The 131,378-nt window shown below is 34.8% G+C and overlaps 2 protein-coding genes and 2 long non-coding RNA genes across 7 annotated transcripts; 3 read left to right on the plus strand and 1 right to left on the minus strand.

The window, feature by feature from the left end:
• The first annotated feature begins 1,364 nt into the window (after window positions 1–1,364).
• cav1 (caveolin 1) lies at window positions 1,365–13,389 on the plus strand. Of its 2 annotated transcripts, NM_212651.1 has the most exon segments (3): window positions 1,365–1,608; window positions 2,232–2,399; window positions 12,053–13,389. In NM_212651.1, coding segments are annotated over 3 exon segments (546 nt in total). In that variant the 5' UTR covers window positions 1,365–1,572; the 3' UTR covers window positions 12,395–13,389.
• An 8,358-nt stretch (window positions 13,390–21,747) lies between these two features.
• Window positions 21,748–119,930, plus strand: met (MET proto-oncogene, receptor tyrosine kinase). 3 transcript variants are annotated; one of them, XM_005162994.6, is made up of 21 exons: window positions 21,748–22,087; window positions 25,344–26,538; window positions 50,687–50,878; window positions 61,529–61,663; window positions 68,446–68,625; window positions 70,613–70,773; window positions 72,637–72,739; window positions 75,188–75,324; window positions 75,748–75,912; window positions 76,005–76,104; window positions 86,519–86,737; window positions 91,618–91,767; window positions 96,650–96,806; window positions 98,553–98,693; window positions 100,511–100,747; window positions 105,655–105,735; window positions 109,243–109,424; window positions 110,668–110,777; window positions 110,909–111,074; window positions 113,239–113,375; window positions 117,042–119,930. In XM_005162994.6, the coding sequence occupies exons 2-21, from the start codon at window positions 25,354–25,356 to the stop codon at window positions 117,250–117,252; spliced, it is 4,149 nt and encodes a 1,382-aa protein (XP_005163051.1). In that variant the 5' UTR covers window positions 21,748–22,087; window positions 25,344–25,353; the 3' UTR covers window positions 117,253–119,930.
• Window positions 63,555–66,379, plus strand: LOC137489344 (uncharacterized). The gene is made up of 6 exons (XR_011008761.2): window positions 63,555–63,648; window positions 64,471–64,554; window positions 64,675–64,729; window positions 64,829–64,904; window positions 64,979–65,155; window positions 65,496–66,379. It is a non-coding gene; the product is annotated as an uncharacterized lncRNA (long non-coding RNA).
• LOC141380954 (uncharacterized) lies at window positions 86,702–90,436 on the minus strand. Its single transcript, XR_012400378.1, has 3 exons — window positions 89,768–90,436; window positions 88,502–89,713; window positions 86,702–88,457 (listed from the first exon to the last, which is right to left on the minus strand). It is a non-coding gene; the product is annotated as an uncharacterized lncRNA (long non-coding RNA).
• Window positions 119,931–131,378: the final 11,448 nt, after the last annotated feature.

The raw sequence follows: 131,378 nt of genomic DNA on the forward strand, positions 1-131,378 counted from the left end.
GCCACTATCACTGGCGACGTTGTTTGCATATTTTGCATTGCCTGTCACAACCCTCGCTTTGCCAGCATCTGACCTAGAAATACAAACATTTGTTAGGTGTAATAAATGCCTCCTAAAAAGATGTATAGGTAAGTCAAGCAAATGATACGTAAGTAAGGCAAATATGAGAAAAACAAGAACCTGCAGCTTCAGTGTTGTTCAAAACATTCCAAACTGAAGTGCAAGTCTTGCCTCGAGGAACCTTTTAATATGCAAACAGACCTCAGTGTAGTTACCTTTTAGGTTTATACATCCGAAGTGCAAAAAGTTCAATAGTAAAACATATTTTAATGGATATTCTGAATTGGAAAATCTGACATTGAGTGTCAGTAGTGCTTCATACATTTAAAGGTTTAATTTTAATATGCACCACAATTTTTTGTAACAAAATTAAATAGACTGCTTTGTAAACTACATCTGTCCTTATGTACAGTAACTGCCCACTTGTTGAGGTAAATAACTATATGTTAATGTTTGTATTTCCTTTTGTTTTTAGTTTTTCAGTTATTATTTCAATTTTTGTGTTACATTGTCATGTTCTGTTGAACTTTTTCTTGTTCTGTAGGAACAATACAACATAGAAAACACAATCAACCTATACCTATGTTATGTGAATATGACAGTCAATAAGGGCAAATGAAGCTACCATCAGTCGACTTTTGGCACAGATCAAACTTCAATAGTAGGGTGACTATGTCTGACTAGGTTACTTTGGTTAAAAATAGTTTGATTTGCTTTATATATATATATATATATATATATATATATATATATATATATATATATATATATATATATATATATATATATATATATATATATATATATATATATATATATTGTCTCTAAACAACCTTCAAACATTGTAAAAATGCAGGGTTCCACACAATTCGTTCATGTTGTCCCAACACAAATTGATTAAATTAACTTAACACTTTTAACAGATTTATGTGGATTGAACAAAAAAAAAAAAACGTTGTCCCAATGAAATCTCAAGAATTGTGTTGTTTCCACTCATTTTAAATAAGTAGTTTAAACGAGCAAAAAAAAAAAATGAAGTGTAATGCTTAGGGTTGCTTTATTTTGATTAGCATTACTGTAACACAATTTTAAAACTGCTAATGAAAAAAAGAGTGCATGTTCCTGTTAGCATACATGGCAATCGTGCAGGAAAAGTTGGTCTAATGCCCAGATGTGCCTCCCATTTGGGAAAAAATCACGTCAAAATCCCCAACCACTAATGCTGCGTAGCTGTGTGATTGGCAGGCTAATGGAGGGTTCCTCATTCATTCAACACACAAACTCAGTGACTGGGAGAAACTCCCACTCTGTGCCGTGAGAGTCTTCAAGAGAGATAAACTAGCTTTCAGATAAAAGCTTGATGGGACTTTAGCATGCAGAAGAGAGGGCTGTTTTAAGGGAAAAAAAACTCCCCACAGAAAGCAATATCCCCACGCCTCCCACACTGCTTCCTCTGTACTGATTGTCTTGTTTCCTCACACTCATCTGATCGCACTTCAGGCACGGGACAGCATGACTAGCGGATACAAGGACGGGACACCTGAAGAGGTAAGAAGAACACCCCTATTTTACCTCAGAAATCTTTTACTTTTGATGACAATTAATTTTATACAGAGCAAAATTTAATTTAGTTACTTATTTGCAAACCTTTTGTATGGTTTATCAACAAACGGAGGCAGTGTTGACACTTGCTACATTATTGGCAGATTTGAAGTCTTATCTTTTCCTGGCACGTATTTGTACTGCAAGCCTCCCTTTCGCAACACTTTCACAAACACAGCTGAATAAAATAATACTAGGCTATGAAAATATGAACTGCTCATTAATCCAGGTGAAATAGAAGTACTTTATCAATACACATATTTATAAAGGGAAACTGCGTCTAAACAATTTTGTTACAGTAATATAATTTAAGCACGAACTAAAAACAAGATTTTTCAGCAGTGAGCGCATTTTCATATTTTCTGCTGCGGAATAAAAAGGGAGCACAACAGGCGCATAATGTAAAATGGCGCCTCCGTGTGGCGGGATGCGCCACTGTGTTCCAGAGGGGTGTGGTGCTTCATTTCTATCCGCTTAAAACCATCCCATGCCAGGGCTGTGCTGAGTTGCGCCCGAGTCTCCCACTCCACGCTCATGAACTTCATTTTCTGTTTTCTTTGGAACCGCAGGAATACGCTCACTCGCCGTTTATCAGGAAACAGGGGAACATTTACAAACCAAACAATAAAGAAATGGATAACGACAGCATCAACGAAAAGACACTTCAGGATGTCCACACCAAGGAGATTGACCTGGTCAACCGAGACCCAAAGCATTTAAATGACGATGTGGTGAAGGTAGGACAAACTTTGTCTGGTTCATGCAACTTTTTTAATTGTTGGGTATTCAATTTAAATTTAAAATATAAATAATGAGGACATTTGTTTAACTGCATGGAAACGTTAATAAGAATCTCACAGGTTATTGTTTAGTATATGTGATATTCATAACTGCATACTTGATATTAGCAAATATAATTTGTATGGACAGATAAAAGCAAATCCTTCATTGTTATATTTAATTTATAATTCAGAAAAGTCTTTAAAGTGCATTGCAGTTTATACACACTGCTAAGTAAGACCATTTTATCCCAATAGTTTCCCATTATAACACAATAGAAAGTTGGCTTCATAACAAAAGTGGTGAGTCAGTGGTCAGTTTGTCAAGGTGGCACTGGAAACGATTAATTTTGAATGTAGAAACAATGATGGCTTCAAGTACTTGGGAATTATAATGTACAATTTTACTTGCAAAATTGCTTTACAGCTGGTATTAAAATGCATTTTTGTTACTATTATAAACTATTCAATGATGTTCAAAACTATTTGAGCTTATGCACTTTCAGCCATTAAAATGGGATTGCATTAAAATACATTTTTCATTTAAGTAGATTATTCCTCTCTTTTCACTAATCAAACATTTGATCAATGTACTTTGTAGTGGAAATGCAATTTAAACTTTGCCACCCAAAATAGTAAGTTTGGTTTGAAATGTAAATAAAAAAGCACAATGTACTGAACTGTGAGCACAATGCACAGGTTCATTGGAAATAAAATCTCTCATTGTTTTTAGAGAAGTGCTCACAGCTGATTGCTGGTAGAAGAGCACTGGAATTTTCAGATGCACCAAAACGCTTTAATGGACAAATAAAATTATGCAAAGATCTACAAAAAACATAACAAGATAATTAACTCTTTATTAAATGTTAGAAAAAGGTGTTCATTTAGGTTCAGTGCAGCAAAATGGGTTTATACCGGAAGGTACGATTTGTAGTTTTTACGTAGCCAGAATCACATATTTCCATTGAGCCTGGCTTGCAAATCCACTGAGCTTGGCATAGTTTTGTGGAGCAGAAACGAACGTCTTGTATGTGTCTTCCTCATACTGTATATCAATTGTGCAAGTGTATTTCACAATATTGGTTTGAAAGTTCTGAAGTGCATAAATACACAAGCCTCTCAAAGAAATGTGGCCAAAAGAGACAGATTAGAATGGCTGGTATATATGTGATGAGGTCTGCTTCAATCAAGCAAAACATTATTAAACATAACTTTATCTACTTCAATCAAGCAAAACATAGTATTACCAAGTGTAAACATGGCCTTACAGTAAAACACACTTTCAAGCTTCCTTAGGGGTGATTCATACAGAACACATCGTTGCATCCAAAGATGCTTGCCATGCCTTTCCGTTATTCTGATTGGTCCGCTGCTTTGGAACTGACATTAAAGAATGGTGCAACTTGTAAAAATTGCATTACAGAAACATAATGGTCATGCAAGTCTGTAAAGTCCTTTAACATAAAAAAACAATGTAAAAGTAATGCACTGAGATGGAAAAGCACATTCTGTGTGAATGGCCCCTTAGGTGTTTTGGTTTGTAGACCACATTACTTGACCAACCAGTTCCCAGCCTGAACAGATTCACACAAAAATGAAAATTTGCTCACCATTTACTCACCTTCAAGTGTTTCCACATTTTTAGTTGACTTTTTAGTTGAACACAAAATAAAATACACTCGAAAATGATGTTTGTTGTTTGGACAAACACTTATTTAAAATGAGCTGAGCTTAAGTTTTTATTGGGACAACTTAATTCTTTTATGTTCCATCCACTTATATTTGTAAAAAGTAATATGTTAACTCAATCCTTTTATGTTGTTCCAATACAAATCTATTGTGTGGTACCTAGCATTATTATACAGTGTATTTTGTAGAATGCTGGAAACTGGTGACACCCATAGAAAAACAAAACAAAAAAAACATTATGGAAGTCACTGACGACCAGTCCTGACATTCTTCAAAATAACTTCTTTTGTGTTCAACAGAAACATGAAACTCAAAGAGGTTTGGTACAGAAGGCAGAGCAAATGATAGAATTTCCACTTTGAGTGAACTCTCCCTTTAAGTTGTATATTCCAACAGGGTGGAAACAATTATCAACAGGGTACCAAAGTGAAATACTTCGATTGTGGCATGTGTTTGTGAAAATTGTGCATACAATAATAGCACAGTGCTCTCATTTTTACAGGCTTGTTGCTGTAGGAACTCCCATGCAGCAATAAGCTGTCAAACCAACCTTCTTTAAAAAGGAAATATTAACAGTTTCCTGTTTTTGAGCACCTAACATTCTGGGCGTGGGGCGATTCCTTTCATAACAAAAAAAAGGTCACTTGATGATTTGCTTTATAGCTTTTTTAAACGATCCTCTTCATTCATCTCAACCCTTATTTGTTTTCACTTATTCATCGTCTTTTCCCCTCCCACCACAACATGACACTGAGTCACATCCCCGAGGACACATGCATTTGAATGCTTTTTATGATTTGACTGAAAATTGAATCCAGAGAACGCTAAAAGCAATTGTTCTGTTCATGCTTAGAATTATGGGATTGGTGTCACAAGTCGAACTCATTTTGTGCACGCAGTCCTTTGATTTTGTCCTTAAAAGGGGTTGAGTGCTCGCAGTGGTCTTGCGTAGGAGAGGGAATTCCCATCTCCGTTTTACACAAATTCTCCATACATACGTGCAGATGGGGCATTTTTCTGGTCCGTGATGCACTCGCGGTCCAAGTTCACTCCCACTGACATCCACATCAAAGATTCTTGTGTGCACAAACACATGCGTAGCTTTCCCTTGGAACGGAATATTTTCCTCTCATAAAACTGCATTCTTTTAATAGCTCATCCACGTGGGATTTTTGGCCAGAGAGCAGTCTTAGGCCGGGCCACTTAGATGGTCATCATCACTGTTAGACTTGTAATAATAGAGTATGTACAGTAGTTTTTTTGCTGAAGTACTATAATTCCTGGCTGATAGGAGAAAACTTCTAGAACTCATAGAGTTGTAGTTACTTGGTGGGTTTTTTAGTCACCGCATATGAATTACAATTCCGAATGAGTCACAGGCTGTTGCCATGGCGATTGAGGATTTGGAACAAAATAAACATGGCGGATATGATTGTTTTTAATATAAAACTGTTGTTAGTGTTTAAGAGTTCCATTGTTTTTGTGCAGCTTTTGTTCATCCAAGAAAACATTGTTTTCATATTGCATATTGTGTTTTTTGGAGGGTGACTTAGAGTATTTAGATTCAATTTGAAAAGTAATATATATATATATATATATATATATATATATATATATATATATATATATATATATATATATATATATATATATATATATATCATTATTTACACATTTAACTTCAATTTATCTGCATTATTAAACGTCAAATAAGCTATTTTAAATATGTCTACAATGTAAAAAATGCTGGTTGCCTTAAAATTTTAAGCTGAATCAAATTGACCTTATGTCTTTATTGAACCTATTAGCTAAACTGACTTAAAACTGCTTGAGCAACTTATAAAATAAAGTTAGAACACGATTAACTTTGTTTAATAAGTTACAATGACCTAAAAACATATACTGTCAGGACTAATTTATCATATAATATTTGTGTGCTTGTATGTATATAAAAAAAGATTTATTTATTTATATAGTAATTTTATTTTATGTTTGTTTTTAAATTTAACTTGAAAATAATTTTAGTTGGGCAACACAACGATTCAGTGGTTAGCACTGTATGAGTGTGTGCGAATAAGTGTATGGGTGTTTTCCAGTACTGGGTTGCAGCTGGAAGGGCATCCGCTGCCTTAAAACATATGCTGAAATAGTTGGCGATTCATTCTTCTGTGCCAAATGACGTTTTAAAACATTCATTAAATAAACATAGAGGCACACTGGCTAGGGATGCTCCGATAGATTGGTCTGAGATTGGTATTGGCCGATAATCACACTTTATGCCTTGATCGGTACTTGCTAATCTGGCCGATGTCATGAACAGATCAAAAGTGTTTTTTTTTACGAGTTTACAAGCAGTATTTATTGCAAGTTACAATAATGCAAGTTCATTAAAACCTGGCTGGAAATATTAGAGAAATTAAAAATATCATAAATAATTTTTAAATCGAAAAGTTTATAATACAACTAAGTGTAATAAACGTTTAAATAAAAGTGGTTTATAGGCCTATTTTCTTTTAGTAAGAAGTAATGGATTTCTAGGTGCATTTTAACTTTTTATGCATTAAATATGTGTTTTAAACTTCATTGAGACATGATAAATTATTTGTTCATCATTTGCAGTGTTTTCAAATTGCATTTTTAGTGATTTTTCTTTTTTTTATTTTCTATAAAGCTGTTTCTGATCATTACATGTCCACACAAAATTGTTAGAAGAGCCATGTATAAGTGATTATATGCAACGTCTTTCATTTATTCTATTAGGTAAGGCACTTAAGTCTCATACGTAGAGTGAAAATGTGCTTTATGCATTATAAAGCTTAAAACATTAGAATCGATATTGGCCGACCCCCGTGACAAGGAATTGATACTCTGTATTGGCTGCAAAAATCCTGATCAACGCATCCCTAACACTGGCATTAAATAAATTAAACATTAAATAAATAGATTTACATCTATGTAACTACTATAGATATATGTTTTGTTTTGTCAGTTTAAAAGTGATTCATTATCTAGTTTTACTTAATCTGTTTTACTTCAGTTTGAGTAGTGATTTATTTATTTACATTGTGGCTTTTAGATTATTAAATTGGTCTTTTCATCAAACTCCTCACTCCTCCCTAAACTTCTTCTTCATACTGATGATTTATTATCTGTGTGGAGGGGTCAAATATAATCACAAGCCCCCAGGATTGAAGAATGCAGCTTGATCCTTCTGTCAGTGCAGCGAGGGTGTTATCAGGGAACGGCTCAGGAACTGTTTATTTGAAGAGTGTTGAAAGTCATAGTTGTAACATTCAAGTAATGGAAACTATGTGTCCAGCCAGTTGGGGTATACTGTAGATAAATGAACTGGGAGGACAGGATTATATAAGTCATGTATAATTAGGGGGTTTCTTTGGCAGCTTTATCTATGATGGTCTGAAATCCTTGGACAAGAAGTCATTTATCATTTTCCTTTTACTAAAACTCTCTGAAATACTCTTTCAGATTGTCTAAGCCTGTTGTATACATATCAGACTTATAAACTAAACTAACCTAACTGGCCTTTATTCCAATGAGATAATAATTTATTATCTCCTTGGGGATATCCAAATCAACAAATTCTAGATGTAAACTAAGAATTTTGAAATGTAAACTGAACATTTTGATATGTGAACACAATTTTTAAAAATGTAAACTCAGAATTGTGAGGTGTAAAACAAGAATTTAGAAATTTTAACTCAGTTTTGAGATGTGAACGAAGTATTTTGAGATGTAAACTCATTTTGCAGGAAGTAAACTAATATTTTATTTTGACAAAATGTAAACTAGAAATTTGTTTACGAAATTTGAACTATATTCAAATGTAAAATCAGAAGTGTGAATGATTACAACAAATTGCGAAATTCAAACACAATCGTGAAATGTAAACTCTATTCAGAATTGTTAGTAATTGTTAATTGTTATGTAAACACAAAATGTTTGTTTGATGTAAACAAAGTAATTTGAAGTGTAAACTCTAAAATTGCAAGATATGTAAACTTAGAATTAATTCTGAGACAAACTGTAGTACGTTGAGATCTATAGAAAATTATAAATTGTGAGATGTAAACAACTGTGAAATATGACCTAATAAGATGTAAACACTTGTAAAATGAAGATTGTTACGTAAACTAGTAAAGAATAGTAAAATATGTTGCAATGTGTAAACTAAGAAGTTTAAGATGTAAATTCTGAACCGAGATGTTATTTCCCAATTGCTAGATGTAAATTTAGAATTGTGGGAAATAAACAAAGTATTTTGACATACAAACACACAATTTGCAGGATGTAAACTCAGAATTGCGTGATTTTACTTAAAATCGCAGTATACACAATAAAGTGTTTGGAGATCTACTTAAATAATACTTAAATAATTAACAACCGTAAACTAAGAAATTCTAGATGTAAACAATTGAGATGTAAAATAAGAATGGCTAGATGTAAACTGAGAACCGCCAGATGGAAACAATAAGAATTTTGTAGTTTTAGCACTGAGATGTAAATTCAGAATTGTGAGATGTAAACTGAAAATTGTGTAAAATAAAAAAAATTACAAGATGCAAATGAAGAATTGTTATGTAAACTCAGAATTGTGAGAAATAAAGTCTGACAAAAACAAAAAATCTGACATACAACCCAGCAGGCACAAGACGTCACCTTGACATCAGATTGACGTTGTACCCCAATGTTGTGGGGGTGTTGCATTTTACTTGGAAATGAAAATTGGGTTGACGTCAGAACTCAGGCCGATGTCAACATCCAATGTTTAATCTAAAACCAACCAAATATCAACGTCTGATGATGTTACAGCTTGACATTGTGTGGACGCTCCCAGTAAGACATGTATCAGATGTTGGATTTTGGTTGCCATAGCTGATGAAAAAATTTCAGTACTTGACGTTGGTTTAAGACAGGGGTCACCAATCTCGTTTCTGGAGGTCTGGTGCCCTGCAGGGTTTAGCTCCAACTTGCATCAACACACCTGACTGGGTGTTTCAAGTATACCTAGTAAGACCTTGATTAGCTTGTTCAGGTGTGTTTGATTATGGTTGGAGCTAAAATCTGCAGGACACCGGACCTCCAAGAACAAGTTTGGTGATCCCTGGTTTAAGATGTTTACTCGATGTTAGATGTTGGTCACTTTCCAACCTAAAATCAACCAAATATCAATGTCATTTAATTATTGGATGTCAAAAAAACGTTTTCCTTAGACGCTGGCTAGTCATTGAATTTTAATCACCTGACCTGAAGTCATGACCTAAACCTAACCTGATATTAATGTCTTATGACATTGTGTGCCTGCTGGGAAAATGTAACCTAATAATTAAAAAGTATAGCCTCAGAGTTATGGGCTGAAAACAGGACAAAATGCAGGATTTTTAAAATCCAGTGTCAGAAACAGCCTTCCACATTACTGTGACTCAAGCAGGAGTTGTTAAATAAATATTAGCTTTATCTTGACTTCCACGTGTTACTGTGAAGGACGGGGTGTGTTTGTGTGTGCGCTTTCTTTGCATAATCTGCGTCGAAACTGAAATAAACACATCTGTCTTTAAAAGCAAGTGTGCTGCTATGTTTTAATGGCATGAGGTTTGCCAGCTCTGCAAGGATCTAAACCAAGACCTTTCCTGGCCTTATTAAATGGCTTTTATATATACACGTCTTCTGTAAATGTTAGCGTTTGGTGTCAGGCACTATCTGCTCTGATCTGCTGTGGATGCAGGACGTTTAGAGTTAGGTGGTTTGGGCATGAAGCAGCCCGTACCAGTCTGAGAGAATCCCAGCCGGCTGCTGTACAATGTAAAGATGCTGTCTGTGAGGAATGTGGAGATGGGGAATAGGGGGAGGAGGAAACAGACTGCATTTCCTTGTCAGCTTGATATGAATGAATGAATGAATGAATGAATGAATGAATGAATGAATGAATGAATGAATAAAAATATATATATTTTCCCCTTATTTTCATTCATTCATTCGTGTGTGTGTGTGTGTGTGTGTGTGTGTGTGTATTATTTTGTATATCGTGTTTCATACTACTAAGCTATTTTGGTAATTATGTGATCACAAAATTAATATAATATAATATAATATAATATAATATAATATAATATAATATAATATAATATAATATAATATAATATAATATAATATAATATAAGACACGCAATATGTTTCCATGAATTATAATATATATTTTCCCCTTATTTTCATTCATTCCTTCATTCGTGTGTGTGTGTGTGTGTGCGTGTGTGTGTGTGTGTGTGTGTGTGTGTGTGTGTGTGTGTGTGTGTGTGTGTGTGTGTGTGTGTGTGTGTGTGTGTGTGTATTATTTTGTATATCGCGTTTCATACTACTAAGCTATTTTATGGTAATTATGTGATCACAAAATTAATTTAATGAAATTATATTATGTTGTATTTTATTATACGAGCTTGATGTATCAATTATAATACATAACAGGCATATAATGCAAAAAAATGTAATAAAAAACAGCATAATTTATTTTTCTACAATCTTTATTTGTCTCCAATAGTAAAGTAGTGGAGTATATTATTTCTATATAATTTTTTTTTAATATTTTATCAATTTATAAATTAACCACAGATTTATTTTTATTAGTTATGGCTGCCAGATTTATGCATACATTTTAAAGCTGAAATGCACATACAAAAATAAAATATTGCTCACTTTATATATGCAGTATATGTATATCCAACCTGCAAGTTACTATTAGCCTGATCAGTCAATTTTGAAAAAGAGGTGTGGCACCAAACCCACACCTAAACCCAACCGTCACATTGGATAAGCAAATAGTACTAAACTGTACAAATGAGATCGTACAAATATATATGAATAAACCTCTAAATTAGGTTTTTTTAAAGTTACGAATTGCAGGGAGAGCAAAAATATTTAATAATTATTATTGTAAAATATATATATATTCATATACATATATTGTATTGAAAATATATTATTAAAAAAATGACATCCTGAAAAATCCACCAGGATTTAATTAAATATTAAAGGTATTTACAATGCTAACGCTAATATGTAACTTGTGGACCTTTTAGTTTAGTCTTTTGGATTATTTCATGTAAATATGCATGATCGCATTAGTACTGTCATGATCACCAGCGGTCTAACCACCAGAGATCGCTGGAAAGAATTCACACACACATAGGACTACAAATCTGCTTGTAAATGGACTACATATTCAGTCATGCCAGACACACACTCACTCACACACACACACCTGCTCCAAGGCTCCACTGATTAGACTCCCACAGCTCATGCTGCTTCTGGACTATCTGTTGCTGAGTCTTGTTATCTGTTTTAGTGACACTACAATGCGGTTTCCTTTGTCTGCCTTTGCTGTGTTTTTGATCCTTGCCTCGTTTATTTATTTAATACTCTTTGCTGTCTGCCTTCTGACCATCTGCCTGCCTTTTGACTACGACTCTGGATTGCCCCTATACATCTGTTTGCTCCTGTGTTGACCACTGCTTGCCTGACCATTCTAATAAACCTGCATGTGGATCCGCACCTCTGTTGTCAGTGTCACATCCCTGGGTTACACGTACTGTACACTTTACTATGATTTGCCCATCCACCATGATTGGTTGGGTTTAGGGGTGGGGTTTGGTACTCATATCTTAAATCTTATATTTTTGGCTGAACTCCTCTAAATTAGCCACTAAACTGACAAAACGCAAAATAGTTACGTTTCCTTGTGAGATCAGGCTGGTTTTTCGGTAACGGTTTTGACCATATGATTGATTCAAAGGTCTTAGAATCCAGTCAGTGGGTTAATTGGAAAACAGTTCTGCAAAATGAAACCATGTCTGATTTCCATCATACAATCTAAAACGATCTAATTCCGAAAAATCTTTTTATACCTCCAGGTGGACTTTGAGGACGTGATCGCCGAGCCTGCCGGCACCTACAGCTTCGACGGCGTGTGGAAGGCGAGCTTCACCACCTTCACAGTAACCAAATATTGGTGCTACAGGCTGCTGACAGCGCTGGTGGGCATCCCACTCGCCCTGGTATGGGGCATCTTCTTCGCCATCCTCTCCTTCATCCACATCTGGGCCGTGGTGCCTTGCGTGAAGAGCTACCTAATCGAGATCCACTGCATCAGTCGAGTTTACTCCATCTGTGTGCACACCTTCTGCGACCCACTCTTTGAGGCCATGGGGAAATGCTTTAGTAACGTCCGGGTCACTGCTACTAAGGTGGTGTAAGGACAGAGTGAAAGAGAAGAGCCAGAGGGATCGGGTGGGATGGGGGAATGGAAACCAATGTCCAATGTTGGGAGGTAAATCAAACGTAGCCTCTGTAATAAAGAGGAAACAAAAAATGTGAGCAGAAGTGAAGGGTTGACTCTCCATTCCTGTTCAAATGCATCTGTGAGATTTGTCTACTCAGCTTTGGATTTAGGGGACGTGTGTTGAAAATCTCTAATTTTCTTTGTCATTTGTTAGCATTTATCATTGTAGGAATACTGTTTCAGCCTTACTTTTATTGTGACAGTTCATGGAAAAATGCTAATTCTTTTAAGTGTTTACTGACACTAATGTCATTCCAAATTTTCCAAGCTCCTAAAGTGCAATAATAGTGGTTTGTATGACTAGTGTGATAATTCCAAGTCTGTCAAAAACAGAGAAATGCACGTTGACCACTTTTATGGTGCTTTTGAAGGTCCTGTTTTTTTTTTTTTTTTTTTCATTTTAAGGCATGGAGCTTGACTATTATTATTTGTAATGGAATTTTTAGAAAAGCCATCGCTTGATCAACTGGAATATCTTTCATGAAATTCCAGATTGCATAAAAACGTATTGAAATAACTGGATTTTGGACACAATAGGCTACTTCTAATCAAATAGGTATAGGAGTTTGGAATGATATTAGATTCACTAAATAATGACAGAATTTAGATTTTTAGGGTGAACTATCCCTTTAAGATTTGCCTGCTGGGACAAGGCTGTGAATTTGTGTTTTTATTTTCTGGTTTTGTTTGTTTTATCCCATTTCTATCACTGACACGTCCATTTATTCGGTCCAAAAATACTTGTAGTGTGTAAACATTACATAGTAGATTCCAGTAGTTTTGCTATGTTTATCCTTCAATTTGGGTACTATCGCCCTTTTTTGGTCATGAATGGGGTTTATGTAATCCAGATATTTTTTGTGTGTGTTTTTGGGAGAGGGTTCAGGGAATCTGAACAAATTTTAAAGGAAAAAAAAGTATGCGTGGCCCTGCTGATGTCAAGACTGCCCGTCACACTGCATGTTGCCACTAAATATGGTGGACGGCCTAAACATGGGGCCAAAGAGGTGCCCTCACTGAACCCTTTGCCAACTCAGCAAATACTAACAAAGAGACTGTTCCTGGCCCTGACATATATATAATGCTTCAACCCGGTGCTCATGGCAACAGCTTTATGAGTGGCAGAGAGTATCTTTACAACTTCCAGAGAGACATCACATGAAGCTAGCGATTAGCAAAGTCTTCCAGCAGGTCGTGAAGATTGAACTTTTCTAACACGAAAGCACATCACCACAGCCTTAACTTACACTTAAACTTTATTTGCAGTCTTTGAAGATGAAGAACTTGTTTTAAATGTTGTTTCTGCTATTGACAGTGACATCATTTGGTGTGGAAATTTTGTAAGCAATCCTGTCTGCTTCTATGTTTATTCACTGTCAGACACACATGCTGCATAAAACTAAAGTTTCCAGCATCAGAGGCTGCTGCTAAAGTGGGGTATATATATATATATATATATATATATATATATATATATATATATATATATATAGTATTTCGTACTGACATTAAGCTCACCTTTTGTCTACTCGCTTTGACTCTTTCACCTCTTCGTCTACCTGCTGTCTTAAGCCCAAAATATACTTTGTATTTTTTTGTGTACATTTGCATACACGTATAGTTAAACACAAAGCCTTTCAAAGTTTGATTATGCATGATTATGCATTTGATGGCATGTGAAAACACAGATGCGCACTATAAAGAGTCCAAACATTGTGATTGATTAAATCAGAGATGCACTGATATGGAAAGTTTGGCCAACACGATAACCGATATCTCTATATAATTGGAAATGTATCAACGTATATATAACCAATATATAGGTCGACAAATACAAATCACGAATCAAATATCTGACTGCAAATATAGCAACAACAAAACAAAAAACACACACAAAAAATACAAAGAACTACTGATTTTATTTTGTTATACTAGCTGCCATTGTCTTTAAAGTTATTAAAAATATAGTTACATGCTAGTTTTAAACCGATAACCGATATATAGATCAAAATGCAAAATTTAAAACGATATTCTTAGCCTAATTGCAACAAAAAACAATAACAAACAAATAAAAAAGGACTACTAAATTTATTTTATATATATATATAATTTATTTTTCTTATCGGGTCGATACAGATAATATTGCAAAATAAGTAGTTATCAGCAGTTGCCAAGTTGTAGCCGATATATTGTGCATACTAGACAACATTTTCTTTGTATTTATTTAAAACAGAGTTGTAGGACTCGCTTTAAGCTAATAACTGAAATATTGGTCGATAAATAAAGATTTCTATCCAAAATATTCTCAGCCTGATTGCAAAAATAACATTAACAATCAAATATGATAGATTTGATACAATAGATAAATGTTTTTTTTTTTTTTATCAGGCCGATAGCGATAACATTGCTGCTGCCTAAGTACACTCGTTTTTGGCTTTGCTTTGGTGAATACTTTTTTGAATGTCGTCTTCGGTAGTTTGTTGTTCGTTTAGTATGGACACCCTGTGGACAAACTGAGTAGTGCAAAACATTTCAAAATACTCCTATGTATGGACTGTCATGTATGCAGAAAAACAAAGTATATTTTGGGCTTTATTGGCTGTTAACACAGAACACCTCTTTCCTTTTCTCTACACTACTTTTCATTGTTTTTCTAAGTAAACACAAGCTAGACTATTGCATGTGCGTCGTCTCATACATGAGCAAACTCTAAAAATAAGGCACTCGAGTAAATAAAAAAGCTTAAAGTTGTCTTGAGTTCTTGTGATGTTTCCCCATTTTACACCCTGCATCTCTTTTGCTTTGAAAATGTGTCCTGTGTGAATGGCTACTTTAGTATCTATTGCAATGCATTTGCTTGAATGAGTCTGCCTCTCTAGATGAGATCATATTTTTATTCATATTTTTATATGAAAACTGAAAATTCTCTTTCCTTGCTTTTACTGTAAAATCACTTAATGCTGTGCACATTAAAGAAAATGTAATATAAATCAAACTGGCCAGCATCTTTATTTGTGACAGTCACACTGCTGCCAATTCAGAAACAGGCTTTGCTTTCTTGTAGTAAAAAAGTATTTGATTAAATGGCTTTGATTTCACTTTAGGACTTGTCTTTAAAGTCCTCTTGGGCTGGTTTAACCTCTCTGCGGTCATTTTAAAGCTTTCTTTGTGTACAAAAGCACAGTCCTTGAACCCATGAAAATTAAAATTGAAGTGTTTAAAGAGAGAAATAAGCTTAGATACTGAAATAAAGTGCACAGAAATAAATCACAATCTATTGTTTTTTATGTGCCCATAGGGAGTATTTGTATTTTAAGTATTGGAAATTATTTTTGTTTTAATAAGTTTTAGTGGCACGTGGATCCTCTAAAGAAACTAAACACATTTTGTCTCACTATATGGTTGTTGTATAATATAACTTAAATCTATGTTATTTTATTATCACTATAATTATAGTTTTATTGCTTTTTTAGTTTAGATTTTTTTGCATTTTCTGGTTCCAAAGGTGTAGTGAATTTGTTGTGAAACCTATATCTATATATATATATATATATATATATATATATATATATATATATATATATATATATATATATATATATATATATATGTATATATATATATATATATATATATATATATATATATATATATATATATATATATATATATATATATATATATATATATATATATATATATATATATATATATATATATAAAGTTTATGGATATTCAAATTGTTTTATCCACCTATTTTAGTACATGTTGAACTAAATGAAAATGATTAATTAAAACACGTTATTTAAGTTAGTGTCAAAGTAAAGGATTTTGTTTCAGTTTTAATAGCTACAATAACTCGTTTTAATTCAACCTTAACCACAATAAAGATAAAAGCAGCATTTGAAAACGTCCTTTCACTTTTACACAAATGTAAGAGCTTGGCAGGGACCAAATATTTGATAGGAAAATAAGCTACAGTCAAATTTATAAAATGCTTTCAATGGAGTTTAGCACCCCTTGCGGACTTTGGATGATAATAACATACAAATTCACTTGTTGGTCATTAAGAAGTTATTCCCTTAAATCTTATTTTTAATAAAGCTCTTAAATGTAATTAAGAATATCTAAAAATCAAAATAAGCAAGTAAGTGAAATAAAATTAAATTTGTGCTTGATTCAAATGAATATCTTTACTGAGCAGATGAAAGAACGCCAATTGACTTTGGAATCTGACTTTTGCATTTTGGTCATCAGGGCCAAGTTTTTCAAAAAAATTAATCTGATTCAAATTGGTCCAGATTTGGAAATCACATGTTTTGTTATCCAGGATTAACTGATCTATCTTACTTTCATGCCTGTTTTTTAAAGAAACATTGGGTTGGATCACTGTGATTCAAATACCAAATTTCTGGATTACCAAATCCTGTTTACCACAGCCTTAAATGGAACAACAGTGTAGCCTACTGGCTTAACAAAGAACAATAGGTAGGCAAAGTACCAGTGGCCACAAACAGCTATTGTTTTAATGGTAAGAAAAGAAACACTGTAATCAACAAACATTTAACATTTTTTAGTTTGTTCTAAATACAATATAATATATATATATATATATATATATATATATATATATATATATATATATATATATATATATATATATATATATATATATATATATATATATAATATAAATATAAAATAGATCCCAATCTGAGTTCAAAGTTTTAAATAACCCAAAGGGCTTGATCCAAATAAAATGTTAGCTTGGATTACATGGTCTGATCTTAATTTAAAATCCCTCTGTTACTTTTGAAAAACCCATTTCCAAGATATGATCCAATCTGTGATTTGAAATCCCACTGGATTACTTTTTAAAACTGGGCCCGGTTGATTTAGATGACATACTTTTAAAAGACCCTCAAATGTTTCTCCCATTATATGCAGGTAAATGGATTAAAATAAAGTTTGTTGCTTTATTGAATGATGAAATTAGCTATTTAAAGAATACCAGTTGATTGACTCGGTCATGCTTTTCGACCACACAAAATTTTGACCATGCACCTAATTTTAAGAGGACAAAAGTCCTCTATCCCCCATTTTGTAATTTTATGTATGATGTATCTTACAGTGCACAGCATACATGAGGAAACCCCCGCCCCCACAAATCTCTTATTTAAATACATTTTTTCTATAGGAAGCTTTACAATATTATATTTTGTGTATATACATTAGATTAGTCAGTGCTGAAGCCAAATCTGGAGCTAATCTAACAAAATAACTTACAATAATGGTTTAAAATTAGTAGCCCAAATGTATTTGTTTTTCTGTCAGCAGAAAAAAATATTTAAAAAAAAAACATTTTCAAAAATAGCAAAAATCAAGAGAAACAAAAATATATACAATTTTGTTGCAATGTTGTTGTTTGTAATTATAATTTTTTTTGCAATATTTTGCATGAATTTAAATGTATTATCTTACCAATTCTAAAGATGTTTTGTGACTAAAATATTATTTTAATAATTATATCTGTTTAATAAATCTGTTTTGTTTAAATGCAAAAATATATATTACTCATATTCACTGAGAAATGGAAAAAAAAATATTTCTTTTCAAAATGGGGTGTACTCAAATTTGCTGAGCACTCTCTCTGACAAACTGATTCCAGTGTATGATGAATGTACCTATAAATGTTGACATGTACCAACAAATAACATAGCAACTTACATAAAACAACAACAGAAGTGGTAAGCTTATTTGACCTGAAAAAAAAAGACATCGAGAAACATCTTCACAAAATATATTCTGTCACGGGGATGTATGGTTGTACATTAACGCCTCCTTCTGGTAACTAGAGAAAATAGCAAGCCCTTTCAATAAATCTGTGCATTCATGTGGACCAGTGAGTCACTGAATTGATTCACCGTGCAAGACTAATTTAATATAGGCTGATACATACTTTCCGTGAATAATACAGAAGATTTATTGTTTTAGACTTTATCATACCATCTGTTTCTTTCAGATGTTGTTTTCTTCAGAAAATTTGCTGCTATGAAAACGAACAAAACTGTACACTGAGTCATAGAGGTAGTATTTTTCTGTAGATAGATATCTCAGCTCTTATACGAACACAGTCAAGTTCAATCAAATCCCGGATGTTAGATCAGAAAATGACAGAAAAGATGGTAGTGAGTATATCTGAGGAGCCATTGAAATACCACCAGGTGTTCATTTCCACTAGGAATGAATCATTTTTTCTCTAAACAAACAATCTGAAAAACAGTGTGTCGCACTGTGTATTCAGCTGCACGGAAAACGGTAATGGAAATGCCCTCAAGTTTTGTCTTCAATTGAAATGTGTTGTTATTTCGAGATGTTTATTAGATCAGAATGTGAAGCTGGTTTGTTTTCCAATAGTTTTTAGGACAATGACTCACTGATTGAACAAAAGAGTAATTTAGTGACTATGCTGTTTGTAAAAAAATATAATGAAAGCAGAATGTGTCCCTCCTGGGGTAAAGGATCTTATTTGACCATGTTTTGTGAACAAAGGAAAAAACAAGTTTAACTGCACTGAATATCCATGAATTTGAAGTGTATTTTAAATCTTATATATTTTTTTAATTTTAAAAATATCAGAACTATTTATTAACATGTTTAGATTTTTAAAAGTGTATTTTGTAATAATGAGGGTTGTCTAATTGTAATATTAATAATATTTTTATATAATTTAGGGGAAAAAAGTTTACATTTTGCAGTGACACAGTGGCTCAGTGGTTAGCACTGTTGCCTCACAGCAACAACTGGCTGGGTCAGTTGGCATTTCTGTGTGGTGTTTGCATGTTCTTGCCGTTTTCACATAGGTTTCCTTCTGGTGCTCCGGTTTCCCCCACAGTCCAAAGACATGAACACTATAGGTGAATTAAATAAACTAAATTGGCCATAGTGTATGTGTGTGAATGAGTGTGTATGGATATTTCCCAGTATTGGGTTGCAGCCGGAAGGATGTCTGCTGTGTAAAGCATATGCTAGATAAGTTGACGGTTCATTTCGCTGTGGCGACCCCTGATGAATAAAGGGATAAAGCTGAAAGAAAATGTATGAATAAATGAGTTTACAGTTGCATTGTTTTTAACTAAAAACTTTTCATGCCCCTACAAAAAAATTCTATAGTTTTATTATATTAAAATACTAACAATGCTGTTTTTTTCAGTATAACATTTGTAATTGAGCCAAATAGAAGTAATCATGAAATTCCATGTTAATTGTTTTTTAAATTTCTGTTAAGAAAGTGCCAAATTAATTAGTATTCCAGCTAATTGCATTGTAAATAAAAGAAAATTATATCCCTAATACAGTTTAATTTAACATATATTTATATTTATATATACATACAAAGTGTTACGTATTCACTTTGCACTTGGGTATATTTTTTCTTAAATAAGTATTTTAAAACGTACACGGGTGTATTTTTTCACAAGAGACTTGAAGACCTGACACAAAACGAAAAAGAAAGGAAAGAAAAATAAGATTATCTCATTTATATAAATCATAAAGCCTGCTGTGTTTTCTGCAATGGACCAAGTTTTAAAAATCAATAATATTATGATTATGAAATGAATCTAAAATTGCCTCGAGAGCGGTCATGTGATCAAGAGGAAAACAAAACCAGCGGGTGAACTAATCAGCTTAAGTGCTGTAAAACTGGTTTAAGTGTATCCCTAAAAGTGAAGTTTTTTAAATGCAGCTCTGCATTTACCCCATTAAACTTCCCATGTCAAATCCGTTTCTCAATATATTATGATCTTGTAACAGCCAAGAGTGGGATAGAAAAATACATTCAAGTTGTTTCCCATATTTTACATACTGCTCTGATATAAACATTCAATTCATCTAAAGTTTGACTGGTAAACTATCATTTCTGTTGTTGGTCTGAAAATGCATTAAACATTAGTCATTAAGTATAATAAACACAATCAATCTTTCCAATATATCAATGTCAAGAGCATAGTTAAATTACCTGATGTGCACAGAATTTAAGACCCCCTTTCTCCAAATGAGCCGTGCATGGCAGGTTTAAATGATCCGTCGTCAATGAGGTTTTACAGTAGAAAGAATGACCAGGTCAGCACTAACCTGGATTTTATTGACCTTTAAAGGCATAAATAAAAGCAGAGACCAAGTTAGAGTGGGTAGAGAATCTATACGGATCAGTTTTGTAGATTATCTGCGGTGTCCTCCCTCCACTTACTCTGTATCACACATTTTATTGATGAGGACATAAATCTGACAAACACTAACACGAAACGAGTCACTAACCACTAGGTGGCGCTAGAATACTCCGAAATGCCAGTCAAAGTTTTCGCGCTTATTCTCAAGTCTGTGACAAATACAAGAGGGTGACAAACAAAAGCCACATCATGTCGTTAATCCTCCTTTATAAAAAGAAAAGAAAAAAAGACTAGGCTAAACCACAAAATATTTGTCAAATGCGTCACGCCAGCGAGACCCTTTATAAAAACAGAGTAACATACCACGGCAGGTGCCGGATGGAGATACTGCATAGCTGAATAGACAGTCATGGGTTATGAATTTCACACTTCGGCTTTACAACTAACGTTGACCACAACAATTATCAATCTTTTATGAGAGATCTTTATGAAGTGTTACAATGCAGTCTTGAAATTGTTTTTGGTGCACTTAATGACAGATGATCAATTAATGCATATTGAATTTAATGTACAACAACAACAACAACAACAATAATGATGATGATAATAATAATAATAATGATAACAACAATAATAATAATAATAATCATCATCATCATCATTATAATAATACAATAATTCCATAAAATAATATATTATAAATGAGATTTTAATAAAATTTTTGTATGTAATCTATTGTCTGTGTTGATTTATGTTTAATTATTTTGATTTGGTTTTACAAATAAATACTTCGAAATGGAAAAAATTAAAAATTAAATAAGAAATACAAATAACATGGTTACACTAAAAAGAAATGTGTTTGTTTCAGTTGATTTTACACTTTTACAAACACAATGTAGGAAAATAAAAACATAGCCTGATAATGATAAAAACTTTAAAAAGTTAAATGTTTATAACGAATAATGCGTTTGAGGTTTTATTCAATATCTATACAACTTCCCAAACAGTAATCTTAGTTCTAAAATATCTACAGCCAATCAGCGAACCCGCTTACTCAACCAGCAGTGACGTATTCCTCAGAGCTCTGTCTGCGCTCACCTGAGAGACCCGTTTCCATCCAATGGCACGCGCGTGCACCACGGAGAAACGACCCGCAGCGTTTGCGGAGAGAACGACAACAAACCCTTTAAACTGCTGTGACCCATTCAGAGCCTGAGTCACCCTAGCACACATTCCCTGAGTGAATACGAGGTTCCGGAGAGAGAGGGAGGAAGAGCGGACAACTTTTGAGAGAAAGCGCGCAGAGATTCACCGTCGCATCCCATCCCGAGACTGTTGGCATCCGAGAGAAACTGCGCGCGCCTTGAGTAACAAGGACCGTTAAAAGATGTGATTATTTCCTTTTTCTGTCTCCGACAGGTGTCTTTATTTTACAGGTGAGTGAGCGTTTGTTTTATTTATGAACATTTTTTACATTACTGAAGGCTATTGCTTGGCAAATTGTTGTTGCAAAGTATTATAAACCAGCGTACTATCAACATAAACATACTTTTCTTGTGTTCGTGTTTTCATGGAATTGTGTTGATACTCCTGAGCTTTGCTGTTGATATTATGAGTCAGTGTAGATCTGTTGGTTTCCATGAAACTCAGGTTAAAAAAGCTGAGGCGTTTGTTCTTTAAATGTTTTGCTTTTCTAGGAATAAGTCTATTTTTGAGTCATTTAAGTATACCATGGAATCAAGTGAGGGGGGTATTATTTCTGAGAAAAAAACTAGGCTTATTTATATCTTCAATTACTTATACTTTCCTGAAAACTCACCATCATTATCCTGAGGTAAATACTATTAACAGTAATGCACATTGTCAGACTTGATACAGAACTTGTTATTAAAATACAAATCTCAACATTGATAGTAAAATCATTTTAGAGAGTCTGTTCCTTTCAGTGGGGAAACACCAAGTGAAGCACTTATGGGCATTTTTACATTTAGGAAGATTTGCCAAGTTTATCATTCTGTTTCTGTGGTGTTTTAAAGTAGGCAAGCAACATATATAGGTCAGCATTGAAATATATAGAGTGAGTATATAGTGACAAAAAGCCACTACATGGTAAATTTTAGTCTAGCCATAAAAACCTATGTAACTGTTAATATCTTTATGCATATTATCTGGCTTGATGCAAAATGCAACTATGATAGTAAAATAATGTTTATGCGATGCAAAATACATACTGTAACTTTGATAGTAAAAGCATACTCAGTGTTTTGTTGAATATTGCTTCTGTAGATATTTTTCTGTTGTGAACCACTTTTAAGCACTTATGATTGTGCCAATTGTTCACATTTATAAAGAAGATTTAGAAAGTTTTCCGGGCAATTTATGTGGTGTTTTAAAGCAGAGATGTTCTTTATAGGTCAGCACAAAAATAAATTGGCTTAATATGTCTGGAGTGACTGAAAGTGCAACAGTTTTCACTCTCTCTCTCATTGTTATACTTACAGCTTGCAGTGACCTATAGTGCTAGTCAGTGCACTTCAGTTGCTTAGATAACAGTAAGGGTGAATCCCATATTCTCTAGCTCTACCGCTCTCTCCCTCTCAACCTTAAAAGCGACCTCCTAGAGGAATAGCATTTAAGTACACCAACAATAAATCACTTCTCCGGCATCCGCAGCCTACCAGGCTTAATTGAGTTTATCAACCACTCCCTTGAGAACGCTGTCTAAAGTTAGACTTGTCACCGCAGTGCACTCAGTGTAGGCTGACTCTTTGATGATTCGCCTCTTCTGGTACACGGCCACAAAAGTGCTGTCTAAGTCAGAGCGTTTAGAGTTGCCCTCTTTCCTTTATCCATGGCTTTGTCATAGAGAGTGAGTGGTGAATTATTGAGGCTTCTGCAATGCAAGGAAACTAATGATATCATTGTTGTTGCAGTGCGTGTGGCAGTGATTTACAAGTGTTTTTTGTTCTGAGTGGCTTGTCTTGGTTCGTGAAGCTTTTGTGTCCTTGCTTTGAGCACTAATGGCTTCTATATTTAGAATGGCAAGTCAAAATGTGCTGTTTAACTCTGTAAAGGCTACTGTATGATATTTGATTTGTATTGAAATTTAAATCAATATCTGTCCTTGATTTATAGCATGTACAGCCTTTTGTATAATTAAAAAGGCTATACATGACTATGACTATGATTTCTATGACTTTTGAAGTAAACACAAAAATAACTTTTATTTACTTTTAAGAAATACTTACTGGAGTTTCCGATATTCTAGATTGCATATCATTCAACATAAGAAAGACAATCAAATACGTTTTGAACTAGTGAAGGGTGAGTGTTGATAATATATTAGAGCAATTCCATCGTTATGGATGTGACATTTGCAGTAAAAACTCAAAACATAAATTCACAGAGAAAGTTTACTTTAACATTATATTGAAATATCTGTTTATATTTTACAAAACAACTCATCACAGAGTTCTGGGATTGGAAAAATATCAATCAAATATCAATCCATAAACATTTTTTTAGATTTTAAATAAGGGATATAAACATGTGTTATGGATGTGACCAAAGAAAGTCTGTGAGGTTACAGTATATAACATACTTTTTTAAAAAAATTGTGAAGAAAACTGCACAACCTAAAAGAAACAATTCTAATCAAAAGGAAAAGAGTTGGCTCTCTATAGACCATTTTGAGGGATGTAAACAATAACAATGGTCCTAACATATTTCCTGTTTTACATTTTTAATTTCTATAGCTTCCGAGAATCCAAAAAAGTGCAAATATTGATAAAAAAAAATTAATATAAAGTTCTGATTTAATCACCTCTTGTTACAAGCAGGAAATTTTCATTGGCCAATGACATCACCGCATTGAAATGGTGTATAGAACAAAAATCTTTGTATCTATTTTTTTTTAAATATTTTTACATTTACGGGGAAAACACTTTCCTATGGATTTGACATCTCTTCGTTATGGATGTGACAGATCCAATTGTGTGACTTTTGTTTGAAAACTCAGACAGAGACATATTTTCAAGTGTTTTTAAAGTACTGTAAAAACTTGCTTACACAAAAAATGTAAAAAAGATTTAGCAAGAAAAACTTGATTTTTTTTCATGGCAAGGTTGACATTTGCATGGAATTGCTCATCATTTACCAAATCGAAATGTTTAGGTTAAGTATCCATTTGACCTCCAATTACTGATATTCTAAACACCTTCATCCTCGGGTGATTGAACCCTATAGTGCGTTAGAATTTTACATGAATCGGTCGGTCGGTCAGTCTTTATTCATTTCCCGAAGGCAATTTGGTTGCAGCATTCAAGCATGTCACACATAATACACAAAAGCAGATTATACAATACAAATTCTACCCTAAATTTAAAAACTTTACAGCTGAGGGGATAAATGAAAACTTAAACTGAATTGTTTTACTAATAGGAGTTCTGTATTGAAAATCAGAAGGGAGAAGATAAAACTTGTGGTGCATAGGACAGGAATCATATGACAGAATACTCTGAGCTTTACTCAAAACTTGTCTATGGTATAACTGAGCCATGGTGTATAATATGCACATTTTGAACTTTGAATTCAAAAAACTTTCATTTAAAAACCAAAATAGTACTGCTGTTTGTATGTTAGGCTTTTCATGGATGATATCTTCAAAATAAATGTTGTCTTTTTCATCCACAGAGGAACAAAGATGACAATTCACTATTCTGAAGCTGCTTCCATCCTAATCATCCTTCAGTCGCTGTGGTGGGGCTTGAATTGTCAATGTGAGGAACCAATAGAAAGCTCCAAACTCGACCTCTCAGTGACCTATGACCTCCCTTACTTTGTGTCTGACACCCCCATTCAGAAGCTGTTGGAAATCAATGGAACAGTGTATGTCGGTGCCGTCAATAGACTTTACGCTCTGTCGAAAGACCTGAAGAAGAAACATGAGTATAAGACTGGACCGGTCCATGAGGGTCCAGACTGCAAGACCCCAACAGATCAATGCAGTGGTTGTGAAAACAAGCCCCGTAACATAAACAACACCAATATGGCCCTGTTAATGGAGACGTTCTATGACCTGGAACTTTTCAGCTGTGGCTCAGTCGGGAATGGCGTCTGCAGTCGTCATGTGTTAGAGGATGGGCCTCTGGGTGCGGAAGTAACTTGCATGTACACCAAAAAGAATGAAGGCAGCAGCCATGGATGCCCAGACTGCCTGGCTGGACCTGCGGGCACTCAGATCCTCAACATAATGAGCGGTCGTGTTGTGAGGTTCTTCGTTGCGAACTCTGAACCTCTTGAGTCAAACGGTCCACGTCTCCACCACACTATTTCCATTAGGAAGATGCGTGAAACTCAAGATGGCTTTGAGTTCTTTTCCGATCAGTCCTACATGGATTTGGCCCCTTCACTGCGGGGGAACTATCCACTACATTATGTCTACTCTTTCCAGAGTGGTCCTTATGTATATTTTCTCACCGTCCAACGCGAAGGTGGCAACTCGAAAGCTTTCCACACGAGAATCGTACGCATGTGTTCTTCAGATTCTGAGATCCTGCGTTATGTAGAAATGCCCTTTGAGTGCATTTACTCTGAGCGAAGGAGAAAAAAGCGTTCGGCTCAAGTGGTTTTCAACGTTCTCCAGGCTGCTCATGTGGCCAAAGTTGGCTATGACTTTCAGCAGGAGATGGGCTTGAAAGAAGGAGAGGACGTGCTGTTTGCTGCCTTTGCCCGGAGCAAACCGGACTCACCAGAGCCCACCGCCAGCTCCGCCGTTTGCCTTATCTCCATCACGGACATCAATGAATTCTTCAAGGTTTTCATTCAGAAGGGTTACACAAGGAAACTCCATCACTTTCCAGGATCTGAAGAGAAAACCTTCAACCAGGTAAGAGCTTTCAGCTAAATCCTGAATTATCTCCGATCAATATGGTATTTGCTGACCCTTTCAAAATGATATCCATCAGAGAGCAGATTTCACTTCTTGTCAACCCAATTGCTTGTCTTTATACCCTAGCCATCATAAATCACTGATCCTCTTCGTTTTTTTAACTTATCCATCACCATTCATTGGATCAATCTGTAAATCATGCCGATCAATAAATGACACAATTTAACTGCTGACGACTCCCTGAGGGCCTGTCGATAATGCAGGGCTATTACCCAGAGTTCATTACACAACATAGTCATACATCGCTCAGGTCTGCATATTAAGACAAAGTGGTTAATGGTTTAAACACTGCATGTAAAGACTAACTATACCGATAAATCTGGTAAAACTGGACAGGAGGTGAAAGGAAAAAAGTTTAAAACCGTGGAAGAAACTCAAAGATAAGGCTGAGTATCAATATTTAAGGTGTTACTCAGTTACTTATGGACTTTAAATAGTGCAAGTAGAGAACCTCCAATATTTTGGTGATGCATATTTACAGTAGGTTGTGTTTTTGGTTCTTTTGCTCCAGACAAAAAAATAACACTATCAATTTATTCCTGGTTTGCTTTACATTCACACTATTATTTTAGACACATAAAGGCTGCTTTTTTGACATACATTTAGCTTACTTAATGTTAAAAAACTGTACTAAGCATGCTTATTGTATATGTGCACGTGATGCCCTTTTTCAGTTGAAATACAGTAGGTTATATGAGTTTGTGAAGGCCTTACGATTGTGCAGTGTAGGAATAAGAACAGAGATTTCAGCAATGTCAGCCCACTTTTTAAGGTGCACACAATGGTTTAGATGGCAATGCTCACACTTTCTCATCTGAACCACACTCTAACAATCACGCCAAAGTTTGTTTTAATTGAATCAAATCTGTTTAAATAATCTGATCAAACCAAACATTTAATTGTGGAATTGTCTATAGACAATTCTGAGAAGAATTCTACTGAGAAGAGTAGAATTGTTCTGCAGATCCAGAATATTCTTAAAATCTGTGTTTTTTTTACAGCATACTACAACAATCATCTAATGTTTAAAGTCTCTACATTTGCTCATTGTTTTGATCTGCAGAAGCGAAACCATTGGTATACTTACAGATATATAATTTTTGATTTGAAAGGATAATTAAGTTTGCTTGAGGTCTAACTGAATCAGGCTTTTTAACAAGCATTACTCACGCTGTCCATTCTCTGCACTTTTCTATTTGCTTGTGTGTTGTCTTATCAGACTCAGAGTCCATACTTCGGGGAAGCCCAGATCCCTACCCAGCAGGTGTTCTTCAACTGTCTCTAACAGTCTTTGTACTGGTTGCTTTAGCAGTTCATATGGGCCAGAGCAGAGTGTCTGGCCTCGTCCCAGAGTCATACAACTCTTCAGTCTGGTGTAGATGCCTCAGTGCTCTGAACTTTATCAGTCCAAACTCACAAAGTGCACTCAGTCATTTATTACAGCAGAAGATCTGCAGACTGAAACACTCAACATTTTTAAATATTTTGGTTCTGAGGACCTTGATCTAAACATCTGCACAAAGTCAGCTCCAGATCTAGCAGTTTTCATTATGTGGATGTACAACAAATTTTAAAGTAAAGTCAGTTGGAAGATACTTCCTTAGGTGTCATTAGCCCAGAGGATATGTAAGTTGAATAAAGCAAGAGTTACAAGCAACAGGTGCAAGAGTTAACCTTGTCCAGTGACTTCACTTTTTCCCATGAAAAGTTATGAATGACAATAATGTTTCTGTGCGCCTTCGGAATAGCATTATTAATATGTTTTTGTCCACTCACAAATGCGTTAGTCAACAGGGTGTCTGCTTTTTTGTCATCCTGAGTAGAGTCTGGTACCAAAACCCAGACCAAACAAATTTTACTACTAATAAGCAATGTGTAAGTAATAAAACTGTAATTTATAATTATTGATAAATCTGTCTACTGTATGCATGCAGCCTGATTTTTCACCCTAACCATCCATACGATGTATGAGCAACTCACATCAGTGCTTTGAATTGTTTTTACACTACGTTGTTGATCCACAAGATGTCAGCTCTAAACAGGGCCATTGTTTGTTTCATAGTCAGAAAACATGGAACAACAATTGCACTACTGAAGATTGTAAAGGCTGATTTATACTTCTGCATGATTTGCGCATAGCCATGCATTTATACTTCTGCGTGCTGTTTGTGTTGCTCTGCAACAAAACTTCTAAAAACTTTAGCTGACAGCAGCTTATGCTATGGTCCTCTGAATCGAGTTTCTTCACGGGCGTTTTGTTTTTCTGAACGCTACATTAATGTAGAAGTAGCTAAAACCCACCCATTTAGAAGCAATTGATGGATGTGCAACAATGTTAATCAAAAGATAAGCACAAAACATCTGGAGCTCCTTTACGGTGCTTGACACTTGTAAACAATTCAGAAATCACAGAGCCTGTGATATGCATTGCTGCGACGTGCCGTTACATTTTTTGAGAGGTTCGCTTCAGCATCGGTGTAAGCCATGATGAGGGCTATATGGCCGTGCGAAGGCTGCGCCGGACCTTAAGTGTGCACTTAAGGCAGAAGTATAAATCAACCTTAATATCAATTTATTCATTTTCTTTTCGGCTTAGTCCCTTTATTAATCTGGGGTGGCCACAGTGGAATGAACCGCTTACTTATCCAGCACGTTTTTACACAGCGGATGCCTATCCAGCCGAAACCCATACCTGGGAAATCAGCCTTAATACTGCAGATGTAATGAGTTGACCAGTGCATGTGTGAAGGGAATAACTTTTTGTAAACATTTTTGTTGATCATTTCTTGTGATGTAAGCACAGATACATTACTGCATAATAGACTGACCGTGACTGTAAAAGACACAATATCAGGCTTATAGCCTTTTCTACCAGAAAAGTAGGTATGGTAATATTTTTGTATATTTATTGCTGAAATTTGAACATGACTTGTAGTGTACTAATTATACAGACTACTTTTGATGTTATTAGTTCTGTAACTGTTATTTAGTGTTAAATTATTATAGTTAATTTTGGTGCCTTAATTGCTTATTATGAATTGATTGCTGTGTTTTTATATTGTTCAAATTAAAGATATCAGTTCAGGCACTGTTTAAGCAGTGATACTATTATAAAAATTTGGAAAATAGACACCATTATCATAAAAACAAAAATGTTTCTCAAACTTAGTGTTCATTAGTGTCTTGTTTCTAACTGTTCAGTGTTGCCTAGAACATGCATAATGTTCTGCTAAAAAATGGTGTCATATGCAATCATGTACTCTAAGCATAAAACGTGACGTATACTTTAAGTTTAGAAGAACTGGTTGTCTGAGCATCTGAAAAAATGTAATGCCTGTTCCCAATGCTGTTTTTCTCTAAAAGTGTGTGAACTTGTGCATGTGCGTTTGTTTGTTTTGGGTGTGCGTCCAAGTGTGTTAAGGCCGACGGCAAATCTTGGTGCCATCACTGAGAATTATGATATCAGTAGCATATGTTATGCAGAGTCTGTCTTATCATCCCATAAAGCAGCAATCGACGCTGTGTCATAAAACAATTACATTGTAAAGAGTAATGATAGATTGAACTCAATATCTTGTTTTTGCTGTTAGATAACTGACTCCACAAACCGGTCTGTGGAAACATTGAGCATCTGACAGAGCGCTGCATGTTTTGATTGAATTCAGCCTCGGTTTCCGGTTTTATTTGTTAATGTGAAGCCAAAGATATTTGAATATCAGATAAATTGACCAAGTCGGTAATAGACTCTACCCTTCTTCTAACATAAAAGCACACCACAGCTTTTAGACCTTACCCAAGCTCTTAATATTATCGATTGAGCAGTCTGCTCTAGCTCAGCAATATTCGTTAATAAAACAGACTGAAATATTGTATTGTTTGGAATAATGAATATGTCCTAGTTGGAACCACCCCAACACACCCGGAGAAGGAGCAAAGAGGAGGGGGACACTTGAGACCGGCCATAACAAACAGCCACATTTAAGGTCAAAATTATCATTAGATTACAATTGATCAGGGGAACAACTGGCAAACGCTGATTACTTTAAAATTAAATCTGAAGCTTGATTGATTGCAGCCTTTAATATAATTCCTAAAGAGGGACTTTTGATCGACAACCATTTTAATTATTACCGCCACTGTGGGCTTAATGAGATGGCAAGTCTAAAAGTGTAAGAAAAAGTGAAAAGGCGCTGCATTGATTTAACTTTTTGCGAATGAGCAAATATCAATGTAAAAGGGATGCTTTTAGTTCTTTGTGGCACACTCAATCATGCATGGGTTTTGGTCATGTAAGGACAGGGTGACATGCTAATGCACTGTACTTAGCGTGAATACAAAGCGTGCGTGCTGTGGCCTGCTTATGCCGATGTGTTTGCGTAAAAAGCGTCTAGATCATTTATAGGCCACGGTCTCAGCTCTGGGAGGTGTAAGATCATGCTGAAAGACACAGTACTTGTTGTGTCCTGTTTCTGCTAGGCGAAGCTGCGATAAGCTACCTGCATGATTGTGTTTCTGTGTATGTATACATGTATAAAAATGTATTTGTGGGTGAGTTGAGCTTTGTGTTGAGGAATTAAGTCACCTTGAATCATTTCTGGCATAAGCACACAAACGCAGGCACGTACACGTCACAGGTGAACATGTGCAGCTGTGTGAGTATTCTCGAAATGTCAAGCCTCTGCAGTGAGCTCATGTTGGCAGCCTTGCCCTGGCTGGAAACCTGCGTGACTTCGGACTATAATGTTAGATGAAGGAGATCGGACAGCTGGCATCCAGGTGCGAACTGCTCATCTCGTCTGCATCTGGGGATAAGAGCACCTGTGGGGATGGATCCTGACTTTCATGTCCTTATTTTTTGCTGTGCTGACTGTTTTAGGCTTAGACTGTTTAAAGTCTATGTATAAATCAGTGCTTCCCACAGGTTTGAAATATACTTGGGGTAGTACCCGGATTAAAACACACCTTTTACCCATGACACATGGTTACCTACATGCATCAAAAAAGTTAATTTTATTTATTATGACACTGTTATCCAGTGTTTCTTTTCAATGGGCTGAAGTTTAAAAAAGACTGTTGAAATAAAGAAGAAATCCTCTATTTGTTTTACTATTATTCTATTCAGGAGCCATGTGCACCCACTGACAAGGAAAATCTTCTACTATTTTGTACAGAATTAACAAAGCATGTTAGATATGTGTAAAATATGTAATATATCAACATCATCAAAGTAAAAAAATATACAGCAAATATCGGCACCAATAGCTTAGTGGTTAGCGCATTGACGCTTAGCACAATAGTGCTCACAGCAAACCAAGTTCGATTCCTGGCTCAAGGTCCATTGCCGATCCTTCCCCCATCTCTGCTCCCCACACTTTCCACACTTACAATTACACAAATACAAGAATAAAAAGTGTAGATTATCTAAATAAGGCAAATGAGTTAATTAACCATTTCTAACAGTGTACAGCCAGCCTAGATGTTGTTTCATCTGCTCTGAGTCTATAGAAAAGTTTATTGTCATTTAGATCAAAGAATTAATTATTTAATGTTTCTCTGGCTCTTGTGACTATGTGTGCAGTCAGCTGCAAAGCCAAGTGAAAGTAAATGAGGCTTAAAATGAAAATGTAATGCAAAAATGCATTCAATTAACAGCGACTTTAGAATACTAAACCAAAAGCCAAACCCCAGAACTGGAGATTTAAAAACGCTTTTTACAAAAAGTCATGTCTCCGTGGGTCTCCACAGAGCACGTGAGATGGTTTGTGGGAATTTTTATAGTTCTCGCTCACAACAAGACGTAGGAAACGTGTAGGGCAAGAGAAGATATTCCCTTGGTTAATCGATCACAGATGTTTGACTATTGGGCAGATACAAAAAAGGTGTAAAACGATGATAATAAATAAAAAATAAATGTCACCAAATATACTTGGGTGGCCGTTAATATACCTGCCCAAGTAAAGTACTGTATATATACTGTACTGTATATTCTTGCACAGTGCAATAATCACTCATTTGAGCTCTGGCGGGGTCAGTTGGCATTTCTGTGTAGAGTTTGCCACATGTTCTCCCAGTGTTCGCTTGGGTTTCCAAGTGCTCCGGTTTCCTCCACACTCTAAAAACGTGTGAATAAAATAAGCTGAATTGGCCGTAGTGTATATGTGGTATGCAAGAGTGTATGGGTGTTTCCCAGTGTTGGGTTGTGGCTGGAAGGGCATCCAATGCGTAAAACAAATGCAACCCCTTATTAGTAAAGGGGCTAAGCCAAAAAGAAAATGAATGAATATATGAAGTATGATGTATCCAAGTAATTTTTTTTCAGTATAACAGACAGTTTCCCGCTGTAATGTGTCTGTCTGTCTTAAAAACTCCCATAAAACAGATAAGCACACAACGGATAAACGCCAGCGCTCACAATCTGTCTTTCAGGAGGAACCTCGTATAAAAACAAACGCACACTTGGCTACTGCTTCACTATTTACACCAGGTTTACTGCAGCACAATTCCTTCTTCGTCGTTGTGATGACTGGCCCATATTTAACGTAGCCTTAAGGCTCATAATGATTGTCGGTGCTCTCTGGGCATAATTCAGGAACATGTGTAGGTGTCAGGTGAAGGGAAGCATTTGCTTTGGTGGGGCTGATGAGTCAGTGGCCCAGAAGGCATGTTGATCCATCTCTGGCATCCACATTTCCTCATTTTTTTACTCCCTTCGGTAATTTCCTGCTCTCTGGGTCGATGAGCACAAAGTTTCATCAGACAGAGCCCTATTTGAAACTTCCCTGTAAGGTTAAAGACATCCTGGCCAGGTGTAAATCAAATACCCACTGAAGCATTTAATGAGCCCGGTCAGGTTGGATATTCAATCAGTCCACACTGCTAAATGACTCGAGTTCACCAATCCAGACTAATTGTTTATCGCAGTTCAAAGACCTCTACTAATAGTTTTGGCTTACACAGCGGAGACCACAAATAAACTTTTTTGGGGGAACGCTAGGACTCAACATCCCCCACTTAGTCAAAAAATCCATTACGCTGTACTGGCCTGTTGCTAATGCCGACACAATAAGTCCATGGGATGCAGGCTTGAATGAATGTGTGCTTAAGTAATGGAACGGATTGGATTGGCCAGGAACTGTTCTAGTTTATCACCTGCTGAGAACTCAACAATGCACCGCAAATAAGAGCTTATCAGCGGCTGCCCTTCCACCTCATTCAGCACGTCAGTCAGATATTCCTCAGCTTTTCTCCAACTAGACATGGCCTGTGTGATCGTGTGAAAAGAGAGCACGCTTTTACCTGATACCTGATTTGTGAGTTTTGTGGGGCATGACGCCCAGTGTTTGGCCGACTAATGGAGGAGATTTAAGCTGTCAGTCATGCAGGGTCTGAAGCAGTGCTAGGTGGAATGGGAAATTTGCAATTGAAAATGTTTTTTGATCCTTGTTACAACTCAGATTGCTGTTATTGGCTTCTTCTCATCAAGTATCAATATGCTTTTTTCAGAATGTGATGGACAATTAGAAATAATGGTGCAAGGGTTGAGGAAAGCAGGTCGCACACCAGAAGCGCCGCTCGGCGCCGCGACACGGCGCGTACATGACAGATTAAAGTATCGCACACCAGACGCGCACATTCGAATGATATTTAACATGAAACTAATCAGATGGCGCTCTGTGGCGCGGCTGAAAAATGAACTGCGTCCTGAGCCGTCGCCGGGCGCCGCCGACAGCCGCCGACTTGCGGCGCCGGTGTGTGTATCCTGATAGAAACCTATGATTAGAATTCTAAAATACATGGCGCTGCGTGGCGCGCCGCCGAGCGTCGCTTCTGGTGTGCGACCTGCTGAAGAGCTGAAGAGGAGATAGAGCTTTATTCTTGTGTTGTCAATAGAACTCCTAATTTTTAAAATGTCAAAAGCATAGCAAGGCACTGAGCATTGCCTATGATGCTCAATGATGAACACTCATCATTTTTAAAAGCTCCTACAGTTGGAGAAGCACTCGCAACTGAGCGTTTTTAGAAGTGCTCTGACATTTTCAGCGCTTGCACCCATGCACCCTAAACGAGATCTGAAAATTTCACCATAGGCTCATTCTGAAAACGTAGCCCTATATACATTTCTGGAGATCACAAATTTGATCTTTGATCACAATTTTGATACTTTGTATGGCTGCATTTACGTAAGATTTACGTAAGAAGAGCATGATGGCACTCGTGAGAGATATTTAAGGTTTCAAAAAGCATACACAGTGACCTGGCGAATTCGCAAAAACTGCAAAAAAAATCGCTCCCCTGATTTATTTCACTCTCTCCAGTGAATATATGGCCACGTAATCAGAATGAACCTGGGTTGGAAAATGATGAGCTTTCCCACTTTTAACTACTGTAAATAAAATATTGTTGAAAGCTCATTTAATCGCTTTGATTTTGTTCTATAAATGTGTGTGATCAAATGCTTTTAGCCACAAAAGTGAGTTGTATCTAAACAAAATCAAAATACATGTGTACAAGTGGCTTTGGCTGACCGCTTATTATTAGATTAAACAAATGTTATTACCAGGTGGAAAGAGGCCTGATGTCAGATATTTTTATTTTGACTCCTAAATTCTTGTGTTGTTGAGAACACCTTGCTTCTGGATCCAACACGCCTTGATGTTCTAAATGATGGACATGATGTTTTCAAGATGACAAACAAACAAAAAGATGACAAGATCACCACCAATCACCACCAATCCCATCTATTTAATTTCAAATTTTTGAATGCCTGTATGGAAGAGCGTATGTGCTTCTATTGGTCATGGGTGACTTTCTTTAGCCATTGGTTGTTGTGATCTAAACAAGACAAAACTTTTTTATCAGACATTTTTACTTGTTAAAAAAAAGATATGATTCAAAATCCGTCTAATATTTTGTTGTCGGAACACACCAATTATGCTTTAAGGAACCCCTATTTTGCATTAAAAAGGTCATATTTCAATTTTAGGGGTCTCCAACAACATGCTGACCTGCGTGCAAGGTCAAAAACACCTTTATTGTCTTATAATATGCATTTATTTTGACCTAATTAGCCCAGAAAACTATTCAGCTATTAATTTGTTCCCCAACCCCTCCTAACATGGGGCTTCAGCGTCAACGCTTGACTGCAGGCGTGTCTGAAGTTGGGGCTACCGCGATTGTCATAGCAGCGTCAGCCAATGAAATTCAGTCTGCAATAGGCCAAGCACTGTCTAGCTGGTGTATTTGCATACAGAGATCTGATTCGCTGACGATTCCATCTGCGCTTGAAAAGTTGAGCTAGTCCCTACTTCTGCAGCGAGCAACACCTCTGAAGCGGCGCCGACGGATCCACAATGCAGTTCGGCAATGCCTGACGTCACCCATTCAAAGTGAATGGGAAGAGTTGACGCTGACGCCCCGTGTGAATGGGGCGTTAGCGTGAAGCTTATCTGCAGTGATTGGTCCAATGACCCAGTCTAATGCGATATGTTAACTGCGTTCAGCACAAGACTGAGAGAAATGCCCACCACAGCCACAGTACGACAGTATGAAGTAGCACAAAGTATGTGAGAGCCCAATTCAGAAATGCAATAAAGCAATGCAGTTAAACACCAGCATATTACTCTACTTTTAACTGTAACCCCAATAACAACACACATTCAGTATTAATTCACAAAGCGGCAAGTTAAACTATTCTGAAAATTGACCGCGCCTGCACGTGTGTATCACAGCTGATAATGGCCATAGCAAAGTAAACAGCAGAGGATCGCTAGTTCAGAAACTCATTTATATCGGTAAAGGAAGAAGCACGCGTCATGTTCTTAACATGGTTTTGTATGTGATATGTGAGTAGCTCCATATAGATTTAACCTAAGAGATATAGTACAAGCACTGATCTGTAAGCGATTCGTGATTACAAGTCGCGCGGGGCGATTACAACTTATAACACAAAATTAAACACATATTTTGCACAAAATGAGGCAACAGTTTTAATGACACTTACATGTTATGATCTGGAGGAAGAAGAAAAGGGTCCATTTGAACTGTAGAAGTTACTGACAAAATCCCTGTCAAAGTCTGACAAAGTCCCATAGTCTCTGCTGCTCCTTCAATAGCAAACGGCAGACGAATCCCATGTTGCAACGTAGGTAATTTTATCAAAAATCAGAAAAATGACAGGAACAAACACAGCACTAGGTGGGCTATACGGTGGTGTTGTTATAAAAATGAACTTTAACCTTTTATTCCCCGCAGTCGAATCTCCATCTGTCAGTGATCGTCATCTTCGTATCAGTGATCCCCGCGCCTCCACTAGTGTGTGGAGGGAAAGTGCGTCTACATTTTTCCAGAACTAGAACTACACATTTGGTGTTGTACCGCATCGACGTCGATGCGATAAACAAAAGATCTGAACCCAACTCAAATCATTTATTAGACTCTGAGTCAACTATTTAGTTAAAGAATCAATAGTTTTAAACATGCTGCACTTTTATATTTCAACCTCAGCTCAATGGTTTCATTAACTTAGTGCTGTGTTACACACTGCATGAAGGGTCATTTTCAAAAACCCATAATAGGGCCTCTTTAATTTTTTATTAGCCTATTCTTTTTAAAGAGCCAATGTAGGATTTAAGTGATATGGTTTTGATTCGTTAAATAAGTGCAGGGTTATATCTGGCATTTATTCAAAATTTGAATTAGCATGCTTAACAAAAACAAAAACAGAAAGTCTTTCAATTCTCATGGTAAATTTGAGACAGTAAGAAAGCTATTTATCTTATGTTTATTCAAAGGCTGCCGATAACTAAACAGGAGAGCAAAGAATTATCACCTCTGACCATTGTGCTCAGCAAATCCGTCTACCCAGCCTGACCTAAAGACTTCAAAACAAACAGATGTGTTTTATTAATGCTATAGTGTGACTATAATCCCTAAAGGTATTTGGACCGAAAAAAGTCAACAAAGCACATGCCAACTTCCAGTGGTTTACCAAAAGACAGCACAATGATGCATTGTTCTGCCATGCGGTCATGCTTTACATATTGCCGACACACTCAATTGTTTGTTTTTCTATTTGTTGCGTGGTTTTACACACTAAGTATAATAGCTGACTGGCACTGAAATTGTGTGTCATAAAAAAGATGCCACCTGCTAGCTTTGAATCATGGTGCTGAGAAATATGACTACAAACGACAGAACCTGCTGCACGCTCATGCTCTTATCGCATGTTTTTGGCAGAAAGTGGGCATTTTGTGAGTAAAGACCTTGATCTTTGGTCAGAATGTGCAGCGTAGGCTGTGTGTTTTTGCAAAGACCCAAATCGACATAAGGATTTCATCATGCTGTGTCTGCTTTTCAATGTCAACTACAGGAGGGATGGCTCGTGCCAGCTTCTGATAAGAGGCCGTTTGAACTATGTGTTAATGTCTTTCAAGCCTCTTCAAACAATGGACTTTTATCAGCTATCCTTTTCCTATTGTTCTACAGGATGCTAAATGTGTCAAGATGGGCTTAAAAGAAAAGTTCACACAAAAGTGAAAATGTGTGTTAAGTTACTCTTAACTTACTGAATGCTACAATCTGTTAAAAAAATTATGCTTACATTCACATGCACGATTGAAAGATTGACTTTGACAGATGCCCCTTGTTCATTCATTCATTTTCTTTTCGGCTTAGTCCTTTCATTGGGGTCACCACAGTGGAATGAACCGCCAACTTATCCAGCATATGTTTTTTTACACAACGGATTCAGCTGCAACCTATCACTGGAAAACATCTATACAAACTCATTTACACACATACACTACGGACAATTTAGCTTACCCAATACACAAAACACAAATCCACGCGAACATAGGGAAGACATGCAAACTCCACACAGAAATCCCAACTGATCAAGCGTGGCTCGAACCAGTGACCTTCTTGCTGTGTGCTACCCACTGCTTAGCGTGACGCCAGATGCCCCATGTTTGATTTTTATCATAATAAAACATTGCTTACAGTGCATTCAGAGGACACTTTTTTATATAAAGTGACTTAGAAATATGGATAAAAAAGCACTTCAAATCACCAGAGAGCAGCAGTATTTGGATGTCAGGACTATACGCTCACCGGCCACTTTATCAGGTACACCTTGTTAGGTTGGAACGCCTTTGCCTTCAGAACTACCTTAATCCTTGGTAGCATACATTCAACAAGGTACTGCAAATATTTCTCAGAGATTTTGGTTGACATGATAGCATCACGCAGTTGCTGCAGATTTGTCGGCTGCACACCCATGATGCGAATCTCCTGTTCCACCACATCCCAATGGTGCTCTATTGGATTGCGACTTGGTGAGTGGGGAGGCCATTTGAGTACAGTGAACTCATTGTCATGTTCAAAAAAACAGTCTGAGATGATTTGTGCTTTATGAATCAGAATAAGTTGTATTGCCAAGGCGACAGTTTTATTGCAAAGGTGACAAAGTGACATGGCGAAATTCCTGTTCTTAGATGACAGGAGTGGCACCCGGTGTGGTCTTTTGCTGCTGTAGCCCATCTGCCTCAAGGTTCAACTTGTTGTGCGTTCAGAGATGCTCTTCTGCATACCTCGGTCGTAACAAGTGGTTAGTTGAGTTACTGTTGCCTTTCTATAAGCTTGAACCAGTCTGGCCATTCTCCTCTGACCTTTGGCATCAACAAGGCATTTGCGCCCACAGAACTGCCGCTCACTGGAAATTTTCTCTTTATCAGACCATTCTCTGTAAACCCTAGAAATGGTTGTGTGTGAAAATCCCTGTAGATCAGCAGTTTCTAAAATTCTAAGACCAGCCCGTCTGGAACCAACAACCATGCCACGTTCAAAGTCTCTTAAATTACCCTTCTTTCCCATTTTGATGCTCGGTTTGAACTGCAGCAGATCGTCTTAACAATGTCTACATGCCTAAATGCATTGAGTTGCTGCCATGTTATTGGCTGATAAGAAATTTACGTTAGCGAACAGTAGGACATGTGTCCAAAGTGGTCATTGAGTGTAGAAGCCAAGTCTAAGTAAGCTTACTCACATGTGTGGAACACACTCAGAATCACAATGTTTTCCAGAAACATGGAGTGTATAGAAGTAAATGTTTTGTGCATTTGGAGAGGAAAATAGTTTTTTCTTGTACCGACCAAATATTTTGTCTTAAAATATCTCGTATCATCAGGAGTCACAGATATAATTTTGTTTTGGTTTTATATTTTTTATTTTTGGGGTCTCAAATGCCTGTAGCTTTTGCTTTGCATTCCTTTAGTTACCGAAGACCACAATTTCAGCTAAAAATCACATTTTCGCCCTACTAATAAAAACTACACCTACATCTTGAATGGCATGGAAGTAAGTAAATTAACAGCTAATTTTTCTGTACTTCGGGGTCACATTCTCAGCAATTTGTTTGTACCATAACAATTTTTTTTGCAGAATACCATGTGTGGAAATAAATACTGTAGCTGAAATTAGGAACAGAGAATCTGCAAAACTCTTTAAATGGTAAGACTCTTGTGTTTGATCAGTCCTGTCAGAGGCACGTTTTGCTCCCTCTGACATGTAAAAAAGCGTAAGATCATCACAGAAAAGCAGGCCCTGCCAAGCCTTTACAGTCAAGATTGGAATTGATTATTCTGGCCAACTGGAAACCAGGCATTTGAATGCTCTGCCTGTCATAAAGGGCTGGATTTGATCTTTTAAACGGTCTCAACGCTTCGTGGTTTTAAAGCCGCGCTCTTTAGCCTTTTATCAGATCCATGCTTCATAAGGCTGGAGGTTTTTAACTCCAGCGTGCTTGCAGACTGTGGCAGAGAGTGATGTTTTGAGCCTGCTCATCTTGTCTGCTTTAACGAATGGGTGTTCCAGCTAATGCTTTGAATAGATCCATGTTGCATGAGTAAATAATGACAGACCTCTGGGCCTCCGGAATGGACTCCACACTAAATTATCCGCAGTTTGCTTATGTCTGTTTATCTAATTGAATGGATGAGCACAGCTTATAAGCACAATGTTTCAGTGTATGTCAATAGAATGAAAGCTCTCTTTCACTTATGTTTAGCTTTTGCTGTTTTTGCTAGTGTAAATTGTGGACCGTTAGCCCACTCTACACTTTATGGCTCAATTACTCTGAAAAATCAACTAAGCTGCCCTGTTGTTTTAAGAAATCTCTTTGATTAATTGCATTTTGATCTTGATTTTGGTTTGAGTAATGACTTTATTCAGAAATCACTGTTTTTTTCCAGGCGTATTAATCATGGTAAAATATCTTGAAACGTGCAGCAGCAAGTTTATGTTCAGTAGATGTGCAGGGACTTTAATATGAGTAGTTGAATGATCTGATTAATTTTTTAGCAAACATACATGCGGTTGTGCTGGGCAGTGTATTGTTTCTTAGCTGGAAACCCGAGCGAGGAACAAAGTCCCCTACTGACAGATCAGTTGACTGCTGCTGGATAGAGAGAGAATGTTGAGAGGTAAAGGGTGAGACATGTGAAAATGTATAGCAACAAGGAAACATAAAGACTAAAAAGTGAGGAATGTAAGGTAATGGCTATGATTTTACTAGGAAAAAATATAGCAATGCTACAGTTTGAAATGCTAAATCTTTTCCCTAATGTTTATAGTGAATAACCATGGATCGACTTGCATAGAATTCTATTTTTACATTTTTTGCTAACATCACCATGGTTGTTTTTAGTTCAGTCATGTTGATTAGAGTTTATGTTACATCTATTTGTACATTTTGATTAAATAATGTTTATTGAATTACTTTAATAATCCAATAGAGTCTACTGTTTGAAAAGATTATTGGTTCATCGCGTGACCTTCTCATCACCACATGATTTTGCTTGCATTTTAACAGGGGTGCAATGTGTAGATGTTATGTCAAAACAACAGTGCATTAAGGCTGTAAATAATGAAATACTTTAGTTTGCTGTAAAAAAACAAAACATAATTTATTTTTAGGAATTCTTTCATAATTTTTTAAGTAAATTCCTGGAAAATTATGGCAGGTTTTTTTTACAGTGTAAACCAACATGAGAAGAAAAGTGAAAATGAGGTAAAGTATTGAATTGGAAATAAATAGGATCTTTAGTAAATATGATAACAGTAACCAAAAAACAATAGTTTAAATTATAAGGTAGGACTGCATGTTATTTTAAATATATGAAATCATACTAAGATGCTTTCTGTGCTTTATATAAAAGCAATATCACTTAAGTAGCAGTGCGATATGACTGTATATCGGCACTGGTGGGAGGTGTGCGTTGCCCTGGTACCTTAGTGCCCCACAGCCATAACGCACTTCTACAAATGTGCTATTGTGTTTACACAACAGTTCGACGGTATGATCAAGCATATAGAAAAGAAAATTACTTACCAGTTTAATAATGATTTGATCAGCTGTAGTTTAAAACTATGCTGAGCTTTTCCTCCTTTTTGAGGGCTTATTATGTGGTCTGTCACCATCTTGTGGATGGTGCTGCATCTCGAAATTTTAAATATTCAAAATAGGCAATATTCTTATAAATAAACTGCATAGTTGCAATCTAAACAACTACTTTCTTGCTTAAAGAAGCCTCAAAAGTACATTATGTTGTCCAACAGCTGCAATATTTGTCAAACTGCATAGCGAGTTTATTGATCTGCTGACACTCTATGTGGGCGGAGTAATACAGAAGGGTAAGGTGGCTGTAGGAGTTCTGATATTGCCGAATATCACACTGCTATCTGCCAATCATAGTCGATAACCAGACAGAACTGTTGTATAAACTGTGATCTATACAACAATACTGATATTTCCAATAAATTAGGTATATTAGGAAAGATTTAATTAATGATTCAGGCAAGTGAAACTGTAAACCATAATCCACACTAAAATAACAAGAAATAAAAATTAAAATTAAAAACTACAATTGTTTAATATTAAAATCCAGCTGGATTGGATTTTGGGGTGATTTTAATTATTTTTAGCGGAAAAGATGTCATTAGTAAAAGCTGTAAAGTAAAATAAATAGTAAAATCAAGTATATATGAAAGTTAAAAATTTAATCAAAACTTTTTTTAGTATAAATGTTAAATAACAAACTAATATTTTCATAGCATATTTTCAATGTTAAACCATCAAACACCATTAAAAGGTATATAAAACTGTTTTCAGAGTAATGCATGGCACTCTGTTCATTTACACACATTCAGCTGATAAGTAAATAAACCTTCACGCATTTAAAGGAGCACAGTTATGTCTCATTATGTCATACCACAATTTATCAAAGTAAAATTGACAACTCTACAATAGGCTCTTCAAATGTTTGTGGAGAAATCCACAGGTATTAACACACCAGCAGACAGGCACCAATACTGCCAGCCTCTAATCCCACATTATTGTCAGCTTCTCTAATTCTCCCCAGACTACTGACCCTCGCGACCCAGTAATCCAAGAAAGGCACATAAACACCAGAATCAGGTTGCTTTGCAACGTGCCTTATAAATGCACAGGTGGAGCACAACGTTAACAACACACATGCAAATAAACGTATAGAACATTAGTGAGGTCAAAGATCACATTATTTTTGTCAAGAAGCAGCTGAAGGAAGGCAGCGTGGGACAGCAACGTTCCAGAAATCTTCACGTATTTGCAAGTGTACCAGAGCCCGAGGGTTAACAAAAAAGTGTGTGAAGGTGACATTTGGTCATTCAGATCTCCTTTCACTTATATCAAGCCTTTCAGAGGTGACGCCAAAGGCCACGAAGTTATGAAGCACCGAAGGTGGGGCTCGGTAACCCAATAACCTCAGCATTGTGCCCCACACAATGAGAGCTGCTTAATGTGTCAAAGAGGACCCATGCACTGTCTCTGCCATTAATGTGGATTTTTCTTTTTTCATTCTTTGAAATAATACACAATAGACACTGGTATGAAGTAATATTTCAGGTTCGATACAAGTTTACCTTAAATGACAGCACTTGTATGATGGAGAACATTTTCCAATTTGTTCTTCCTTTTCTTTTAAATATGCAAAAAGATGGCAATTAAATAGGGGAGGTAAATAGAGGTTTAAATTGTAAAGTTACAAAATGCAATTTATATGCATTTTAAAATGATTTTATTAGGATAAAACATTCTCTCTTTAAATTAAGAGGCGTTATGAACTGTCCCTGCTGCTTTTTTTTTGTCTGGTGCTATTTTCTGCTTTTTTCTAAAAATTGCATTTTTATTTCTGTAGCGCTTTTACAATGCTAATTTCTTCAAAGCAACTTAACTTAGAAGTACTAGTGAATTGAACTTGTGTGAGTCCAGTTTTGATAGTTTAAGTTCAGTTTAGTTCAGTTCAGTGTGGTTTAAATGTGCAGCTCAACAAGTCCCAAACCAAGCAAGCCAGTGGCGAGGAACAAACTTTACCAATTGACGAAAGTGAAGAAAAACAAACTTTAAAAGAAACCAGGTTCAGTTTTGCACGACTATATCTCATCTGGCCAAACTTCTTGTGCAGAGCTGCAGTCTAGGCACTGGAGGCTGGAGAATGCTGGACGTCCATCGTAGAGAAGCTGCAGGTGTGTAGGTTACCGGTGGGTGATCAGGCTGGCCCACGAGTTCAATGCAAAGACTCATTTGTCACTAAGGTCTTACAGAAATCATGTGCTCCACTTCTCCATGACCACCACAGCAGCTGCTGAGGACACAACCTGGTCCAGGATTATAGAGACCTCAGGATAGGAAAAAATGTATTTGAAATAGTTGCATCATTTGAAATAATACTCAGAAGTACTCACATGAAGTAATATTCTTGGTTCAGTTTCAGTTAACTTTATTTGACAGCAATTTTGTCATGGGAAATGTTTTGATTTGTTCCTCCTTTTTCTTTAAAAGAAATAAAAAAAAAATGCTAGTATGTAAATGTTTAAAGATATAGTGTGATAATTATTTATAAAAATATTTTAAAGTAATAATAATAACAAAGTCAAATAATAAAATCAATCCTACAACATTGTCTTAATACAAGTTTAATCACAAATGTGATTAAGTCTTACAAGTCCCCTTAAAATTAAATGTTAGCGTGTTGCATGAATAAGTCCAAATAACTAAAATGAGTTAGCATTTTTACCCTTTTAGTTCCCTATCAAGTTTTTACATTGCCAATAAGTGGCTAAAGAGGCGTTTTTATAATGTCGCTTTCAACTTAAAATAAACAAAAAAAATTATATTTTGTTCTTCTGCTAGTTTGCAAAACAACTGTATTACGATGACTTGAAAATGCAAACTGAAGATGTTTGTAATCTCTCACTTGCAGTGTTTTTCGTTGCTAGGTGTGCATATTGAGATCAGTGTCTATTAAGAAACGATTTGGTTTTTAATTTGTATTTGATAGAAAGAAACAGCCACAGCATATTATAGACAAAAAAAACACAACCTTCATATTATTTACTGAGTTCATTTATACGGGAAAATTGTGGCCCCTTAAAGCACTAAAAATAGTGAGTGTTGGTGAGATTAAATAACTGATGAAAAATGCTCTATTTACAGCCTCTTTTTCTTTAAAACTCAAGCATGTTGAGCTATTAACTATTAACTACTCCTTCTCAACTAGTAGATTTTTAAATAAAGATTAAAAGATTTGCCAGAAGTTTAGTTGTTGATTTATTTGGTGGTTTACTTTTGCAAATTGTATGTCCACCTTCATTAAAACTTGTGAGAATCAAAAACTTTTATTTTCTCATAATTCTCCTTGTTTTCCCCCTTGTTTTCTTCATTTTTTTGTGGAAGGAATTAGGGGAATGCAAACTTTGGGATTGGCCTACAACAACATGTCATCCCTGCAGCACGCTGTAAACATTACGGTACACCACAAATGCTGTTGATTAAGTTTAACTTGTATTGAACCCTGAACAGCTCTTTAACAAGTGAAGCAGAAAATACAGAGAGCAAACGTTCAACAGCCCTGCGAGACTCCCGGCTGCTGGAGGAGCCCCAGGATCAGAGCAAACCAAGCTTGTCAAAACACTGCGCAGGTTTTTCAATTTCTAGCCTTGATCCTCAAAATACCGTGAGCTAAGCGGCGGAATGTCTTCCTCTCCAAACACACCGCGAAACGTGAAGTTTATTTGCTAGGAAAATAAGCGCTCTCTCTAAAACAAGGGTGCGCTCAGCTGGTGATGGGTCAGGCCCGTTGAATCAATCCACACAATCAAATCACTGTGCTTTTTTACGCATGCTTACGCAATTCCTTTTTAGATATACGTGGTAGCTCAGCCATTATGATGGATCACTGTGGGCTTATATAACTCCAAAAAGCAAACACGCTCTGCTAAAGGCACATCAAAGACGTCTTGGCCATCTCATGCAACATGTGTCTCACTCATCCTTGTTCTGTCGCTCCCTCAATGGAAGCCCAAAGACGTTCTTCTTTTCCTGAAGGGGACTGGATAAGCTGGCATGTAATCCCCCTTCATATACACTGACTTTTCCACCTGTATACCGATTCTGTGCCTCTGAGCCAAGCAGCTCAGGCCTGTAATGAGAGCTCATTCGGCCTGATTTATCGTCTACCTGTATTGTTCTCCGCATCTTCAAAGCAGCCCTTTGAGACATGTCCTCAAAATGAAGCGGCAACCACAGATAACACACTGACTCATGCGACTTACTCACATCGAGGGGTTGAAAGAGTGAGACATTTTCTGGCACGGGATGGAGTTTCGTTTTTGGGCCTTTTGTGATTTCTTTTTTTCATGGGTGTGTTTTTTACTGTTTTCGTCACCATGCTGGGAAACCGTAGAGGGGTTTGAGTAAATGCGGTGTTAATCATTAATCGCCTGTTCTCTATACTCCAACAGGGTTTTTTAGTCATGGCCTGTGGTGCCAGGGTCTGGTTTCATTAATTATTAATGTCTTCTTTACTTTCATACTAGGGTACGTGACCCTTTGAGTTTGACCACAGTGAGGCCTGCAGGTGCCCGTTGCTTTTTTGGTCATTGAGCTAAACACTAACTTGGATAAACTATAATAATTAGAGGGATAGGTAACTCAACAATGCAAATTAGGGATTATTTGCTCACCTTTATGGCATTGCTGAACACTAAAGGAGATATTTAGGACAGGGGATATCAAATTTTTATTTACTTTTGGGGCCCACCTCATTCTCTGGTCAGTTTCACAAGGCTTCCCTATGCCTGACATTTCCTCTTATACTGAACGCTTATACTTCTTATTAACCAAGACATTTGTTTTGTCTTCAAGTATTATTCTATTGTATTGCAGTACTTAAAGCTCAAACAATCTTTAAATAATTAATACAGAAATTTAAAATATCATAAAAACATTTTTGTAGGATATTGTGTCACAATGGTAAATTATGCTGCTACATCATCATTATACCATATACCACATAACTTTCTATTTATTAACAAAATAAATAGACACAAAACAACAGTGGTGAGAAATCAGCTGTTAAGAAAGTGTTTCTTTATAATGGTGTGTAATGTATGTTTGCTTAGGCTCTGCAATTTAGCACTCCAGTCCAAAAAAGTTATATAATGCTTGTTTATAAAATTGTATTCAGTAGATTGCTTTAGATTAAGCAGCTTTAAACATCAAAATACAAAAAAATGTGTCTTGAAAACATGGTCAGTTTGGTTTTTAAGTGAAGTTTTACATACTAATCTCTAGAGGAGCATGTGATACGATTGATCGTGGTTTGTCCCTCATTCGTAATCAGCAATAATGCAATCAGATTGATCAAAGGCTACAATAAATTTACTGATTTCGCCCCTACTCCTTTATCTTCATTTTGGAAGAATCCTCTTTTCCATCCCATCTCCTCCTTTTCCTCCTTTACCAGGGGGAGCTCTCGAGACTTACCTGAACTCGGACCCACTTACTTGCTAATTGACCAGACAGGAGCCCTGGGCTCAATTATCTTAGAGCAGGGTTCTCTCCTTGGACAACATGTCCAACCTACTAATAGTGTCAAGCAATATCTAAGTGTATCAGAGTTATATTCAAGAGTTATATTCAACTTCTACTCTAAATCAACTCTTCAGTGTTTGTTGTTAATGGCCGACCAGCTGCTGAAGATGCAATAAAACATGACTTGGTGTCCCTTAAGCACAAGACAGTCTAACTGAGCACAGAGGAATTGCACATCAGACAGGAGTTACGTTTTATTTCACTTAATTTTGTTTCATGGCTTGTAACTTTTTTATGCCAACTTTTTACCAGGTGTATGTGTGCTGTAGTGAAGGAGGTTAAACAGAAAAGAAAAAAGCGTATTATTATAAATACAGTGCATTATTATAAATATAGTGTAATAAGTGAGCGTAAATATTGTGTCAGGGAGTATCTAATGTCAGGGAGTGATTTTCATTCTGTCAGCTCATCGCTATAATGAAAAATGCTTGGGCACGAATGTTGAAAAAGCTGTCTTAAAATGTTATCTTAAAGGAGACATATCAGAAAAAAGAGGATTTTATGTTTTCATTTTGAAGTAATACATTGATGTTGTGTGCAGAAATCATCACATTCATTTCTTCCCTTAGTGACTATTTAGTTTCATCAGCTTGGCCTGCCCTGATGAATGACAAAACGACCTATGCTGGTACAGTTAGCCAATCATAACAGGAGATCATTGTACAATAGAGCGCAACAGTTTCTGGAAGTAAAACATTCATTTTCTCCACAGGGGAATTGATGTTTAAAAATCAATTGATAAACACCAACACTGTTAATCGATTAGATATGGTTTAATCAAACCCATATGTGTGCATAAATTATTTTTAATAAAAAAAAAATTTCTTTAATTGCTGAATTTATTCAGAAAAGCTATATTTACCCATAATTGTTCACCAAAGAAAAAAAAAAGAGAGGGTTCTGTTATCAAAGAAGTAAAAAGAGATCCTTACCTCCACCCACTCCATATGAATCACTGCATATGACATCAGTCAACTCTCAAAATACTTATGTATTTTGAATGTATGTGCATGTTTTGCATTAAACATGAGATACACACTTACCGGTTGCTTTATTAGGTACACCTGTAAAACTGCTTGTTAATGCAAATTTATTATCAGCCAATCACATGGGCATGTAGACATGGTCAAGTCGATCTGCTGCAGTTCAAACTGAACATCAGAATGGAGAATAAAGATGATTTAAGTGACTTTGAACGTGGCATGGTTGTTGGTGCCAGACTGGTTGGTCTGGTATTTCAGAATTTGGTGATCTACAGGGATTTTCACATACAACCATCCCTAGGATTTACAGAGAATGGTCAGAAAAAGAGAAAATATCCAGTCAGCAGCAGTTCTGTGAGCGCAAATGCCTTGTTGATGCCATTGGTCAGAAGAGAATGGCCAGACTGGTTTGAGCTGACAGAAAAAAGCTACAGTAACTCAAATAACCACTCGTTACAACCGAGGTATGCAGAAGAGCATCTCTGAATGTTAAACCTTGAGGCAGATGGGCTACAACAGCAGAAGACCACACCTGGTGCCACTCCTGTCAGCTAAGAACAGAAAACTGAGGTACATTTCGCACAGGCTCACCAAAATTGGACAATAGAAGATTGGAAAAACGTTGCCTGCTCTGATGAGTCTCGATTTCTGCTGCGACACTGGAATGGGAGGGTCAGAATTTGTTGTCAACAACATGATAGCATTGATCCATCCTGCCTTGTATCAACGGTTCAGGCTACTGGTGGTGGTGTAATGGTGTGAGGGATATTTTCTTGGCACACTTTGGTCCTATTAGTACCACAAGAGCATTGTGTCAATGCCACAGCCTACCTGAGTATTGTTGCTGACCAAGTCTATCGCTTTATGACCACAGTGTACCCATCTTCTGATGGCTACTTCCTGCAGGATAACCCACCAGATCATAAAGCGTGAATCATCTTAAACTGGTTTCTTGAACATGACAATGAGTTCACTGTACTCAAATGGCCTCCACAGTCACCATATCTCAATTCAACAGAGCACATTTGGGATGGGGTGGAACGGGAGATTCGCATCATGGATGTGCAGCCAACAAATCTGCAGCAACTGTGATGCTATCATGTCAATATGGGCCTAAATTTCAAAGGAATTTCTCCATGACCTTATTGAATCTATGCCATGAAGGATTAAGGCAGTTTTGTAGGCAAAAGGGGGTCCAACCTGGTACTATTAAGGTGTACCTAATAAAGTGGCCGTTGAATGTTTTGTTTATTTGGTAGATAAAACCAAACATTCCCCAAAATGTCTCCCCCATTATTAATATTAAGTGCTTCTCTCATTAATGTCATTGAAAGAACATTGTACTTTTGTCATTTTGTTTGGCATTCATATACTTTTTTGCCTCTGATTGTAATGTTTTTAATTCTTCTCATAGCTGCTTGTTTTGGTTCAGGGTTTATAACACTTTAATTAAAATTTTGAAAAATAACTTGTATGACAAAATAAAAATCTTCAGAGCTGACTTGTGCAGCCACTTTAAACCGTGCAAATGCAATACAGCAAAAATAAAGTAGCAAATATGGATTAAAGGTCATTTTAAGAGGGTGTGGGGTTATGTTAAGCCTAATTAGGATTGTTTTTCTACAATACAGGTGGACTTCAGGGAGACATGTTAGAAAAGGGTTTTGAACAAGGCCCCTTTAATATCTGAAGCTCTCTGAAACTTCCAAAACTCCACAGGTTGTAGTGATCCCAGCCAAACAAAGCTGGCCTCAATCAGCACTCTAACAGAGCAGCAGCGAGCCCAGCGTTCCTCACAGTTTCCCATGAATTCCTGCCATCTGTGAGCACAGCCGTCAGAATGCGGCACGGATGATCCAAGCACCAAGGGAGAAAACATGCAACTGCAACAGCCAGTAGATACCGAGCTTAGATAGGGCTTTACTGCTGTGTTGCCCAAGCCTCTTTTCCACAATCATCTAACCCACACATTGCAACTTGCATGGCGAACTTGAGACCATTACTTTGGTAAAATGAGACTTTTGCAGAATATATCTATGCACGATGTAGTGTATTTTAAGCTTAATGCCAGGTAAAAAAAAAAAAAAAAACTATCACGTTTAACTTCTCCATGTGTTTCTGCTTGCATTGTCAGACGTTTGTAGGAGATTCCTTCAGCTGTGGGAAACATGAAAGAGGCTATCGGCTAGAAGTTACAAGCACCAACCCGCGCCGGGACTATTTTCATGGCCGCTTCCGGAATGTTCTTCTCACTTCCATAGCTGTGGTGCCGATCCAAAACCACACTGTGGTCAGCCTTGGCACAGCTGAAGGCCGCGTCATCCAGGTGAGACATGTTAGCATTAGCCTTCTCTCCACGCTGTAGTTCTAAAACCATGCGGTTCCATTTAAAGGCTACGTTTGCATATTTCAACCAGTTTCAGGGGGTTTGGGAGCAATGTTGTCATAGTTACTATAACTACTGGGAGAAGTACTCAGTTCAGTAACTGGAATTGTTTATTAGAAAGTTATTTCTGGTGAAAGACAGGTCAATTGTACTAGTTACAGTAAACAATCTACATGGGAATATTAATGTGTATGCTCCAGGCAGTGTTAGATTTGCCACAACGTTTCCTTGTAACATTACAACAATTATATTTTTTCTATATTTTTAGGTTTATCTATGCTTGTATTATTCTTACTAGGTAAGTTGTACTCTTATTTTGAAAATGGGAGAGACATGGAGAACAAAAAGAAGCAGATTTACAAACCAGGCAGCAACAAAAGCGTTCAAAGCTTGTCAGAATGCAAAATGGGCGATATACAATGACAAAAGTCCTGTGGCCCATTCAAGTTTTACGAACAACAAATAATAACTTGACTTCTAGTTTATCATTTAGTATCAGAAGTGTCTTATATCAGGGGTGTCCAAGCTTGGTCCTGGAGGGCCGGTGTCATGGAGAGTTTAGCTCCAACTTGCTTCAACACACCTGCCAGGAAGTTTCTAGTATATGTATTAAGTGCTTAGCTTTTCATGTGTGTTTGATTAGGGTTGTAGCTAAACTCTCCAGTACTCCGGCCCTCCAGGACCGATTTTGGACATCCCTGTCTTATATGAAAGGTAAAGGCCTCTAGATTACGCTTATTTTTTCAAAATATGATCATGGCTTTTAATTATTTAATTAGGACAGTATTGTCTGACTTTGCTTAGACAAAAGTCTTGCCACTTAACTGAAATAGAAGTTCATCAAGATTCCTTGGATTCATCTTCAATGCCTCCTCCAGCTTACCTCAGATATGTTCAATAATGTATATATCTGGTGACTGGGCTGGGCAATCCTGGAGCACCTTGACCTTCTTTAATTTCAGGAATTTTGATGTGGAGGCTGAAGTATGAGAAGGAGCGCTATCCTGCTGAAGAATTTGCCCAGTCCTGTGGTTTTTAATGTAATTGGCAGCACGAATGTCTTAATACCTCAGGCTGTTAATGTCGCCATCCACTCTGCAGATCTCTCTCACATCCCCATGCTGAATGTAAACCCAAATCATGATTTTTCCTTCACCAAACTTCACTGATTTTTGTGAGAATCTTGGATCTATGTGGGTTCCAATAGGTCTTCCGCAGCATTTGGGATGATTGGGAGGCAGATCAACAGATGATTCATTGGAAAAGTCTGCCTTCTGCTACTTTTCCAAATGATCAACTAGAAGTCAAGTTATTATTTGTTGCTCTTACAACTGGGATTAACGACAAGACTTTTGTCAGGTAGTGTACATATTATAGATTTATTCCCCGCCATCCCGAAGAGGCATAAGGTGGATTTAACTTTTAGTTTAACATGTATATTGTGAAATTTGCCGCATATTTTTTTATGTTGCTGACTTTAAGAACATACACAAATTTATTATTATCATTAAGAGGAGAAGCCTTTCAAGATGAATCGTCTCATTTTCAGGAGGGTCTTCAATATTCAAAATCACAAGTATATACACAAATGGCAGATACAGCAGTGCAGTACTACAGCTGCATCAATGCAGTAAACCATCAATACAAGAAAGTAAATACAACACAACACAATTCACCCACAAACACATATACACACTCTCAAAAAGATGTCTAACCACACAATAATATGCATGTTTAACATTATTACTGTTACAATAGTTATTGAACAATATTACAATAACTACCTCCTGAAATATAGATATTCAACCATATGCAAAAAAATCTGAAACAAATAGAAGCATTCTGTAAATAATGTACAACAGCAAAATACATCTCTGTCAGCCCCATGTGTCATGTAATTTTAATTTAGCCTATATTTAATCCACAGCATGATTTTGTTTAAAATTGGGTTACTCTGATGGCATGAAGATAGCTCACCTACTACTAGCTCAAATAAAGTTCTCCATTACTTTAGCCAAAAGTTTTCTTAACAAGGCATCTACTCAATTTGTTCAAATATTTTTAGGCAAATGGAGTATGATTATCTGGCATGTGTGCTTTTCAGAGTACATGAGCCTGGTGGTTAGTTTTGTATATCTAGTGCAAACACCCTTCTGTATTCCTACACTGCCAGTACTAGAACGGTATGCTGTATGTTAATGTACAATGCATGCTTTTCCCCCTTTTAATCTGCCTAAAAACATAACATAAAATACTTTATGACTTTATTCATTTCATTTTGTGCTGCTGACATTATTACCTATAAAAATTGAAATGCTTGTGACTCATGTCTCTCAAGTTTTGACAAAAATATCATAGGTGAAGTACATCCTAGGTCAGTTGACATGTATTTAAATAGAACTTTCTGTACATGTTCAGCATAAGTCATATTGCTAGAAGGATGACTAATCTCAGTCTGGGAAAAGGAATGGTGAACATTTGCAGTATCTAAATTAAAATGTAATAATTATTTTAGTTGCCAGCACTATTTCCCTGTGTTATTGTGCATGTAAATAGGCAGGATGTAAGTACGTGACTAGTGAAAACCGCTCTGAATGTAGGAAAATGCAGGTGCCCGTGGCAGGTTGGGAAATACGCTCTTTTCCTGTTTGCCTTTGAGTGACCTTTGACCTCTGATCAGTGCTGTAACATCTGAAAAAAGCACACGAGGTAAATCTATCAGTAATTTCTCAACATGTTTATTGTGCAGAAATGGCACCAACCCAAATATTGAATCTGTCCTGCATGAGCACCAAAAAAAAATTGAGAAGCGCATACGGAAGTGTCAGATAGAGACTTGTGGTATTTCGTAAATACGGCAAGAAAAATGTTTGAGAAATGAGTGGCGAGAGAAAGGGTGACAGCTGCACGGAAGCGTGGCGGAGGAACCCAATGGTACGTTAATAGTAAGCACTGAGCCTCGATGACACGTCTTCGCATGGCATTTTCTTGGAACGGCTGCAGCTGTCGTTCCTTCTCTCTCTCTCCCTTTTCCTTTTTTACATTTTTCCTCTCAACTTCTTCTCGCCTCTTTTGTCTGCATTTTGAGGCCTGGTAAGGGGTGAGTGCGAGTCCAGCTGTCCCATTTGAGAGGTTTTCAAAGACAAAGAGAGTGGGTGAGTGTTTAAGAGGCCTTGACAATGAGAATGCTAAAAAAAAAAAGAAGGGCGATGAAGTTGGATAAAATATGGAATGCAAAAGAGTAGTGGGTCATTGTGTAAATGAAAGTTTCAAGAGCCTTACATGCCTTTAAAAAACAACATGCTGCAGGTGAACAGAGTACACAAATTAACTAATACAGTAGGCCTACTCTATACTTCTCATTGTTCTTCTCCAGTTGACTGATCAGTCCCTCCAGGATTTTGTGAGCCTAATAGTTTCTTGAGACCTAAAAAGAACATTTTTTTTGTGTATTTTTACAGCAAAATAGAAGAATTAAGCTAAATAGTGGTATAAGTTTTGAGAAAAGTCATTTTAGGTCACAAATATGAAAATCATTTCCCTGCAAAATCCTGGACGGGACTAACAGATACCATTGAAATTTCTTTTTTACAAGTTTTTTTAAATAAAAAAAAGTTATTTTAATTTAATTAAATTTAAAATACTTTATTCTAAATATATTATTATTATTCATTTCTTCATTCATTTTCTTTTTGGCTTAGTCCTTTTATTAATCCGGGGTCGCCACAGCGGAATGAACCGCCAACTTATCCAGCACATGATTTACACAACGGATGCCTCTCCAGCTGCAACCCATCACTGGGAATTATTATTATTATTATTATTATTATTATTATTATTATTACTTTTATTATTATTATTATTCATAAATTCATTCATTTTCCTTTGGCTTAGTCTCTTATTTATCAGAGGTCGCCACAGGGTTTCCATTAATAGTTTGAAGAGTAAAATGTCTCTAAATTACATAAAAATAAAGACACACAGATTACAACTATTGTAAAATAAAATAAAAGCATGTAACAAGTTTTCTGATGAGCTTGTTTAAATGTGCAAATGAGATTTTTTTATTAAAAATGTGGTAATTTGCATTAGAGTTGGAATTTAATACAGATGATTTTTGGGGAATATTTTGCTTCATCTCTCCATAATTCTGAAAATGTGGTGGAAACATTTTTTTTTTTTGTGGAACTAAATTTTGTATATGATCAGGTATGCTATGTATGAACATATACAGTATATATATAGCTCTGTAAAAAGAGCCATATGATATATCTCGTATCTGAATACAGATATGAGAATACTGTTCATACTGCTGTAACAGTTTACTGAAGAGATTTATGGCTCAGAGGAGTAAAAACACAAAGTTTTTGGACACTTTTAAGTAAACATAACTTTAAAAAACTATTGCAATTGAAATTTACAGAAACAAATAGTTAAAGTGCTACAAAATAAAGTGTAATTTGAATTTGTTTTCTTTCCATTAAAATAAAAACCTCTTAAACCACAGTGTTTTGTCTACACTGTCCCAGATTAAAAGGTCAGCAGCAGAGCCTGTAGTGCAGAAACAGTCCCAGTGGCCCTGATTCTCTCTGAGGAAGTTCTCCAGCTCCGCCACGCTCTCGCTGAGAAAAACTCAACACCTTGCCTTGTGTTTGTGAGCAGGACTTCCTTTTACATACACAATGAGCTGTAATTCACACGGTTATTAAGGCTCCGCTGTGTGGATTTTTTCCCCAGAGTGCATAACATTCCTCCTGCAATAACGGCTCCATTTGTAGCCATTTTCTGCCATGCCTGGGCTTAATTAAGCCTGGCTTAGCTTGGTTGCATCTGGGACTCAAAATCCTTTTATGGCTTATAGCGATTTTGGAAACTTTCTGGGACACATGACACTTGCCAGGTTTTAGCTGTATGGGTTCTGGATGTGTGTTGCACATTGCATTTGTGGAGCAAAAAGACAGTTGGCATTTGTGTGTGGAGTTTGCATGTTCTCCTTGTGTTGCGTGTGTTTCCTATGGGTTCTCCAGTTCCCCCACAGTCCAAAAACATGCGCCATAGGTGAGTTAGCCCTAGTGTATTAGTGTATGTTTGAATGTGAGATTGTATGGATATTTCCCAGCACTGGGTTGCGGCCGGAAGGGCTTGTTGTTATACATACATTTTTCACTTTATCTATTTGACATGTTACCGTTACAGCGTTGTATACAGTAAGTAATCATTTCAGCAAGAGATATGGATTCCATCAATAAATACAACAAAACATACATTTAAATAATATCTGATTAATAATTAAATTTTATTTAAATATGCACATACATTTTTTTTATAAGTTCCAGGCTGCTTTTAGTGTGTGTAAAAGATATATGTGACATGAGGAATTTCCCTCCCACATTTAAGGAGATTTTGGAAAGTTGCGTTCCTGCACATCTGGCCTTACATCATAAATTATAACATAAACTACATCATAAAAGTTGAAATCTGCTCATGTGGCATCAAAATTATCTGCGTCTATTCATGTAATAAAGCAATATTGTGGCTAAATTGCCCTGATTACATTTCATTGCACTGGAAGATTGATTGATTGATTGATTGATCAGTTTTTCATGAACAAGCTCTTTTGTAATCTCAGGTTTATTTTAATATATGGGTCTGAATCCCACTAAGTATTGAAGTCATTTTTGCACCAATTTAAAAGTCAACTTTATTTAGAAGTCAATTTCCATGCTGTGTTTATTATAAATTTATTTTAATTTAATTAAATTGAATTGAATTGAATTTAATTTAATTTAATTTAATTTAATTTAATTTAATTTAATTTAATTTAATTTAATTTAATTTAATTTAATTTAATTTAATTTAATATTTAAAAGGAAAAAAAAAAAACTAGGGATGTCCTGATCAGGTTTTTTTGCCATCAAGTCTAAGTCTGAGTCATTTGATTTTGAGTATCTACCGATACCAAAACCTGATGTGATACTTTTATAATACATAAATAAATAATAAAGAAAAGTGGAGAAACAGATCCTGGATTTTCCTTATTTTTATTGAATTCACCACAACATTCAACAACTCTGTTAACAAACAGAGCACTTCTGTGAGGAAGCTTGAACAATCAAAGTAATTAATAGCATCAGTTCTACTCTTTTGGACATTAGTGCAACAGTAAATATAAAAACATAATCTAATAAAAAAACAAAAAGCACCTCAACTTAAAATACCCGGCATGTAGGCAATCCCAAGTTTACATATCTAACACTTTGCTATGGCAATGTAGTCGTCATCAACTTTATAATCGATAACCTCGAGACCGTAGACATACTCGCGATTTCCGTTTCAAGCTGCTTCCGTGGTCTACTTTGCTGGCATTTAACCTATAGCGTCTCTGCAACAAAGTAATGTCATGTCGCAACTGTTGCTGTTTCTGTGTGAAGCAAAGAAAGAGGTCTTACTCTGTGCCATCACATAACTATAGATATAAATAATATAATACATAAATATATATTCATATACATATATATTCTAGTCCTGATCGGGAGGTAACGTTTGATTCCAATCGTGTTTAAAACTGCGTGATTGGGCCCAATTTCCGATCACTTGATCGGATTTGGACATCTCCACCCATAACCCAAATCGCATACATTTACACTATTCTACGCTATTTTGTAGTACGAATAGTGTACATAGTGCTTTTACACTGAAATATTCTTTATATTCTAAAACAGTGTGCACTGAGGTTGGTTTATTTGACTTATTTTGTATTGTGAAAGCAAAATTCTCATACGTAAGTGATTATGCCACTTTCCACTTATCATTTATTCCACAACTGTCAAACATCGCCTAGGAAACAATTTTGTTTAGTTGGTACAAAAAAAGAAATACTATGCTGTTTAGTGTGTAAGTGCACAAGTGCGTAGTGTATAGTGTGCCATTTAGGACGCAGTGTGATACATTGCTAAACACACGCCTTTTAAAACAGACCACAAAACACTGACATTAGTGAGTGAGTTGTAGATATATCACTCACACTATCCTGAAATCACTAAAACCACAATAATGACACAGTCTCCAGCACCACCAGATGCCCCGGCCGCGCTTCAAGCCCAGGGCTAATAATGATGTGATCCACCGATGGCTAATGGAGCACAAGCACTGGCTGTCTTTGAGGCCTGTAATTGCAACGTAACCATGATAAATGTTCGTCCAGGTGTGTGGATGGAGCCACTGTTTCTGACACTTCCCAACATGCCGAACAGACAGAGGTCTTTACGTCTGCATTGCCTTCAGGCCTGAGCTTTTGTCTGTTCCCACTCAAACCACAGTCATCGCAGTTCAATCTGTCATCCTTTTGCCCTGAAAGGCAGAAGCACACCAGTTATTACAGTATCCATAGCAAAAAAAAGCAAAGGACGGTCCTTCACAAACATTGCTTCTTCTTTCATACTTCATCTATCCCAAGGAAAGTTCCAGACGTGAGCTGTAATTTGGTGTTTTATAAGCTAACCTGCAAAGAAGAAATAACAGGGGTTTGCTCCAACAGCTTCAGCTCATACTGAAGGGTTGTTTTACTTTCTAAGAATATGATGTTGGGATCTCAGTTGTTGTATTTTTTCAATTTGTAAGTAAATTTAAGATGTTTAAAGACATTTTTTATGCCAATCATAAGCATAAAAATTTAAATCGTAAAAACATTTTAAAAAGCAAATTGTAAAATATATATTAGTTTGTTTTGCTTCACGTTTTTATTTATTGTAGTTTTTTATCACTTTTGTTTTTATTTATCAGGAGTAAGATTTGTTTCAGATTTCAGGTTTTAGATGTGGTGTCAACATTGTCTAAAAAATATTTTATTTTATTTATTATTATTATAAATAAAATATTGTGTTCTTAAAACATATTCTTTTATTATTTACTATTTTTTTAACTTAGATTTGTTGTATTTTATTTATATTTAACTTTTTGATTATTTATAATCAGAGGGTTTAAAAAAATCTAAATACTAAAAAATCTGCCTTTAAGTTTTTTAAATGAGTGCTTAGCAAAGCTCTCATTGCTAATATAAAAAATATTGTAGGACATTTTTTAAATATATTTTGCCATTTTTTTACTTAGATTTGTTCTATTTTGTTTATGAAACAAAATATATTTACAGTATTAATATCTAATACACACCAAGAATCCTCTATTAAGCATTAGCAAATAGTTAATTCATTATCTGTTAAGCATTAGCTCTACAGTAATAGGCATTAGAAAACAGTTTATACAGCTACAAATGCTGTATTCTTGACATTTTTAATGAGCTCAATGACTGTATTTTCATACTTTATTCATTCATTCATTCATTCATTCATTCATTCGTTTGTTCATTCATTCATTCATTTTCTTTTCGGCTTAGTTCCTTTATTAAGCTTGGGTTGCCACAACAGAATGAACCTCCAATCCAGCATATGTTTTATGCAGCGGATGCCCTTCCAGCTGCAACCCATTTCTGGGAAACATCCATACACACTCATTTACACTCATGCACTACGGACAAATTAGCTTACCCAATTCACCTGTACTGAATGACTTTGGACTGTGGGGGAAACCGGAGTACCTGGAGAAAACCCACGCGAATGCAGGGAGAACATGCAAACTCCACAAAGAAACACCAACTGACCCAGCCGAGGCTTTAACCAGTGACCTTCTTTCTGTGAGGCGACAGCACTACCTATTGCGCCACTGCGTCGCCATTTTCATACTTTATTATTTATTAATTGTTCATTACTAAATTCAGTATTGCATTGTTTACAAACCATTTGTATTTAAGAGTAGTTGGTGGCTTTTAGAATCACTCAGGATGAGATAGTAAATGATTAATAAACTATTGAAATCAACATATTTTATTCAGGCATATATTAATAGTTGATTTGTAAGTTAAAAAATGCTTTATTAACTTAACTTCATCCACTTTTGTGATCTAAAGTGAGAACTATTTAAGCTTACTTAACAACTAAGACAACTACAAATTACTTATGACAATTTAAAGCTTTGTATCAAATGAACAATAAATAAAAAATTGTTCTTAAAAAAAAAAATAAAACTACTGTAAACTTTAATCATTGCCGAATAACAATAGTTTCAAAATACAATTAGAATTAAATACAATTTTAAAAGAAGAGGATAAAACAACAACAATGTAATAATTTAATAATATATTATGATACAACATTTCAAACGTATTTAGCGATGTATAAACTGTACAGCAATTTTATTTTAAATAAGACTGCACAGTTTACCAGAGATGGGTTGCGGCTGGAAGGGCATCCGCTGTGTAAAAACGTGCTGGATAAGTTGGTGGTTCATTCCGCTGTGGCGACCCCAGAATAATAAAGGAACTAAGCTGAAAAGAAAATGAATGAATGAACGAATAAGACTGCAAAGATTTATTTTTCATTTGTTTCATTTGCGTATCTTCAAATGAATTGACATGAATGAATTAGTTTATTTTCTTTTTTCCTTTTTTCTTTTTTCAGCTATATTTTAGAATCAAGCTGAGCATTTAATTGCCATTTAGAAGGGATTTATAAAGCATTAATAGACCTCTCTGTAGATTAGGTCACGAAACTGGATGTTGAGTTAATAAAGCATTTATTAACATACAAATAAACTATTAGTATATGCCTGAATAATAATAATTATATATATATATATATATATATATATATATATATATATATATATATATATATATATATATATATATATATGTGTGTGTGTGTGTGTGTGTGTGTGTGTGTGTATATGCTAATTTAAATAGTTTATTAATCATTTACTCATTCTGAATTATTTTAAAATAGCACCAACTATTCTTAAATAACTAATTTGTAAATAATGCAATGCTTAATTAATGAAAAAATTACCATTAACAAAGTATGGAAATGCAATCATTTAGCACATTATAAGTGTGCTTACAAGTCAAGAATACAGCATTTTTAGCTGTATTTATAAACTGCTTACTAATGTCTATTAATGTAGAGGTAATACTTAACAGACAATCAATAAACTATTTGCTAATGCTCATTAAATGATTTATTGTGTGTAGTTAATATAAAGTGTTACCCATTTACTGTATGTTGTAATAATATCATTTGTTTGTTTAATAATTTTTATTACTTATTCATTCATTCATTCATTCATTCATTCATTCATTTACTTTGGTTTTTACAAACATGACTTAGGTAAAAGACCAAAATTTACTTAAATGTCAAAAATAAAGACACACTGCAAAAATATTTTAAGTCCTGCTAATACCCACTGTTAATGTACCAAAAATCTATGACTCATTTTTACAGGAAGTTACCTTTTAAAACCTGCTGTTGTTATGTCCTCAATAAACAGCTTACAACCAGAACCACAGAGATTAAATCATTCAGTAGCAGCATTTAATCATCAATGAGGAATGCAGCCTTATTCCAGTAAACAGTAAACATAGAGGTCTTTTTGTGGCCATAAACACTCTTTATTAAGGCCCTGCATTTACAGTTCAAGCATTTGATGTGAACAGCCACTCATTTTTGTGTGTGTGTGTGTGTGTGCTGGCATCCTTCACAGGTGGTGGTTTCCCGCTTTGGCAAGACAGAGCCACATGTGGACTTCCGCTTGGACACGCTCCCTGTGTCTTCAGAAATGGCCCTGCTGTCTCCACAGCATCACAACGGCTCCTTATTGTTGATAACAGGAAACAAGGTGAACCTCAAGGCCATTCTTAACATGTCTGTAGAAAACAGCTCAAAGTATGTTCAAGAAAATCACTTGTAAATAGAGAGCAAAAGCATTAGCAATTTAAGGGACAGTTCATCCAGAAATGAAAATGTGTTAGTAATTTTATTCACCCACAGGCAGTCCAAAATGTTAGTGACATTTTTTTTCTAATGCATCACACTTTTTTCATGCACCACAAATCCAGTCATAAGTCATAAATAACCGTTAAGATGTATGCTCTATTAGGATATGACAATATTTGGCTAAAATACAACTATTTGAATACTATTTGAATTGTTTAACATAATTAGACAATTTTAAAGGCAGTTTTCTGAGTATTTAGATTTTTTTTACCCTCAAAAAAGCATCCAACAATGCACATTGCTAACTAATAATGAATTATTTATATTTCTTTTTAGGAATTGTACAAAATCTTCTAACGGAACATGATCTTTACTTAACACTAGAATTACTAGAATTAACATATCGGTCATTCTGACCATTCTTAAAGACGTCATATTGTCACATCTAGGGATGTAATGATTTACCGTGAGCTGGTAGAAAAAACATTAAAATATGCAATGATTCAAACCGGTAAAAACTGTTGAACGAATTGTGATACATTTTTTGAACAGAGAGGGCGCTGTGTTTACAGGTGCAAACTCATTTTAACTTAAGCGGAGAGTAAGATGTGGAGCAGCAGAGTAAAATGACAACGGTGAAGTCCGACAAAACAAACTGTGTGCAAACTGTGTGCAAATACGTCAAAAAGACGTTTACTTACAATAACAGAACAACAAATGTCACAGATGTCTATATGCAAAAAAAAAAAACTATTAATAACTATTAATACTACTATTTAATAACATTAAAACTATTACAAGCAAAACCACACTGACCAGATCATTCACAGCTGATGATTTACAGAACCAGGTATTAAATTCTTTTTACTCTTTCCTTTCCAAATTAGTTTTCAATAATTTATTTTTAGGGGGTTTTCACATTTAATGTGCTACACTCTCAGAAAAAAAGGTACAATGAGGGTACAATTTTGTTCCTAGAGGGAACAAAATATAAAATTGTACCTTTAAAGGTCCCATATTGGTCCTTAGGGTACAATTTTGTACCCAAATGGGCTATAAAGGTACAAATGTCCAGATTTAGGTTTGAAAGGTACATTTTTGTACCTTTTATAGCACATTTGGATACAAAATTGTACCGTAAAGCACCAATTTGGCACCTTTAAAGGTACAATTATATATTTTGTTTGCCTATAGGAACAAAATTGTACCCTCAGCTCATGATAAGATCAAGACACTATATAACACTAATTTAAATGTATTAATACTAAACATTAATACTAAAATACATAATTTAAAAATATAATAAATAAATAAATTGATTGAATTAAATATTTTAATATTAAATAATTTTTTCATGTATTTAAATTACATTTTTTTCTCAAAAATGTTAATAATTTAATTTATAATAGAATGTAATTTTAATAATTAAAAACGTAAATACTGGTCTTTGCTTACTGTTTAAGACCCTATAGTATATGGGATGTGGAATAAGAACCATGCAGAGTGACAGCATCTTCATACAGGTGGTGATGTTGCTGTCTCTTTAAGAATTTGGCTTGTTGAGACGTTATAGTAGTGTTTGTTACTGAGGCGGTCCGTCGAGTATGCTGGCTGTTTACACAGAACTTCGCACGCTCTTCAAAGAAAAGTCTATTTTGGAGTCCACACTTTTCAGGTAAGAATGTATTAAAGATGTATTTTCATTCTCATTTTTACATGTGAAGCCGTGTTCTGTTGATTTTGTCTGACTCTCCGGTCTCGGCTTTCCCCCGCTTTAAGTGCTCCGGGCTGACCTGCAGGATGGAGTTTGCTAAGATGTCTGCAGCTTATTAAAGAAGTTAATACAATGTGATATCGAAGTCACCGAGGGACATAACGTTATAGACGGTGAGTACTATATGCTGTTTGTTTTCTCGGTGTAAAAGTTCCCTTTATCGCCTACGTTACGTATTCGCGCCTTATATCTTACGTTACGTTACTGCTTTATTAATAAGTCTTGCCACGGCGGAATATAATCGCAACCAAAATAGCAAAATACACTCGGGCCAGTTGCGGCGGCAGAAGCGAGCCGAAACTGCTGTATCCGTGCACCGGAATCAAGCCGTGACCCGTGAGTAATGTGTTGTGTGGCCCGGAGCTCGCGCGACTAAAGTTTTCATATACCTTGATATAAAACCTTTTGTTATTATTAATACTGGAGATTTGTAATTATCGATAATGTTTTATAATTTGAGGCCATTTTTCTAGCCACGGTTGACCGCTGAAATGTAATTTTAGACGGTTATATAAGTTACACCGCCATTTTGTGAAGAATAATCACAATTTTGTCACCGACAAAGCGACTGATTATGTAAACGTGGCTAGTTACAAACGTGGCGTGTGTGTAGGCTTGTTACATATCTTCGTTTCAGTGTCTAAGTTACATTAATGTTGAGGAGTGTCCACAAACTCTCATGTCCAGAATTGTTGGTGCTTTACTATCGTTTAACGTTATACTTATGTTAATGTAGAATTATTAACATACCATGTTGTATAAATCGACGTTTTAAGTTATACTTTGTTCTTTAATGTAATAATTTGTCTCATCTGTTCTGAAACTGGTACCTTGAGCTATTTTACCTATTTTATTAATATCTCAAAATAAGTAAATAGTTATTGCTTTATCTTATTGCTTTCCAGAAGTTTTTGAAGTTTCCAATTGTCTTTCAGGACAAGATTGAACAACAGAATGCAGCCTAACAGCATCAGGGCAACGAAGGCATGTCATATGAAAGCATGGCTCAGTTACAAGATGTAAGTATCTCTCATTATCTATACCATGGTTTTAATGGCTTACATACTATTTTAAATTTGTAGGTTTTTACCTACAAATAACAATAAATGTACACCCACATGTTTAAAATTATTTTCTAGGTTTTCATCGAAAGATGAGAGATCAACTGAAGAATGCTATGGTCCTGACTCTAAGGTACTCTTTCTAAACTTTCTCCACTTGATTAATATTATTAAATTCTAGCTTTGGATGGATTCATTCAAATTTGTTTGTATGCCACATCTTGTGTTCCAGGAATTGATTTTACAGCAGCACTTCTCATGTTGCCAGCCTTGTTAAGTGAGACACTTCAACATTTCGTTGTGCTCCGGTGAGTATGTTGTTTTCTGTTTAGTATATGCTGTGATAAATGCATTTTATAATGCTTGATATTCTTTATATTAGGATGACGCAGTGGGTAGTGCTGTCACCTTACAGCAAGAAGGTCGCTGGTTCGAGCCTCGGCTGGGTCAGTTGGCATTTGTGTGAGGAGTTTGCATATTCTTCCAGTGTTCGTGAAGGTTTCCTCCAAGTGCTCCGGTTTCCCCACAAGTATAAAGACATGCGCTATAGCTGAATTTGGTAAGCTTATTTGTCTGTAGTGTATAAATGTGTGTGTGAATAAGTGTGTCTGGATGTTTCGTAATACTGGGTTGCAGCTAGAAGGGCATCTGCTGCATAAAACATATACTGGATAAGTTGGTGGTTCATTCCACTGTGGCGACCCCAGATTAATAAAGGGACTAAGCCGAAAAGAAATTGAATGAATGAATGAAATTTATATTAGTCTTTTAATCTGTGATACTTTTTTTTTTTTTTAATCAGTGAATATTAATTATTTTACTTTCTATGCATTTTGATTTTCTCTTCATCAGTTATAGAGTGAGTGATATTAATGTAATTATTGCTTTGTCATTTACAGTGAATCATCTTCACCACATCCAACAGTTCAAGTACAGGAGGAGGCCACCGACTGGACAACTGTGTTAACAAGACGAGTCACGGCAGTCTTCAGAGTTGATGGGATTGCGATTGGCTGGGCTAATGATGTGGACGAATATACATTTTTGACATATCCATCTTATTAGAAGAACACCTTGATGTTTCTGCAGTGGAATGTTTTGAATGAACGGTGGACGGTGACGAGCCTCGATCTACTCCAGTTACCAGAGTGATCAACCTTGTTTTTTGTTTCTCTACATGCTCTTGGGATAATCACAATCAAGTTAATCCAGCACACTGCTCTCATTCATGCATAAAGCAAATTTTTAAATAACTTGTTGTCCTAATGACTATCAAAGAACATTTTCCAGATATGAGTGCTTTACATGTCATGTTTATCAAAAGCATAAACACATATTGTGTTACAACAAATTACAACTCCACTTGAGGATGATGAGGAGTAATCTACTGATGTTGAGGAAGAGGCTACTGATGTATTTGATTGTCTGCGCTGTTGAAGCAATTTATAGAGAAAGTTTGCCTTCATTCTGAAATACAGAGAAAATTTTGATGACAAATTATTTATTATGACAGAGTATTCTGACTAAAGACAAATACTTTGGACTTTATAAAGTGCAGATGATGTAGCCTGTGTAACGTGTTTATAAATCTTAAACAGTATTCTTGTGGTCTTTGTATTAAGTGTAGATTATTTAGTTTTTATTCGTTATCTAAATTGTTCTTTTTACTGTTTTACATGTCTGCTTTATACTTGCTGTGTAATTTTATTTTTTGACACATTCAGTTGTGAGTTGTAATGAAATATTTCTACATTAGTAAATAAAAATGGACATCTGTGAACCAAAATATTTTATTTATTTATTTGTGCATGCAGTCACCAAAAGATCAAAATGCCTGGGTCAGTACCCTGAAAATACTATATAATATAAAAAGGTACATTTTTGTACCTTCAGTGTCTAGGGTACAAAATTGTCCCTTAAAGGGTACAAATGTAGAAGGTACAATTTTGTACCTTTAAATAGAGGTACAAATTTGTACCCTTAAGGGTACCACCCCAGTGACGGGCCATTTGTACCCTAAAAGGTACAATTTTGTACCTTTTTTTCTGAGAGTGTAGGGCAGTGAAGGACAGACAGGAAAGCATTGGGAGAAGAGAGAGGGGAAGGATAGGCATAGGACCTCAAGCCAGGAATGGAACACTGGTTGCTGTGAGCACTTTGGTGCCATATGTCGGTGCTCTTAACCACTAGGCTATTGGTGCCGAAAGTTTATGCATATTTTAAAAATTTTTATTATTATTAAATATTTAAAGATGTTCAACATTATCTCTTTTTAAGTTTATTACACTGATACTTATACTAACTATTATACAGAAGTATTAATTATTCACCTTCATATTCATGTTCAACCTATAATGATTAATTTTATCATCAGCTTTTTGGATCTGGATCAGAGGGCCCTATTGGCCACCTCTGTACACACTGCTGTCTGGTTTAGGAAAGGCTTCCCTCTCTACACTAGCCATCTCAGTCCCCAGTGAAAAACTTTATTATCTCAGGGGACATTGTACATGTGCAAAGACCTTAGCTTATGCCTGAAAACATAGATCTGCTGATATTTCTTTTCAAAATGTAAAGTCCCAGCCCAGTCACAGTTTTAGTCTGTTTATATCAATGAGTCTACTTTGGTTTGTATTATTCTTTTTGTTTTTTAAATAACACTTTAGTTATGGCAGAAAATATATTATTTTGCAAAAAATGTTCAGCATTTAAGAAAAAATTGAAAGGGTTCTTCACCTTAAATTTGTTTCAAATAATGTTCGTATGGAATCGTAAGTCCGTTGAATCGTTACATCCCTAATTGCATCATATTTACATTCAAAGCTTCTTTTGAGATACTGTATATAATAAATTTAAGCTTTGAATGTATGTCATTATATGTAATAATTAATCACACAAAAATATTATCTTTTTGTTACTACAAAAATGTATAGTTTGGCTATATTAGACCACCCGTGAATGTCCGTCCACTTTCATTTTTACTTTTTCAAGAAAAAGTGGGAAAGGGCTTTTTCATAGCACTTAATATAATGTTTTGAAAGACATATAAGAAGTAAAGTTATGTTTTTTGAAAACAGGAAGTTGCTAGGCAACAGAGGCACGCATATTTAAAATCAAGGAAGAAAGTAGCAAACAGTTAAATGTATGCAGTAATTTTGACCGCTATGGTACAGTAGTTCTAGGTAGAAAGAATCAGAAGTCAGGGAATTAAGGATATGTGTGTTTTATTTCAACAGGTATTGAATTGCTATTTAGTTATTATGATTAAATATTAAAAACGGTCAAAATGACTTCCTCAGTAGTACTAGTGTTAATATTCTAATGTTTTTTTTTTGTTTTGTTTTTTTGCATAGAAGTAAAACTTCCTTAAAAATGTGCATAAAAGAAACAATTATTATTTATTGTGGCTCTGTATGATACACTAAGGTCATATAAAGCTAAATAGTTAGAAAACAAATAATTATAGACAGTCTGGATAATGATAAGGTTGCACAATGATGTTTTGCTTCATCAAGGTCCACAGGGAATCATTTAGTTTTGCCTGTTTATATATATTGTTTTTGACACTCAAAGTGCTAGCAGCTGTTTCATATTTTACCAACCCCAGTTTAAGCTAAAAACATTCTTTAAATGGGTCATGAACTGTCGTTTTTTTATAAGTAGAAAATGAGGCCTGAGGATGAGTGAATTAACAGCAAATGTTCGTTTTTTGAGTGAACTCTCCATGTTACAGTAAAACAAGGTGTTACTGTCACACAAAAATGTACTCAACACGTCGCATCATATAAATCCATAAGCTAAATGAATAAATGTAATTTGGAGTGTAATATGGTTTGTGAATGGCTCCAGGTCTCAAAGCTTCCTGTGATCGGGCCTGGATGTGAGCAGTTGTGGACTTGTAGCTCGTGTCTTCTTGCTCCGGGCTTCATGGGCTGTGGATGGTGCAGGACCAGCAACCTGTGCACCAGGGCCCCTCGATGCCCCCAGTCCCAATGGATCCAGGACTCCTGCCCCCTCCTCATCACCTCGGTAAAAAAGCCTGTCTTGTCACAAACAACATTACCATGGTTTTAAAGCAGCTAATAGCACATAACTAATAGAATAAGTGCTTTCTAAGTATGGAGAGCCCCTATGAAACTCTGACCTTCATTGATTTTGCCTGATTTGCAGTATTTTCAGGGATAAGCAGGGTTTTTTTAAGCAGGGATTTCGAGGTTGTTTTTAAAAGATGTAAATTGATTGTAGATATATCAGAAGGGATTCGTTGGCCATTCTGTGCCTCTTCTAGATTGATGTAAGAGCAGGCCGAACTATATTTGTATTTGTGTCAGATCTCTTTGCTTATGATAAGTGGTGCTCTGAACACTTAATTATTAACTTGGAGCCAAAATGAGCTTTTCGTGTGCCATGTGCTCAAAGCGACGCCATCTGCTTATCAATAAAGAACTAACCGAGCAGAAATCATGCAGAAAAGGAAAAGATTTTTATATAAGTTATAAATAAATTAAATATCATTTATTCATTAATTTTCTTTTCGGCTTAGTCCCTTTATTAACCTGGGGTTGCCACAGTGGAATGAGCTGCCAACTTATCCAGCACGTTTTTACATAGCGGATGCCCTTCCAGTCGCAACTTATCTCTGGGGAAATTAATTAAATATATGAAAACTAAACATATTTCTATTAATATTTGCATCAACGAACCGTGTTATTATAATGTGTATTATTAATTGTTTTTTATTAAAATGCCCTCAATATAAACAACTAAATGTAATAATTGTATTTGCTTAAGTAAATTTATGTATTATTACTTAATTTCATGTAATATTTAAAATCAACATTTACTTTATAGATTTACTTTATTTATTAGCTTTATTACAATAGTGTGATGTGGTTACAATGACAATAATTACTATTTTTACAAGGTAAATGTATTTGCTAAAAAACAAAATCTAAATAATAATGTTTAATTAAATGGGTAGATTTTTATTAATTGCCCAATGAATTCTTTATTGATCTATTTACATATTTAATCAATTGAATAAGCAAATGTATTTCACAAATGATATTTATTTATGTATTGTTATTTATTTATTATATTGTTATTGTTATTATATTGTTAATTAATTTTTTATTGTTGTTTTTTTTTTTCCTTTGTTGTAGTGAATAAATAAAGAGTTTAGATGCAAAAACCTCTAAGTGCCATCTGAAATTTTCAATAAAAATGGGCATTTTTTTCTCAGGCTCTTAGTGCAAAGAATAAGTTATTTTCATTGCCTTTACAGTGAAGCAACTGAACATAAACATAGGAGGCTGAGAAAATTGCACATTTTAGAGGAAATTTCAGTTGGCACTTAGAGGTTTTCGCACCTGATCTCTTCAAATGTACTTTATTTACTTACTAATTATTTTTTCAGATTTATTTGAATGTTTATTTGTTTATGTATTATTTAAATTATTATTATTATTATTATTATTATTATTATTATTATTATTATTATTATTATTATTATTATTATTATTATTATTGTTGGTATTATTATTATGGGTATTATTATTATTATTATTATTATTATTATTATTATTATTATTATTATTATTATTATTATTATTATTATTATTATTATTATTATTAAATAATTTAAAAAATATTTTAATATTTCCAATATGTCTGGGTATCTCAAGCTGCAAAGTATGTGAAGTATTTTACCACTAAACACAGAACACAATTCACCTTTAAGATCCTCACCCTCAGCTGGTGGCTCAAGCTTGAGGGCACTTTTAACACAAGAGTCTAAAGCACCGAAAAAAACAGGAAGGTTGTTTTGTTCTCTGTTTTTGTCTCCATCACCATTTACTGGAAGACCCCCTGCCATCAGAGTGCCCATACAACCAAAACAAATTATTGTCAGTGGCCATCAAACCTCATGAGCAGAGAAAGCGCTCAGCATAAAGACTCTCAGCTGGAGGATCGACACTGAAAATGAACTCACAGCTTCTTCCTTCTTTTTTCCTAGATCTCTCCTTCCTCCGCTCCACTCAGAGGTCAAACCAACATCACAATCTGTGGCAAAAACTTTGGCTTTAACAAAAAAGACAGATTTGATACCAAACTGATAGACGTGGTGGTTGCTGGAACGAAGTGTAAATTGGAAAGGAAGGACAGTAACAATAATCGGTAAGTAGATTAATAATCCAGGATTTCTGTAAGATCTTAAAAAAGAAATATTGAAATCAAAATTATAGGTCTTAAAAAGTTGTGCATTTGCAGACTAATTTTGATGATTTAAAAAAAATGAAATAATCATTTTATTATACACATTTTTATTCTGCTATTTAAACATTATGCAATGTTTTATGCAATATAATCATTTTAGGCCTTAAAGTCTTAAATTTGCAGAAGCAATAACAAAATTTGGACATTTTAAATTGAAGGATTTTAAGCATTTTAATTTTTTTTATTATATAATATTTTTGTTTATACTCTAGTGTTACGGAATTGTTTCGCTTGTTTCGAAATTACATTTTTGGCTTTATAATTTGAAGAAGCATTGAATAATTTGAAATAATTTAAGTTGAATGAGTTGAATTAATTTTAATTAAATGAATTTATTAATACATTATACATTATAATTAATACTTTTATTATCTAATATTTTTTTATTTCTTAGTGTTACAGAAGTATTTCACTAGTCCAGTTTAAGGATCATGTGATATTTGTCATATATTATCATAATATATAATATATATAATATATATCATAACATATGTACACATGTATTGTCGTAATTGTTATTTGAACATTATATGCAAATTATAAATTACATTCATTTATTCATTGATTTTTCTTCGGCTTAGTCTCTAATTCAGAGGTTGCCATGGTGGAATAAATCGGTAAATATTCCGGCATAAGTTTTACACAGCCGAAGCCCTTCCAGCCGCATTCCAGTATTGGAAAATACTCATACACACTCATTCACACACACACACTACAGCCAGATTAGTTTATTTAATTCACCTATAGCCCATGTTTTTGGACTGTGGGGGGAACCAGAGAACCCGGAGAAACCTGGAGTTAACACGATGGGAATATGCAAACTCCACACAGAAATTCCAACTGACCCAGCCGGGATTCGAACTAGCAACCTTCTTGCTGTAAGGTGACAGTGCTAACCACTGAGCCACCATGCCACCCTAAATTACATTTTAGGCTGAAAAAGTCTTAAATTCGCAGAAGCATTGAATCATTTTAAGCAGTCTAATTACATTTTTAAGAGTTTGCATTCTTTAATTCAAATTGTAATACATTTGGATTTTAATTGCATGATGTTGTATGTGTTATTTTTTTGTCTGCAATAATATTGTAAGTGTTATTTTGAAAATATATGATTTTACATTATCAAGTATGCAAAAAAACAAACATAAAAACGGAGCACAAAATCCACCACACATCCTGTGTTGTGTTCATTTATCCATGACAGGGCTAAATCACTTTCAAAATGCCATTTTAGAAAAAAACTCAAAAAGTTTAAGACATACTTGTAGTACAAATATAATCTTTTGTATTATGACCACAAATGAGATCAATGTTGTGCTATTGAGGTCTTAAATTTCATCCAGAGTGGTATTACAAAGTCTCCAATGCTTGACCCTTAATCAGAAAAAAACACTTGAATGTTTGCAAAATCCTGTAAATACAGCGTACACGTTCACATTCTCCACATATTGCAATCCTGCAGAACATTAAATTGGCTCGCTAAAGTGCTCTATTGTGCATCTCGGCCTCCCATGTCAAACCCTACTACCATTAAGACGCAGTTTTTGTGCCGCCGGACATACCACCCTACAGCCCTGCTATTGTGAGAGGCAAGGAGAAATTCCCTGGGAGAATAGCTCCTGTGTAGTTTCTGCCGAGTAGTACACTTATCATCAAATTAGCGTGGACTAATAGCCTGCTTACTCCACTGGTTCACAAGCGCGTCTTGTTCGCGGGAGATGTTTATGTCTTTATCTGTTGTATGTATGTGTGTGTGTGTGTCAGGTTGGTCTGTGGACTGGATCATGTGAACTGGTCCAGCGTGGACTCTGTGGTCACAGTGCGCAGTGGCAAGGAACAGGCCCAGAAAGATGGCTTCTCATTTGTGGTAAGAGTCATCACAAATCACAGTATAAACGCTTCAACACACTTTCCAGATATGCATTTTTGACTGCATTCCAGTACTGTGGTTTTGAAGGTGCACAAGGCACAAAGATGTTATTTCTATCTTTCTTTGTAGTCATTTGGACCTTGTGTACTTGCGCTGTGCGATTTTTAATTATCCTTAATAATTGTAGTAGGGCAGCGCAATATATAGTTTCAGCATCTACAGTATATCATAATGTTATCATTTTCAATAATCACATCACAGGATGTTCAATGTTGAGTTTGTATTATATTTATCATTCACATGTGTTTTTGAGGCCTGTGACTGTATAATGATTTTAAAAGCAGTCAGGCATAAGAATTTGTACCATTTGTAACATTAATAACGATAAATTTTATTGAATTTTTTATCTTTATTATTTTATAACTGTACTTAAATACTGTTAGACTTGATGAAAAATGATAAAACACAGTTTTTTTTACTTGTATCTTTATGGTATTTGTTTATTACATTTTATACAGATGCACTTCCACCGCAGAATCATCCCAAATCAATCTTAAATCATCATAGAAAAACTATGCATAAAATGTAATAAACAAATACAATAAAGATACCAATGAAAAAAACTGTGTTTTATCATTTTTCATCAAGTCTAACAGTATTTAAGTAAAGTAATAAAATAATTAAAAAAAATTCAATAAAATAAAATTTATCGTTAATGTGCTAGGTATGAGATATATATACATATATATCAATTGTCAATATATATTGCAGAATAACATTGCAATTTTTTTCCATATCACGAAGCCCTAGATTGTAGCATGTCAGTCTAAACAAATATGGCTCCCATGTCACACTGTAACATCTCACCTGTCAGAATGACAATACAGATGCATCAAACATGGAAGAAAACTCACTCTGAGTTTGACCTCATCCATCTGTGACCCTATCACTATCCTGCATTCTGAAATGATTCATCACAACAAGCATAAACAATGGGTAGCAGCAATTTTGCACACTGCATGCCTCAATAATGAAACCAGGAATAAATAAAACTGCTTGCCATTTCCCTGCGGTGACTTGCAGTTGTTGCATGGATTACGTCATCAGATTTGGCTCTTATTTTGGCTCTTGGTTTGACTCTCATCAGAGCTGTTTTCAGACTGCAGTAAAGTGTCTAAAATTTATTGACACTGCCAGAACTTCATAGGAAAGAAAATTGGATCACAACGGCCATTAAGCTGCTGTCTATATGAACATGGCAAACCAATGATCAATGATCACAGATTTTAGCCTAGGATTTCAAGAATCTTTTAGGATTTTTTGGGAGTTTGTCTCAGACAACCAAATCATGGCTGAATTCCCAAAGTGCAAGCATGGCTTTACATTGCAAAAAAGTTTTTTTTTTCTTCTTGTTTTTAGTCCAAATATCTAACAATTCTAAAATAAAAAAAGCATTTACTATGGTTTTTTTTTTTTTAAATAAAAAATATATTCTCTTGTTTTTTTTTTTTTTAGATATGATGTGTAAAAATTTTGTGACTTTTTCTTTATAATAAGAAAAATGATCTGCCGATTTCCAATTTCAAAGTGTATTTTTTATTTTAATGTTACTTACCTTGTTGGTTGATTATTTAACATGTTTTTAGTAAAAAAAATATTTAATTTTGACACATTATTTACAGAAACAAGACAATATTTTTTACTTCTCTAGAAAATGCTTCTTCATTTAAGAATTTTGCTATATTTTGACTAGAAATTTGAGATCAAACAATTTTGAATCCATATTTTAGGCCTTAAAGGTTTTACATTTACAGAAGCATTGAACAACTTTAAACAATTAAATTTTAAGCAGTTAATGAATTTTTAATATAATGTTTAATATAAATCTAGATTTTATTGTGTTGTTCTTTTTTTTTCCTATTCCAAATTAAGGAAATGAAATATTTATCATCTACAAGTGTCTTTTGAGCAATATCGGATCTGAAAATTTAGAAAATAATTTAGTTCTAAGGAAAATGTCTTCTAAGTTAGACAGATTTTTTTTTCTAAAAATAAAACATTATTTATTTTTACTAGAAAATACTTGTTGATTTAAAAGTATTTCGATATTTGGACTAGAAACAACACAAAAACTCTCTCAAGAACTTTTTTTGTGGTTATGTATTGCTCTAACTAGTGCCATTTTCTATCTATATTTAAAGTAAGTCACACCATTATCGGACATTACGATGTTACACATTTCATCTAGTATGCTTAAAAAAAACAGAAGCTGGACAATTTAGAGCAGGAGTTTATACTAATGAGATTGCAACTATAAATGGGACTACATACAATTAGAAAAAACTATTATGTGATTCCTGTCAAAGACTCTTATTGTGTGAATTAGTTTATTTATTGTTTCACGTGTATTCTTTGCTTTACTGACACAGTGTTTTATTTTTCTAGAATCCAGTTATCATAGAGATCTTCCCAGAGTTTGGACCTCAGTCTGGTGGGACAATGCTCACTATCAGCGGTTCATTCTTGGACAGTGGAAATGTGCAAACAGTCACAGTGGGGAACGCTACCTGTGTGCTGCAGAGGTTTGCATGTTTACAAATCCATCAAAGCTCTTCGTCCATTTAGGAATGCTTCAGAATTCAGTTTCTTTCATTTTTGTTCTTGAGAAAATAATAGTATTTATTATGAACATTCAATTTTAGAAATAATATCATATTCATTGTTCAACATATGGTGAACATATTAAAAAATGATATATGTGTATGTTTTATTTACTTTGTTTATTTTTATAGTTGTATAGTAATTTGTACATACTTTAGAAAAATACTGTTGAAAATACTCAAGCAATTAACTTTTTAATAATTCATAAACCCAGAGAGGCTGATTTGTTCACTCAAAATTGTCATTTACAAATAAAAGTCCTCTATTACGCATACAGTTCAAGCACAGTAGGTATCCATTTAAAGCATTTTCTTAGTGTTTCTGTGTGTTTGGCCTTCCTTTAGTGTTTCAGCCACAATGTTAACATGTCGTACACCACCTCAGCCCTCGCCATCCCAACACAAGGTACAGCTGCACATTGATGGAGTAATATTTGAAGCGCCTGTCAGCTACACCTACAACAAGAACCCACACATCTCCAGCGTCCAGCCCAAACATTCTTTCATCAGGTCAGCACTGCAGTCCACATGTGGTTAAAGCTGAGATTAAACGAAAAGAGCCCATAAGTGCAAATCAGCATTTTTCGTTCTTTTTTCCGCAGTGGAGGAAGCACGGTGACAGTGAATGGCTTCTACCTGCACTCAGCTCTTCAGCCTCAGATGGTTCTCACTGCTGCCACTGAGGGCAAACTCTTCCAAGTGGTGAGTCTATACAACCCACACAAACGGCTGAGACCTCACATGCATGTTAGTGTCATTAACCCCACTGAACAGACAAGCAGATCTGAGGAGGAATAAAGAAAGCAATGTTCCAGAACTGCACTTGTGAGAAGGAAATGGGAAAATCACACATTGTGGTCATGATATCATTATCACTTTTGGCTCACAATATGGATATAATGACAAAGTATATACATATAACTTACTTTTTTTTACTTTATATAGTTTTTTTTTTTATTTCAATTTCAACGCAGCAAATCAGATTATTAGAAAGATTTCTGAAGAATCATATCAATGGACTACTAACTCGAAAAAATGCATTTTAAAATCAAAGAAATTACAATTATTGAGGAGAGTTAAACTGTTTCAGGGTTCTACTGCTTTTGTTGTGTTTTGGAGACAAAAATAATAGTCTTTTTAAACAAAAGAGACTTCTTAAAAAAAAATAGAATTGCTCTAAAACCTTTACCTAGTGTACACTGTAAAGCTAAAAGTCACCCAAAAACTTAAAGGTAATTTTTGTAGGTTTAGTAGTTTATTTTGGCAAAAGTCTTGTCATCGATCACAGTTGTAAAAGCAACAAATAGTAACTTGACTTCTACAGTAGTGGATCAATTGGAAAAGTGGCAGAAGGTAAATTTTTCTGATGAATCATCCGTCGAACTGCATCTCAATCATCCCACATTCTACAGAAGACCTATTGGAACCTGCATGGATGCAAGATTCTCAGAGAAATCAGTCAAGTTTGGTGAAGTATAAATCATGGTTTAGGGTTACATTTAGTATGGGGGTGTGTGAGAGATCTGCAGAGTGGACGGCAGCATCAACAGCCTGAGGTATCAAGACATTTGTGCTGCCCATTACATTACAAACCACAGGAGAGGGCAAATTAGTCAGACCCTACTGTCTTAATTAAATACTTAAAAAATCAAGGCATGATCCTATTTTATTTTAGTAAAATTAGTATAATCTAGAGGGCCTTGACTTATTTAAGCCACTTCTGATGCTAAATGATCAACTAGAAGTCAAGTTATTATTTGTTGTTCCTAAAACCTGGATAGGCGTCAAGACCTTTGTCAGGTAGTGTACAACAAACATCATTTTTAATGTATATTACTTTTTTTTTTTAATTCAGAGTTTCTTTTGAATAAGATTTATTAAAATTTGCTGATTAGACAGTTAAGTAAAATATAAAAACATTTTTCATCAATTCAGATGAAAAAAGGTTTTCCATCTCCTCCATTTGTAAACATTGCAACAGCTCATCTTTTGAGAGCTGTGGTTGACCTGAACTGTTCCTCTCTCTGTGGGACCAGACACATTCTCATTTACATACAGTTTCCCCTTATCTGATTTATATGAGGGTGGTGTGTGTGTGTGTGTGTTTGTGTGTGTGTGTGTGTGTGTGTGTGTGTGTGTGTGTGTGTGTGTGTGTGTGTGGCAGTGCAGTGGTACAGTGAATGCGAACAAAGCTATCTAATCTTAAGCATACAAGTCTCGTCATAGTCCAAGACAGCGCCAATAATCACATACATCTTCTGATTATATCTTATTTTCATTCACTATCACAGTTTCCAAACTTTAAATATCAGGGCACTTATTGTAAGGTATATGCATATATATTTGGATGCAGCATGTGCAAAAAAATGTTACATTTACATATTTAATAGGTTTTGTAGAGATATATAAAAATATTGCTTAAGAGGGCTAATAATATTGACATTTTTTAGTAAAAAAAAAATTATAAAAACTGCTTTTATTCTAGCCAAAATAAAACAGATAAGACTTTTTCCAGAAGAAAGAATATTATAGGAAATACTGTGAAAATTTTCTTGCTCTGTTAAACATCATTTGGGAAATATTTGAAAAAGAAAAAAAATTCACATATAATTTCAACTATATCAACTATATTATCAACTATATTTTATCAATTTCTTTGGAGACTTACATTTGTTCATTTTTTTTTCAGAATTTTTTTAAGATATTGAAACTATACAGTGTGCATATTTTTTAGTCTGTACATATGTAGAGAAAAGCAGAGCAAATTTGAGTCTTGTGTTCTTTTAAAGGCATTAAGTACACAAAATGAGCAGATACGCCTGAAACACAGGCTATCCTTCCAAATGATTTAAGACGAATCTGCAGCTGTCTGCTTGTAAATTCTTCTCCATAAACACTGGGGTCGAGACAATACTCTTGTCCTAATTTGTGAAGCACAAGAGGTTTATTGTTTTTTTCCCCCTCACTTTTATTGGGGAGCATTGTGGTAGGACTCTTCCTGTCTTCTGTCAGCTTTTTTTCCTGAATCACATTGACCACGACTGGGTAACCTGAGTTGAGCTGTCATCTGTTACACTGAGGTTCGATCAGCGACGGCAGAAACAGAAATGCGGTCAGTAGCTCAGGTTTCTTGCGGGCTACAATCGCAGTCTAGCTGCTGACAGGCCTGAAATGAAAGAAAATCGGAGACTGATCTCCATTGGTTTCTTCCTTCCATCAGTTGCGTTTGCAATCATCACCAAATGAAGGAGCGCTAAGAAGCAAGTCGAATTGTGGTGGCTCAGAAAAAAAATGTCCGAAACCTCAAGAGCGTTCTTGAATATCTACTTCTGAGATCTCTGCTAAATCCGAGGATCAGCCAATCTCGCCTTTCCCACCAACATGAAAAGCATTTCTCACAGGCTGTAGCTTGTCGTTGTCGATTGGCAATGTCCACAATTAAGAGTGAACCTGAGAGGCTTTGTATTTGTTTAGGAGCATGGCATCTTTCTTGGCTAAGAGTTCTTGATGCTTCTAACCAAAAGGGGTCAGGTTCAAGTTTTGCTTTGTCCCGGTCCTGCCTTTGGGAAGTGAGGGGTGTTAACAGCACTCTAACATGCTCCAGACACCACAGTGGGGTTTCTAGCAAGAACAACACCTGTTTTTGGGATTCAAAGGGGGTCATTTTCATGCCGGATCCCTCTCGATATGCACTGAAATCTGCTTTTCTCATCTCAAGTATGTTCTTACTGACACCTTACTCCACTTTGCCTCATAATATCCAAAGTTCCTGTTTCGTCTTTATCTTTAAAACAGGGTTCCTTTAAAATGTTTTTCTAAATGTCTTGGATTCAGTTTGAACAAATAAAAGATAGTTTTTAATTTTTATCATTAATTAATTAATTAATTAATTAATTCATTCATTCATTCATTTCTTCATTTATTCATTCATTCATTCATTTTCCTTCGGTTTAACATAAAACAAAATTTTGATTTTTATTCCATACAACAGAATAAAATATGTTGTAGATGCTTGCATTAGTGGATATTTTACCCCCTCATCTTTTTAAATGAGCATCTGAAAGTAGTGAAGCATCAGCATTTCAAAATAAAAGTCTTGCACATTTTGGGTGCCCATAATCAGGGCCAGTCAGAATTTTCTTTTTTTTTATTTATTTATTTTTTTATTTGTGGTATTATGCAGAATGATTTGGAAAGAATAGGAGCTGTAACAGTTTTAAAATGTCCTAACTTTTATTTAAGGTTTACAATGCAAGTTCAATTAGAAGCACTTGTGTGGAAAGCAAATCAACAGTATCGTATGTCTCTCGTATAACAAACCCACTAAAAGACATATAATATTGCAAATTTTATAGTACACAAATCAACTAAACATCTGTGTATTATTCAATAATATAACTGGAATAAATATTTTTAAAATATATAAAAAATATTTGCAAATATTTTAATTTTCAATTTTTAAATCATTAGATTGTCAGCCTTAACAATTAGCAAATTTCTGCAGTTGCAGATCCCTTCTCATAATTAAAAATCCAGCATTTATTAAGCAGTATTATGATGACTTGAGTAACTTTAAACTCAGACCTTCAAACTCAGAAAACATCAGTGGCTTCTGTTTGCGTCACCAGTTGAGGAAGGAAAGCCTGAGAACTTTTACAGGAATGATCTCAATAATTGTTCATTGCCTTTCTTGAAATACATTATACCATCTGCAAACAATATCAGTCAGTGTCTGCTGGGTTCACACCAAATGTGGAATTATTTGTGAGAGTAAATTACACACAAAGTCAATGCAATTGCCCAAATAGAGGTGAATTATCACTGAATGACAAAATAGTTTAAGTAGAAAAACATCCCGTGGATAAACTAGAGCAGGTGATACCTCTGCATTTGGTTAAATACAAATATTTTAATCAAAGGAAATAAAGAGATGGTAAAATCCAACTAACACCTGTATATTAGTAATAAATCCCACCTTAACTCCCAACGAGTATATCTATTCCCCCAACACCAATTTAAAATATTTTCAGTGTCTCCCATCATCCTTTGGCTGCTTTCTTCAGCAGCTGTTATCCAACCCCCCTTTAAGCCCTTTGAGATACTTGATCCATTCTAAACAATTAAACTTTGTGTTTGTCGAGCAGCACACCAAGCCAAACTGCCTTACAAGTATTTGACTAGTCTCTGTAGAAGAGTCCTCGGATCTCTAAATATGCAAAAAGTTGCTATTCAAATATGCAAGATGTATAATTTGCATGGACTTCTTCAGAAATCATGGAAGAATGTGTGAGCTTTATTTATGCCCTCCATCTGGGATATTGCTCAATCGAGAGCATTGGATAAAGGCTTCATGGATGAATGTTTAACAATAGAGGAGAAGAAATGAACTGAATAAGTAAGATGACAACAATCCTTTTACGCAATCACCACGGATCAATGGGATTTCAAAGCTGTTTATCAATAGGAGCAGATCATTTCTGGAAAGTTCCCTTTGAAAAGCAGTTTCAAACATCAGAAATGTTTTGTGTAAATGAACCCACTCCAGAAGCTGTCATTGTTTTTGCTGTGCAATGTCTTTCCTATCCCCAAAAGATTTCAATAAATCATCAGAACACCAATAAAGATTTGGATTCAATTCTGGGTGAATTCTGTCACTCCAGTTCACACAAAACCCTCACTTCAAAACATGTAACTAATTTAAGATCTCGAAAAACCTGATCACTCTATATGATGAACAGATTAGAATGCATTCACATATAAGCATTGATTTCTGAATCTAAAAAGCATGGCTTAGCATCCTGACCAAATTTTCTGATCAGCATTTTTATGTAAAGAAAATTTAAATGTATAGATTTCAAATGCAAAAACCTCTAAGAGCCATTTCAAAATTTCTTTAAAAATTTCATTTTTAATTTTTTATTTCACTTTTTAAAAAATAGTTTTTGTTTAGCTTCATTAATTTTATCTTCATGGCAAAGGATAGCTTTTTTGCCTATAATAGAACATAGACAAACAGAACAAAAACAAAGGAGGCTAAGAAAAATGCACATTTTAATAGAAGATTTCAGGCAGCAATTAGAGGTTTTTGCATCTGAACTTTCTATGTGTTTTTGTTACTGATTTATACTTCTGCATCAAGCACATGTGTGCTCTGGCATATGCTCCGGCATATACTGACGCTGACGCGCACCTTTCAAAAAATGTAACTACACATCACAAACATAAAGAGAAAAAACTAAACTCTTGTGAATAAACTTGACACAGAGGAACACAAAAACCTACTGCCAGCTAACATTTTGGAAGTGTTATTGCAGAGCAACACAAACAGCAAGTAAAAAGTATTTGCACGGCAAGGCATGCGCTGTCGGACACAGTGATCGCTCGACACAGAAGTATAAACCAGCCTTAAGTCCTGATGGTAATTACAGTTTAATTGAAGTCCTGCATTTATTATTGACCTTTTGGTAACTTAGACTATAAGGGCCCTATCATACACCTGGCGCAGTGTGGCGCAAGACGCAGCGCAATAGTCTTTTGGTAGTTTTAGCTTGGCGCAAAAGTCGTTTTGAGGCGTTGCGCTACGCTGTTTAAATAGCAAATGCATGAGCGCACATATGTGAGCTCATAGGCGTTCTGGTCTAAAAAGTAAGGCGTTCTGAGGCGGGCCGCTGGCGCGTTGCTATTTTGAGAAACTATAATAGATTTTTCATTAGACCAAAACTAACCCGGTCTAAACTCCGGCGCAGAGTTGCGCCTCGCTTACGCACTGCTTAATACGCACAAGAGAGCAATAGGCAAATATCTTTACATATGAAAAATTTTAAATATTACGGATATATATAGGATATAATAAGAATAGATATAGAATATAAATATAAAGGATTAAAATATTACAAAACATTATTTTCTAGCCTACATAAATATTAAAAATCATTGCTTTTATGTCTTCTTCATCTCGGGAGGCTTTTTCAGTTCATTCATAACAATTTGCTTTTGTATAATGGTATTATTATTAGCAGTATTATTTATTATATCCATATTTATATTTGTTTTATTAAAAACAAGCTTAGATTTGTCCACCTGTCAGGTTTTAGACCATATGGGGCATGGCAAGTGTATTTGGAAATAACTCAGTATTTTGACCACACTTGGTTATTATTGTTAATTTATTTGTTTGCTAGAAATTAGAACTGAATTTAGAAATAGTTTTGAAACAAAACTTTGCGCTTAACAAACAAAATTAATTATTTATAGGCTAATTGATGTCTGTGCGTAAAGGTTTCCCTATCCAAGAGCGAAAGTGAAAGTGATCCATTATCTCTCATTCTCACGCAGTAGATGCTCTGTTTAAAAGTTTTCTGTTAAAAAACTGTCAACTGTTAACTTTTTGCTTGTGAAATGCTCATTTTTTTCTACTTAGACTTACTTTGTGTCCTGTATATAGCGAATGCTCTCTTGGCGCAATGCAGCTGGGTCTTAAAGGGAATGGGAGATGAGACTCTAATTGGTTTATTCTCAAAACACACCTATAACTCATTAAGAAAATAAACTCAACACTTTTAGCCCATGCGCCTTGGCGCAAAGCAGGTTTTTCCGTCCGTAAATTAGCAAAAATGCGTTCTGACACGCCCTGAAAGCGTTTGCGCCCTGCATTTTGCACTCTGCGCATGGACCGTCAAAATAGAGCTCTATGTCTCAAATGGTAGACAGTCTTTCAATGAAAGTGCAAAAATCACTCAGATTTGATTAGAAAAAATCCTAATTTGTGTTTTGAAGATGAACAAAAGTCTAACAGATTTAGAAACAGAATTTTGGAGTGTACTAATCCTAGTGATAGCAAGTTCTTTTTTTGTCTGATTATTATTGACCTTTTGGTGACTCGATAAACTATATGTCACAAATGGTTAACAGTCTTTCGATGAAAGACTTGATTTGATTTAAAAAAAAAAAAGAATCTTAATTTGTGTTTTGAAGAGTCTAACAGATTTAGAAGAACATGCAGATCTTCATTAAGTAAATAGTAACTAAATAGTGAACTAATGCTTTTGAAGCTCTTATATATATACTGTATAGTGAAATGGCACTTACGTGAAATCAGAATGTCTTGAATTAAAGAAGAAGTTGTTTTTAGACGTTAGAGAGTGTTGTTATCTTGCCAAATGTGCAGAGGGAGACCCAGGTTTGCTGGATGAAAGTCTTGGATCAGAGACGCCTCTGATGCCTTATGTTCATAAATAATGGCATCGAACAATTTGAATGTGTCTCTTGCTCTAGGGTTATGCTTTTGAAAGTGGAGCGTTCACATGAGGACAGCTAATTAAACGGCCGGGATGTGCAAATAGCAGGCATACCGTAGAAATGGGCAGTTGTGATGTTATAATGGGGAATGAAAATGGTGTGTGGCAAGACCTGGCAGGGCTGGGGCCACAGCTGGCATGTGAAGGCTTCGAGTTGTTACTCATGCATAATTGCATTGAGTCAGATCTTCAGGCTCACAAAGACTCCTTGTCCACTGCTCTTAAAGATGCGATGTATGCTATGCAAGTTGATGGCTCTCACATCTGGTTCAAAAAGGTTGCTGTTGTTGAAAGGTTTGGGGATTTTGTTGATTGAAAAAAGGAGCAGATTTATGCAGCGAAAGCACACCAGGTTGAACAAACGTGACAATGAAGACATTTATAACGAGATAAAAGAATTCTGTTCCAAATAAGTACTGTTCTTTTGAACTTTTTCAGAAAAAAAACTATCCTTAAAAGTATACTGCAAAAATACTTTCAATATTGACAATGATAAAAAATGTTTCTTGTGCATATAATAATTTCTGAAGCATCATGTGACCAGTGTGCATGTTCCTTGTCCAGTAGTTCAGTAAAATAAAGGAGTAATTAGTTATAGTTACTAGTTAATTCTCACAATTAGTAACTGAGTTACATAATTATAAAAGTAACTAATTACCTTGAAAGCAACTATTGTGTTACTTAAAAAAATTTAATTTGTCAAATGACTATTAAATAAATATAAAACATTGTATACTCATCTACACTATTTTAATGTTTTTAAATTGTATTTTATTTTAATGTGGACAATGTGCAGCATGTCCTCGCTGATATATCTAGACATTTTTGTTTAATTCTGTCTGTTAAATAAATGTTTTTCTGTTTTTCCCTGAAGTTTTATTTACTTTGACATCGTTGCTTGATCTCCTCTTTTGGTAACAGAGCTCATATTATCACCTGCATAGCTACTAATTTGTGATGACGTGAGGTGCTTCATTAGATTAGAATTACTTGTCACCGACGCAGAGACACTTATTTTTTCTTTGGCATAAGTTGCACGATACACAAACATTCTTGTCTTTCATCTAAACAAGGGAAAAGTAGTGCTTTTATTTCCAGTTTGCAAACGCTACCTTTGAACTTGTTGGATTTGGTATTGTTCTGACTCCTGGTCTTTGTTGTGTGCCACTGACTGTGCGAGTGCACATGTAAACGCCCGCGGTACTTTGTTTCTGTTTGGCAAAAGATGCAAATGTACTCTATCTAAGCCAGTCATCATGTTCTCAGTTGAACCACATTCACAGACAGACCAATCATCATCACTGGTTGGTTATGTGTCCTGCCCTAGCCCCAAACACACTCACACATATATGAGAGAGACACTGCTCAGTGTTCTCAATTATTATCTCACATTTGCAAGAGTTCACACTTAGCTGATGATTGATAATAAAGCTAGTTTGGCGTGCTGTCCCGGGAGAGAGCCCTGAGCTTATAAGATCCTCGAGCCCTGGGCTCCCTCCCGTTGCAAGGCAAGAGGGGAGTTTAAGCTCAGGTAGATCTCGATGACTCCCCCTCTTGCTTGTTGTAGTGTCAGTGTCAGATATGGATGCTGAAAGGTGTACTCAGAGTTTAGCTAAAGTATTTGGATTAATTGTTTAGAGTGCTTGTTTTTGAACTGTGGAAGGAAACCGGAGGACCCGGGGAAAACCCACGCGACCATGGGGAGAACGAGCAAACTCCGCACAGAAATGCCGTCTGGTTTGGAAAGGAATTAAACTAGGGGCATTCTTGCTGTAAGGCAACAGCGCTAATCGCTGGCCACCATGACGCCCGTTTGAAAGGAGGGAAAGTAGGGTTGGGTGGGGGGTTTCTTCAAATCGAAGATATTGAGATGAGACAAGTCTGGTTATTTATAGTGAGTTAAGGATCGTCTGATAGGATAATCAGTCATTAGCTAAAGTTGGAACTGCTGTGAACAATCATAACATCTGATCCTCTCGAAATTTGTTTATAAATAAACTTCACTTATTGTCAGTAATGGTAACAGCGTTGTATAGGGGGAAGCAGTAATTCATTTGATCACTCGTTACTGAAAAAAGTATCGCCGATAATAACGCTGTTTATTTATAGCGCTAATATTCCCATCACTGTGTGTGATTCGGAAGGCTGGAGAAGTTATTCTAAAAATCAACTTTGCAACAAAATAAAATAAAATAGAAAATAGCTATTTACATTTGTAACAATATTTCACAATATTACTGTAGCCAAATATCCCTAACATTTAAACAGTTGTGTAAAATATTATTAGTAGGGTGTTTTTAATTTTCATTACACTTTTAATGTTTCAGCTAAAAAAAAAAAAAAAAAAAAATACAGCAACAGAAAATGATACTTTTTAGAAAATTTAAAGGATTTAAAAGCCCAGCTTCTTCATTTAGTTTTTTAAAAAAAATCATAATTATATTGTATTGTGAGTTCAGTATTGGGATACGCATGAAATTGTCACTTGAGTGTATTATTGTTACACCCCTCTTTAAATATAAAAAATTTTTAAACGTTGTGTACCCATAGATGAGATGTGAAAGTAATGCGAATACTTAATGTTTGCGCTTATGAAACCTGAACTTAAATCTGCTTAGTCATGTAATCACCCCAACTCTTAAGAAAACATGGCTTCTGGTTAGCCTTGTATAAATCTTACACATGCTGTGCTCCTAAACAAGCAAAAGATAAAGAGAATTGGACACACAAAAGATTGCAACATGCCTCAGCACTGACTTGGCACAGTTATAATAACAGAGATGGCTAATATTCATGTTTGTCTTCTCCTCTATGCCCAGACCTGCAGTCATGATGAGGATAAGAGAAATATCCTTTGCATCACGCCCTCCCTGAAAGGCCTCAGCGTTCAGCCTCCGGTCGCCACTAAAATGACCTTCGTCCTGGATGGTTTTTCCACTGATCAGTACGACCTGCTGTACGTGGAAGATCCCAAATTTGAGGAGTTTCAGAAGCCCACTGTCACACCAAGGGGCAAAAAGAACATTCTGGAGATTAAGGTGAGCACAACACAGCCCAAAAATATTCAGTTATAACATCTGTAGTGTGGAAGCAATTCAGATGCTTTTAAAGTATGCATTGTCACGCATAGTGTCACTTAAAGTTTTTATTCAGTGTTAAATGCTACCAATGTACATTTAAATACCATTTTATGTGAAATTTATTGTCAAAATGAGGTAAGTAGCAGCAGTTTACTTTAGATCTTGAAAATAAAAAACTAGCAGATGGTTTTAAAATTAAAGTCAGAACTGCAATTTAATACAAACTCATCAGTCATCAAACTCATCAAACATAAGTCCCTCAATAGCCTATTAATAATATTAAAGAGGCTAATATGTACTAACTAGATTAAAAGCCTTTACCATTCAATTTGGAGTGCAGTTGATGACATTTAAATGTTTTTGTAATGTCGCTTCGTGTTTGGTGCAGGCCTCCAAACTGCTTGTTGCAGAAATCTTGTTTCATGTTGTTAGGATATGGTGTAAGGTTGAAATTTGCTCAAAAGCGTCAGAGTTTTTATTATGTTACAGTCAACAGCTTTTGAATCTTCCATTATCGCAAAAGAAAAAAGCAGGGCTGTTTTATCATACTAAAAAACATGTTAAAGTTCTGTTATACAGTATAGCTGTTTTTTGCTTCTTAGTAAAATGCACAACAAACTGTTAAAGTGTTTTTTTTTTTTTTTTTTTTTTTTTTTTGGTGCTTCCCTGTTTCTATAAAACTAAACCATAATAATAATAATTATTTACATTTATATAGTGCTTTTCTGAACACTCAAAGCGCTTTTACACATTCTTGGGGGGAAGCTCCTGATCCACCACCAGTGATCCACCAGCATCCATGCGATGGCAGCCATATTGCACCAGACAACACAACCACAAACTAGCTGATTGGTGGAGAGGAGACAGAGTGATAAAGCCAGTTATGATATGGGAATGGTTAGGAGGCCATAATGGACAGAGGCCAGTGGGCAAATTTGGCCAGGATGCAGGGGTTAAACCCCTACTCTTTTTTTGAAGGACAACCACGGAAATTTAATGACCACAGGGAGTCAGGACCTGCTTTAATGTCTCATTCGAAAGACGGCACTCATTGAGCAGTATAAAGTCTCCATCAATATACTGGGGCATTTGGACCCGCTCAGACCGTAGGTTTAGCACCCCCAGCTGGTCTCACTAACACCACTTCTGGCATCCACCTAGCTTTCCCATGTGGTCTCCCAACCAGGTACTGACCGGGTGGAGCCCAGCTTTGCTATAGTTGAAGATCATGTGAGAGATGCAGAGAGCTACATAAATCAAGGGTGTGTGTTTGTGTGTGTGTGTTAGCATGGCGATACAGGACACAGTCCTAATTAGTAGTTATAATTATTTTTTCCTGGATTTCAACATTCCTGGAAACATTCGAAATGCTGTTCTAGTAATTATGGATGTTTTAATTAAAGATAGTATATAATGTGTACATATTGTTGCTGAAATGGTAATCATACTGATTTTGCCAATGTTTTTAAATCAATATTTAATATCATGTTCCTGGGGCAAGAACTGTCATAGCCAATCAACATTTGTGATGTCTTCAATTTAAAAATGCCCTTCAAAAGTTTTCATATTTTCAGAAGAATAAGACCATATCTAGTTTTTTTTACGGAGATTTTGTTTGTTTTTTAGTCAAGACAACAAGCTGCACATTTGATTTTTACAGTACCTTAACCTTTTTATACTTCGATGTATGGTACATTTCATTTGCTTAGTTAGCAAAGGCACTAACAAACGTTGATTGGCTGAGATATTTCTTGTCCCAGCTACATTATACAAAACATTAGTCTCAGGACATCAACCCCTTGGTTAAAATCAGCAGAACCAGCAGAAACACACATGCACAGAGTGATTCACACACACTGGAAGGAAACAATACAGCAAACAGGACGTGGAGTTTGTTTCCCATTTTGCACCTCCATCTTTCACATTGTTCTCTTGCCCCTAAAGGTTCAAGCCTCTGACACATTGATGGTGGGATCCTTTTGCCCTGGTGAGGGTATACTAGTGAAACGACCCAGCATTTTTAACAATGAAATATAAGAGTAGAGCTTTTTTTTCCTTAAACCGCCACTCAATAGTCAAACGCAGCTGTTGTGGAAGGGAGGAGGGAAAGAGGGGTCCATGAGATCCTACTTTTTCTTCCCATGCGAGACCGCAGCATCAAATCCCCGTGTACCCCTCTTGGGACTCAGATTTACACACACATTCAGACACACACACACAGACTCATATTAAGTGTTGTGTACTGCTCAGACTCGTTTAAAGCCAGTATATACTCAATAATGGGCACACCAGCAGGCTCTTTTTAGCTTAATTGTCATTAAACTGCCATATCGCTCTGATCAAGCACTTTCATTCCCATGCAGTCTGTTTGTTTAGATTTTGCAGCTTGATACTTAAGGCCTTCTTTAGGGAAATAAAATTGCACTTGGCAGCACTGCTGATGCTCAAGGGGTTTATCGAAAATGTCAGAGATTGTGAGTTACCGGTGCCAGTGGAGAGTTGTTCTGGACATTTGTGCTTCTTGTGGTCATTTCAGTTTTGCTTTTGTGTGTAAGGTTTGTTTACTTTAAAAAAAAATAATTAGATGAAAACACATTGTTTAATAAAAAACTTCTAAATAAAGCATTTTTAAAAAATCAGAACAGATAGAAGATAAAAAATTACAAGTTTTAAATAAAAATGTGATTATAGTTGTACTTGGCATCATAAACAACGTGAATATGATAAAGTCATGATAAAGAGAATGCTTGTATAGTATAGTAGTTTACTATTTAAAGTTTGTATAGAATAGAATTTTAAATGAATTGTAAATAGTATATATATAGTATATAGTATAGTATATATGTAACTACACTGGTTACGTTTGTTGTCTATAAAATTGCACATATTCATCGCACTGCATTGCACTAATTCATCTTGAATTTTACATGCCCACTATACATATACATATACATATACATATACATATACATATACATATACATATACATATACATATACATATAGATTTGTAATTATGTTCCTATCTATCTGTGTACCGCTGATAATGAAAAGCAACCTGTACATATATATTTATCTATTGTAAATCTCTGATCATAGTTAATACAACCTGTATATAATGTTCATAGTACATCCATCTGTAAATATTACCCATAGTTTTTTTATAATTATACTTTATAACTAAGGATGCGGTGATGCGTTGGCACGGTAGGTGGTGCTGTCGCCTCACAGCAAGAAGGTCGCTGGTTAGAGCCTCGGCTGGGTCAGTTGGCAGTTGGGTTACAGCTGGACGGGCATCTGCTGCGTAAAACACATGCTGGATAAGTTGGCGGTTCATTCCGCTGTGGCTACCCCAGATTATTAAAGCGACAATGCCGAAAAGAAAATGAATGAATGAATAAACTAGGGTTGCTCGATCGATCAGCCAGAGATCGGTATCGGCCGATAATCACATTTAAAAACTCGATCGGTACTCTCTGATTAATCTCATGAACCGATCGCAAGTGTTTGTCTTAGTTGGAGATATTCAAAAGTTCAAAAAATATTTGAACGACCTTGCATGTATTTAGGCCTTTTTACATCTAAGAACAGAAAGTGCTGTGTTTTTGACAATATTGCAAGTTCACTAAAACCTGGCTAAAAATATTAGAGACATTTAAAAAAAAACTAAAAATGATATTTTTTTACATAAAAATGTAATAATATAACTTCTTGTACTTTACTTATTAAAATAAACAGTAATTTATAGACCAAGAATTAATGAATGTATAGGTGTGCATTTTAACTTCTTAAGCATCAAATATGCGCTCTAAACTTTTTCTTGATTGAAACGTTGAATTCTTCTTTCATCATTTGCAATGTTTCCAAATTGCATTGTTAGTCCTATAATTATAATTATAATATACTTATAATAAATACTTACTTATAATGGTTATAAGACACATGTTTAAGGGATTGTATGTATGCAGCATCCTTAAATCTCCATAATATAATAAATATTATACTTAGAGGCAAAACGGACTTTATGCATTATAAAGCTTGAAGCATCAGAATCGGTGCCCTGTTTTAGCCGATCATCATGACAAGAAATCGGCACTCGGTATCGGCTGCAATAATCCTGATTGGAGCATCCCTATTTATAACTTATACCTATATCTTACACTTGCTGCTATTGCACTCTTGGTTAGACTTAACTGCATTTCGTTGCCTTGTACTTGTACCTGTGTAATTACAATAAAGTTGAACCTAATCTAATCTATATTTTGCTCAGTGTTAGCTTAAGAATAAGATTCCACAAGTTCATCATTTTGTGATTATTTTTCAATGGGGTCTCAGTCAGTTGAACTTTAATGAATCCCATATCCAACTAATTATCACCGCTAGTTACAATAATGCATTTGCTATTGAGATTACAATACCAGTACTTTATAAAAGTTCTTAATTTGTCATGCCCACTCTAAAAAACATCGTTCTGACTGCGCTTACTAACTAAAAAACCCACACATTTTTAAGCAGTGATCATTTGCTTTTTGTGAATGACTGATGTGCTCCAGGGAGTGTAAGTGTATGTGCGTCTGTTCGCACTGGATCTCAGGCTGGCTGGTGCTGTATGGTAACAGGTGCAGGAGTGGAGTGTGTCCAATCTGTAAAGCCCAGGCTGTCATGTGAGGAATGCGATCGCTGTCTTTATTGCCTTTTGCTCCGCTCCGTTCACCAGAATGGGCTGGGTTTAGACGGGTAGAAGCTCCACAATCTATACGGCCCATATATCCCTCTCAATCACACCCCAGATTTTTCTTTCATCAAACCTTTCTGTTTCTCTCATTTCCCCCCTTCAGGTCCCCCCTGTGAATCAAGAGGCGGTGAAAAACGGTGAGGTGCTGAGAGTTTCAAATCGGACCTGCGAGAGTGTCACTTTGGTGGGCAACACGCTCGAATGCACCGTACCCATGGAGCTCCAGACCGCCGCCAAAGAGCTGGAGGTGGAGGTACGAGACGCACTTTAGCCCACTTTAATCCACTCAGAGCCTCTTGTCAGCCAGCCGTTTGTCCTCTTCTTGTTCCAGCAGCCTCTCAAAGAAGCAAACATGATCTTTGTAGAGGTTCTCAAACCATGATAGTCTCCAGGAATGTAGATATATGAGGATTAGTATCAATAATTATTTTCATCAAAGGAGTTCGTATTGTCATTTTTATGTATACTGCCCTCCACTAAAGGTGCTTTTCCATTGCATGGGATGGGGCTGTTTGGTTTGGGATGACTTTTAAGGGCATTCCTAGTACCTGGTACTTTTGTCCCTTTTAAGGAGAGGTTTTTAACAAGCCATACCATTGCTAAAATGTGACTTACACACACTGATGATGACCGATTCTTTACTACCAGCATGAGACGGACAATGTCACACATTTATTTATGTTGCATTTACAGTAGCGGTACCATATAACTGTATTTCACCTACTGTAAGCAGCATTAATCTGCAGTTGAAATTCAAACATAGTTGACAAAACAAAACCAAGCCATGCCGAAATGAACCATAATGCACAGCGACTAAATGTTGGCAAGGATGGGATGTCTTTATTGTTTAACCTTTTTATGTTTGTTTGTTTTTTTTGTTTTGTTTTTTTTTGGAATATTAGCAAAAACCAAAGGTGCCTAAAATTGTTTTTTTGGATGAATATAGAGGGTTTTACTTGAAACTCTTTCAAGTAGTTGTACTGTAGTAATGCCATTACTATGTTTCCATCCAAAAATGATTACTAAATTTATGCACAAAACAGGAATATCACATAAAAAGACATATGAAATAAAGCAGCGCTTCTATCCAATGAGTCAAAGAGAACAAAACCATCACTTTCTGGTTAACTGGAGCCAAATATCAAAAGTAAAAACACAATTTGCTTTCAGAAGACAATGCCGACACTCAATGAAACCGTGGTGGTGTTTGAAGGCGTGAGATGCGGAGCACAGGCAATGGTTAGTCATTTTAGAATGACCAAAACAACATTTCAGATGTTTTACAATGTGCTCAGCCTGCTTGTTTGTCCATTCTCACAAGTTTTTTTTTTTTTTAATCATCACATGATCTCTTATACAGTAGCAAAATCACATGACTTTTTTTAATGCACATACTGGAATTTGTTCGGTAAAAGTGCTTCCATTATAGTTTATGCACATCTTTTCTTATTGAATAAAAAGTTTATCCTACTCAGTTATGCGCATACGTTACTAACTCAAACCATATTCATAATTGTGTGTTAGGACAGAAACTGAAAGAAATTATTGTAAGATTATTGTTATCATAGTGAAAATTGACATTTTGGTGTTTTTGCTATTTTCTTAAAACCACTTCCCATTTTGTGAAACTCAACAACCTTTTGCCTCAAATCACAGCTACAGCAGTTTTTTTCTAACCCATTCTGGTGAATGACGAGGTGAGTTTGGTTTATGTGTCACCTCATATTTACATCTCTGTGAATCAGGTGGTCATGGTTGACATGTTCTTATTTCCAGTCACTCAGGTGTACAGTACTCATTTATGCAAAAATATCAATAAGAAGATACTTCAAAAACATTTTGCTCAAATTAATTCATGAAGTTGCAATAGAAGTCTGATGTTCATGTTTGACATGATGACAAGTTCATGTTTTGATTTACCATATATAAATATGTCATATATGCAATATAAATTTAAATATTACAGAAATGGCCATTTATATATATTTTAAAACTATTAAATTATAAATATGTTCAAGTATTCATTTATTCATTAATTTACCTTAGGCTTAGTCCCTTTATTCATCAGTGGTCGTCACAGCTGAAAGAACCACCAACTTATCCAGCATAAGTGCGGATGCCCTTCCAGCTGCAACCCAGTACTGGAAAACATCCATACACACTCATTCACACACACTACAGCCAATTTAGTTTATTAAATTCACCCGTACCACATGTCTTTAGACTATAGGGGAAACCAGAGCACCCAGCCGAGACTTGAACCAGCAAGCTTCTTGCTATGAGGTGATAGTGCTAACTACTGAGCCTCTGTATACATACATACATACATACACATACATACATATATATATATAATGTGTATGTATATATATATGTATATATATATATATATATGTATGTATATATATATATATATATGTATGTATATATATATATATATATATATATATATATATATATATATATATATATATATATATATATATATATATATATATATATATATATATATATATATATATGGCCATATATCAGATATCTTTATATAAATTTTTGTCAAGTTTATGTTTGTATATATAAAACAGTGTTGCAAAGTGTTTATATATATATATTTTTTTTTTTTTTTTTTTTTTTTGAGCAAAAGATCAAGGGGTTTAACAATAGTCATGTTTTAGCTCATATTTAGCAGTGGTGCCAATATTGGTGGAGGGCACTATATCAGAATCCACCTGATAAGAAGCTTCCCTTGTTTGCCTTTTCAAGCTCAGCAAGCACATTAAAAAAGAGCATTTGAGGCCCCAGACAGTCTGATATGATTGGTTCAGAGATCAAGGAAACGTTGGTCTCAGCATAAAGTGCTTATCTGTCGGAGAGAGACGAACAGGGTGCGTGTGACACGATGCTCTAATCTGACCCCATCACAACGCAGCGCGCTAAAACTCATCTCAGCCTAAACTCAATAACACCGCACCACATAAGAGAGGCTCAATCTCTGATCCAATTTCCCCTCCTGCCTGCAGTGGATGTGTGCGTTTCATTTTGCGGTGCTGCTTTATGACCGGTGAAACCCTCTCTCTCTCTCTCTCTCTCTGAGCATAAACGCTCCCTGAGGATGTTTCTAGATGGATTGTTGTGATGTTGGAGGTTCAAATGTAAACACGTTGCGGCGTATGAAATCTGAAGCAAATGTGGCGCAGATGTGATGCCATGGACGTTCTCTGGCTGTCTATTTCATTGAGCTTCTGCAGGTCTTAAAAGGGTCTTAAAAAGGCTTAATTCACCCTCCCATAATTTAAAACCTTAAAAGGTCTTAAATCAGAGCAGAAAGGCTTAAATTCATTCAAGTGAAGGCAGTAAAATGTTGCGTGCACAGCAATAATAGTACATCTTTGTCAATGTTTGTTACATAAACATGCTTTAATCAAGATAATGTTACTTGAGATGATTACAAAATGAAGAAATTAAGCTGTTAAGCTTTAAACAAGATCAAATATTGGGTTTAGAAATTACATTTTCTGTTTGAATTAAGTTGATTTTTCTGTGCTTAACCGGAAGACACCATAAGTTTAATCACAAATAAGCTTAATTTTAATTAATTACACAGAAAGCGAGACTCCTTTTCTCAGGTTGGTTTGCATCCAAAGTTTATATATCTGGAGGACAAGGAAAAAATATTGATAAAGAGCATCACTTTTGTGTTGTTTGGTCAGAAGGTACCGTTTAATATGTTGTTTTCAAACCTTTAGCAATTTTTTTCAAAGAATTTAAAATGTATTAATGTCAGTGCAAACTGGTTGTATTTTAAAACTTTTAAATGTTACTAAACTACTTAACTACTACATCTCATTGTGTTTTCCCTGTAAAATTAAAGGTGGAGAACTTATTGACGTTTTCCTAAAATTTTCATATTTTATAAAATCTTTTCTTACTTCACAAAATCATCTTACTTTAAAACATCTTTAAAAACTTACTTTCACAAAACCTGCAGATAGCATGAATAATATTTACTTGTTTATGGTTTTATGAATTAATAAGAGTTAAGATATGCTACAAAATACTTGTACAACATTTATTTGTATTTAATGGCATAAAATCTGTCCAACACATTATAAATATTAATTTTACTTAATGGCAGTAATTAGGGATAGAACTACAATCCCATGAACCATTATGAATGACAAAATCAAATAAATAATTATGTAAAATATAATACGATTAATTAAAAGTTTGATGTAGTTTGATGCATTAACAAAAATAATATATTTTAAGTTTATTTGCAAAACACGCATATATCCAGCTAACAATCAGAATTTTTAAACCCCCTTTGATTTTTATTTATTTTTGTTTTTTTATTTCCCAAATTATGTTTAAAAGAGGAAGGAAATTTTCACAGTATGTCTGATAATATTTATTTATTTATTTATTTTTTCTGGAGAAAGTCTTTTTTATTTTGGCTAGAATAAAAGCAGTTTTTAATGAAAAAAAAAAACATTCTAAGGTCAAAATTATTAGCCCCTTTATTTTGCTTTTAATAGTCTACAGAACAAACCATTATTATTCAATAACATGCCTTATTACCCTAACCTACTATCATTATCCAATAACTCGCCTAATTACCCTAACCCGCCTAGTTAACCTTATTAACCAAGTTAGGTCTTTAAATGTCACTTAAAGCTGTATAGAAGTGTCTTAAAATATCTTGTCAAATATTATTTAATGTCATCATGACAAAGATAAAAGAAATCAGTTATTAGAGATGAGTTATTAAAACTATTATGTTTAGAAATGTGTTGAAAAAATAAAAACGGGGGCGAATACTTTGGGGTAATTACATACAAATATGTAAGTATTTTGAATTCATGGGGAGGTTATTTGTGGTTAATAATTGGAGAGACATGGCTCTGGTGTAAAATTCTGTATTGCATCATGTGTAATGTAGTTTTTCTGCACAAACACTGCAATTAAGCATGAATGTTTTAAAAAGAAGTAAAAAAAATGCAAACTCGATGAACAACTTCAGACAAAAGTGTGTTTTGTAATTGCTGTGCTCTATTCAAATATTAGTCGCCAATGTACTTGTATATGGTCACTGATATTTGCGGAAAATAACCCCCAAATTTTTATGTCCATTGTAGTGGAAGCAGGCCACATCATCTGTGATCTTGGGCCGTGTGATTTTGGCTCAAGACCAGGATTACAGGATACTGATCACTGGAGGAGTGTGTGTGTCCATCCTCCTCCTGCTCCTGATCGCTGTGTTTGTTTGGATCAAGAGAAAGAAGCACATTAATGGTATGTGACTGCGTTTTTATGTTGTTGTGCTGTCTTTAATGTATATGTGTCGAGCTGTTTTGATGCCTCCTGCGGTTATTCAAATGAAATATGCAGCACTATGCGCACAAATGTTTCTCATCATTTGTATAACCTAAGAGCGGTTAGATCTATAAAAATAATGCAAATAGCACCACTTATATACAAAATGAAACACTTTTTTATACAAAACAGCTTTAGATGCAACCCACACTGACTGCACTATAAATTGTTAAAAGATTTCGATCTCAATTCATACAGATTCAAATTGTTTAATTTCTTAATGTCAGTGATTGGGCTATGTCTATTAAACATGCAACTCTGCTAGTTTATTATTTCTTTAGTCCATCCAACCACACAGATTTATTATTTCTATGTTATAATACGTTGAATTTTACAGAAACGGTAGGATAAAGTGTTTTAGAATAAGGATTTGATCATAAGATTTGTATTAAAACAGTAGGTGTTTTTTGTTTGTTTGTTTGTTTTTTCAGTAGATAGTTACAATTAATTGTTTATGTTTGTTAAAAAATGTTTGTCATCGAGTGATTTGTTCAAAAACACTGATTCATTCAATAAAAATTTATTGAATTAGTCAATCAACCTTTTAATTATTCATTCAAATCAATTCAATTTGTTTTTAAATGAGATTATAGACTAATATTATGTAAGATTGTAAAGGGAGTTAAATTAAAATCTATATTCAGAAGCTTTCCAGAATTATTGCAAACACTGTTTTATTTTTAAAAGTTTTATAGTATAAATTTTGCATCCTTTCAAAACAAACAAACAAACAAACAAACAAACATCAAGGCAAAAAGATACATTTTACTTTTGTTAAATAATATTTTATGGAAAAAAAATGTTTAACAAAAATTTGCTTATATCAATCTAACATAGGCGAGGCAGTGGCGCAGTAGGTAGTGCTGTTGCCTCACAGCAAGAAGGTCGCTGGTTCGAACCTCGGCATTTCTGTGTAGTTTGCATGTTCTCCCTGCCTTTGCGTGGGTTTCCTCCGGGTGCTCCGGTTTCCCCCACAGTCCAAAGACATGTGGTACAGGTGAATTGGGTAGGCTAAATTGTCAGTAGTGTATGAGTGAATGTGTGTGTGGATGTTTCCCAGAGATGGGTTGTGGCTGGAAGGGCATCCGCTGCATAAAAACTTGCTGGATAAGTTGGCGGTTCATTCCGCTGTGGCGACCCCGGATTAATAAAGGGACTAAGCCGGCAAGAAAATGAATGAATGAATCTAACATAAATTGTGAGATTTGTGCTTACAGTTGTGCTTAATATAGATAATTTCTGAAACAGCTTACTAAATTGCGATTTTTTTTTACCATCAATTTACTATTAATACAAATTTTTCAATTTTATTTTCATACATTTATGTTGTTTTAAAGATATTTTAGGTATTTGCATTAAACAACATCTACACAGTAAAAACCCATTACAAAAATGTAATAACGACAAGATTGTCTTGCACTTAAAGGTCAGTTTAGCGACAAGCTCTGAGCTGCCCTTACATCTAGAGTCATCAAACTTGCTAATGTTGATCAGAATGAACTAAATGTGAATCCACTGACAGCGTGAGATGAAGAAAGAGAGCTGTTTCTGGGTTGTTTATGGGAGTTGACACTGCTGAAGTCCAATGGTGGAGCGACCTGTCCCTTTTTTTTCTCTCACCTCTCTTCGGTCTCTCTCTCACCCTCTGTCTCTCTCTGGTTGTAGATTTAGCTAAGACTATGGTTTGGTATGACGGCCGGGCTCACATTCCGCACTTGGACATGTTGGCAAACGCGAGGAGTGTCAGTCCCACTAATGAAATGGTCTCTCACGAGTCGGTGGACTATAGAACCACTTTGCTTGAGGGTATGTTTCCACGCTTCGCTGCCTCTCGCTCAAAACACGCCGCTGGTGGATGTTTGCCTTTTCTGCTGATCTCAGACCAGCTTTGCCTTTTCTCTCTCTATAGCTCTAGATAGGCAAGCCTGGTCTTAGATCATTTTTTTCTCCAAGCATACACTTTTCTGACTTTCCTTTCTCTAACCCTTGGCACACCTTGGTAACAAAAATTCTGTAAATTTTTAGTTATAAGTGTAAATATACAGTTGAAGGCAAAATTATTAGTCCTCTGTAAAATATTTATGTATTTTCATTAGTTCATAAATCATTCATTTAATTGAGAATATGTCTTTAAAAACATATTAGTTTTAATAACTAATTTCTTTTGTCTTTGCCTTGATAACAGCACAAACCATTTTGCTTGTTATTTTGCAACAAAGTATTATGCTTAAAGTGCAATTAAAAGGTTAACTAGGTGAATTACCTTAGCTAGGCAATTTAGGCAAGTCATTGGACAACAGTGTTTTGTTCGGTAGCTAAACGAAGCAAAATCGTTTTTTAAAGGAGCTTATAATATTGACCTTAAAACTAATGTTTAAATGTTTTTTTTTCAACCAAACTAAAAGTAATAAGATTTCTCAAAAAAAAAAAATAACAATAATAGGGCATACTATGAAAAAATGTCTCGCTCTGTTAAATGTCACTATGAAAATATTTGAAAAAAATAATAATAATAATTTCATAGGAGGGATAGTATTTTTGCTTTCAACTGTATATATAATTACTCTATATGTGTGTGCCTCTCTTTGAAAAGACAGCTCTATACATGTGATATGAATTGAAATGATAAAAAAAACCTTAGTCAATCATCCATTTTTTTTATTTATTTTGTTTTAGGATAGAACTTAGTTATGCTTGATATAATTAGTCATTGATAAATAAATAAATAAACAATGAATGAATGAATGAATAAATGAATGAATGAATGAATGAATGAATGAATGAATGAATGAATGAATGAATGAATGAATGAATGAATGAATATGAGTATATTGCATGCTACCAGATTTTCTAAAATCAAAAGCAGAAGAAACCAAGAACAAAATAAATCAGCAACAAAGCACATGTACAGTAGCATGTCTATTCTGCATGGTATGTGAGACCCTCTTGCATTTTCTGCTGGTTTGATTGGAAACAGACATAAGAATTGAATCAGGCGCTCAGATTGTAGAGAGCTTACAGCATGTCAAATGTACTTTGCATCCATTTGGTATGATCAAACTAATAAATAAAGGTAAAAAGCCCTCATTGGATCCATAATATGTACCTTTAGGTACAAAAGTGTTCCTTTTGAAAGTATACTGCCCCAGTGACAAATTTTGTACATGTTTTTGAGAGTATCAATGTGCTCACTTCACAGTGATGCCACAGACAAAGAAAAGAAATGTAATTTATTAATGTAATATATTATTCAACTTATGCTAAGCCTCCAACTCAACCTCTGGCAAGTGAACTCAAACAGCTCATTAGCCAGTGCCCATCATTAGACATTTTTTAGTCACCTGAGTGTAGTATTTGGTCACATACGCAAATGGTTTACTCTTATTATAAAGGGTTTTTCTCTCTAAAGACTTTGCATGCTCTCTTGCCACCTTTTTTTTTTTTGTCTGAAAAGACGAAAAAAAATCCCCTCTCATGTGTATAGCATGGTTTAGAGTTTCCTCCACTCTTTGTAGTTGCTGTAATGACTCTGCCTCCCAGACTTTCTCTGCTTTGTTCAGGTGACCCCAGGCCTCTGTGAACAAGCCATTGACTTCTGACCTCTCAACCCTATTGCCTTGCAGACCAAAACTTGCCTCTGTCTCAGACAGAGTCCTGCCGGCCTCATCTCTACGCTCATTCCCATGTGGATCTGTCCCCAATGCTCGGGCCAATGGAAGGGGACCTGGCGTCTCCGCTGCTGCCCTCTACAGCGCCTATAGATCTAGGCAGCCTCCATCCTGAGCTGCTGAAGGAGGTCCAGCATGTGGTCATCGCAAGAGAAGATCTGCTCTTACATGTCAATGAGATCATCGGGAGAGGTGAGGAGACACAAATATCTGTATTAAACAAAACAAACACAGAAGGGAAAACTCTGTCGGCATTTACTCACCCTCCACTTAAGTTTCCTGTTAAATGCAAATGAATCAGGTCAATCTGTGCTTTTGAAAACACTATTGGTTGGGTTTAAGAAAAGAAGGAGGAAAGAGGGTCAGTCAATCGGTCAGTCAGTCGACAGTGGCCTTTGGTGTATTTATGCAAGAAGAGCTGGCACAAATGGCACTCACGAGAGAAATTTAAGATCTGAAAAAGCGTACACAGCAGCCTTTAGTGAATTTGCGAAAACTAAAACTGCAAAAAATGTAGCTCCTGGGACGTATTTGAAGCTCTTGAGAAATGTATATAGTGTCATGTTTTCAGAATGAGCCTGATTGTATGGATGTCAGGGTCATCAGTTTACAGCATTCTTCAAATATCTTCTTTTGTTGTCATCAAAAAAGAAACTCATAAAGGTTTGAAACCAATTGAGGGTGAATAATTGTGAAGTGTATTGTCACTTTTGGTGAATATTTTATATGGTTATTAGTTTATTAAGTAAAGAGTTAGATTATATGTCAAATGATCCTTGTTATTATTTTGAAATTATTTCTCTAACTTTTTAAAAATGTATTTAATATACATACAGTACTATATATGTTTTTAAACTAAATTTAAACTGAGGAAAAACTGTTTGACATAATCATTTGTTACTATTTCTAAAAGGAAAAATGGGGAAAAAATGGGAAAAAATGGGAAAAAAAGACTGCCAAATAAGTAATGTGGCCTAATGTGAGAAATTATGTTTTCTACAAAATCTTAATCTTTTTTTAAAGGGACATTTCATACCAAAAACTGAACATTTCCTTACAGTTTGCTCATCCTGAAGTGGTTCAAATGTGTATAAATGTCTTTATTCTGTAAAATAAGATATTCTGAAGAATGTCAAATGTCTATGGGTGCTGCTTTCTAACCCTATTCAGAATATATTCTTTTGTGTTCAACAGTGGGTTATTAAATGATGAGAGTTCATTTTTGGGTGAGCTAAGGCACAAAAGTATATATAATTTATAATATAATATAATATCATATAACAATGTTATTGACCAATGTGTCTTTGTACTGTTACTGTAACACATTTGGCACCAAACATCTCCCCCATCCCCCACATTACAAGAAACCCAATATCTCAATTGAGAGATTTGGCAGAGGGCATCATTTTCACCCGTGGTTAAAGCTAAAAGGTTAAACTTTGACAATCCGCCCAGCAGCTTGGACATTTGAACGTTAAATTGCCCTGTCATCTCATTGTCCCACTGAGTGTGGGGGTGTGAATGTGCATATCAGATTTACAGTAAAGCTCAGGTAAAAAAAAATCTCCAGTCCTCCCCAAAACCTAACACACTACACTACTATGGAGAAACCGAACCCTGTGTTTGTGCATGTGACACGGAGCGATTTATAGAGCTGGAGGAAGAGGCCGTGTGTATATGCGAGTATGTTGGGGTGCTCGGGGTGGCATGTGTGGTGATTTGTTTCCGTGTTAAATTCCAGGCTCATTGTTGGGCCGTTTCAGGGCTCTGTGCCGGTAATCTGACTCGCCTGCCATCTGGGAAGACGTGATAGCTGAGCTGGAGGGAGATTATAGCACTCCACGCTCTATTATTTCAACACAACATCCCCTCTCTATTCTCCCTGCCCTCATTAGAGAGGATACTCTTGTAATTGGTTAATCTTTTAGTTATAACACAACACTGCGCTCCAGACGTCCCGCTTGAGTTCATATTTCACAGTCTTGCGGCAATCATTCTTTATGTGGCTGTTTTGAGAAGATTCGATAACATATTAATTAGACTATAATTGAGATCAAAGGTTTGAACAAAGCCATAGTAATTCAGGTATTTGCAAACGGTTTGTGCTGCAGATGTGAATTACACCATACCTGAAATTAGATGGAAAGAGTTTGTATCTAGTAATGGTGATTTAATTTGAACTTAAAGCAAACTAAAGCTAAAATAAAAATGTATTTAGACATATTTAAAAAATTTATAAAATGACAGAAACACAATCAATTTACTCAAACCAAAAAATCTGTAAATAAAAACTATTTGAAATGCTAAAAAAATATTACTCCGTGAAAAAAATAAAACTATAGAAGTAGAAATAGTAACAAATAATAAAGTTTGGTGTCTGTAAGAATTTTCTTATGCTCAAAGTCTTCATATATTTGATTAAAATACAGTACAGTAATGTTACAATCAATTTTTCTTTTTTTAATTTTAAAATACTTTAACATTATATTTTCATATATTTCTGTGGCATGCACCAGGTTTTTTTATAGCATCATTACAGCAGTTTGTAGTGGAAAATACAATTTCAGGATTTTTTGATAAAAACATACTACCTGACAAAAGCCTTGTCCTCTATCCAAGTTTTAGAAGCAATAAATAATAATCTAGTTTATAATTTGGTATCAGAAAGGCTTAAATGAAAGGCAAAGGCCTCTAGATTACACTTATTTTAACCAAAATAAATTATGATCATGCCTTGATTTTTAATTATTTAATTAGGACAGTAAGGTTTGACTTTGCTTAGACAAAAGTCTTGTCACTTAACAGAAATAATGGACAGAATAGAATATTAAGTCATGGTGCAGTGGGAAAACTATCAGGGCTCTATTTTGACGGTCCATGCGCAAAACGGAAAGCGCAGGGCGCAAACGCATTCAGGGCGTGTCATAATCATTATTTTCTAATATAAGGATGGGAAAATCTGCTTTGAGTCGTGGCGCATGGTCTAAAAGGGTTGAGTTTATTTTCTTAATGAGTTATAGGTGTGTTTTGAAAATAAACCAATCAGAGTCTCATCTCCCATTACCTTTAAGAGCCTGCTGTGTCGCGCCATAAGCGCATTTGCTATTTACATGACGTAAAGTAAGTTCATTTTCGCTTATAGGGAATATATGGATAGGGAAACCTTACCGCACAGACATCAATTAGCCTATAAATTATTAATTTTGTTTGTTAGGCACAAAGATATGTTTCAAAACTATGATTAAATTCAGTTCTAATTTCCAGCAAACGAATAAATAAACAATAATAACGAAGTGTGGTCAAAATACTGAGTTATTTCCAAATACACATGCTGTGCCCCATATGGTCATAAACCTGACAGGTGGACAAATCTAAGCTTGTTTTTAATAAAACAAATATAAATATGGATATAATAAATAATACTGCTAATAATAATAACATTATACAAAAGCAAATTGAATGAACTGAAAAAGCCTCCTGAGATGAAGAAAGTATGAAGGCAGTGGTTTTTAAATTCATGTAGGCTAGAAATTCTTATGTTTTGTAACATTTTAATAATTTATATTTATACCCTATATATATATATATATATATATATATATATATATATATATCCTTATTATATATATCCTTAATATATTATATCTTTTTCATATGTAAAGATATTTGTGTATTGCTCTACATCTTGTGTGTAGTGTGTAAGCCAGACGCACTTAGCGCCAGACAATAGACCGACTTTGTTCTGGTCTAAAGAACAGACTATTTACAGTCTCTTAAAATAGCAACGCGCCAAAACACGTCTGCTTTTTTAGACCAGAACCCCTATGGGCGCACATATGACCGCAAATGCATTTGCTATTTAAACAGTGTGGCGCAACACCTCAAAATGACCCTTGCGCCAAGCTGAAAGTAGCAAATAGCAATTGCGTTGCGCCTTACAACACATTGCGCCGGGTGTATGATAGGGCCATAATATTGTGTATGACTCCCATGAGCTTGGAGGACACCATCCATACATCTGTGCAATGAAATAAATAACTTAATAAATGTCAGATAATTAATAAAGTAATCTGGAATAGCAAAGAAAGTGATCTTACAGGACTCCCTGAGTTCGTCAAGATTCTTTGGATTCATCTTCAATGTCTCCATCATCTTACCCCAGACATGCTGAATAATGTTCATGTCTGGTGACTGGGCTGGCCAATCCTGGAGCACCTTAACCTTCTTTGCTTTCAGGAACTTTGATGTGGAGACTGAAGTATGAGAAGGAGTGCTATCCTCCTGAAGAATTTGCCCAGTCCTGTGGTTTATAATGTAATGGCCAGCACAAATGTCTTCATACCTCAGGCTGTTGATGTTGCAATCCTCTCTTCAGATCTCTCGCATGCCCCCAGACAAAATGTACCCCCAAATTATGATTGTTCCTTAACCAAACTTGACTGATTTCTGTGAGAGTCTTGGGTCCATGAGGGTTCTAATAGGTCTTCTGAAGTATTTGTAATGATTGAGATGCAGCTCAACAGATGATTCATTGGAAAAATCTACCCTCTGCCACTTTTCTAAATGATCAACTAGAAGTCAAGTTATTATTTGTTGTAGTAGTGTAATGTTGAAAAGAACAGCAATTGAAAAGACTTTGTAATAAGAAATTGTATTTGAAAAATGTATAACTTTGACCCTTACGTAAACATTGTAACCATCCTTGTTAATGTTTTATGAAAAGATTATCAATAAAAAATTAAAGTGAATTAGTTTAGAGTGGTGTCTGGTTTTGCCAAAAAATTGATCAAATATTATAAATAAAATCTTCCTGTATCTCCCTGTGTACTGTTCAAAATCAAAACCTAAAACCAACCTCACACTGTAACTTCCTGTGATTTAAGAAAGTGCATAGCGATACTGCACGAAACTCGTCTGAGAGTTAAACGCCAGTTGTAGTCACAGCATAATGTTTTCACGCTTCATTGTTCTTGCTTTTTTGGCCTCAATGCTACACGTACCTGCTACTGTATGCCCGCACTCCTCTCGGGTATAAAGTGCTTTGATAGATTGATGTGCTAATAATCTCTGCCATGTTTTCCTGTCTTTGTGTGCACCAGGGCACTTCGGCTGCGTGTTTCATGGAACCCTCCTCGAGCCAGATGGCCAGAAGCAGCACTGCGCCATCAAGTCCTTAAACCGTGAGTTTGACAACATAAGAGAGCTGCAACAATCTCATTGGATGAGCATCATTCATTCGTTTTTTAGGGAGTCTGTTGTGCCAAACACCCTTTAATCTTGGTAAAAACCACTGTAGCTGGGTTTCCATCACCCTGTATTAAAAATGAATTTTGAAATATTGCATGAGAAATGAGCAAATTTTAAATCAAATTCCCTTAAATTGCGAAGATATTTTACACTTGCTTGGGATAGTTTTGGACTTCAAAAAAGGGTTAATGTGAATTATGGAAGATGAAAACTCATTTGCGAAATGAAACCTCAGTGACCAATCAACTGTTTTTATTATGCTTGCTTTGTCAAACTGAACTTGATTAAAAGCACACCTGAATTGTATTTAGAATTTTTTTTTTTTTTTGTGAACTTTGAAAAGATTTGGTTCAGATTGGGAAGGAAATCCGACTTGTTAGCTTTAACTAGATTAGCTTTAACAGCTTAAAATTCATTACAGGGCACAGGTCATGAAATTCCAACTTTTGCCACTTAAATATGTTTAAGCACTATAATTGAGTCCCACTGCATCTAACAACCCAGAAAACTGGTTATTGCCTTTAATCCACTACTGGTTATTACTTACAATACATGTGATATTTGTCTCTTCTGGAAAAAAGTCTCTTTATGGCAAGTCATTTTACTCTGCAGCCATCTTGAAACCCCTCCCGGGCAGTATACAACATCAAATTCTCCAAAACTGTTTGCCAAGCTTATGATTACATTACATATTTGAAACCACCAATAAAATTAGACAACAACTGTCTCATAAGTTTAATTTCCAAATGTCCAAATCAAACAAAATCAGCATTTTTTTAGGATGTCCAAGCTAATGCACATGCACATTTTAAATGAACGAGATCATGACACCAACCTCATTTATGGCACTTTATCATCTTCCGGACAATGATTTGTTTAATCGTGCTGGTTCTCTGTAGAAATTCACAAATTGGTCTTGATGGTGAATCTCCACTAGAAATCACAGCAACTCTTTGTTTACAAGTTTCAGAGCGTTTGAGTATTTGCTGTCATGTGATGTGCGTTTGACAGAACAGACTCTATCTTGCGATCATTTCATAGAGATTACAGCTAATACCCCCACCCAGTTCAAAATTATACGAGTGACACGTCTTGTGTTATTTGCTGTAAAGTAGTTGCTCATTTGCATTTAAAGGGACGCACACAAAAAATGTTATTGCTCACCTACTGTACAAATTAGTAAATTTGACAAGCTTTAATGAATTATCTGTTTGGCATTTTGAGCTGACACTAGACATTTACTTTAAATAAGAATCAAAGAATACGTCCACTTTAAATCTTATAGGAACCTCTATTTGAGCGCATAATTAAGCATCTCGGTTATAAGTTCATTCTGAACTCAGTGTGACATCTCCTTACTGAGAGATGACGTATGACTGTTGTGGTTGTTTTAATATGGCTGTGTGATGAAGATGATGATGATGAATGCATTGCAGAGCAGCCGTATCGTATTAGAGATGTCTCTAATCACGTCATGTCACTGAGAGCTTTTAGATTTATGACCCAGCTTTGTTTTTTTTTTGTCTCAGTTCTTTTTAACACTGTTCCCTAACTAGACTGTAGCAATGTGTCAAGTTTATCTTTTACTTTCCGATACGTTTTTCTGTATTTCAGTGTGATTTTATTAATATTAAATATTATTATAGTTGTTATCAGAATCTTAATTGTTTTATATTTTAAGTTTTATTTAAATATACAGTGCTCAGCCTATATGAGTACACCCCTCACAAATCTCTCATTTAAATTATTTTCTATAGTAAGCTTTACGATATTATATTTGTGCATATACATTAGTTTAGTCAGTAATGAAGCCAAATCTAGAGCTAATCTAACAAAATAACTGACAATAATGGTTCAAAAGCTATTAGCCCAAATGTATGTTAAAGAAAATTATTAAACTAAATTTTCAAAAATAGCAAAAATCGAGAGAAATAAACAAAAAATATATATATATACCATTTTGTTGAAATTTTTTAGTTTGTAATTTGTTTTTGCAATATTTTGCATGAATTTAAATGTATCATCTTTCCATTTCTAAAGATGTTCTGTGACTAAAATATTATTTAATAAATATATATGTTTAATAAATCTGTTTTTTCTCAAATGTACCAATATATATATTACCCATATTTACTGAGAAATAGATAAAAATATAAATTTTCAAAATGGGGTGTACTCAATTATGCTGTAACTAATTTTAACACTAATACTAATTTATTTTGATTTATTTATTACATAAAGATAAAAGAAAAATATTTAAAAACCTTAATAAAATATTTCTTTTTCATTTTTATAATTGTTTAATGTGTGGATTTTTTATGTGTACGTTTAATATACATTTTTACTTTATATGTATGTTTAATATAGGATTTACATCAATATAATTTTCAATTATTTATGTTATAAATATAAATATATATATATATATATATATATATATATATATATATATATATATATATAAATATATATATATATATATAAAATATATATATATATATATATATATATATATATATATATATATATATATATATATATATATATATATATATATATATATATATATAATGGGTTATGATTATATTTAACTAAATATACAATATAATGCATTTTAATAATTAATTTAATTTATTTTGTTTCATCCAGTTTGCCAACAGTAACTAAAACATATTTGAATTTATATAGACATTTACAACAAAATATAACAAAACAGAACAAAAACCTGAAATAAAATTAAATAGAGATTTAAAAAAAAATAATAATCCACATTAATTCAAATCATATGTGAAAATGTCTGCATGCCTTACCCCGAAAAAGTAGTTTTTATGTTTTTAGTTATAGCTGACTGTTTTAGCTTGTGCATCTGTATACATTAATCACAGCAAAGAATGAATGAATAAATAATAGCGAAAAAATGATTGACTGCTTTTGAGCTGTTCCCAGATCTCTTTTGCTCTTTTGAGAATCCAGCAGTCAGTGTAGCGTAGGATACCTCATTGCTCAGGATCAGTCTACTGTAAAACATGCACACACAAGCTCTCTTTTTTGTGCACCCATAAGCCTCTCTTTCTCTTAGTGAAAGGTTAAACATCTGTTTAATCTCCCCAAAACGTGAACGCTCTACCAACAAGATTAAAACAGGACCGGCAAAATCTCAAATCTCAGCTCATGTCACAGTGGATTAAGTCTCGCTCCAAAACCTCCTGGCTGAAATATCAGGCCGAGTGTGTGTGTATGCGTGTGATAAAACACTTGATAGTGTTGCAGATAATTTATAAGTGGTGATGAATGGTTCACTGACAATTTGGCAGGTTTATTACAAACTCAGAAAACGTATAGCTGGATAGATGTTAAAAGTCATTTTGCATGTGTAAATCTAAGATGGGGAGGTGATACTGAAAACCGTTGTGGTGATTATCTGAACTTTTGTGTGGCAGGAATCACAGATATCGAGGAGGTGTCTCAGTTTCTGAAGGAGGGCATCATCATGAAGGATTTCAGCCATCCCAATGTGCTTTCTCTGCTGGGAATCTGCCTGCCCAGCGAGGGTTCGCCTCTCGTCGTGTTGCCTTACATGAAGCACGGAGATCTGCGCAACTTTATCAGAGATGAAAGTCATGTACGTGAAGGCAGCAAATCCAGTAACTTTAATCTTCACCCCAAATTGAAAATTGGCTGTTCATTTAGGCTCTCAGGCAATCTCAGCTGACTATTTTCACCCGTACAACATTAAAGGAGATTTTTAGCTGAAATTGTGATAAAAAAATTTAAGACAATGGCTACCGGCACTTTGACAGTCAGAAAAACAAATACAGGTGACAAAAATAATGCTGCTGATAATATATATAAGTTTGATATAACATAAGTTTGCTTATGCTGGAAAAGTAAGATTGCTATAGGGAGATCTAATATTTAAACTACATCATCCACAGTCGATAAATAGGTAAAAATGAATAATGTGGCAAGTAAGGTAATTAAGGTAATAATATGTTAAAAATACTTTTGCTTCATACTACCTCTGTATATCATAAAGAGAAAGTGCTTGTAGCCACTGACTTTTCATTTTATGATTCACTAAGGATGATGAGTTCTGTTAAACTCAGTGATGCTCCAGATTTTTTGCCCATCAAATATTATTTGCTGAACATTAAATAAACAGCTGAAAATATTAAACGAAAAAGGCCAGCTATATATAACCCATACATTTTATTGGCTGTGCAAGTGTGCTTTGTTTCTGCACAAACTAAAGCTCAAGCGCAGTGGAAAAGCATCAACTAGCCCAATATTCAGATCATTTACATGTATATTTATCTATGCATGAACCACAATCGCTCCCCGGAAAAGAAAAGTCTGCTCAAATATCATGCAGACAGGACATTTCTATTTAGTATACTTGTCCTTGCTACTGTGCTGTCACAGCAATGCTCTTGACCTCATAGCCCACAAATGACACCTCCTAACTCGTTCACTGTCAGTGTAAATTTTTATTACTAATAAAATGTGGTTATTTTATTGGCTTGTGTGTTTTAAAAATCTGTAAAGTTTAAAGGATTGAGTTCAAGTTTAAAAGTCTTATAAAATGACTTTAAATGGAAAGTTTAATTTTTGAGTAAACTATCCCTTTAAGATTAGACAAAATGAGGGTCTGCATCAATCTTAAAAGTGATTATCAAATGATATGGTTATCTTGGAAGGGCAGAGTGAATTTGTGATACTTTAGGGGATTTCTCTCTGAGACTGTCGTTTCAGACAGGTCTGTGATTATTAAAATACAAAACAATGCAACAATATCTTGTGTTGAAGGGTTTTGTTGTTTTGATCGTGATTGTTTTTCAATGGCGGGTTTGTTTTCTTTCCCACAGAACCCCACAGTGAAGGACCTGATGGGTTTCGGGCTGCAGGTGGCTAAAGGAATGGAGTATCTCGCCAGCAAGAAATTTGTTCACCGAGACCTCGCGGCCAGAAACTGCATGTGAGTTTTTCAACTTATTGACATTAGTTAGACATTAGTGTTGTACACTATATGCAGGGCACTCATGCATGCATTTTTCATGTTTATTCTACTGTTTAACCTAATGTAAACATTGCTAACATTTCTTTCAGGCTGGATGAGAGCTACACAGTGAAGGTGGCAGATTTTGGCCTGGCCAGAGACGTGTATGATAAAGAATACTACAGCGTACACAACAAGCACGGAGTGAAGCTGCCTGTCAAATGGATGGCGTTAGAAAGCCTGCAGACACACAAGTTCACAACCAAATCGGATGTGGTGAGTATCAATAAAAAATAATATTTAAGAAATTTGTAATGGCGTCCTTAACAACAAAAAACTTGCATTGTTTTGTGTTTTTTGGCTAAAATATCAGCTCTTATAGTCGAGAAATAGAAGATTCTCATCTGAGAAATGATTTCTTTAACATTTAAAAGATATATATGATGTTAGCCTGCATCAGTGTTTCTCAACCACATTCCTGGAGAACCACCAAGACTACCTGTTTAGGATGTCTTGTTTGTACGTCACAACCATTACAGGTCTTTTAGTCTCTGCTAATGAGCTGATGATCTGAATCAGGTGTGCTTGGTTAAGGATACATGGAAAATGTACAGAGCTGGTGGTCCTCCAGGAATATGGTTGAGAAACAGTGGCCTAGACAATAGATCCAAATGTACAAATGTTCGTCCATTCGTTCGTTCATTTATGCATTCATTCATTCATTCATTCATTCATTCATTCATTCATTCATTCATTCATTCATTCATTCTTTTAGCTTAGTCTCTCATTTATTAGGGGTCGCCACAGCAGAGTGAACTGCCCTTTTCATGTATTATTCAAAAAATTGTACATTTTGGGGGATGAGAAGCATATTTAAATGATCAAAACAAGCATTTGGGGACATTATAAAATACACATTTAAATGGAATGTGTTTAGAAATCGGATGCACATTAGAGGATGATTTTGAGGGTTTGAGTGAAATATAAACTTATATTAATCATTAAATAAAATATTTTTAGCATTTAAAGCTTGTTTAAATTATCAAAATGAACATTTTGGGACATAATAAGCATGTATAAATGATCCAGATGAGCATTATTTTGAGTTTTTAAGCATTATAACCACAATGAACAATTGACCAAATCATTTCAATTATCAATATGACATCATTAAATTTAGAATGTTAAAATATATTTAGCACATTTAAATAGAACATTTTGGCGCAGTGGATAGCGCTGTCGCCTCACAGCAAGAAGGTTGCTGGTTCGAGCCCTGGCTGGGTCAGTTGGCATTTCTGGGATAACAACCCATTTCATAAAAACTCAATGTTACAAAACACCAACATGGTGCAGCTAAATATCAACTTTGATATTAATGGCCCTGTGAGTAAGTAAATAGAATTTTTTAGCATTCAAGTGGACCATAAGCACAATTATGTATATCTCAGATGGCAACAGGCTTGTTTTTTCTTCTTTTGCAGATTCTAAAAGTTTGCATACATACATACCTACACATACATATTGTTTCAAGAAATGTCTTCATTTAGTTAAAATAGTAAAACTGAGTTAAATGGTGTAATATGTATGTTACACCTATATGTGGCACTGTAAACAAAAACAGCCAGAACCACAGGATAGAATAAAATCACAGATTTTAATTATAGAATGCAATGAGTTTGCGCATGTCATCATTTACAAAAAGTGTCGTTCTTTCCTTTTTTATCTACACGGCTATCCAGGAACATTCCTCACTTTGTGACCTGTTATCCAAAAAGTTTGTTCAAGGACATCAACAATGCCAGTGTCCTGTGGATGAAAGCTGAAACTTTATTAAACTTTTGCAGATTGACCAAATTCCATTGCCATGTGGATGGGGTGTACATGATTAAAACAAATGTATTTGTGTCTCATTTGTTCATTTGAATGTTAAGATCAAATGTTTTTAAGCATTTCTAAATCCTCAGACATCAAATATTAGCATCATATGCAGACTATGTAAGCTTACAATGTGCAATACACTGCTGTGAAATTTTTGTTTGGTCTATTTCCAACTTTTGCGCTGCCAATATTTGAAAATCCCACCTGTGATTAAACCTCTAGTGGTCTCTGGGTCACTTTGACAATATTTGCACAGAATAGTTCTTTATCACACAGACTCATGCGTGCACACACATGTCTGACTCAAGGTGTGTCCTGACTCATGTCCTGTTTTCTAACCTACCTGCACTTCAAATCCAATGGATGACTACACACATGCACGCTTCTGAGGAAATTTATTTCTCAACATTTCCCAAACACTGCCTTGACTGTACCCTTAAATGGATTTACGACTGCTTTTCCCCCTTTTCCCTTCTTTGTTGGCCTCCCTCAACTGACGGTGTTTGAGCTTTGTTTTGATAGCTGCTCACAACTCATTTCTGTGAATTTGATCTTCACGCAGTGGTCGTTTGGTGTTTTGCTGTGGGAACTGATGACCCGAGGTGCTCCGCCATACTCTGATGTGAACTCCTTCGACATTACAGTGTTTCTTCTGCAAGGCCGGAGACTGTTACAACCAGAGTTCTGCCCGGATGCACTGTAAGAGCACACATGAGCACGCTTACATGATCAAAGCGAACATGCTGGAGCATCAAAAACACGTTTAAATGAGCCAATCAAGCATTTTGAGAAACGAATCTGAGCATTTTTGGGGATCATAAGAAGCACGTTTCAGTGATCAAAAGTGAGCATGCCTGGGCATCAAAGCATGATTAAATGAAGCAAAGCATTGATCTACAAAATTAAATTGAGCCTTTTTGGCATCATACACACATTTAAATGATCAAATGCAGCACATTTGGGCCTCCAAATCATATTTAAATAATCTAAACTAGTTTTTGGAACATCATGATGCATTCAAATGATCAAATCATGCATTTTTAGTCATCATAAGCATGTTTAAATGATGACATTTTGTGTTTTGGGGCATCAAACACATGTTTAAATAATCAAACCATACATAAACATGTTTAATTGGTCAAAGTAAGCTTTTGGGGGCGGAGTCACAACCACATTTTAATGAGGAAATCAAACATTCTTGGGTGTCATAAATATGCTTTAGTCATCAAGATTGTTTTTGAACATCATAAATATGTTTAAATGATTTAATTGAGTGCATCTTAATTTGCTTAAATAATCAAAGCAGCCATTTGTGGCATTTAACTGTAAACATGTTTAAATCTACACAATTCAATGCTTGTGAGAATTCGAAACATGATTCAGTGATAAAACTGAACATTTTGGCGTCTCCAAATGCCCATTTTAATAATGAAATCAAGCATTTGAGACATAATAACAATGTTTAACTTATCAAATAGAACATTTTTGACGCACCGAAGGCCAATTAAACATAAAATTATGCATTAATGGACATTATAAGCATTCTGAAATTATTGATTTGTGTCGTATAGGCATTTTAGCCCTGCTTAAATAATCTAATTAATCATTTATAAGCATTTTAAGCAATTTACATGAACAAATCTTAGATTTTTAGACACTACTGTATGTGCATATCAATAATTATGTGTTTTGGCCATCATATGAATATTGAAAAGAAACTAAACCTTTTGGACATCATAAACTTAAACATTTAATCAATTGGAGCACCGTTTAGCATCCAAAACATGTTCAAATGATCAAATCCTAAATTTTTGGGCATCATATGCACATTTAAATAGTCAGAGCTGTGCACAGACACACAAACCCATATGACACACACTTGGTCCTTCATTACGACCACACGGCACTCCAAAGGAAGAGTGTGCGTCAACACGAGCGTAAAACAGAGAGCCATTGTTAACCTCCCGCAGATGCAGTCAAGCAGTAGCAGTTCATCAAAACTCTTGGCCAACTCAGCTCTGCATGACTACCTGAACTTAACACACGTCCACTCCCCACCCTGACTCTATAATGTGAAGCAAACTCCAAAACCTCCAAACATTCTTCTAATATCCATATCCGAGGCTCTGAACACAGATATACTGTATGGGTCATCATCACTCCCTTTCCTCATGGACAGGACAATGAGCCGCTTCTCCCAGGTCTTCACGCTTCTGCTCAGTAGATTCTTGCTGGACAAACAATGGAAAGTTGTGATGAAAGTTTGCGCTTGGAAGTTATAAATTTTAAGGCTGAAGCTGCAAAAGCAAATAGCTGGGATGGGAGCGGAGAAATGAGACGGGTAATAGCACACTTGAGATTAAGCTCAAAGTTAAATGGAAATATAAGTGCACTACTGTTTCAAGGTTTTTGGTTGTTATGATAAGGAATATTTGTGGTACTGTTACAAATAACTGAAGCAGATAAATTACAAGTAACTGACGCAGATACTGTTAATAACAAGTGCAGTAACAGATGTCTATATACTGTAAATCTATATACTTTTTCTCCATTTTTCATGGCTGTGCTTCTTTGATGTGCAACATAGAACCTTTTATGTACAGTAGTTGTTTCTCTTTATGTTAAATACAATCTGTTTATAGGAAGTATTGAAATTTGATAAAAAGGTAAAAATATTCACAATATTTGCACAAAATACGAAGCAGCACGTTTCAACATTGATAATAATCAGAAATGTTTCTTGACTGTCAACATATTAGAAGAATTTTTGAAGGATCATGAGAAACAAAAAATTGAGCAATTTTGAATTTTTTTTTTGCCATCACAGGAATATGCTACATTTTAAAATATTTTAAAATAGAAAACATTTATCAAAGATGGTTCATTTAAGTGTTTAATTGTACATTGTTTTTACTGAATTATTAATCAAATAAACACAGCCTTTACTAGCTGAAAAAATGTCTTTCTTAAAATTAAAAATGATTAATAATCACTTTTTTAACAGAAATATTTTAATTTCTACTCTAAAACAAAGCTAAAATGCTGGGGAAAAACATAAAATAATATTAAACAAATTTGAATTTAATTCATATTTAAACAATTTTATTTATATTGAAAAAAATACCTAAATTTAAATACAAAACATATATATTGAAGTCAGAGGTGCCCAAACATTTTCTTATAAATGGCCAAAAATCAAACTTGATTTAGGATTGTGGGTCGATGGTAAATCTACCAAACCTGTATTTCATTAAAGTTGCCATGGGTAATTTCCTAATTTATTTCATAATAATTAAAAATAAATAGCGAAAATTTGAATTTACCCATATTAGCTAATGCATTTTATCTTTTTACCTCGTATAATTAATTTATTACAATATAAACAAATGATTCATATTAACACTATAGAGTCAAATGCTGTATACACTAGTCAAGTGACAATATTTGCATAAAAAACAAAAATTTAATTAATTTACAACATTTTAGGTTAGCTTTTTTTGAAGCTTAACAATAAAACCAACAAAAATATTATTCTGTCTATATAATCTATATCATTAAATGCCTGACCACACTTCGTTATTATTGTTCATTTATTTGTTTGCTGGAAATTAGAACTGAATTTAGAAATAGTTTTAATACAAATCTTTGCGCTTAATAAACAAAATTAAATATGTAATGGATGCCTTCAACAGAGTGCGTACAACACCGTTTTCTTATCCACAAAAGTAAAGGAGTAAAGAAAAGAGAAAGTAAAGAAGCCGAATGGAGGAGGCTCATTCTTTATCCTCGCGCTGTGGATGGTTTGCCTAACTGTTTTCTCTCTAGTGAAGCTTTCAGTTTTTCCACTAACAAAGTCCACCATGTAAATTGCAAATGCACCATGGCGTGACGCAACTGACTCTTAAAGGGAATGGGAGACAAGTCTCTGATTGGTTTAATGCACGTTATGCTCAAAACACACCCATTACTCATTAAGAGAATGAGCACAACCCTGTAAGACTATGCGCTGCTGCGCAAACTGTATTTTTCCATCCTTAAAATAGCAAAAGTGGATTCAGACAAACCCTTAATGCTTTTGCACCCTGCGCTTTAGACTTTGCACTTAGATTGTTAAAATAGAGCCCTTGTTGTGCTTGTGAACTATTACCTAAAATAATCCTGTAATTTTAAATCGTCTCGTCTTTGCCATGAAAATGAAACAATTAATGGCATTTTGGAATCATTTAACAAAATGTACTTGTATGTCAATGTTATCATCAATTTGCATTGTTCTACTAAGTTTCCCCACAAGGTGTCACTATTAAACATCAGCAACAAAACAAACATTATTTTCTTTTGACTCTATTTTTTTGCCTTTCTTTATAGCTATAATGTCATGATTGAGTGCTGGCACCCCAAACCCGAGCGTCGACCAACTTTCTCAGAACTAGTGTCTCGCATCTCCGCCATCTTCTCAAGCTTCAGCGGAGAGCACTACATCCTCCTGAACACCACCTACGTCAACATCGACAAAATGACACCCTACCCCTCTCTCATATCATCTCAGAGCAACCTCGACCGCGACTGCTGCACCTGAGACACCAAAAAAAAAAAAAAAAAAGAGACCATGAAAGACTCTGGACAGGCTTTCATCATTGAGGCAGGGGGGAGGAAAAGAGTGGCCCAAGGACACTGTGAAAGACTTAAAAGGCCCGAACACTCCCTTCATCATCGCTGTAAATAGATTATGATGATCCGTGACCTGTGGAGGAGCTTGAGATGGTCCTGTTCTCCTGGGACGGAGAGCCAAAGACTAACGGCCTCCTATTCGATGTGAGCGTCTGATCCAATTTTGCTCTAAGCGTGTTCTCTGGCGATAACTGAAAGTGCGATTTTATTTTCTGTGAAAAGTGTCGTAAATTGTTGTGCATGCCTTCGTACCATGAACTGAACGCTGCATAATGAGGAGATCAGGAGAACACCGGACACATATTTTTGTTGTTGTTTTTTATCCAGGCCGATATGAATGAAATGGTTTTGTTTACTGTGTTCAGATAAATCTTATCTGTTCGACATTTGGATCTTACTGCCGTAGTAGTTCTATATTTTTATATATATAATCTGTTTAAGTTTAGTGTCAAAGCAAACATTAAAGGCCTGCATGGAATATGCACAGGTTTTTTTTTTACACTGATTGGGTCATGAAATCTGTAAAATGAATTTGAGGTATGGTTTAAGTAAAGTAAAATGTAAAATGTTTGTTAATTTTTTTTTCTGTAATGGTCTGATAATATTTCTTCCAAATTTCAAGTTCAAATATGGTCATTTAGGGCATTTTTTGTCTCGGAAAAGGATGTTAGGTCACAATTCCAAATGTTTTCATTTAGCGATTGAACATCAGGGTCATCCCTTCAAATAGTACTTCGTTGAATGAAAATTTTTGAATTGGGTAAGCTAAATTGTCCTTATGTATGTTTAATAATGAATAATAAAAGAACTAATAAGATTAATAAAGGAAAAGCAAATCAATGAATGACTGAAAAGATCAAGATGTCCTCGCTGCTGTCTGTAATCACGATGACATACTGGACCAGGTTCAATTTGTAGTGGACATTGTACCGTCTACAAAGGTAACATCCATAGTACTGTAACTGTTGGGGTAGGGGGAGTTGTGTGCGATCCCTCATCACAAAGTGGAACTGGTCCAGTATGTCATCAAGCTGTGGGCTGCAGCGAGGACTGTCTTAAAAAGATGGCACCTTTTGAGTTATTTAAAGGTGCATTATGCAAGTTTTGATCACTCTGTTGATTCCTAAAGCACACTTGCAGCCAATTGCCAGTAAGGGGCGTGTCTACAAATGATAGGGGATAATAAAAAGGGGTGTGGTCTTGATAGTTTATGGGCATTTTTGTGTTAGTGCTTTCAAATTTCAACATTGTTTGGTAACATTCACAGGGGCTGTATCCGAAATCACCCTCTATACCCTCATTTACTATTTCCTACATGCGTCCACTAATATAGTCTACTTAATGAAGTGAATGAAAATAAGTGATTGAATTTGTTGCATGCTGTGCACTCACAGTTGAAAAAAGTCATCTCTGAGCGGATAAAACGTGTTACGTCAGTTGCGTCTTTTTCATTCTCTAATCAAATGAAAGCAGAGGCAGGGTTTCCGTTAAGGTGACTGCAGTGTTTGTGTTGTTACGACAACTACAGAGACTTTTAAGGGTGGAGGAAACACTAGTGGTTGCTGTTTTGAGTTATTCGGAGCTGTATGACTTCGCAAATCTTGAATATCACAATATTATTTAATATTACAATTATAACGATATCAACAGCAACACTCGCGTACAATACGCAGCTGATTCAGTTGTTGCTTAGTGACAAAAAAAGTGTGCCTTTTTTGTCAACAAAGAAGGCAGCGTGGTGCGGCTTGCGTTTTTGGAATGTACAAGCACGTTTAGTGTGATTGCCCCCAGTGGACGCCATCTTGTGGTCAAACCTGGAAATTCATTCAAACTCTCACAATGCATTATGGCTATACTCTTGCCGTTGAATATACATCGATTATGCAGTCCTTGTTGCAATGCATTGTGGGATTTAATAAGTGCACTTCAGAATGTTCATTATGGTTTCAGTACAAATGGCTGCTCCCTTAAATAAAGTGCAAAGTGTAGGTATAGTTAGCGATTTCAGATACAGCTAATGAAAAAAGAAGAATGCTCTAAATTAGAAAATTATTTTAAACATGGAAGAAATGTTATCAACAGTTTACAGACATTAAAATAAGCAAAACAGCATCATTAATAAAAAATAAAACAAAACATTGTGAAGGTTGTGTGAGATTTAGTGAAACCCAGACTCATTCAATGCAGGTCTTTGTGTTACTCTGTAGTGAAGATGACTATGAATGTGACTTGCCATAACGGACTACTGTATGATGTAAATAATGTGTCTCTCCGCCTTTATTGTCTGACTTGCTGTGTGATACATGTATATATCGCCTATAAAAACAGTACAACATAGACCAGATGTGCTTTTCCAGTCAAATGAGGTCAATCAGCATTTAGATTTTTTTATAAACAAGCAACAGTGATCATAAACCGGCTCAGTCTAAATTCGTTTTATATATATGATTAGGATTATACCATTTGACTTTCTTTGAGCCTCACACACTCTTCATGTTATTTTTATATGAAGATCCAACTCACAAATGGTACAAATGTCAAGATTTCTGTTGTCCCAGTCATGATAATAAAGTTTTATTACGTGTGTGTACTGTTGATGTGTCATATATGAAGTAAATTCATCCGCTCCCAAGTCTTCATCTCATATTGGCTCTGTGTGAACTTTGACCATGACCTTGGGATTACCCACAATGCTTTCTGCTCGACCCTTAGCCAATGCAGTCTAGACAGGCTTTTTAATTTCCTCTTTTATGGTCTGGTCTTGAAAAGAAGGGTAACACTACCTGCCTGAAAGGGGAGTACTTAGGCTGAATGAAACTTCCTATGATAGATATTAAGACTTAAAGGGATAGTTCACCCAAAAATGAAAAATCATCATTTACTAATGCTTTTCATGGTCAAAACCTATCTGAGATTCTTTCATTCTGTTATACATGATAAAAGATATTTTGACAAATACTGGGTGCAAGCAATCAACATTTATCAAAATGTCTTTTGTGGGGTTATTTGCTGAACAAAGAAACTCAAAAAGGTTTAAAACAACATGAGGGAGAGGAATTGACAAAGTAATCTTAGCTTTTAGGTGAACTATACCCTAAACACGTCATGTCACTTCCAGTTTTTTTGTGTGTTTTTTGTGCATTAAAGATGAAGTTGCTTTAAATAGGATGGCTTTAAGTGAACATGCAATGTTATCTTTTTTTTTATTTATGTTTGAATATTAAACTCAAATAAAATAAAAGCAGCACAAGAACGTGGCTAGCTTAGCTGGTTAGCTTAGCATAGCTTAGCTTTGATTAGCTCAGATTACTTGGTTTGCATACATTACATTTATTAATAAAGTATTTACAGTAATTTACATAACTTTCGTTCATGTGCATATGGACAGTTTTTTCTTTTTCATCTCATGCTTTGTAATAATTTTGAGTATTATAATCAGTGGTGTAAAGTAATAAATTACAAGTATTTGATTAGTTTTTCTCAGGTGTGTGTTTCTCAGGTGTTTTCAAATGTGTACTTTTACTTTCCCTTGAGTAAATTTACAGTGCTGTATCTGTAATTTTACTACACTATTTACCTTCAACCTGCAGTCACTACTTTATTTATTCTTGTCTCTGGGGATTAGAAAATTCAGTCCTGTGATTTCTGTCCAATCAAATATAAAAGGGAAATAGCCTCATAATGAATTTCCTCAAGACATGGGCATTTTATAATTGCAGCAAACTGTTTGGAAGCATTAAAAGTGTTCAAGAAGCTGTCCAAAATGTTAACACGCATTGACCCAGAGACTGTTTAGATGCATGTCATTGATGAGAAGATGACTTTACTGTTTACGGTTTGCTGTATAATGACCGAAATGGCCTTAAACACCCAGCAGACACAAGATGTCAACATGACATCTGATTGATGTTGTATCCCAACCTCATGGGGACATTGCATTATATTTGCAAATGAAAATTGGGTTGGCATCAGAACCCAATGTCAGGCTGACATCACTATCCAACCTAAAGTCAACCAAACATCAGCATCTAATGATGTTACAGCTTGACGTTGTGTGGATGTTACCACTATGACGTTTATCAAATGTTGGATTTTGTTTGCCATAGGCTACCTGAAGAATTCATGTCAGTATTTGACGTCAATATGACATTGGTTCAAGATGTTGGCTTGACATTGGATTTTGGTCACTTTCTAACACAACCTAAAATCAACCAAATATCAACATCATTTGTCGTCGTTATTGGACATTAAAGTAACGTTGTCCTTAGACACTGGCTAGACACTGAATTTTAGTCACCTGACATCACAACCTAAATCTAACCTAATATTAACATCTTATGATGTCGTGTGCCTACTGGGCAATAACTAAATGCACTACAGAATGTTACGTTTACACACACATCCACAAATTAATGCATCAGCTTTTCACAGCGTAATACTCTTGAGTATTTTTAAAAGAGTCTACTTTTTACTCATAATTTGAGTAATATTTACAACAGATACTTGCTCTACATTTTTAGGCAAGTAATGGTACTTTTACTTAAGTACGTTTTTTTCTGTACTTTTTCCACCACTGATAATAATGCAAACAGTATGATTTTGGGGGACATTTTTTGTAAATGGTTATATTTCACCATCTTTTCTCTTCATAAATCTATTTTACACTAGGTACAAAATGTTTAGGCTACACTCAGGACCTTCTGGTAAAACAAAAAACAAAGTCCCCACTGAAACCCAATAAAACAGCAATATTTTATCTGCAATGTGTTTTACAGTCTTTGTTAAAAACCACATAGCAAAATTTCTCTGGCCCACACATTTAGGTTTTGCTTGGCCCACATGCTGCAGTGAATTACGCTACAGTACATGACCAAATCTGCCTTCCAGACAAGGACCAAACATGGACTATACCTGGGTCAAGTCTCAGCCAAGTTAATAACTTATAACTGGCCAAACTGGGCCAGATTAGTTGGTGTGTCACGATTGCAATGAAATTAATAAACCCATGAAGCATTGCGTTTTTTTTTGTTTGTTTTTTGCACACTATGGACATGCTTTTTCTCAAAGCGACCTGATTGGTAGATTTTTCCTTAACTTAAAAATAGTTTTAATGAATTTTAAATGTGGGTCAAGACAGGCCAAACTTACTTGGCCCACATATAATAGTTTTTAACATTTGGGCCAAATACTACATTTTAAATCTGGGCCAAACCTTGTATGCTGCCATAAAGATGATGCCTGCTGTGCCAGCTTTAGGCCAAATCTGGGCCAGAATTCTTGGGAAGGCTGTATGTTTAATATATGTTAAAAGGCTGTATATTATGTTTAATTGACAAAGCTTTGATATTTCATTCATTTACTCATTTTATTTTTGGCTTAGTGCCTTTATTAATCTGGGGTCGCCACAGTGGAATGAACCGCCAACTTATCCAGCAAATGTTTTACACAGCAGATTCCCTTCCAGCTGCAACCCGTCATACTGGGAAACATTCATACACAATCATTCATACACTTACACTAAAGACAATTTTAGCTTACCCAATTTACCTATACCACATGTCTTTGGACTAGTGGGAGAAACCGGAGCACCCAGAGGAAACCCACACGAACACAGGGAGAACATGCAAACTCGCACTGAATGCAGCTGACCCTGCTGAGGCTTGAACCAGTGACCTTCTTGCGATGAGCTTTGATACTTTTAACTTTTATATGTTTCAGCACAGCAGGCTAATATGTTTTTAAAACTCTTTGTGAGTTGAAATAGCAGGAAAAGATAAGAGTTTTGTATGTCTGTATAGTTTCCCGGTTTCCCTATATTTCGGTATTTAATTTATTTTGTTTTATCACTGCCCAAAAATAATGTTTTAAAATTAATTTGTCTCATGATTGACTTACCCAATAATAATACTAATAATAAAATACGTTCATACTCTTTTTTTATGTCATCATTTAAACAACATAGCTCATTTAAATATTAAAAATGCTTTAAAAGATAAAATTGTGATTGATACTGCAATCTGTATGTGAAAGTTTAAAAGTTTTATTATTTTTCTGCCTTTTTTAAATTACTTTTTATAAACAAAGGCTTAAAAAGTGTGCTTTCATTTCTGAACTTGGCTGTCCTCGTTTTTAGAGGACAAGCTCTGCATCCCTCCTCATAACTCAACACTAATTCATAAGCTAATGTGGAGGAGGATATGACACACTATGCGCTGTTATCAAAAAACTATTGTAAACCTCAGTGAGTTTGGGAAATGACTAGAGCGCCACCTAGTGGGTGAGAAGCCAATATGAGTGTAAATATAATAATACTGTAGCTGAACAATTTATAAAGAACTCATCATTTGAAAACTCATCAGAAAAAAACCCTAGTGTTGGGGGTTATTACAATATGTTTTAAACTTTTATGATCTTTGATATATTGTATGTAAATGAAGTTACTATATTATGGTTTCTCCTGATAAAGGGTTAAGTTGTTGATTTTCCTTGTTCAACCACTTTTTAAAGCTTAAAACATTTAATGGCATTTTTTTTGTTAAAATGTCTTTTCTTCATTAGTGAACTACCCATACAATTAGCCAAGTTAAACCAACAGGATTTTTTTTCTGGTTACTATTTTACAAACATAATTATTAACCTCACTGTTCACTTTCAGAAATAAAAAATCACTGAGGTAATATTTTCCAAAGGTAGATGAGACATTATCTGTGCCTGAAATTAAAACATTAATACAGTGAATAAAATGTATTTCATCTCAAAAAATTCTAAAATGCCCTGATGGTTGATTTCTGTGAGTTGTTCATTCCTTCATTCATTTTCTTTTTGGCTTAGTTCCTTTATTAATCTGGGGTCGCCACAGTGGAATGAACCGCCAACTTATCCAGCATATGTTTCACCAAGTGTTTGCCCTTCCAGCTGCCACCCACCTCTGGGAAACATTCTGTGAGTTTTTCTGTAAAGCAATATGTCAATTATTTGATTCACAAATTTAGTTTTCTTTACTAAAACACTTTACGAATGTACAAACCCTGTCATTGTCCTTGTCCTCAGCCCAATTGAATATACAGCTTTAATAGTTTTGCTTTACTAAAAACTGTTTTTTAGAAAAAAAAATGGCAAAAGTAGCAAGTTTAAGTTTTTGTGATTATTCACAACAATCAATTTAAAACATAAAATTATAACAATTCTAAACAAATATATAATACGTATACATTTACATTTGTCAAGCCTATCACATTTGCATTAAATAAAAAAAATAATAATTGGTGCCATACGCATTTAAGATCAAGGACGACTTCTGTCATTAAATTGATTGATTTTATGCTTGTTTTAATATGATTTTTTTTTATTTTTTTTTATTTTTTTTTTGAGGACAACAAGCTTAAGTCAAACCCTGTCACCTATTTTATAAGTGAAAATGTACATGTCTGGTAGAATGTCCCACATCATACAAGTGGAAATTAGTACCTTTAGGGCACACTTTTTTTTATCATTTTAAGCTTCACTATTGTACCTTTAAGGTACTATGAGGTACACATTTGTATTTTTTAGGTATTGGTTTACTTTAAGGATTTGTTAGGACTAAAACATACCGCCCCATTGACAGGATTTGTACCTTTATTTCTGGGAGTGTTACTGTACCTTATTTTTTTGTAGCAATTAAAATAGTATTTATATAATAAAATCATTCGTTTTTGAAAGATGGATAGGACACTCCAGGCAAAAAACTGTTATAATGTCTGGTAAATCTATTTAGTACATATGTCTTAATCACTTGTTGAAATAATAGTCAATTCCATATGTGTTCAAAAGAGAATATTTGGTAAAGCTTTCTTTTATAACCTGCAAAGTACAGCGTAAGTACAGTGAAATAACGGTGTACCTTTCTATACGTATAGTGTAAGTATAAATAACATTTGTGTAGGCATAAGGGAACAAACTGTAATGCTTGGGTAATAAGGGGGTAACAACCAGATATTCAGCATGAAAAGTACCGCGTAAGTATATTTAATTTACGGTGTAAATTGCAAAGAAACAAACCATAATGGTTGGGTAATAAGGGGGTAACAATAAGATATTCAACATGCAAAGAACAGTGTAAGTATATTGAGTTTACGATGTACTTTTCTATAAGTATTGTATACATATAAAGAATTACGCAAGGGTGGTGACAAGCTAATGCAACCTGCAAATGTACATGCACCTGCGTAAGTACATAAGTACTCTTATTCAGTGCTTGGGTTTCATATGGGATGTTTAATGAATAAAAGGTTAACAACCTGTGAAATTATAAAACCTTTTTGTATATTGTATGTATTTTAAATATGCAATTCAATATAAAAATATATTTCCATACACTACTTACCTTATGAATGTTTACTCGTCGATCTCACCACAGCCATCAATGTCTCAACATCACTATCAACAAATAACTTTGCATCATATAGCCTAACGTCAGGGTTCAATGTAGATTAAAACAGACTTGCATCTTTACTGCTGTTTGCAGGGGGGGGGGCTAACTGTTGCATTTCAGTGAAGGTATAGCTGATGCTTTATAGAAAAATGTAGTAATTTGTTCTTCAATCAATAATAACTGCTGCTGTAGTTTTCTCTGTTCTTAGTGTTCAAGTATACACTAGTGTGTTGAAGTTCAGCTTCTTTCCTCCTTGTTCCCTGTACTTAAAGGGTAAATACCACATTTGCGAGTTGTAAATTAAAGTGATGCATTGTTCCCCCCTTATTCTCTGTACTTAAGGGGTAAATACAGCATCTGCGGGTTGTAAATTAAAGTGAAGTTTGCTTAATCTATCACCTTAAGCAATACAAATGCAATTGTTTAATAAAGTGAAAAATAGACAAAAATAATACAAAATATATTCTTTTTTTCTAACACACTTGACATGTTTTCACTTCAACAGCATCAACACACAAGCCTGATCTTATGAGGAAACGTTAGTATTTTACGTTTTTTCAGTTTAGTGGCTAATTTGTACAGTTTGAGTTCAGTCATACGATTTTAAAAAGGAGGTGACCCCACCTCTAATCCCAACCGTCATTGGGTGATGAGAAAATCGTTCTATATTGTATGAATTAGATAGCAGGAATTCATACGAATTACCCACTAAATCAAAAAGTTACGAATTGTCCTGGATTGTGTTGGATACACACCAAAATTCACACTTTCATGGATTCTGATTGTCAATCTCTTGTCAGTAAATGTATTTTATCTTCATCCAAAGTCACATTCTCATTTTCAGTAATGTCACTTACTCGGTTCCAGGACTGTAGTGGGCATTTTAAAAGTGGGGGGATAGCTGTATAAAATTCAAAGGTTTACATTCATAATCACCTGTTTCTAAATGGTCTGTCTGTCTCTAAAAGTGCGGGGGACATTCCCCCCCCCCCCATGCTCCATGCTCTATACTAGTTCTACACTAATCCTATGCTCGTCTATAGTAGTATTCTATGTCTAATATCTGTTGTTGATGTTGTTGTTTTGATCTTAACTCAAAGAGCAGTGTGTGACCACTTTTTCAGCTCTTGTTTCAGGATCATGAATCACATTCAGTAAAAAATAAATTCCCTCAGGCCTTCATTGACAGAATCAAAGACTAGTTATGCGAGCAGTGAGTTGGTGTCATGAATAATAATATTGCTCCCAGCTATTCGAAATCCAGACGGAAAATCCGCCCTGAAATGACGTTCTGTCTGCTTGCCTCAAAAATGACCTGCTCTGGGAGTTGAAAATCAAGATGACATGACAGTTATGAGCTACTTACAACACAGCAGAGCATGGAAACGCAGCTTGAGCCGGGATTTGGCCTGTGTTGTGGAGGCCAAATGTCCACATAAGACTAGTAAAATATTATGGGATGCAGATGATGGTTTCTGGGGCCCTTGGACTGTATGTTGATCAGGGCCCTTGAAATTATTGTGGAAAAAAGTTATATGAAGAATACATTAGATAGTTAATTAAACGTAATTAATTATAAATGAAATCATTAAGTAAATTAATAGTTTAAATGTTATGGAGAAAAATGTTGGTGTCGAAAATGCTAGTGTTTAGTGTTTTAAAATGCTTTAAAAATATTATTTGTTATTATTTTATTGTCATTTAAACTTCATTCTTAATTATTACTATGCAGTTGGTACAGTTATTAAGACAATAAAAACTGGAATAATTAAAATGAATAATATTATTATCATTAGTAATTTAAATTATATTCAAATATATTTTATCATGTTAACATCTAATAATAATAGTAATAATAATAAATAAAATTGTTAATAACAATAATAATGATAATAATATTTAAGTGTGTTTTGTTTTTCAAACTTTTAGTTTACAATAAAATCTTATTAATATTATTATCATTTGAACTTCATCATTACTTCTTACTTTCGTAGTTAATAATTATTATTAATTAATAATAATAATAATAATAATAATATGATATTAATAAAATGCTTGTTTAATCATTTTAACCTTTTATAATAATTATTATATTTTTTATTATCTATAATGCTTATTGTTAAATATTTTTATTAATTTATTTATTAAATTATTATTCTTAATGACAATATGTCCTAATGAAAATATTTTACTCTATTATTATTATTATTATTATTATTATTATTACTATTATTATTATCATTATCATTATCATCATCATCATCATGCACGTCCTTACATCGCAGAATTCTAAGTGTTCCAGTTAGGGTCAACAAGGGTGGAGCTTATGATACAATGTTTCAACCAATCGATACAATGTTTCAGCCAATCAGATGTGCATGCTGTGGCATCAAGTCTAGGGTAAAGTCTACTCTAGATCAGTGGTGGGCAAACTTTTTAGACCCGAGGGCTACTTCAAGTTTTGCAAACCAAGTGAAGGGCCATGTGTCAAATTCTTTAAAAAATAACTTTTATTTAAAGTGGCATTATGCATGGAACATGTAATATTGGACAGAAACATGTCACAATTAACACAAAACTTTTATAAATATTTTTTTATATATATATTATTGAGTCAAGTTTACAAGTCAAATTAATTTGTACTGCTATTTATATTTGCTTATCAATCATCATAAAATAATTAAACAAAATATAATGTTAATAATAATAATAATGATGATGATGATAATAATAATAATAATAATAATAATAATAATAATAATAATAACAACAATAATAATAATAACAATAATAATAATAATAATAATAATAATAATAATAATAATAATAATAATAATAATAACAATAATAATAATAATAATAATGATGATGATGATGATGATGATGATAATAATAATAATAATAATAATAATAATAATAATAATAATAACAATAACAATAATAATAATGTTACATTTTTACAGTGGAGAATATAAGAAATGGGCAATTGTCTGATAGAAAAATCTCATATTAACACATTAAAAATTATTCTTGATGTTTACTATTCAGTCAAATTTACACTAATCTAATTTGCACTGCTTTTAGAACATACAGATCAATCATCATAAAACTTGATGATACCACAAATCTTTGATAAAATAACTTTTTAGGTGAATGTGTGTATGAAAAATATATTCTATGACAAAAATCACCACATTTAACCAGCAATTATTATATAATTTGAGTCAAATTCACAATAATCTCATTTGAGCTTGTATTAATATGCTCATATCAATCATTAAAAAACTATTATATAAAATGGAAGTAGAATCTCAGTTTTTGATATTTTAAGTCATGTAATTATGAGTGTGTTAATGTGAACAATGAGCCTGGTCCCCTCTTTTCGCAAGGGTGTCAAAATCTCGAGTCTGCTACAACTAAAACATGAGGCGTACCAGGCGGTTAAAAGCAGCGCGCAAAACCCTCGTTCAAAAGAGGCTGCGAGGGTTTTGCGCTTAACACATAAAGCACGTCTGGTGTAATCAGCCCCTTAGGTTGAGGTCTTTAAAAACAGCAATATTTTCTTGACATATTAAACATACCGCTTTCTGTCCGATATTGGTGAAGAAGGATTTTGTTGTTCATTCTTCCTTAAACACACCAGTCATTTTTTTTTGCCAGGCTCATTTTCAGGCATTAACGGTCGAGTGCATTTTAATATGCGAGAGTGTGTTCTAATTCTACTGGTTGAGCTAACTGTACCGCGTGAAATACTGTCACCACACGGCATTCACTTGTAATTGCATCACTAATTTACTAATTCTGAACCAAACCCTTTTTTTATTGCAATAACAACAGTACATTACAACAAATGAAGATATAAAACTGAAAGAAGTATAGTACAATCAATAGATATATTACTTTTTTGAAACAAGAGAAATGTAACAATTTTAAATCAAATATAATATAGGTAAATCAAAAGAAAGACAACGAGAAAGAAACAAAAAAATAATAATTGAGGGCACATGACAAAGATAAAACAACTTTTTGCAGAATAATAAATAAAGCACATGTTTATAAGTTTTAATAGCTTTATTGATGTGAGAGTCTGTGATGGTTTTTAAATAAAGATTCAGTTCTCGTTTAAAAAATAAGAAATTTGGCTTACAATGAATATATTTGCATTTGTTTATAAAAAAAAAAAAACTTTCCAATAAATAAAATGAGGTTTATTCAAAAAGTTGAATTAAGAAATAGTTTTCCTTTAATATAAAACCCCAAAATAACATGTCTATAGCTTAAAGAAAAATCACCACAAACCTTTTGGACAATTGGAGAGTTCACAATAAACCAAAACGATTTAACAAAGGGACACTCCCAAAACAAGTGAGCAACAGATTCAGAAGAAGTTTCACAGAAAGAGCAAGAGATGTCAATGTCAGTTTTGAATTTTTGAAAAAAAAAAAAAAAAAAGTTTAACTGGATAAAACCTGTGAATAATTTTAAAAGATATTTCTTTAATTTTATTTGTTAAAAAAAAATAATTCTGGGGGAGCGACCAGACGTACAACCATCAACATCAGGTTGTTCAATAAGAAATAGAAGAAGGATTTGAGATGACAAGGTCTAAAAATAAAGACCTGATTTTATGATTGGATTTTTTAGTGGAGAAACAAATGGATCCAACAACAGTAGAATCAGGACTAGGGAACAAGCAGAAATCAATGAGTTATTATTATTTCTAAAAAGCATACAGATTTCAGAGGAAATAGCCTTACAAACGATATTAAATTCTTTTTTAGATATGGGCAGAGTATCTTGCAGTAAAATCAGAGTAAGTAAATAAATTACCATTACTGTCAAGTTACTGGTTTACTAATATCATCCCATTACTGAACCAATTATTAAATAATAAAGTATTATGTAAAATATTACAGTAGAGATACCTTCAACTTTTGTAAGTAAAGTCCAACCTTTTAAAGATAAGTCTCTTAGTAACCAAACATAATTTTTTTTTTCTAATATTGGGTCAAAGTTTTTCTTACATCTTAATGTTAGGTCTTTTATTTTAATTCCTAAATATTTTACATTCTCTTTGACAGGAATGTTATAAATGAAGGTGGCAGCACATTTTTTAAACGGAAGCAACTCAATATTAAGCTGATAAGGCAGCTCAATATTAAGCTGAAGGCCAGAAGCATCAGTAAAAAGGTTAAGAGACTTTAAAGCAATTGGGATCTGAGAGACTTTTAAAAACAACACAGTATCATCAACTGGCTGATTATTGGGGCATCCTTGTCTTAAACCACACTTTAAATCAAATCTGGGAGAAGTGCCATTATAAAGCCAAATAGAACTATTTGCATTATTATAAAGCATTTTAATACAATTACAGAAAAGATTACCAAAACCGAGTTTACTCAGGGCCTGTAACATAAAATCATGTTCTAGGCAATCAAATGCTTTATAATAATAATTAAGAAAAAAAAAAGTTGTCAGTGAAAAAAGATCTGATTAATGCATTAAATCTAAAATCAAGCGGATATTATTAGATGTATGTCTCTTGGGTATAAAACCTGATTGGTACTCAACTATTATACTATTTAGAATAGATTTTAACCTTTTTGCTAAGACTAGGGCAA

The sequence above is a fragment of the Danio rerio genome, chromosome 25 (genome assembly GCF_049306965.1).
Source record: "Danio rerio strain Tuebingen ecotype United States chromosome 25, GRCz12tu, whole genome shotgun sequence".
Taxonomy (NCBI): domain Eukaryota; kingdom Metazoa; phylum Chordata; class Actinopteri; order Cypriniformes; family Danionidae; genus Danio; species Danio rerio.

Coding starts and splice junctions, on each gene's coding strand:
- met (XM_005162994.6), top strand. CDS start 25,354: ATGACAATTCACTATTCTGAAGCTGCTTCCATCCTAATCATCCTTCAG. Junction 70,774..72,636: donor AAGGACAGTAACAATAATCG/GTAAGTAGATTA, acceptor TGTGTGTGTCAG/GTTGGTCTGTGGACTGGATC. Junction 113,376..117,041: donor GAGTTCTGCCCGGATGCACT/GTAAGAGCACAC, acceptor CTTTCTTTATAG/CTATAATGTCATGATTGAGT.